This window comes from Staurois parvus, unplaced genomic scaffold (genome assembly GCF_062004578.1).
Source record: "Staurois parvus isolate SC_StPar_1 unplaced genomic scaffold, SC_StPar_1.0 ptg000320l, whole genome shotgun sequence".
NCBI classification, from domain to species: Eukaryota; Metazoa; Chordata; class Amphibia; order Anura; family Ranidae; genus Staurois; species Staurois parvus.
The window spans coordinates 3,200,474-3,344,652 of NW_028318116.1; the positions used below are offsets into that span (position 1 = coordinate 3,200,474).

At 43.1% G+C, this 144,179-nt stretch overlaps 2 protein-coding genes across 3 annotated transcripts in view; one reads left to right on the top strand and one right to left on the bottom strand.

The window, feature by feature from the left end:
• Positions 1-8,263: 8,263 nt before the first annotated feature.
• Positions 8,264-102,051, top strand: LOC149457490 (palmitoyltransferase ZDHHC5-like). 2 transcript variants are annotated; one of them, XM_089683724.1, is made up of 13 exons: positions 8,264-8,482; positions 12,388-12,537; positions 22,507-23,000; positions 59,781-59,902; positions 62,342-62,499; positions 65,247-65,419; positions 68,307-68,409; positions 70,379-70,470; positions 73,470-73,599; positions 81,840-81,963; positions 83,118-83,218; positions 93,816-94,249; positions 101,183-102,051. In XM_089683724.1, the coding sequence occupies exons 3-13, from the start codon at positions 22,897-22,899 to the stop codon at positions 101,319-101,321; spliced, it is 1,680 nt and encodes a 559-aa protein (XP_089539850.1). In that variant the 5' UTR covers positions 8,264-8,482; positions 12,388-12,537; positions 22,507-22,896; the 3' UTR covers positions 101,322-102,051. The 2 variants fall into 2 exon arrangements, with proteins under 2 accessions (XP_089539850.1, XP_089539849.1); XM_089683723.1 differs by lacking the exon at positions 12,388-12,537.
• A 34,548-nt stretch (positions 102,052-136,599) lies between these two features.
• Positions 136,600-144,179, bottom strand: part of TMX2 (thioredoxin related transmembrane protein 2) — a 20,243-nt gene continuing 12,663 nt past the window's right edge. Inside the window, exons 5-8 of the mRNA XM_089683725.1 lie at positions 143,742-143,848; positions 140,430-140,495; positions 138,260-138,389; positions 136,600-137,359 (exon numbers count right to left, since the gene is read on the bottom strand). Of these exons, the coding sequence (XP_089539851.1) occupies positions 137,219-137,359; positions 138,260-138,389; positions 140,430-140,495; positions 143,742-143,848 (444 nt within the window). The 3' untranslated portion in view covers positions 136,600-137,218. The remainder of the gene's footprint in view (positions 137,360-138,259; positions 138,390-140,429; positions 140,496-143,741; positions 143,849-144,179) is intronic.

Below are 144,179 nucleotides of genomic sequence, written 5' to 3' on the forward strand. Positions count from 1 at the left end.
CAGTGCAGCCGTTGCATCCCAGTAGACATGAATGGGACTGCCCGCACAGGGATGCACAGAACACCCCTGCATCCCTATGTGGGCAAACGCAGTCTAAGGCCTCATTTACATTTACAAAGGCAGAAGAGGGTGGGAGCAGGGCTGGTGCTTCCACTAGGCAAACTAGGCCATTACCTAGGGAGCACTGCAACCTATGTGTGCCTGGGCGCAGCACAGGTCTCCACTCTCTCTGTGCGGAACACCACCTTGTCATGAATAATCCTTCAGCTGAGGGAAGAGGTGGCAGAGGGGAGGAAGAAAGGACAGAGGAAGATGCCAGTTGTCTGGGGCCAGTGTAGCAGCTGAGCTGTTGCTCCTTCCAGTGTTCCTCTCAGACTCAGTCCCTTACTGCAAACCGGCTGGCGGCTGCTGATCACTGGTGCCCCAGCTCTTCTCTTCTCATTCCTCAGTGGAGGCAGAGGTGGACCTGCGCCTGTGGAGGAAGAGAATGTCTGACTCTGATGTCTCGTGTCTGTGTGAGAGTGAGTGTGACCTGGCTGGCCATCCACCGCATGTGCAATGTGTCAGTGAGTGATGACGTCATCATGATCCCACAGCCTGCTCTTCTAGTGCCTGCTGATCTGTGTCAGTGTTGGTGGTGGTGTGTTGTGTCGGATCTGTTACTGTGTGGGATCGCTCTGTTCTGTGTGTGTGTAAGCTGGGCTGCCTGCTGTCACAGTGTTTTATCTCCCCCCATTGCCTGGGGAATTCCAGCCTGGGATCTGTCAGAGTGTGGATCCATCATCCTCAACTCACTGCAACTGTCACCGCCAGCCACAGATACAGTCTGTCCGTGATACTGAATTTGTCTTTAAAATTGGTGCTGGTGGCACTTATTTTTGCAAACTAAAAGAAATTCAGCAGTTTCATGTTTTGTTGATTTATAATTTTCTACTTTTTAAAAAATGTGTATTTATTTATTTATTTTTTGGGGGGGTGGGAAGGGGGTGAAATTAGCTGGTCTTGCCTAGGGCACAAAATAGTCTAGCACCGATCCTGGGTGGGAGTACATATGCTGTGGCCACAATGCTTTTGCATTGCAGCTCGGCACAAATTGTTCTCATAGTTGTGTTCACTGGGCAGTACCGCTTGTTGGACACGACCCACTTAACTGAAGAGAGGGAGCACTGCAACCATGGGCATTGCACACACTAGTGCAGGGTTTAAGGGGTTAAACCGATACAGCAATATAATGCCTCCTTACCAGGGGCGGACTGATCATTTGGAAACGAGGGCCCGGGGTCAGTAGGGGGCCCCATGAGATGCCCCTGGTACCTTTTTCATAGGCTTTTTTGAGCTTGGGCAAGGACACAGGGGCCCCATGATCCCCTATTGCCCGGGGGCCCCATGAGTTGTCAGTCCGCCCCTGCTACTTACTGCCTGTCAAATGCATTCTGAAGAGCGATCCAACTGTGCATCGCTCTTCGGATAGCAATGCTAGTGTAAGCTACTGTAGCCCCAAGAGCCAAGTGTTATATTGCATGTTACTGCAACACGTAGTAATGCCTTATAGATCTGCATTGAAGTCCAGAGGTAATATCAAACTAGTGTAGAGTACATCACTGTTAAATCTGAACTCTTTTCAAGCTCAGCATCACCATCTACTGGCAGAGGGATGAAATATGAACACCTTCTTTCAGTGCACTGTATGTACAGGTGGTGTAGTTTTTTTTTTTACATTACAGGCAAGTGTAAATGGCTGAGATTAAATTGTTATTAAGCCCCAAAATCCATTTTTCAGTTTGTTTGACTTCATGACTTACCGCATGCAGTTTACCAGAGATCTTGCATGTAACAGTGCTTGTTGGAGGCTAAAAACACTAATCCACTGCTTCCCAAACAGTAGCAGTATTGTCAATCTGTTGTACAAGCTCCCTAAAGCGGAACTAAAGTCAGGGATAGTCCCCCGCCAGCGCTCCTGGCCCCTCCTGCCCATAGCTCTATGGGGGCACATGTGCGTGCTTGCTCCCGAGCTGGCTCTTTATGTCCATAAGACACATCTTGGTTCAGTCGCACCCCCCGCTCCCTCCTCACTGGTTATGACTAACAGCCAAAGGCTCCCACTACTGTGTCTGAGCCAATGAGGAGGGAGAGAGCCAAAAGAGCATCTGCCGCGCTCAACACGTTTGTTGTCTGGTTTGTGTGCTGTTTGGGCCCCTGGGTGGGAGGGCTGATCTGCTCTATTCCGCTATCTCTTTATGTCCCCTTTCTATTGGTTCCTTTTTAACTGGTCCTTCCTTGTTTCCTCCTATCTTTTTTACCCCTATTTTATAATTTTTCATCTCTATTTCATTCACTATTTTTTTTCTTTTTCTTTCTGTGACCCCCTTGTGCAATTACTGTCCCCTTCGTTGATTCCTCAATTGACTGGGGTTTCTGTATCCGAAATGTTATTTTAGTTAGTTCCTGGGATCTTTGGCGGGGTTTCTTTTCCCCGGTCTGGGATCTCGGGAAGGTCTGATTATCACCGTGGCCGTGGCCCATCTAGTTGGATACTTGTTTATGAAACATTACCATTTTAGCTGCTCGGGGCCACATAGTTCCATTTTATCCATGTCAATATGGTAGAATTCTTCCATCTTTTATATATATATATATATATATATATATATATATATATATACACTAAACTCTGTTTATCCAATCAATTATTTTTGGGGCTCTATTGCTTGCCACAATTTGGGAATGAGACCTTTGGCCCCGTTTATTAAATGAAATAGTATCATATTCCTATATTGTTTCACTGAAGTCTCTGATTTGTGGAATAAACAAACCCATGGGTCTATCGGTATACTAATCCCTAGTATCTCCTGTATGTAATAAATTATCACCCGCCAAAATTTTAGGGCAATCCCACCAAATATGTGCCATTGTTAACTTAATCCCACACCCCCTCCAACACAAAGGTATTTGTTTGTGTACCACATTAGATGTAATATACCATCTTACTATACATTTAGAATTTGTTTCAACTATATTCATATTCACCGCGCCATGTGTTAATTTAAACATTTTATTTTTTTGTTGCTCATTCAATTTTGTTCCAAGCTCTTTTTCCCACTTATCCAAGAACGATTGGGACTCATATCCAGCTAATTCAGTAAGGATCTTGTAAATCCTAGAAGTGACATGGTTTTGAATTGTATTTGAATTAAACATTTGTTCTAAAGGATACATGTCTTCCTCTGTCCTTCGGAACTGTGGGAGCATTGCAACAAAATGTCTTAATTGGTGGTACCGCCATTCATCCAATATAAAAAATACTTTCTTTTTACTTTATAAATCTTGAAAAGAACATAATTCCCCCTTATCTACAATATCTTTTAAATGTGCATTTCTATCCTTTATTCATTTTACTGAAATGTTATCATTCCCAGGTGGGAAAATTTTTGTTCACACCAGCAGTATTAACAGTGAATTAACAAAGTGGCCAATACAGACAGAACAAACCTCCTGATGCCCAAAAACAAAGTTCATACAGAGAGGAACTGTCCCTTCATTACCAACTTCTCCACACAGCATAAGGAAATATCCAATATCATTAGAAAAAATTGGAATATTTTAAAGAATGACCCTATATTGGGGAAAACACTACCAGATTTACCGGAAATAACTTACCGGAGAGCGCCAACACTTAGAAACATGCTGGCTTATCCTTAATCTCATTTATTAGTGGGATATAATTTACCTGATATATGTTCTTTATAGATGGGGTTAATGTTATTCCCAAGTACTTTAATTCTTTTTCCCTCCATATAAAAGGGAATTCTTTTTGTAGGATCTTTTTCTCTGTCCTTGGAACATTAATATTTAATATCTCTGATTTTGAAGGTGTCATTTTCAGGTTTGATAACTCTCCATAGTATTTTAATATTCTCATTAAATTAGGTAATGTTAATCTAGGGTTTGTGATATAGAACAGCATATCACCTGCATATGCTGCAACTTTGTGTTCAACATCTCCTATCCAGATTCCTTTAACATCTTTAACACTGTTTCTTACTGTCACTAGAAGTGGTTCTAGAGATCATACAAATAACAGGGGAGAGAGTGGGCATCCCTGCCTTGTTCCCTTATACATTCTGAAAAACTGTGACAGTGACCCATTAACGTTCACCGCTGCTGATGGCTTTATATATAACTTTTTTTATCCACTGTAACATTTTGGGCCCAATTCCTAGCACCTCCAACGTATCTATCATAAATGCCCAGTCTACTCTGTCAAAAGCATTTTTTGGCATCAGTTGATAGGATTACCACCGATGCCTTCCCTCTCCTACTTTTTTGCAGGCGGAGCAATGATCTTAATCCATTGTCCCTTCCTTCTCTGCCAGGAATTAATCCCACTTGGTCTAAGTGTATCCAATCTGGCATCAACTATATGTTTAATAATGATATAGGTATATAACTGGCACACTGTGACAAGTCTTTCCCCTTCTTAGGTATGACTGTAATATATGCCTGTAGTGACTCAACCCTCATCTCTGTCTCCTCTCCTAATGCATTTATATATGCACAGTTTAGGGACAAGTTGTTCTTTAAATTTCCTATAATATTCCGCTGTAAATCCATCTGGTCCGGGGGCCCCTTCCTGTAATTGTATTCTTCAATGCTAAACTAATTTCATCTTGTGAAATTAATTATCTAAGGCTGTTAATCTGGCTTCATCTAATCTAGGTAGGCCAGCCTCATTTAAATATGTCTGTACTGTAATATGTTTTAAATGTATTGGGGATATCAGTGGTTAAATGTACCATTTCTCCTGTTTCATCTTAAATTTTTTCTATAAAATTCTTCGATTTCTTTTCCCTTAACTTTCTCATTAGATATTTTCCAGGTCTATTCCCCCATTGATATCTTTCCTTTGAGACCCTATTAAAGATCCTCCTCATTTCTTGTTCCATTAGATCCTTTAACTCTTCTCTTTTTTAAATTATCTCCTGTTGTATATCTGTATCTATTTTCTTTTTATGCAATTGTTCCAACTTATATAATTCCTCCTATCAAAATCAGGATTCCCCTAATCTATGCCTCATGTGCTTCCCATACTGTAGCAACAGATACCCCCTCGGTCTCATTAAACCTAAAATATTGTTCAATTTCCTTCTTTAATCTCATTTCCGTTTCAGGGTCAGCATCTCGTTAAGACAGAGATAAGATCCTGATAAGACAGACTGAACCGTATCCATTCTGCACATGCTCAGTTTGATGTGTATTGCTAGAGAGGTTTTTTTTTTTTCTTGAGAGAGAGCATGTGATCAGCACAGGGCCAATCAGCACTGTCCAGACAGAGGTCAGGGGTCCTGCAGCCTCCTAGAGCAGAATGAAAACTTCTCCTCCTACTCCTCCTGGGAGACCATATATAATGAATACAGGGTCCTGGGAGAACAGATATAGTGAAAGCAGGGTCTGGGGAGATCAGATATAGTGAATGCAGGGTCTGGGGAGACTGGATATAGTGAATGCACTGTCCGGGGAGACCGGATATAGTGAATGCAGGGTCCGGGGAGAGCGGATATAGTGAATGTAAGGTCCGGGGAGACTGGATATAGTGAATGCAGGGTCCGGGAAGACTGGATATAGTGAATGCAGGGTCTCGGGAGACTGGATATAGTGAATGCAGGGTCCGGGGAGACCGGATATAGTGAATGCAGGGTCCTGGGTTTAGTAACACTTTAACTTTCGTTTAAGAGGGGCGTGGTGGGGGGGTGTCCTATGCCTACATACTTTTGTTAATAGGTGTCCCTCGTTCCCATCTCAGAAAGTTGGAACATATGAGTGTCACATATGGGAAAATTTGTGTTACTGAACTTTGTTGCCGTTTCACGGGGGCACGCAATTTTAAGGTCTGACCCGTTGGGTATCTATTGCAATCTCATCTTTTATATTTTACAAAAAAAAGATGGGGTAATTCATTGCCTTTGTAAGCCCTAAAATTTACTTCAGTCTATTTTTTACTGAAATGTTGCATTTCAAAAATAAATATCATGCGACATAAGAAATTGGAACTACATCTTTTTTATTCTCTGGGTGACTGCTTTCAGAAAAAGGAAAATAAATATTAATATTATACAGGATTAAATAAGTAATAATTAAAAGAAATATATATATATATATATACAGTGAGGAACAGAAGTATTTGAACACCGATTTTGCAAGTTCTCCCACTTAGAAATCATGGAGGGGGTCTGAAATTCACATTGTAGGTGCATTCCCGCTCTGAGAGACAGAATTAAAAAGAAATTCTGGAAATCACATTGTATGATATTTAAAAAATTTATTTGTCTTGCACTGCTGAACATAAGTATTTAAACACCTGAGAAAATCAGTGTTAATATTTGGTACAAAAGCCTTTGTTTGCAATTACAAAGGTCAAACGTTTCCTGTAGTTCTTGACCAGGTTTGCACACACTGCAACAGGGATTTTGGCCCACTCCTTCACACAGATCTCCTCTAGATCTGTCAGGTCTCTGGGCTGTCGCTGAGCAACACTGAGTTTCAGCTCCCTCCAAAGATGTTCTATTGGATTTAGGTCTGGAGACTGGCTAGTCCACTCCAGAACCTTGATATGCTTCTTACGGAGCCACTCCTTGGTTATCCTGGCTGCGTGCTTCGGGTCATTGTCACGTTGTAAGACCCAGCCATGACCCATCTTCAATGCTCTGACTGAGGGAAGGAGATTGTTGCTCAAAATCTCACAATAAATGGCCCCATTCATCTCCTTAATACAGTGCAGTCGTCCTGTCCCCTTCGCAGAAAAGCACCCCCAAAGCATGATGTTACCACCCCCATGCTTCACAGTAGGGATGGTGTTCTTGGGATGCAACTCATCTTTCTTTTTCCTCCAAACACGACGAGTGAAGTTTAGACCAAAAAGTTCTACTTTGGTCTCATCTGACCACATGACTTTCTCCCATGCCTCCTCTGGATCATCCAGATGGTCATTGGCAAACTTCAGACGGGCCTGGACATGTGATGACTTGAGCAGGGGAACCTTCCATGCAATGCATGATTTGAAACCATGATGGCGTAGTGTTCTACCGACGGTGACCTTTGAAACTGTGGTCTCAGCTCTCTTCATGTCATTGACCAGCTCCTCCCTTGTAGTTCTCAGCTTTCTTATCATCAGTGATACCCTGTAGCCCTTTCAAGCCTTGTGGAGGTCCACAATTTTGTCTCTAGTGTCGTTTGACAGCTCTTTGGTAGTAGTTGGCGTCTGACTGACTGTGGGGGTGGACAGGTGTCTTTAAAGAGCTCAGACAGGCGCTACTAAGTTAGATTAATGAGTGGAGTAGAGGTGGACTTTTAAAAGGCACAGTAACAGGTCTTTGAGAGACAGATTTCTTGCTGTTTCTTAGGTGTTCAAATACTTATGTTCAGCAGTGCAAGACAAATTCTTTAAAAATCATACAATGTGATTTCCTGATTTTTTTTTTAATTCTGTCTCTCAGAGTGGGAATGCACCTACAATGTGAATTTCAGACCCCTCCATAATTTCTAAGTGGGAGGACTTGCTAAATTGTAGGGTGTTCAAATACTTCTGTTCCTCACTGTATATATGATTACATAAATCCCCCGAAACATGATATATCCTAGATTGTAAGCTCCCAGGATCAGGCCCTCAAATCCCTCTTGTATTGAACTGTATTGTTACTGTATTGTCTCCCGTTATATTGTAAAGCGCTGAGCAAACTGTTGGCGCTATATAAATCCTGTATAATATTAATAATATAAATACATATGCGTGTGTGTGCATATGTGTTTATATATATATATATATATATATATCATGTTTTGGGGGATTTATGTAATCGTCAGGCCTAAAATGATTTTTTTTTTGTGCAAAAAAAAAAATGCAGAAAATTTTAGCAGCAATAGTATTGAGAATTTCACATAGAAAGGGTCAACTGCTGCCAAAAAGACCCGAAAAATCAAAACAGTCAAAACGTGCATTGGCCCCTAATAAAAGAGAGCGCAGCCCTTCACAGTGAAAGGTTGAAGCTACAGAGCACAAGCATTTCGACCACCATTTTGTCGAAGACCAAGCTAAAAGACATGCGCAGTCTCATAGCAGCCAAATAAGGAAATGCCCAGGCGATCTGCAATAGAGGAAATCCCTTTGCCCGTATTCTACCAATCAGCTGCCTACTTTGAATGAGGAAATGATGGTACCGCTCACGCCTCGGCAGCTCAGTACGCAGGCGGGTTGAAGGCTCTCCTCCAATCGCCTGGTGTGCCCGACGAGTCCCGGGATGACGTCTTTGGGCACAGTGGCCAATCAGGGCTCAGTAGGCCCGAGAGCAGAGGGGAGCGAAGTGTCGGGGAGACGCGAGCGGGCGGAAGGACATTTTGGGGAGCCCCGTGTTTTCCTGTCCCCGCAGTGGAGGTCTGTGTGAGCAGGAGGTGGCCAGAGAGCCGGGGGGACCGGCTACCAGGGGCACAGGTGAGCTGTGGGAGAATGGAGCATCCCTGTAAGGAGGTGGTGGTGGGGTGTTCCAGCGGTGTGTCCTCCTCTACAGGTGACAGGGTCACGGCCAGGGCTCTCCCCATCCTTTACAGGGGCATGGCTGCTCATGGGATGGCTCAGCAATGGCGGAACTGCTGAGCTCTTCCCCTGGACACCTTCCCCAGGTATCCCCGGTGCTGCCCGGACACCTTGCCCTCTTACTGCAGGTTGTAGTAGGAGAGTTCCCCTCCCTGGATGGGATATGTGGCCCTTCTATCCCCGATAAAGGAGCAGGCATTTTCTGACACTTTGTTTACATGTAACAATCCTTTTTTGTTGTTGTTGCAAGAAATGTGCTTAGATCCAACAAACATATTATTTGAAAGCAGAGGCTCTAGAGAATAAAATATTGGGTTTTGCAATTTTTTCTTATGTCGCATGGTATTTGTACAGCGGTTTTTCAAATGCAATTTTTTTCCAGAAAAAAAGTACACTTAGAAAATTTTAATGCAAAAAAAAAAAATATCACAATTCATAACCCAATCTTTGCCAAATATAAAAAACTTTACTACGTCAATAGATACCAAACATGTCACGCTTTACCCCCTCCGGTCACACCGATCCCGACTTTGCTATCGTGCGACTTCACTGTAAGTCGCACTATTTGAAAGTAGGATGTCGCTGCGATTTTAGGTCTGAGATATCAATGCAAATCGCGGCAAAAGTAGTGCATGCGCTACTTTCGAAATCAATGTGACCAAGTCGGAACCGTACCGATAGAACCGCTCTAATTGCAGACAGTAGGGTGCGATTTGGCATGCGATTTGCAGGTCACATGTCATGCGTATCGCAGTGTGGCCAGGGACTTAAAATTTTACTGCTCATAGGCGATGCTTTTGAGCCCTGGTGTACACTGATGCGGTGCAGAATTTGCAGTGTTTTCTGTGCGAAGTCCACATCACAATTGCACCCTGTTCATGCAAACTGCTGCAGGTGTGTATGTTAACACCCCAAAAGCGGTCCGTAAAACGCGGTGCGATGTGCAGAATTGGATTGCATAGGTGTGAATACCCATGCAATCCAATTCTAGTGCAGACCAAAAAAAGGGTCCTGCATGTTTTTGATGTGGGTGCGGTGTGAATAAAGTCATAATGTATGGCTCCAATCGCACCACACACAAATCGCATGTGATTTGCACAGGAATGTGGTGCGGTTTCTGTGCAAATCACATGTGATACACTGCACATATGTGAACCCAGGCTAAAAGCCTTTAGACCAGGTTCACACTGATGTGGTGCGTCACATCGCATGTGATTCACACAGGAACCGCACCACATTCCTGTGCAAATCACATGCAATTTTTGTGCAGTGCGATTGGAGCCGTACATTTTGTATGGCTCAAATTGCACCTCAATACTGCAGGACCCCCCTTTTTTTTGTCTATACCAAAATTGGATCACATGGGTGTTCACACCGATTCTGCACACCGCATCGCAATTTGCGAACAGATTTTAGGGTGTTATTAACGTAAAATACACACCCGCGGCAGTTCGTATGAATGGGGTCGGATTATGATACGGTGCGGAAATCACACAGAAACCGATGCGAATTCCGCACTGCATCAGAAGTGATGAAATCCTGATTTCACAGAGAGGGAGGAACAACATCAGTTCCTCTCTCTGTTCAGTCCACAGGATGCTGCCGTTCAGGCATCCTCTTCCAAATTTATAGAGAGAAAACAGGTGGCGCACACACCTAGTGCATTATCCAAGGTTTATTGTAGGAGTGAAAGGATAATAAAAACATACTCGCAGACAAAGCATGTATCTAAAAAGCATAGAAAAATGACAATGGCCACAACGGCAGGCAAGGTGTTCTCACTGTCAGTGCGGTCAAATGGCTGACGCGTTTCGGGGACGAATCCCTTTCCTCAGAGCTGATGACCAACCTCTGATGCTGATGTGTAATGAATGGATAGTGGGAGCCTTGATGTTGATGCCTCTGTGGCCATTGTCATTTTTCTATGCTTTTTAGATACATGCTTCGTCTGTGAGTATGTTTTTATTATTCTTTCACTCCTAAAATAAACCTTGGATAATGCACTAGGTGTGTGCGCCACCTGTTTTCTCTCTATCCAGTGGCTGATTTCCCCGTCTGAGGAGGGATGCACCCCTGAAGCATTTCCTTTAGTTGTCGCTGTCCTGGTACCCTTTGCTTCCCTTTTGGCTGTGCATATCCTGAGGCGCTGGAGAGTACATATGATATCTTCCAAATTTATATAGAAGTGATCGAGTGGCCCTATAGCCACTTGAATCACTTCTACATTAAAGGGAATTGTCAGCTGAAAATGTTGATACTGGGATGATGTCTGCAGTTGCAGGCATCATCCAGGCATAACTGAAACCCAATGATGCCATATGGTGCCCTATGGGCAGCAAGTGGTTGAAGCTAGGTTCACCTTTTTAAGGAAAAAAAATATCAATGCTCATATTTTTGCAGAACAAAAGATTGCATTTATTTTATTTTTCCAGCGGGATCCTGAAAAACATTGCACCCACGATAGATTAGTAGGTGATGGGTGCAATGTGGACTCCTGCAGGCATGTTTTCCAGATTTCAGCCTGCACCTCTGTATGGGTTTTTTGTTTGAAAGCCAGAGGGCATATTAATGGACAATGGCAGCCCAATGGAAACTACAAATCTGTCTGCTGTGGTGGAAAATGGTACTTGAATGACGTGGATGTGTGGGCAGAGAAGTGACAGCGGGTGTGGGGAAAAGAATCCCCACCTGTTGTCTAGGGGATCGGGGGAGAGTCTGCAGCAGCTGGAACATATAACATGTTCCACCCTAAATACAGGTAGAACATGCAACATGTCCCAAAAGTAAGAAGAGCAAACAGGAGGCCCAATCTCCTGGTGCATTATCCAAGGTTTATTAAAGGTAAAGAGGATGAAAACATACAAACATGGCATAAATGTAAAGCTTAGTAGAATGGTAGAGATGGCCATAACAGTGGCGAGGTTTCCGACTGTCAGTGTGGTCGGCTTGTTGACGCGTTTCGGGAATGAGTCCCTTTCCTCAGAGCTGGTCTCGTCCCCGAAACATGTCAGTAAGCCGACCACACTGACAGTCGGACACCTTGCCACTGTTATGGCCATCTCTACCGTTCTACTAAGCTTTACATTTATGCCATGTTTGTGAGTATGTTTTCATCCTCTTTAACTTGGATAATGCACTTAGGGTTTGCGCCACCTATTTGCTCTTTTTTCAGTTGTTGATTTCCCTATCTGAGGAGGGCAGCATCTCCGAAAGGCTAACCATAGGCGATTTTGGTCCTGGTTCCCCTGGCTTTCCTTTGGAATTTGATCCCTGGAGCGCTGGAGAGTTGATTCTGTTATCTGGTTTGGTTGTTAATGTTCCAAAAGTAAACTTCTCCTTTAAAGCAGTGTTGATCAACTTTCATGATATGGGGGCCTCAACTGCAGCCAACAGTATATATTCAGACTATGAGCATGGTATAGGAGATGGTCAGAGACTATGGACATGATAAATAAAAAGTGGTCAGAGACTATGAACATGTTATAGGAATTGTTGGGGATTTGCTTCAGGAGACAGTCATAGACTGGAGACAAATTACATGAGACTGCTGGAAATCATTGCTATAACGAGTCACTAAAGAAACGCAGATTAGTGCCTGCAGGGGCCCCGAGGGCTGCAGGTTTGGAACCTGGGCTCTAACATGTTACTTCACCTTTGCAGAATTAATGTGAAGAAGAACTAACACTGGCTGTCCTCCCCTGGCTGTACCTGCCTTTGGGGTTGCTGAGCTGTTGGCAGCCCCAGAGCTTAACGAGTAGTTCAGGGATTTGAAATCTCTGCTTTTCTCCGTCTTCTCTGTGCAGCACTTTTGGGACCGACCAAATTGATTCACTGTGACAGCGCTGACTAATCAGTATTGATCCTTTCTGCCTGGAAGCACTGCGCAGAGAAGAGCGGGGAGTTCAAATTGCTGGACCGACTGCGGTGGTGCTGACAGCTCAGCAACCCGCAAGGTAAGTGTAGTGGGGACCACTGTACTTAAAGTAGAATTCCAGACTAACCCCGACTAGTCTTGATGCTGACTAACCTCTGTAAGAAAGATTTATGGACTTTGCTATTTTCAGGCTGTTCTGGTCCGGCTCCCCTGTGTCAGCCACCGATAACTTCAGGGGAGAGGTGGGAGCACCGATAACAGATGGGCTGTAGGAACTTATGGGTGGCGTCACCAGTGACTCTGATGGGGATCAGACCACATTTTATGGCAAATTACTGCAGAAAACCAGTTCACATACTTTTTCTTGCCACTGTAGTTGTTTATAGGTCTAAAGAACATTGAATAGCCAGAATGTAATATGTGTGGTGAGCATAAACGGGGATTGAGGAGAAATTGCGCAATCACGTTGCACGGTGTATGGCCAGCTTAAAGTGCTTATATACCTCTGACGTGAAATATGAACAACGCATATCCCTTTATATTGTGTACCTACCTCTAACAAAAGCATTGAATGTGATTTCTTTTTGCGGCATTCTTCCTCTGTTATCAACATGAGTCACTTCAGCTTTTCCTGACACCAAGAGATAAAAAGGTGACAAGTGGGATAGCTGCAGCACACAGCCTGTGATTCATATCCTTAGCTCTGCTGTGTGTCCCTTTAATCGGGTCAAAGCTCCTCTCACTGAGATCTGCAATGTGAGACTTCAGATGCCTGCCCCCTGCTGCTAGAGCTAAAAAAAATCTTTTGATGTGTGTTTTTAGAATGATCTACAGAGGGGGCTGCAGATAAACTGGGACAACTTAAACAGGAGGATTTGTATCATCTGAGACCAGTCACTTCCCTGGATATATGTAATGATTTACAACCACTTTAAAGCTTAAAATTTGGAAAAAACATCGGAAACACAAGCTTTCTACCTTATTGCACTGAAGGAACCATTAAAGCAGAACTCCGGGCAGGTATAAAAGCCAGCTCTGTAATGACAGCAACAGTGTTGGGCTTTCTTCTAACAATCTGGAGTCAGGACAACTGGGGGGGGGCAGCGGGACAGGAGGAAGGCATTGGGATAGGAGGGGTAGTGTCACAGAAAGGGGGCAGCAGGATGGATGAGGGGGGTGTCATAGGAGTGGGGGACAGCGTCACAGAAGGGGGCAGCAGGATGGGGGGGGCAGCGTCACATGAGGGTGGGTGTCCCAGGAGTGGGGGGCAGCGTCACAGAAGGGGGCAGCAGAACAAGCAGGGGACAGCGTCACACGAGGGGGCCATCAGGATAGGTGGACAGTGTCACAGGAGTGGGGCGCCGAGACAGGTTGGGGGACAGCGTCACAGGTGAAGAGTAGCAGGACAGGTGGGGTGCAGTGAAACGGGCGAGCAGAAGGACAGGTGGAGGGCAGCGTCACCCATGGGGGCAGTGGGACAGCTCTCGCCTGTCCAGCTGAAGGTGGAGCTGTCCGTTATCGCACAGATGGCGGGACTTGGTGGCACTGGTGACTCTGCTCCTCTGGTAGGGAGCACTGCCGCAGTTGAATGCAGCATTGATGTGCTCCGTGTTGTGGACGGGACGGTCTGTGCGGGAGACCGTGTCCTTTGCTCCATGTGTTCCACCTGGGCTCTGTGCACAGGGAGGGATGGGGTAGACTCTGGGGGAATGCCGGGTTCCACTCTGGGGCGGGGGAGAGGTGCCGGCTGAGGACGTGGGGTGGTGGCACAACAGAGCAGTGTGGACTGACCGGGGCCCAGGTGCCAGGATGCGGTTTCTGGCACCTGGGAATTGTCGAGGCCTGGTCTATGAAGCCCCTGAATTCTTGCAGGTGGTATAGCTGCCGATTTGTCTTGGCAAAATGCATCCAGGTCATGCAAAGTCTTTGGTCATTTGGCTTGATGATATGAAGGTCAGGAGACTGTGATTGCCACTCCAGAACCTTCACCTTTTTCTGCTGTAACCACTGGAGGGTCAACTTGGTCATTGTTGTTCTGGAAAGTCCAAGAGCGTCCTATATGCACCTTTTGTGCAGAAGAATGCAAATTGTCTGCCAGTATTTTCTGATCACATGCTGCATTCATCTTGTCATTAATTTTCACAAGATTCCCCGTGCCTTTACAGCTCCCCCTCCCCCAAACATCAGTGAGCCACCATGCTTCACAGTGGGGATGGTATCCTTGTTGCTATAGGCTTTGTTGATCTTTGTCAAAACAGCGCTGGTTGTGACCATAAAGCTGTATTTTGGTCTCGTCACTCCAGATTACATTGTGCCACGAGCTGTGAGGCCTGTCGAGGTGTTGTCAGGCATATTGTAACCGGGTTTTTTTGTGGCATTGGCACAGTAAAGGCTTCTTTCTGGCAACTCGACCATGCAGCTCATTTTTGCTCAGGTATTGGGCACTTCCCCTCCCCTCTGAAGCATGCACACATCACCCCCATACTTAAAAAGCCCTCCCTGGACCCCAATGACCCGAACAACCTCAGACCCATCTCCCTGCTCCCATTCACATCCAAACTCCTCAAGCGTCTAGTCTACACCTGCCTAAGCTCTCGCCTCAACGACAACAACCTCCTCGATCCCCTACAGTCCGGCTTCCGTCCCCTACACTCCACCGAAACCGCCTTACTCAAACTCTCCAACGACCTGCTAACCGCCACAGCTAATGGCCACTATTCAGTGCTCCTACTCCTTGACCTCTCCGTGGCCTTCAACACAGTCGACCACCCCCTCCTCCTCAAAAAACTACACTCCCTCGGCCTCAGAGATTCTGCTCTCTCCTGGCTCTCATCCTACCTGTCACAACGCTCTTTCAGCGTTACCTATAATGCTACCACCTCCCCCTCACTCCCCTTCTCTGTTGGGGTCCCTCAAGGCTCCGTCCTCTGGCCCCTTCTCTTCTCCATCTACACCTCCTCCCTTGGCCAACTCATACACTCTCACGGCTTCAACTACCACTTATATGCCGACGACACACAAATCTATCTCTCAACCCCCCACCTCACCCCCTTGGTCTCAGCCCAAATCACACACCTGCTGAGCGACATATCAGACTGGATGTCGCTCCACTTCCTTAAATTGAACCTCTCCAAAACCGAGTTTCTTGTCTTCCCCCCAGCCCGCACACCACCCCCCATTGACTTCTCCATCATGTCCAACAACGCTACCATCAAACCCGCCCCGCAGGCCAGAGTACTTGGTGTCATTCTGGACTCCAACCTATCCTTCCAGCCCCAAGTCCAATCTTTAACAAACTCACGCAGACTCCACCTCCGCAACATTGCCAAAATCCACACGTTCCTAACCCCAGAAACCACTAAACAGCTCATCCACTCCCTCATCATGTCACGACTCGATTACTGCAACTCCCTCCTTACTGGCCTGCCTTGCCGCTGGCTATCCCCGCTTCAGTCGATCCTGAATACGGCTGCCAGACTCATTCACCTTTCCAACCGCTCCATCTCCGCCACCCCCCTCTGCCAATCCTCCACTGGCTTCCGATTGCGCAACGGATCAAATTCAAAATCCTAACACTGACGTACAAAGCTGTCCACCATACTGCCCTGAACTACATCACTGACCTAATATCCAAGTACCACCCAGCACGCACACTCCGCTCCTCACAAGGCCTCCTTCTCTCTAGTTCCCTGGTCTCCTCCTCCCATGCCCGCCTCCAGGACTTCCCCAGGGTGTCACCCATCCTCTGGAACTCCCTGCCCCAACCCATCAGATTATCACCTACTCTCCTCTCCTTTAGGCGCACCCTGAAAACCCACCTCTTCAGGGAAGCCTACCCCACCCCCTGCTAACTTGCCGACCCCCTCCACTCTTCCTACCACTCCATCCCCCACAGCTTTCTCCTCCTGTGCCACCATCCCCTTTGTCCTATATTGCAAGCTGGAAAGAGCAGGGCCCTCGATCCCCTCATATTTTGTATTGTATTGTTATTGTTCTGTCCCCCATTGTAATGTACAGCGCTGCGCGAACTATTGGCGCTTTATAAATACTGTATAATAATAATAATATAGTGCTTCTTGAAACAGCCACTCCGTCTTTTTCCAGAGCAGCCTGTATTTCTCCTGAGGTTTCCTGTGGGGTTTTCTTTGTATCCTGAACAATTCTTCTGGCAGTTGTGGCTGCAATCTTTTTTGCTCTACCTGTACTTGGTTTGGTATCAAGAGATCCCCGAATTTCCCACTTCTTAATAAGTGATTGAACAGTACTGACTGCCATATTAAAGGCCTTGGATATCTTTTTATATCCTTTTCCACCTTTATAAAGATCCATTACTTGTAATGCAGGTCTTTTGACAGTTTGCCAAAATTTCACGATTTCTGCCAGGGTATGTGAACTTTGCGGCCGATGCCCCTGGAAGCTGGAAATCGCTGCAGTAGACGCCACTACTTCACTGATCTCCACTTGCTTCTGGGTCCCATGCTGAGCAGCTGGCCTGTTGCAATCTGAACACAGGAGATGGACGCTCGGGTGCTATTCACAGAATGCTTTTGATGATTGGATGCGGCAAGGAGGTGCTGTTCTGCTCTCCACCTCATACAGTCAGAGAACACTTTGCATTCATTCAGAAAATTCAAAACATGATTTAAATGGATCTCATGCAAACCGGCACAATGCAGCATGGCAGCCATTTGGTGTGGGACTTGGAAGCAAGTGGAGATGACTGGAGTGCCAGTGTTTATCTCAGTCATTTCTGGCTTTGACGGGCAATGGCCAGGTATGGTATCTGCATAGGTCCAAACTTGAAATTATTTCTTGCTCTGTTATGCTGCCTCATTTTAACATCCTCCATGAGCTCCTGAACCTTTCCTATTCCCCTCACTTCCGTTTGGAAAGAGCAGTGCACATTAGTTGCTGTCTGGTACACTGCTCTGTGCATGCTACAGATCCCATAGTCCCTAGTCCATCTTGGGAACAAGCAGGAGAGGGTGGCTACGTTTCTTTAAATTTGGAGGGACCATGGAGAACAAACGTACCCACCCTGTAATGGAAAGTTGGCTCACAGCAGGAAAACAAAATGAAATTTGGATGAGGCTGAGCAAAAGAGAAGATATTTTTGGGTTAAGAATGTATACTGAACCTTGCGTTCCCTATGGCCGCTCTCCCCGGGCCCTGCGTTCCCTGTGGCCGCTCTCCCCGGGCCCTGCGTTCCCTGTGGCCGCTCTCCCCGGGCCCTGCGTTCCCTGTGGCCGCTCTCCCCGGGCCCTGCGTTCCCTGTGGCCGCTCTCCCCGGGCCCTGCGTTCCCTGTGGCCGCTCTCCCCGGGCCCTGCGTTCCCTGTGGCCGCTCTCCCCGGGCCCTGCGTTCCCTGTGGCCGCTCTCCCCGGGCCCTGCGTTCCCTGTGGCCGCTCTCCCCGGGCCCTGCGTTCCCTGTGGCCGCTCTCCCCGGGCCCTGCGTTCCCTGTGGCCGCTCTCCCCGGGCCCTGCGTTCCCTGTGGCCGCTCTCCCCGGGCCCTGCGTTCCCTGTGGCCGCTCTCCCCGGGCCCTGCGTTCCCTGTGGCCGCTCTCCCCGGGCCCTGCGTTCCCTGTGGCCGCTCTCCCCGGGCCCTGCGTTCCCTGTGGCCGCTCTCCCCGGGCCCTGCGTTCCCTGTGGCCGCTCTCCCCGGGCCCTGCGTTCCCTGTGGCCGCTCTCCCCGGGCCCTGCGTTCCCTGTGGCCGCTCTCCCCGGGCCCTGCGTTCCCTGTGGCCGCTCTCCCCGGGCCCTGCGTTCCCTGTGGCCGCTCTCCCCGGGCCCTGCGTTCCCTGTGGCCGCTCTCCCCGGGCCCTGCGTTCCCTGTGGCCGCTCTCCCCGGGCCCTGCGTTCCCTGTGGCCGCTCTCCCCGGGCCCTGCGTTCCCTGTGGCCGCTCTCCCCGGGCCCTGCGTTCCCTGTGGCCGCTCTCCCCGGGCCCTGCGTTCCCTGTGGCCGCTCTCCCCGGGCCCTGCGTTCCCTGTGGCCGCTCTCCCCGGGCCCTGCGTTCCCTGTGGCCGCTCTCCCCGGGCCCTGCGTTCCCTGTGGCCGCTCTCCCCGGGCCCTGCGTTCCCTGTGGCCGCTCTCCCCGGGCCCTGCGTTCCCTGTGGCCGCTCTCCCCGGGCCCTGCGTTCCCTGTGGCCGCTCTTCCCGGGCCCTGCGTTCCCTGTGGCCGCTCTTCCCGGGCCCTGCGTTCCCTGTGGCCGCTCTCCCCGGGCCCTGCGTTCCCTGTGGCCGCTCTCCCCGGGCCCTGCGTTCCCTGTGGCCGCTCTCCCCGGGCCCTGCGTTCCCTGTGGCCGCTCTCCCCGGGCCCTGCGTTCCCTGTGGCCGCTCCCCCCCGGGCCCTGCGTTCCCTGTGGCCGCTCCCCCCCGGGCCCTGCGTTCCCTGTGGCCGCTCCCCCCCGGGCCCTGCGTTCCCTGTGGCCGCTCCCCCCCGGGCCCTGCGTTCCCTGTGGCCGCTCCCCCCCGGGCCCTGCGTTCCCTGTGGCCGCTCCCCCCCGGGCCCTGCGTTCCCTGTGGCCGCTCCCCCCCGGGCCCTGCGTTCCCTGTGGCCGCTCCCCCCCGGGCCCTGCGTTCCCTGTGGCCGCTCCCCCCCGGGCCCTGCGTTCCCTGTGGCCGCTCCCCCCCGGGCCCTGCGTTCCCTGTGGCCGCTCCCCCCCGGGCCCTGCGTTCCCTGTGGCCGCTCCCCCCCGGGCCCTGCGTTCCCTGTGGCCGCTCCCCCCCGGGCCCTGCGTTCCCTGTGGCCGCTCCCCCCCGGGCCCTGCGTTCCCTGTGGCCGCTCCCCCCCGGGCCCTGCGTTCCCTGTGGCCGCTCCCCCCGGGCCCTGCGTTCACCATATGTGGTCTCACACAGAACATAGAAATGCAACTATCTTAGTAAATATAAACTGCTAAATACCTTTTCTCATCAGCAGTTAAAGCAGTCTTGTGACTTCAGCTGAACACTGGTTAAAGCTTGTAGGAGGCGTTTTCTTTCTGCTCTAGGAGGATGCAGAACCCCTGACCTCTGTCTGGGCAGTGCTGATTAGCCCTGTGTTGATCACATGCACTCTCCCAAGAAAAAAAAAACCTCTCTAGCAATACATACTACACTGAGCATGCGCAGAAGGGCTACAGGATCAGTCTGTTTTGTCAGCGTGGACATTTGAACAAGAGGAAGGGCAGAGAAGACAGGATCAAACAGCCTTTTTACACAATGTTGAGGATTAACCCCTTAGGTTCCACAGTGAGTATAACAAGAATCCTTTACTGCATATACAGACTGATTTTACTGTTGTGGGTTTAGTAACACTTTAACATCACTGTTTTTTCCACTGCTGATTACTTTACCAACAACCAAAAAAAAAAATAGATTGTCCAATTTCTACTCCAATTCTGTAACTGCTTTTCATGTGCTGGATTCACTGAGAGTAGCGGGGGCCATTGTCTCCTGCTCCTATCAAATTCTGCGGGGAGGGAGCAGAGGGTGGGACCGAGTCACTGTGTGTATGTCTATGGATGCACACAGCCCGGCTCGGGTGTGCGCCCATGTGAGTGCCACTATAGCACACAGCCTGCTGAGAGGACACTCAGAGAAGAGGAGGAACAGACTGCTCTGCAATACCATTGCGCAGAGCAGGAAAGTATAGCTTTTTTGTTTGTTTTAATTAAATAAGGTTTGCAATCACTTTAAGTCCTCATGTGCACAGAACACTTAAAAACGCATTTTCTCTTGACAACAGCATGTTGACAGAAAAAACTCCTGACGCTTATCAGTGTCTAACGCTTTTACAAGCGTCTAAGTGCGTTTAGGTGTCAAGCATTTTTTCTGCCAAAACACTGCTGCTCCTGGACACACTGGCTCTGTTTTTTGTTTTGTTTTTTTTTATTTGCTGTTGGTAAACACTACTGCTGCTAAAATCTTCTGTCTGTGCATGGACACATAGGATAACATGAAGGTGTGACGGGAGTCACTTTGGTTAGGGAGCTCATGGAACCCAGCTCACTTTGCAGAGGTTGGGAGACCTCTGTCTCAGCTCTCCATTTCCCTCTTATGTGCAAGTCACCCTGTGTCTCTTAGGGGCACAGGGTGACTAATGGATGCTGAAAATGCGGTTGGAATTACTTGAGATGGGACAGTAATATTTATCGCCATCTGAAGACTATTCCTGGTTGTTGATTCTGAACGAGACATGTGAATTGAAAGAGCTGATCACGCTGGTCTCTCCTCTACTCCAGTGTAGGAGTCGGACTGTCTGCTCTGTAGTAAGATCCTAATTCATCAAACCATTGTCTAGGTGTGAATTCCCATTCACCTTTTGTTTGTCACCCAGCTAGCTAACCTAATTCACTTACTGTTTAGAGTGTTAAGTCTTTTTCTGTATAAAGCTGTGTTTGCATATGATCATGTGATCAGTCTCAGTGTGTATTGTATAAAAAGCTAATTTGAGTTTTCAGTAAAGAGTATCATATACAGACAGACTGGTGTCCTCTAGTCTTGTATGGTCGGCTGTGGTGTCTGTTTTTGGTGTTCGGACGGGAAAGCGGTATTCTAACAGAAGTACTCAAGCACAGTCTGGTTTGGTTCTGTTACAGAAGGGCTGTTTGAAGGCCATAAAAAAAAAAAAAAAAAAAGCCTGATGCCTCTAAAAGTGGCTGCAAAAACAGCCTGTGTGTACGAGGCCTTAGGAGCTGTTCAGCATTTTTTTTCAGCAGCTCCTGAACTCGCCCTAATGTTTTCCTATGTGTCCATGTACACATCTTAATTTACAGTTGTTTACAGGCATTTGAGTTTACAGTCGTTTTTTTGAACGCAGAAAACTTGTGATCAGCAGTTGATTTTATAAGCGTTTCAAGCGCAAAACGTTTGTAAACGCGGTTAAACGCTTCCAGTCCCCGATCCTGTCCAGAGCCTTTTGTTCATCATTAAAAATGCATGCAAAGTGTTTTCAAGGTACTCAGATGGACAAAACACTGAACACAGGATGTTCCTACCAAGCTTGTCACAAATTGTCATGACCAGTTCACACCTCAGACCTCTCCCACCCGTGGAAACAAGATATGTTAATGAGCAACTCAAATCTAAGCTTATCTCAACACATACTGCTGTCTCTGCTTCTACTCTCTGTATTTCTCTGAAATAGTTAATAATTTACCACTTTTCAGTGCATTCTGGGCATTTGGGAGGTTCTCCTGTGCTTATCTATAAAAAATGCTTCTAAGCATAAACGCGGACAAACAGATGTTTTTTAACCTACGTTTTCCAGCAGTCAGTTTTCATCGTTCAGAAGTGTCCTGTGTACATGGGGCCTAAAGGTTAGTCATCAGTGGTTGGTGCCCTATAACTATTAGTGGCAAGTGGTCTTTTCCCCAACAATTATGGCCGCATGCACACCTTTCTCTGCACTTCTGTGAGCACTAACCCACAGTATGACGAAGGGTGGTGTGTGTGTATATGTGTGTATGTGTGTGTGTATATATATATATATATATATATATATATATATATATATATGCATTGTCGTAAATTTGCAGTGCTACACCAACATACATGGTCATACAAGCACACTGGACTTGGCGCACTGCAGCACATGGAATAGAGCACATGCAAGGCATGCTCAGTTGTTTTGGCCTGTAGAAGCACACGGAGTGTCCTTTTGAAAATAATGGACTTTCTCAACACAGTGCTCATCAAATTGCCAAAAATGTGAGTCAGTGTATAATATAGTGTGAATGAGCCTTTTGTCTGGTGGCTGTTGTCTCCAAGTCAGCAAATGTTTCGGAAAAACATAATGGTACTGCTCTCTGCTTATGGGAAATCTTCCAATAGGAATGCATGTTCTGATGATTACTGTTTAGGAGGGGATTTTCCTTGTTGTGTCTCAGATTTGTTTGTATTTGTCTGGGTCAGCTTATGTTTCTGTGCACACATGGTCTTTTTTTTTTTTTTTTTTTTAACCCTGTGTAACCATGCTCAGTGCTTCCCCTATTGCCAATGTAGTATCTCTTTTTTTTTTTTTTTTTTGTCTTTCCACGTTGTGACTGTTCTACTGATTGTTTTTCACAGGTTGTGAATTAATCCAGAAGTGCATCTCCAGCCCACGGCCTGAACCCCCGCCCCCCGTGTCATCAGCCACATGGATTACCAGGGGATTAGCGCAAGGAGGGAGACGGACTAATAAGGGGAGGGGGCAAAGGGTTGCAAGACATTGTACGCTCCCCTCACTCTGGAGATTTGGAGGAGGGGAGGCTTTTCACCCTCATCAGCCCCCGAATTATTAGCAGCTGCCTACAAGCCCCTTTGATTTATCATGTCGGGGCTTATTTAATAGCTTCTGTAGAGCTGCCTGTTCCCCACATCTCATTTCAGACTCATTTCAAATACATTTCTCCCATTGCCTACAAGTGCTGCGTGGGGATATGCTGTACACCCTAGTTCCCTCCTCCCATCTCCACGATGCCTGCAGGAACTGTCAAGTCTTTCAAACCCAGCAAGTACATCCCTGTGACCGCAGCAACTGTGTTTCTGGTGGGCTCAACGACGCTCTTCTTCGCTTTTACGTAAGTCTTAGAAGCTGCAGAGACCTTTCTTGAAGTCTGTAATTAAATTTTCTTTCCAGGTTTATATGATTCTTCACTTTTACAAGATGTTGTAAAGTGGTACGTAAACTGTTGGCGCTATATAAATCCTGTGTAATAATAATGATGTGTATAGTACACACGTTGTGCAGAGCAAAATGATTGCTGACCTTACCTTACAGGTGTACTAATGGAAACATAGAAACTGCTATTGCTGGCAGTCTTCTGGAAAAGCTAATTGGTTCTCTTGAAGTTCAGTTTTGATCAATTGACTGATCAGTTATGTAGATCTGATTTAACATGCTGCACACTTGTTTCGGGTTAGTCACTGAAAGAACAATGAAGCCGGATTATTGGCTTTGATAACCAGTCAACTAGTATTGTCAAGAGGAGGCTACAAATGGCAGCCTTCATATTTCTTTCTTGATGAGTTTCTCTTAAAGTGATTTTGTCAGTCCAGGGTCTCTCTGTATGTTACCACTTGCCCTCCAGAGGATTTACCCCCCCCCCCCCCTTCCTGACCAGGCCATTTTTTGCGATATGCCGCTGCGTTACTTTAACTGACAATTGCACGGTCGTGCAACGCTGCTCCCGAATGAAATTCATGTTCTTTTTTCCCCACAAATGGAGCTTTCCTTTGGTGGTTTTTGATCACTGTGCGTTCTTTTTTTGTTTTTTTTTGCGCTGTAAACAAAAAACCCGACAATTTTGAGAAAATAACAATATTTTTGACTTTTCGCTATTAAACATGTCCAGTAAAAAAATTAAAAAAAAATCAAATGTCATCATAAATTTAGGCCAAAATGTATTCTGCTCCATGTCTTTGCTTAAAAAAAAAAAAAAAAAAAAAAATCCCAATACGTTAAATTAATTGGTTTACGTGAAAGTTGTAGCATCTACAGATGGTGGTATAGATACTGGATTTTTTTCTTGCTTATACTAGTAATGGCGGCGATCAGCGACTGACTGTCACTGACATTCCCAGTGACACTATTACAGTGATCAGTGCTGAAGCACTGACGTTGTACTCAGGGGCGTATTTACCACAAAGCAAACCAGGCATTTGCCTAGGATGGCATTTTTCAGGAGGGCAGCACCTCCCCTCAGACAAAGGGATGAAAGAAGGGACACGCGCACCATGGGAACCAGGTGAGATCCAAGAGGAACTGTTTGATGGTGTATGTAGAGCCTGACTTTCATTCCTGGGGATGTCTGGAGCTTTGAAGATGATGTCTGCTGTGTGCTATGCAAAGCAATACAAAGCAATGTTCAGGAGCTGATGGGGGGGAAAAAAAAAATCTCTATTTTCATACAGGTCTCTCCCCTGTCAGTGATACTCGGCGATCGCCGGATGCCGGCAGGGAATCACCGGCCGGGACCCGGTGAGTGACAGGTGAGGCCGCCAATGGTGGCGCAGGAAATGCTGACTCATATATATATTTTATATATCATATAAATTTTATTTTGCAGTTATGTGAGATGCAGTAGGAAAAACCACTGCGTGTGATGGGGGAAATGGGTATGCAACCATCCATCGGGGGGGGGGGGGGGAATCTCGACGGGTCGTCTCTTCCCTCCACTCAGATCGGCATTCACTGAGCTCTGCAGGGTGTAACTTCAGCTCCATTTCCCTGGCTTTCTGGAAAATCAGAAAAGCTGTATACATTCTGGACTTTGAACAAATGTAGAGAAGATAGGGCTGCATATAGACAAGTACAACTTATGTACGAGTATTTGTTTCATCTGTGTATCACGTGAGGCCAATCACTTCCTTGCATATATGTAAAGGTTTACAAACACTTTAATGTATTTTCCCCCTCCTTTTTCACAACAGCCAACTGAGAGCTTGTTCTTCCCACATGATTGAGACAGCTCCTCAGTGATTTTCCTGCCCTTTCAGTATAGGATGTGAGAAGATTATTCTTGGTGGCCCATGTTTTTTATTGTTATTTCCTCGCTCCCCATGAAGTCGCAGGATTTCCGTTAGGGCCTATTAGCACTGAAGTGTTCTGTTGTGGAACGCTAATGCGCATTGTTACTGCAACAGATTAAAGTGATTCTAAAGGGTTATATTTTCTTCTTTCGAAAAATAACAAAAATGTCTATACTTACCTGCTGTGTGTAGTGGTTTTGCACAGAGCAGCCTGGATCTTTCTCTTCTCCAGTCAGGATCTCCTGGCCCCTCCCTCCTGTCGGGTGCCCCCACAGCAAGCAGTTTGCTATGGGGGCACCTACCGTTCTGTGTGTCCATTCACACACGGAGCTATGGCCCACTCTCTCTTCTCATTGGCTCACTAGCTGCGATTGACAGCAGTGGTAGCCAATAGTTCCCGTTTCTTTCTTGGCCAATGAGAAGAGGGAATCCTGGGATAGCTGAGACTCTAGAGCACAGGTGTTAAACTGGCGGCCCTCCAGCTGTTGCTACAAACTACAAGTCCCATGAGGCATTGCAAGATTGACAGTTACAAGTATGACTCCCAAAGGCAGAGGCATGATGGGACTTGTAGTTTGGCAACAGCTGGAGGGCCTCCAGTGTGACACCCCTGCTCTAGAGCTCATTGCTGGATCGAGAGGGGGCTTGGGTGAGTATTTGGGGGTGGCGGTGGGGGGTGCTGCTCAGAGAAGTTTTTTTACCTTCATGCATAGAATGCATGAAGGTAAAAAACCTTGAGCCTTTAGAACCACTTTAAGAATTGTGCATGACCCTTTTTTTTTCTTTTTTTTTTTTGCTGTATGTGTTGCGGTGCCTTGTGCACTAGGCTTTGCTGTACAATGTGGTGGGGTACCATTCACAATGAATTGCACTGCAGATAGAGTTGTGGCAACACTGGTCAATGCATGTGTTGTGCGCATTGGTATAACGCACAAGTGGGGAATTAGCCATCAAAGATTTTAAGTCTCATCTACTCCGTATCCTCTACAGCAGTGGTTCTCAACCTTTCTAATGCCGTGACCCCTTAATACAGTTCCTCATGTTGTGGTGACCCCCCAACCATAAAATTATTTTCGTTGCTACTTCATAACTGTAATTTTGCAGTGGGAGGACTAGCGCCCCATCACTGATGTCAGTGGGATGAATAGTGTCCCATCGTTGGTATCAGTGGGATGAATAGTGTCCCATCATTGGTATCAGTGAGAGGAATAGTGTCCCATCGTTGGTATCAGTGGGGTGAATAGTGTCCCATCATTGGTATCAGTGGGAGGAATAGTGCCCCATCATTGGTGTCAGTGGGAGGAATAGTGCCCCATCATTGGTGTCAGTGGGAGGAATAGTGCCCCATCATTGGTGTCAGTGGGAGGAATAGTGTCCCATCGTTGGTATCAGTGAGAGGAATAGTGTCCCATCGTTGGTATCAGTGGGGTGAATAGTGTCCCATCGTTGGTATCAGTGGGAGGAATAGTGCCCCATCATTGGTGTCAGTGGGAGGAATAGTGCCCCATCATTGGTGTCAGTGGGAGGAATAGTGCCCCATCATTGGTGTCAGTGGGAGGAATAGTGCCCCATCACTGGTGTCAGTGGGAGGAATAGTGCCCCATCACTGGTGTCAGTGGCAGGAATAGTGCCCCATCATTGGTGTCAGTGGGAGGAATAGTGCCCCATCATTGGTGTCAGTGGGAGGAATAGTGCCCCATCATTGGTGTCAGTGGGAGGAATAGTGCCCCATCATTGGTGTCAGTGGGAGGAATAGTGCCCCATCATTGGTGTCAGTGGGAGGAATAGTGCCCCATCATTGGTGTCAGTGGGAGGAATAGTGCCCCATCATTGATGTCAGTGTGGTGGAGGGGGGGAATAGTGTCCCATCATTGGTGTCAGTGGGGGGGGGGGGAAATAGTGTCCCATCGTTGGTGTCAGTGGGGGGAGGAATAGTGCCCCATCGTTGGTGTCAGTGGGGGGAGGAATAGTGCCCCATCGTTGGTGTCAGTGGGGGGAGGAATAGTGCCCCATCGTTGGTGTCAGTGGGGGGAGGAATAGTGCCCCATCGTTGGTGTCAGTGGGGGAAGGAATAGTGCCCCATCGTTGGTGTCAGTGGGGGGAGGAATAGTGCCCCATCGTTGGTATTAGTGACACAAATGATGGGGTACTATCCCTTCAACTGACACCAATGATACTTACCTTGCTGACCCCTGCTCCAGCCTGGGCTCGCTCTCTCCCTCTCCCATCTACAGCCAGCATACCTGGCTGCAGCAGCAAAATTTGCACTTACCTGTCAGCTGTCTTCCTTCTCTGGCCTCTCTCTTCACTCGCTCCTGTAGCTCCCTCGATCTTCTTTGATCCCCGCGCGCTGCCGCTCGGCTCCTCCTCTCCAAGCTCCACCTCCTCGCCGGTGATTGGCCGCCTGTGTGCCTCTCCTGAGCTACAGTTCCGGTGGCCAATCAGAGGTGAGGAGGCGGAGCTGTTGAGCGATCCCGGAGGTGTGGCCAGGTTACAGGGGCAGCATATCATCCCGCCCACAGATCGCCTGAGACAGGAGCGGTGTCTCGGTTCCTAAGACCATCGGAAATAAGTGTTTTCCGATGGTCTTAGGCGACCCCTGTGAAATGGTCGTTCGACCCCCAAAGGGGTCGCGACCCCCAGGTTGAGAACTGCTGCTCTACAGGTTAAAGATGCTGATTTAAAAAGGTGTCCTTACCGTCTTCATCAGGACCATTCCCAAACATAGATTTTGTTGTTGGTGCCCTTGAAGTGTGTCACTCTATTTGCCCACTGAGCTGAGGCAAGGATGAGGCAGGTTCTGAAGCTCAGGACACCCAGCTTCTTTCTAAAGAAAACTGTGCCTTCATCATGCCAGGCCAGCCAGCACTGCCGCTCAGACACAAGTTGCAAGGCTTTGGATGGCCAAGTGGGTACAACTTGCGATGCTTGGAATGCACAGCACCCAGCAGTGACGTCATTTCTATCACTCCTTCCTGGGCTGAAGTGACTTCACAAATGATGCACTTTGCCTAGCCATTCTGCATTCACAAACCTGAAAGGGAGCTGGCAATTTTTTTTTTTCTCCCCCATCAGCACTATAAAGTATGAGGGGCTGGATGGAGGTCAGTACTCTGCAGTTTTGCTAGAGAAATTAAACTCTGCTCCTGGTCTAAACCAGAAGCTGCTGATATCTACATCAGTGTTGGGAAGCCATTGTTTACTATTTACGTGGAACTAATGGATGAAATGTCTCTGGACACTGGTGTATTTAGCCCTGGTCTGATGTGCAGGCTAGCTGGGGCACCTAGGATAAAGGAACCATACTTAAGTTCTAAACCCTTGGAAGCCAATATTGAATTGGAGCAAGGTGAAAATGAATTCTGATAAAGCTTCTCCTTCAAAAAGTTTTGCCTTTTTTTTTGTTCTTTTATTGATTAATTTTGCAATGTAAGTGTGCTGTTATGTATATCATTCTAGTCTACCCCGAGACACAGGTGGGAGTGAAGAGAGAGATTGTAGATTTTGTTTCTACCTTTTTTTTTTTTTTTTTTTTTTTTTTTTTTTTTTTAAATTTCTCATTACCTGTTTTCATACCTATCTAATATTTTGTTTTATTATTGGTTCTGTTCACCTTATATTTCTTCAGCTAATTTTCCTTACTATTTTGGTGTGTCCAAAATTTGTGTATACCCTTTGATTGCTCTGGTTAAATGCTGCAGGCAAGGCTGTTGTTTACTGCAAGTTGGGTTGCACTATTTGATCTTTTTTGTGTCTTAGCCTTCATATACAACCAGTGTATATAATATAATATAGTATAATGCCGCAAACATTCTTTGCAGTATACTTGATGGTCACTATTATAAGGTCATAATACATCACGGCTGCAGCTTGCATCTGTTTTTTGCATTTTATACTTAAAGCGGCGTTCCACTCACACTGTAAAAAAATAAGTGAGCAGCTACAAAAACTGTAGCTGCTGACTTTTAAAAACAGCCACTCACCTGTCCAACGATCCCATGGTGCCACCGCTGCAGCTTTTTTCACCGGCCGTCCTGTATTCCAGGCGCCGGCATCTTCAGTGTGGGCACCTGGCTGTGACAGCTTGCGGCTTAACAGCCGGATGCCCACTGCGCATGCGTGAGTAGCGCTGTGTTTCCTCAATGGCCCCGTCGTCTTCTGGGACCTATCACGTGTCCCACAAGACTACTGGGAGGGAGGGAGGGTAGGAGGACAATTTACGCTTCCAATCACCTAGGCGATCGCAGCGGAAGTGGGAGTGGGTTCCTGTCAATTTTGTGTACCTGCTCCCCAAAGGTGCCAATTTGTAATGGGGAGCAGGGAACCAATCTTTAAAGCGGAACTTCCCCTTTTTGGGTGGAACTCCCCTTTAAACCGGTGAAAAGGTCTTTAAAAAAAAAGCCATTTACTATGCAACAAATGGTATAGCGTGCTAGTATGCATCGCATACTTACCATTAAAATAAAGCCCTCCATCGGAACGCTGTCACTTCTGACAGGGCTTCCATCTTTACCTGGTCTTACTTCTGGGTTTGTAGGTTCCAGCAGTTTGAATGGCCACAGTCAAGTCACTCCAGCACATGCGCATGGGAGCCATGATCGTGGCACAGCACTCTCAATGGATGACATGCTCAGTATGTCTTCCATTAGGAGTGTAGTGCGCATGCGCCAGTGACGTCACTGGCTGCAGAAATAGTGGATATCTCCTAGATGGTGCATGTTTAGGAGCTATTCCTTATACGTACAGGTGAGCTGTATTATAGGCTTCCCTGTAGGCACAAAGTGGTGGTCACTACTGCTTTATTGTGAAGCAACGTTTTCTTGTGATATTAATGTGGAGGTCAGTGTAAATTGTATGTGTTACATACAGTCAGGTCCATAAATATTGGGACATCGACACAATTCTAACATTTTTGGCTCTATACACCACCACAATGGATTTGAAATGAAACAAGCAAGATGTGCTTTAACTGCAGACTGTCCGCTTTAATTTGAGGGTATTTACATCCAAATCAGGTGAACAGTGTAGGAATTACAACAGTTTGCATATGTGCCTCCCACTTGTTAAGGGACCAAAAGTAATGGGACAATTGGCTTCTCAGCTGTTCCATGGCCAGGTGTGTGTTATTCCCTCATTATCCCAATTACAATGAGCAGATAGAAGGTCCAGAGTTCATTTCAAGTGTGCTTTTTGCATTTGGAATCTGTTGCTGTCAACTCTCAAGATGAGATCCAAAGAGCTGTCACTATCAGTGAAGCAAGCCATCATTAGGCTGAAAAAACCCATCAGAGAGATAGCAAAAACATTAGGTGTGGCCAAAACAACTGTTTGGAACATTCTTAAAAAGAAGGAACGCACCGGTGAGCTCAGCAACACCAAAAGAACCGGAAGACCACGGAAAACAACTGTGATGGATGACCGAAGAATTCTTTCCCTGGTGAAGAAAACACCCTTCACAACAGTTGGCCAGATCAGTACTCTCCAGCGCCTCAGGATATGCACAGCCAAAAGGGAAGCCAAGGGTACCAGGACAGCGACAACCAAAGGAAATGCTTCAGGGGTGCAGCCCTACTCAGACGGGAAAATCAGCCACTGGATAAAGAGAAAACAGGTGGCGCACACACCTAGTGCATTATCCAAGGTTTATTGTGAGGCATCACCAGCAAGGCTCCCACTTTCCATTCATTACACATCTGCATCAATGGCTGGTCATTAGCTCTGAGGAAAGGGATTTGTCCCCGAAATGCGTCAGATAACACCTTGCCTGCCGTTGTGGCCGTCGTCATTTTTCTATGCGCTTTAGATACATGCTTCGTCTGTGAGTATGTTTTTATTTTTTCACTCCTCACAATAAACCTTGGATAATGCAATAGGTGTGAGCGCCACCTGTTTTCTCTTTTATGTATGTGTGTCAAAGTCAACAATCAAGAGAAGACTTCACCAGAGTGAATACAGAGGGTTCACCACAAGATGTAAACCATTGGTGAGCCTCAAAAACAGGAAGGCCAGATTAGAGTTTGCCAAACGACATCTAAAAAAGCCTTCACAGTTCTGGAACAACATCCTATGGACAGATGAGACCAAGATCAACTTGTACCAGAGTGATGGGAAGAGAAGAGTATGGAGAAGGAACTGTTCATGATCCTAAGCATACCACCTCATCAGTGAAGCATGGTGGTGGTAGTGTCATGGCGTGGGCATGTATGGCTGCCAATGGAACTGGTTCTCTTGTATTTATTGATGTTGTGACTGCTGACAAAAGCAGCAGGATGAATTCTGAAGTGTTTTGGGCAATATTATCTGCTCATATTCAGCCAAATGCTTCAGAACTCATTGGACGCCACTTCACAGTGCAGATGGACAATGACCCAAAGCAGACTGCAAAAGCAACCAAAGAGTTTTTTAAGGGAAAGAAGTGGAATGGTATGCAACGGCCAAGTCAATCGCCTGACCTGAATCCGATTGAGCATGCATTTCACTTGCTGAAGACAAAACTGAAGGGAAAATGCCCCAAGAACAAGCAGGAACTGAAGACAGTTGCAGTAGAGGGCTGGCAGAGCATCACCAGGGATGAAACCCAGCGTCTGGTGATGTCTATGCATTCCAGACTTCAGGCTGTAATTGACTGCAAAGGATTTGCAACCTAGTAGTAGTGAAAGTTTGATTTCTGATTATTATTCTGTCCCATTACTTTTGGTCCCTTAACAAGTGGGAGGCACATATGCAAACTGTGGTAATTCCTACACCGTTCACCTGATTTGGATGAAAATACCCTCAAATTAAAGCTGACAGTCTGCAGTTAAAGCACATCTTGTTCGTTGCATTTCAAATCCGTTGTGGTGGTGTATAGAGCCAAAAATGTTAGAATTGTGTCGATGTCCCAATATTTATGGACCTGACTGTATATAGTATTTATTTTACTCCTAATGCATCATTATTATTCTGGAAATCGTATGTTCAGATTGTGTATTTAAAGGCTTAGATTACCTTTCTGACGTTTTCATGTTACACGTATATATAGTGTGTAACATGGAACATGTTCACATTCTTCAGTCACCCCCTTACTGTCCCCCCTCCACCCACTTACCTGCAGTGGGGTGCCTCTCCCCGCAGCGTCCTGGGGATAATTAATTTTAGTGATGCTGTGTATAGCTTTGCAGCAGAGAGACTCGGATCCCAACGGAATAAGTGAAATAATATCACTGCATATTTATAAATACCGAAGTGGTCCATATAGTGGACTTGGTGCAGAGGTATTCACTTTTTGGTCATTACAAAAGACAAGGAAATCCCCTCACAAAGGCAGCCCATAGAGGAGTCCTTTTTTTTTTTTTTTTTTTTTTTTTTTTTTTGTTCAAGTAGCCTGTTTGAAAATGTTCTCTTGATCAGCAATGCTGGCTATAGCTGGTGGTGCTGATTGAGTGTATTCTGATGGGGGGGGGGGGGGGGGGGAAGCTCCCACTGTCAGAACACAATAGCTCAGAGGAAGGGATTTCCCCATCCACATCAAATGTGTGGATGGGGGAATCAAGTCATTTTCTTTTGTTCAACTTGCTGGATGAATGAAAAATTTGACTTGTGTCTGGCCAGCCTTAAAGGCCTGTTCTGCCAAGACTTGTGTTACAGTTTTGGTTATAGATTGGTGGGCTGAATTGCCAGCTGACTGCTTGTATTTCTTAGCAGTTTCAGGATACATTGCACTTCAGTGAATTCCGGAATTTGCCCCAACTAGCAGTGGAGTCTTAAGCCAGCCATAGATGGTTCAACAGGGACCGGCCGAGATTTGAGCCATCTATGATCAGCCTGGTTGTACCCAAGTCGACTGTTGTATAACTTGGGTGCAATCAGCCTGTCAGATTTTACATGAGACTATTGCTAGTGGCTATTATAGCCACTAGTAGTAATCTCTGTGTTCTCCAGGTGATTAGTAGTATTAGTATTAGTAATTGCTGTGTTCGCCAGCAGAACACAATAGCTCCGTGGAAGGGATTCTCCCATAAACGCTGATTTTGTTAATGGGGTAACTGAGCGATTTTTTTTTTTTTTTTTTTTTTTTTTTTTTTTTTCCTCCCCTGCTTATGTCTACAATTTGTCTTATCTCTACAATTGTTTTATAATGTCTAATAGAGAGTCAATAAGGAGAATGAGAGTCCCTTATAATGGCATGACAATCAGAATTATGTGGCATTCTCATAGTCCCCAACGGCAAAAGAAGCCAGTAGGCGAGTCGGCAAAAGTGATCTCTATTTTTAGTGAATTGTCCATTTTTAAGATAATCTGGGAGGATAGAAATATGGGGGTTGCCATTGTTATCTTATGGTCCAGAGCTATCAACTGTCTTCTTGCTTTACTATAAGAAGAGGGTCACTGGCAAGAAGCAAGCATGTGTCAGGTGTTGGGGCTCCTTATCTGCATTTTTTTATCCTAGGTCAGTGCCCTAGAAAACATCTTAAAAAAGAGAACCATTCCCTTCTGTTCTGAAATTTCTCTTTTGAAAAAGAGAACTATGGCCAAAAGTGTTTTTTTTTTTTTTTTTTTTTTTTTGTCATACTTCCCTAGTGGGCCATAGGAGTTCATGTAAATTTGCGGTTATGTGACCTAGAGTCAGCCAACAGCGAACTATAACCCACTATCATTTAGATACTCAGACAGTATGTAGTTAAAAAAAAAAAAATCTGATTTTACTGATGTGCAAATGGTTTAAACAGATTAAAAGTACAGCATCATAATACTTCATTATTGTATAGAACTCATCAAGGGCGCATAGCATTTCATATCGGTACTGAAAACCTAATGCTAATGGTGAACCATGTAAGCACAATGTCAACAGGTTTCCCGGAAGTTCTGCTTCTTCAGGAGTAAGGATGAGATGTACAGTCTAAGATAGGACAAAAAAATAATACACACATCAATATTTCAAGAAAACAAAGACCCTACCCAACTAAAAGAGCAGGTCAAATACTAACAAATATGCATTATAGCCCTGTTGAATGTGAGGTGCTAGAAACCACTGCCATCTCATGTCTCCTGGGCCAGCTCTGAGACCATTCAGAGATGTTAATTGAGAGATGAAGCAGGGATCGACAATAGCCAGGCGCCAGGTTGCCATGGTGACCAGAATCCACGTCCTGGTGCTTGGGCCCCCGTCAGTCCACACTGCTCTGTTGTCCCCCCACCCCACGTCCTCAGCTGGCACATCTCCCCCACCCCACAGAGTGGAACCCAGCATTCCGGGACTCCCAGAGTCTCTCCCATCCTTCCCCGTGCACAGTCCAGGCAGAACACAGAGCTACACAGTTCACGAAAGCCAGCTCACTGGAGAGCACTGTAGCCCCCCATCACCCAGAGCCCATGGAGTGGAGGATGCGGTCTCCTGCATCGACCACCTCGTCCACACCACCATCAGAGGACTGGAGTCCCCAGGGCCACAAAGTCATCCCACCTGTGCTATGGCAGTCAGCTACACCTCCAGCACAGAAAATTCAGAATGCTTGTGGCCGAAAACCAAACTAAAACCAGAATTTCTGTGTATGTGGGGGTAGGGAGTCTCCAATTTTTTTTTTTTTTTTTTTTTTTTTGTATTTTAATTTTCTACTATCATCTATTTTTTATTTATTTTATTTAACTTATGATTTTATTGCTATCACATAGATGACCAATAGTCCCCTATGTAATGGCATATGAGTAACAGGTCCTCTTTGTAGGGGGGAGAGGATGAAGGGCAGTGTGTGCAAGGAGGGGGCAGGAGAGGAGTAGTGTATACAGAGAGGCTCCCTCGCTGGCTGTCACTATGTCAGTGCCGTTTTTTTTTTAATGCAATTGCTGGCTTTTTTTTTTTTCTTCACTATAGCTTACAGAATTAGCTGTCGATTTCCCCAGAGGTAAAGGAAACTTTGTTTCTTTTATCTTGGGAAATAAACTAAAAGGAAACTGTTACTTTTAGCTGGGGGGAAAATGACAGCTAATTCTGTGAGCAAAAAAAACAGCAAAACCGGCACTGACATATAAAATGCCGATAGGGCTATGTTCGGCCAGCATGTTTCGGTGGCCGAAATTTCGGTACATCCCTACCTTGATCACTAAAGGAAAAAAAATTGCTGCAAGGGCTTGTGTAACTGCAGTGTGAGCTGGAGTTTCGCTTTTTGTTAGTGTATGTAAATCAGCTAATACATCTACAGGGGTGTGGACATTTTTGAAAAAAACTACTTATCCAGGGACTAAATCGGTGCCCCAATCTTTGTCCCTCATGACAATCTACTTGTCCAGATAAAAAAATTAAATACATTTTAACCAAAATCGGATGTGATTTTAGCAATGTCTGGGGCTTTTAAAAACAAAAGGCGCTCTATGGTAACTTTAAACATGTAATATTTTTAACATTGCACTGTATATTTCCTCCTCCCCCTCCCTGCCTGTCTCCAGTTCCGCACCCAGGGATTAGCAGGGAGTGGAGAGACCTTGCAATGAGCACCAATTGGCTGCTCCTCAGGAAAGTGACATGTCCGGATTTTCCTTTATCCCTTTCGCTGTCAGAGCCGTTTTTGCGTTTTTTCTTTTTGCACAATTTTAAAAAATTATTTTAGGCCTGAAGATTACATAAAACCCCCAAACATTATACATTTTCTGAAAGCAGACACCCTAGAGAATAAACGTTTGGTAGTTCCAATTTTTTATGTCGCATGATATTACTGCAAAATGACAATAAAAAATACAAGTAAGTTAATTTTAGGGCACAAAAAAGTAATAAATTACCCTATTTTTTGGTAAAATATAAAAGACGAGGTTGCATCGAGTAAATAGGTATCCAACACGTCAAACCTTAAATTTGTGTGCACTCATGAAATGGCGACGAACGTCAGTACTCTGTATTTTCTAGAGGTGATGCTTTTAAAGCTCCTTATAGGTCATCAGTATAGTGTTACGGAGGAGGTCTGCTGCTTGAATTATTACTCTCACTCCGGCGTGTGCGGCGATATGTGACGTGTATCGCAATCAAGGTTTTCATGCACAGGCGCCACAGCATGTGCTGTTACGTTTGTATGTGGGGATGGGGGGGCCTCAATTTTTGGGGGGAGGGGATGGTGTGTGCTTGTGTGTAACTTTCATTTTTTGCAATAACGTAAAACTTTTTTTTTTTTTCTTTTTTTTTTTTTTTCATCACATGTGCCCTATGTGATAAGTTTGGTGCCAGGTTCTCTTGATTGAGACATCCAGGGTCTAAAAGACTCTGCATGTCTCCCCTGAATGTAATGCAGTGCACATTGCACCACATTACATTCTTTCCTGACCTCCATGGCTGGGAATCTCTCAACAGGGACCTGGAGGTGACCTCATAACGTCACTTCCGGGTCAGGACAAGAAGGGGAGGGGAGCGGACATGTCCACTCTCCTCCCTCCCCTGTAGCTGAGGGCGGTGAGCCGGTCCCAGGCCTGCAGATGGGCAAGCAGAGCCCGGTAAATCTCACGGTGGGGGGATAGGCTGGCATTGTGTGGAAGCAATCAGTGGCAACACTGGCACCCGAATGCTTCCATCTGACAGGTGAGCCCTGCTGCTTGCCCGCAGCAAGGGTAAAGGTAAAAAAAAACTACATGTCCCGGGTGTCGGGCGATATGAATTCAACATTCCTGATAAACACTCCCCCCAGACTGACAATGCTGCTGTCCAAAGGTGTCCCTGTGCTCCTTCATCCAGAGTAGGGGCACTTTAATACAGGAGGTGTGTTACTAGTCAGATCACCAGGTGAAAACGGGGGAGAAAAAAATTCTACAAGAAAACGAATGCAGCCACCACCTCTAAGGATTGGAAAGCTGCAACATATTACATTTTTGGTTTATGGACCCCTTAGTTAGAAGTACCAATGGTAATGAGCCTGTGACATAGTAAATCTTTATTTCATTATGATATTAGATTTCACCAGCAGGTGAACTTTAAAGTATATTACAGTTTACCAGTTCAGATGTGGAGGCTACATTAGTATTTTTTTTCTGTACTTTTTTCTGCATACAGAAAAATACTTGTTTTCAGTCCTCTGTGAACTACAGATTACCTCCCCTGTGTAACTGAGATGAGAAGGGAGGAAGTGTTTGTAGTCAGAGTTCTGAGAACAGCCTAGGGTGACAACACTGGTCCTCCAGAGATAAAATACACTGAGTGTTACTGGCAGGATCACCAGGTGACAATCAAGGAAAAATATCCTGAAACAAAACTAATGCAGCCACCACATCTAAAGACTGGTAAGCTGCAATAAATGACTGTATTTTTATTCTTGGCTTTGCTGGAAAATAAAAGACCTCCGTCCTACGAACAAAAGAATGTCTAGTTTTCCTAGAAATCCTCTTTAATGGATTGTTTTGTTATATTTTTTAAATAATCTTTATTGTATTTTTAATTCTGTGTTCTCTTACCTGTCTCATCCCATGCCTCTTTTCTCTTTCTGCCTTCCATTCTCTGGCTGTCTGACACCCCATCTGTCCTTTTAATTCTGTCCCAGTTTGCGGGATTACTTGGTATATACAAACCATCTAAAGAGATTACAGCAGTCTGAACCTCATGATATATCCTGCTAGTGCTTGACTATTTAGACAAAAAAAAATTGAAACAAAAAGCTTCCCGTACATGCTAAGCCTTGCGACTGTAGTAACGATGACCATTTTTTCAAAAGAAAAAAAAAGAAACGCTCTAAAATCATGGCTGGTGCGTATTCTGCAGTTTAACATTCTAATTAATTAAAAACTATTATAGTGAAAAATTATTTTATTCACATCACTGTGCGGGATTAATACTTGAAATTATTACATTCAGTAGATGAATTCCTTTTTTTTTTTTTCTTTTTTTCTTTCACAGCATTTTATTTATGTGTTTTCCTTGTTTATCTGCAGAGAAAACTGTCCAGCAACAGTGGCAGTTACATAGGTTGGGGCTAACTATATAACATTGACAGGAGAGCTTACAACAATTTAGCCTTTTATTCTTATGGTTGAAAGCCTTAAGCTGGCTATAGACGGGTCGTTTATCGGCTCTGTTGCCACCAATGCTTACGAAAATCGTCCGTTTTTCGTACATTTTCCAGCATGACCGATAAAAGAAACGAGAAGGAACTGTGATAATCGGCCGATGACATTGCCCACTAACGGTGCGAATGTCGGCCGATTTTATTCTTTCGGACGAAAATTGCGGCCGATAAACGACCCGTCCATGGCCTGCATTATTCTGGGCTCCACTCCTTGCACCTTTACACAGTTAATGCTGAGACTCCTAGTAATGCTCCCTCCATACATGGATCGAAATTTGGCTAGTCCCTGCTGATCCATCCAAATTTTGATCCACGTATGGGCAGGGAGGTTGTACAGAAGTCGATCTACTTCTGTATGACTGCCCTGTTTTATTTTCCCTGCACAGTCGGCGCTGCTCGAGCAGTGCTGCTCCATGTGTTCTGATGGTGGGGAAGCCTCTCTTCTGTTAGAATACAATAGCTCAGTCCGGAGGAGTCTCTCATCCACCTTGAATGTGTAAAGGGAGGAATTGGGTCAGTGTTTTTTTTTTTTTTTTTGCTCAACCCACTGGCTGAATGAAAAAACAAAAATGATATGGGCTGCCTTAGGGAGCAGGCCCACGAGGGCTTGCACAGTATGTCCTCATTATCCCTGGTTGAGTGACACTGGGTGCCATTCATCGCAGTAGACTAAGGACATCTTTTGGGGGGGGGGGGGGGGTTTGAGTACTGCAGTGGATAGATGCAGACTGAAAGCGAGGATTGCAGCCAGAGTGCTGTTCCTCCAACTGACACAGGATGGTAAGCCTTTCCTTCCCCTAACACCAACAGCGGGGCACCATTCCTCCCACTGAGATGATTGATTGATGGGACACCCTCCCCCCACTGGCACCATTCCTTTCACTGCCACCAATGAAGGGGCACCATTTCTTTCACTGCCACCAATGAAGGGGCACCATTTCTTTCACTGCCACCAATGAAGGGGCACCATTTCTTTCACTGCCACCAATGAAGGGGCACCATTTCTTTCACTGCCACCAATGAAGGGGCACCATTCCTTTCACTGCCACCAATGAAGGGGCACCATTCCTTTCACTGCCACCAATGAAGGGGCACCATTCCTTTCACTGCCACCAATGAAGGGGCACCATTCCTTTCACTGCCACCAATGAAGGGGCACCATTCCTTTCACTGCCACCAATGAAGGGGCACCATTCCTTTCACTGCCACCAATGAAGGGGCACCATTCCTTTCACTGCCACCAATGAAGGGGCACCATTCCTTTCACTGCCACCAATGAAGGGGCACCATTCCTTTCACTGCCACCAATGAAGGGGCACCATTCCTTTCACTGCCACCAATGAAGGGGCACCATTCCTTTCACTGCCACCAATGAAGGGGCACCATTCCTTTCACTGCCACCAATGAAGGGGCACCATTCCTTTCACTGCCACCAATGAAGGGGCACCATTCCTTTCACTGCCACCAATGAAGGGGCACCATTCCTTTCACTGCCACCAATGAAGGGGCACCATTCCTTTCACTGCCACCAATGAAGGGGCACCATTCCTTTCACTGCCACCAATGAAGGGGCACCATTCCTTCGATTGACATCAAAGGTGGAGCATAATTCTGGCACCAGCGTTGGGACACCACCATTCCTCCCGCTGGCACTAGCGTTGGGCCGCCACCATTCCTCCTGCTGTCACGCCACCATTCTTAACACTGGCACCAGCGTTGGGGCACCACCATTCCTCCCACTGGCGCCAACATTGTAACACCACCATTCCTCCTATTGACTCCAACATAATACAATATGTACAAACATAATTTCAAGGCGAACACAAAAATATTGTTTTTACAAACTTTGAATCACATTCATAAGATTATATACTAGCTGGTCACTTTCGCACTTGTCTGCAAAAAATACACACACACACACAAAAAATAAAAAAAAAAACACTCTTTAGAGAATGGTTAGACCAGAGCTAAGCTGTTGTGGGAAAAATAGCTCCAAGTCTGGTAGCAGGTAAGTTCTTACAGTGGAAGAGACTGCGGGGGAGATTTACTATAACTGTAGAGTGCACAATCTGTTGAATCTCTGTATAGAAATCAATCGGTTTCCTGGTTTTATTGTCAAAGCTGGATTGAACAAGCTGAAGTTCGAAGCGGATTGGCTCCCATGCACAGCTGTACCAGATTCTGCGTTCTCCAGTTTTAGTAAATCTTTCCCTGTATGTCTATGCCTGTATGTCTTCTTCTTTAAATATCCCCTTTCCTGCCTAGTAGGTTTTTTTTTTATCTAATTATGTACTGACTACTGTGTACAGTATGTGCTGCTTAGTGTACACTCCAAGCACCTGTAATATTCCAGTAGAGGGGACAAAGAATGCCCATGTTAATTCTTCTGTGGTCAGCCAATAGAGAAGGCTTGCTTAAGATTGAAGGTTCCAGACCTAGAAGCGTGGGAGAAGATGGCAGCAGCAATGAGGGGACATGGGTGTTGCATCGGAGACCCACGGATGAGCTAGTTCTGTTTCAATACTGACATAAAGTGTTTGGTACCAGCCCTTAGCCGGGTTCACACTGTGGTGGAGCGGAATTTGCAGTGTTTTCTGTGCCAATTCTGCACCACGTCACAATCGCACACCGTTCATGCGAACTGCTGCGGGAGTGTATGTTAAGTTAACAACGCTCCGAAAGCGGTCTGAAAAACGCGGTGCGATGTGCAGAATTGGATCACATAGGTGTGAATATCCATGCGATCTGATTTTAGTGCAGACCAAAAAAAGGGTCCTGCACCTTTTTGGTGCGGTGCGATTAGAGCCATACATAATGTATTGCTCCAATTGCACCGCACACAAATCACATGTGATTTGCACAGGAATGCGGTGTGGTTCCTGTGCGAATCACATGTGATATACCGCACCACATATATGTCAACCCAGGCTTAGTTAATGTAAATCATAACAATAAACTTCTGTTTGCTCTGTTTTTGTCTGTTATATCTACCATTACCATCATTTTGTTATATCTGAAAAATATAAAATGTGTCTTAGTTCTTCCAGAAATGTTGTCAGCTGATACCTTCCTGTACTGCACACTTATCAATGGCATGGATCCCAGCTGAGCACTACAGAACCTCTTGCTTTTATGTTATGGAGAAGAGGTGGGGGGAAGTGTTTTCTATCCTGTCCTAGTGTGACAATACTGCTCCTCCATTGATACAATATGATAGTCGTTACCCTAGGAACAGGAAATGGGTTACTGGCAGAATCACCAGGTAAAAAAAAATTAAAACGCTGCCACCCCATCTAAGGACTAGTAAGCTGCAACATATTACATGTTGTTCTTGGGTTTAGATGCAGTATGCTTTAAAGCAGGCATCGCAAGGTGCCTGAATCAGCCATGAAGGCAGTTTCGCAATACAACGAATTCTGAGCATTCTGCAGGCATATTACACAGCCACGTAGACAAAACCTTTTTTCATTACACCTACACTTCCCCCTCCTTTTTCATTGCTGCACCACAATTGTGCTTTACAGTTTTTTTTTTTTCCCCACAGTGTATGTATATGAGCCAGCTCACTCATTCTAAACAATAAACATGCGGTGTCTTGGTATCTCAAGAGCTGTTGAGAGTTTGAGTAAGGCTAAGTTCACACTAGCTTTGTTAGCAGAATGAAAGTTCTACACATGGCAGCACACAGTGCTATTCACACTGAAGCTTTGGCGTTGTGGCAAAAGTGACACCTCATGTGGAGTCAGGAGGCTTTGAAGCCTCCCATTCAAGATTCTGGTGATGCTCCTCAAATGCCTGGCAGGTGTTTGCGGAACCTTAATACCATTAAGCTTAATTTAGGCGTTTGCTGCTGTTTTAATGCTTGCAAAATGCCTCTCAAACGCCTGAAAAACGCGCATTGGGCATTTGGGGTGCGTTAAGAACCCTTCCCAAACGCCTGTCTAATGCCTGTTAAACACTATGGGGGCGTTTGGCAAGAGTTAGAAATTAGTCAAGTGTGAACGAGCCCTAAATGAGCTGAGCCATCAAGAACTTCAGCTAGTGGTCATTCTACTAATCCCTACGTTTCATACACCTAGCAAAAGAAGAGAAAGCATGTAAAGATGGTGGATGACTGCACTACAATCCAGAAGTATGTGCCAGCAATGAATACTCTATTCCAGGGGTGTCAAATGGGCGGCCCTCCAGCTGGTGCCAAACTACAAGTCCCGTCATGCCTCTACCTTTGGGAGTCATGCTTGTAACTGTCAGTCTTGCAATGCCTCATGGCACTTGTAGTTTGGCAACAGCCAAATTTGACACCTGTGCTCTATTCCATTAAAGAACTACAAGAAAATGGTGTCTGGCCACACACTGGATCAGCAGACTGAAGCTGCAATAGTAAAAAATGATGAGATTAGGCTTCAGCTTGGTTTCTTCTATGTGGCTTATGATGCTATATATCCTGAATGTTTGCAGCCAAGATTTCCTCTATGATTAAGGCCCACATGGGCGAAATGCATTACGGGGGGCTCTTCTATGGGCGGAAAACTGAGCTGAAGCCTATTTGCATTATCGTTTACTTTTTGAGGTTTCCAGACTGCTGATCCCGTGTGCAGGTGGGCGTCGTCTTTCTTGTAGTCTAAGCTGAGCATGATGAGCCTTATATCCCGACCAGCATACAGTGTCACCAGCCACTGGACTTGCCTTCTGGAGTATTAAAACAGCACTGTATTTTAGTCTATTCAGTTAAAGAAGATTTCAAAATCCTCATTCAGCATTTTCTGAGTGAATTCCGGTGCATCTCTCATGGCAGGTTATAGATGTTTAGGCTGGCATTTACAGGTGCTGCTTTTGTGATCCTTGTCCAAATCATCAGAGCAGGGCAACCAAACTGATAAGAGGCATGGAGGAGCTCAGCTATGAGGAAAGATTAGAGGAACTGAATTTATTCTCTCTTGAGAAGAGGAGATTAAGGGGGGATATGATCAACATGTATAATACATAAGGGGGGATATGATCTCCATGTATAATACATAAGGGGGGGATATGATCTCCATGTATAAAACATAGGGGGGGGATATGATCTCCATGTATAATACAAAAGGGGGGATATGATCACCATGTATAATACATAAGGGGGATATGATCTCCATGTATAATACATAAGGGGGATATGATCTCCATGTATAATACATAAGGGGGGGATATGATCTCCATGTATAAAACATAGGGGGGGGATATGATCTCCATGTATAATACAAAAGGGGGGATATGATCACCATGTATAATACATAAGGGGGATATGATCTCCATGTATAATACATAAGGGGGATATGATCTCCATGTATAATACATAAGGGGGGGATATGATCTCCATGTATAAAACATAGGGGGGGGATATGATCTCCATGTATAATACAAAAGGGGGGATATGATCACCATGTATAATACATAAGGGGGATATGATCTCCATGTATAATACATAAGGGGGATATGATCTCCATGTATAATACATAAGGGGGGGATATGATCTCCATGTATAAAACATAGGGGGGGGATATGATCTCCATGTATAATACAAAAGGGGGGATATGATCACCATGTATAATAAGGGGGATATGATCTCCATGTATAATACATAAGGGGGGGTATGATCACCATGTATGATACATAAGAGGGGATATGATCTCCATGTATAATACATAAGGGGGGATATGATCTCCATGTATAATACATAAGGGGGATATGATCTCCATGTATAATACATAAGGGGGGGATATGATCTCCATGTATAATACATAAGGGGGGATATGATCTCCATGTATAATACATAAGGGGGGATATGATCACCATGTATAATACATAAGAGGGGGATATGATCTCCATGTATAATACATAAGAGGGGGATATGATCTCCATGTATAATACATAAGGGGGGATATGATCTCCATGTATAATACATAAGGGGGATATGATCTCCATGTACAATACATAAGGGGGGATATGGTCTCCATGTATAAATACATCAGTGGTTCATATAGTGAACTTGGTGTAGAGCTATTCACCCTGAGGTCATCACCGAGGACAAGGGGGCACTCTACGTCTGGAGGAAAAGAAATTTAATCTCCAAATATGGAAAGGTTTCTTCACAGTAAGAGCTGTGAAAATGTGGAAAATATGGTAAATCATTCACCACAGTTGAAAACTTTTCAGTTACAATGATTTTCAGTGTAACAGCAAAGTGTGTGTGTGTGTGTATATGTAAAAGAAAAAAAAATCTTTGTTCACCCCCTCAGAGTAGTACAGCGTTACTATGGTGATGAAAGTGTGTAAAAAAAAAAAAAAACCTTAAAACATACAAATAAATGTTTGTGTAAAAAAAAAAAAAATGTTTTCAGTTTTTTTTTTTACTGTCACTAGTCAGTGTCCCTGATCACCACCACATCAGTATGATGATGCTGAACTGCACTGGTGACAGTATGTTAATAAAAAAAAAAAAAAAGTGAAAAAAAATATTTTATTCAATTTCTTCATTTTCATAAAAATTGTGACAAAAAAAATACAACTTCAAAAAATGTGCCGTGCCTCAGACTATCTACTTTCCAAAAAGGGGTCGTACTGTCCTGTCATTTTAGGGCCTCAAGAAGTGAGATAGGCCATCAGTACATCATAACTGATCAATTTTCAAATATATATCCCGGAGTTTGTAGACGCTATAACTTTCACACAAACCAAGTAATATACACTTATTGGGATTTCTTTCTACCAAAGACATGTAGCAGAATACAGTTTGGCTGAAATTTATGAAGAAATTTGATTTAATTGGATATATTTTTTTGACAAAGTATAAAATATTGGGGGTTTTTTTCCCCAAATTTTTGGAATAGTTTATAACGCAAAAAATAAAAACTGCAGTGTTGATCAAATACCACCAAAAGAAAGCTCTATGTGGAAAAAATAATACATTTAATTTGCTTACAGTTTAGCATGACTGCGCAAATGCCAGTTAAAGTAGCACAGTGCTGAATAGCAAACAAATGCCCTGGTCATGAAGGGGGTAACACCTTCCGGAGCTCAAGTGGTTAAGTACATTTACAAACTTCAAGGCTGTTCAGATAATTAGGAGAAGGCTAGAAATAATTGAAATGCAACGTGCAAATGAATATATACGATTTTACATTTTGACCATCGATCCGCTTTAACTTCCTCCCTGTTGAAGTGTCTATGTAGTCAAAACTTTTATTTTAGTTTTGGATAGGGAAGGATTTGAACTCCTGTCAAGTTTTTATTGCTGTCTGTGTTCCTGCTAAGGTAGATTCATCCTAACCATTGTAACCAAGATGAAAAGTGATAGGAAATCCAAAAGTATACAGTGGTTACCAGAACAGAAGGTAAAGGTAAATCTTCTGATGGGGATGCCTGTTGTGGTGACAACTATTTTAGGAGATTTCCCCCTGCAGAGATTACCCCTCACTTCCTGGCAAGTCTCTGGAACAGAAAGTTAAAGATGAACCCTAACCTTACATTAAAGGGTAAGTTCACTTTTGGGAACATGTGACATGTACCCACTCCTACAACCACTGCCTGCTCTGCTGCATCTAGTGCCGGCTCATCTACCCCCTGCTAGCTGTCACTATTTAATAAAAAAGATGCCGCCCTGCAGAGCTCTGCCCACCGGCCCACCCATGTCATTCAATCACAGGGTTCTGTGAATGGGAAACTACAAGTACTGACCGCCTTTGCAGCTGTTGGCTTGTATTTTTCAATGAACCACCACGGCGCTATTGAACGCTATGGTAGTCCATTGTTTCTTCCTGTCAGTTTGTATCTAAAGGCAAATGGACTGTGCACTTTGCACTTCCTGATCCCCCAAGAGGCAATCTGATATTCCCTGGTTCAACTTTACCTATAAATTTTAGTATCCAGTTATATTCTGTGTATCTAAGAAACAATCCAGGACTTTACTACAGAAATCCACTGAGCTGGCCAGAACCAACTCTTGAGGGACTCTATTTCACATTTTCACAGCTCTTACTGTTAAGAAACCTTTCCGTGTTTGGAGATTAAATTTATTTTCTTCCGGTGCGAAACATGGTACAAACAGACAGAAACACTGACAAGTGTGCAGGAGTCCTGCATGGCACCCAGGATCTGCTAATTGCTGGTGCAATGCTTTACAGACTCCTAGAAAACACATTTATTATTATTATAAAACACATTTTTTATTATTATTATTATAAAACACATTTTTTTTCTTACCTGCAAGAAGATGTGCATTCATGATTTTTTTTTTTTTTTTTAAAAGGTGAACTAATCCTTTAAATTGGTTGTAAACCTCAGACGTAAAATATGAACAAAACATATCCCTCTATGTAGTGTGTGCTTGTCTCAGTCCAGAGCATCAAGCCCTGGTTCACACCGGTGCAACTTCATGTGCGGCATGCGATTTACAAATCGGTGCGATGTGAAGTAGAGCAAAGTCAAAAATCGTTCCTGCACTGCTTTTTTCTGATTTCATTGCGATTGGCATTGACTTCTGTGTAAATTATGTCGCAAGCCGCAGTGAAATCGGAAGTACAAATCACACTGATCTACGCCTTTGAAATCACGCTACTTCACTTGAAATTTTTTTTTAACTCCGTGTGGACTAAGGCTAAGTGCCATTTCTGTCCACTGCTTCATTCCTCTGCTATCAGCATGAATCCCTTCTGATGGGTTTTCATGACACCAAGAGAAAAATTGTGACAGGGTAGGGCACAGCCTTAGCTCTGTTCCGGTGTGCTGTTTGAAGGGGAGGGAGGGGGTGTTCTTTCCCTCCAATCAGCTCTCGGAGCTCTTCTCACTGATGTAACTTCAGCTCCTCAGCCCCTGCTTTTTAGAGCTGGGAGATCCTGTGTAAATTCTGCACTTTGAATTAATGTAAGGGGCATAAACAGGTACAGCTTATGTAGGAGGAATGTTTCATCTGAGGCCAGTCACTTCACTGGCCTCATCTAGCCTAGCCTTTCTCAACCAGGGTTTGGGGGAAACCCTAGGGATCCTCCAGACGTTGCTAAGAGTTCCCTCTGCAATGAGCAATTTCTAACTCTCAGATACGTAGCCAGTAATGGCAATTACAGTAATACCTTTGTTTACAAACATCTCGGTTAACTTAATTTTCGGTTTACAAATGAAAATTCATTGAAAATAATGCCTCGGTTTACAAATTCCCCCCCAAAATCCATACCAGTCCTTTATCCGAGCATGCAGCCCAGCAGGTCAGGAAAAGGGGGTTTGAGCGCCCCACTCCTGAACCATACCAGGCCACATACCCTCAGCATGGGGGGGGTTGCTTTGGGTCAGGGGGGCCCCCCTGACCAGTGGATGTGGGGGTCTGTGAGCAGGGGGCTTATCGGAATCTAGGGCCCCCAGATCCTGGGCAACCCCCCTATGTAAATGAGTATGGGGTACATGTTCCCGCTACTCATTCACAAAAAAAAAGTGTGTGAAAGACAGGACAAGGTCTTTGACAAGTCCTTTATTAAAAGAAAAAAAAATAAAAGAAAGTCCGCTGTAGTAGGTCCAACCTCAATCACGATGCCCGCCACCAACATGAAAACAGGATTAAAAAAAAAAATCTCCATTCCCGACGATGGCTTCCAGCCTTCTGCCTGCTCCGGTGGTTTGACAGTTCTTAAATATGTAAGGGGCAAGGCCACCTGGGGACATGACCCAAGTGACCCAGCCCCATGTGACTTCCCCTACCCCCCTTCTTTCCTGACCTGCCGGTCTGCTCCGATAAGGGTCTGGTATGGATTTTGGGGGGGACCCCCACGCCTTTTTTAAAATAAAAATTTTGGATTTGGATTTGCATTCCTATGGGAAATGGTGATTCGGTTTACGTGTTTTTCGCTATACGGAAAGTCTTGCAGAACTAATTAAATTCGTAAACCGAGGTATTACTGTATATCGTTAGCTGTCTGTAAGGGGACATTCTTTTCACTTACTACCAGTGTAATGGAGCCTTTCTCACATTGACCACCAGTAGAAGGTGGCCCATCGTAAAGTGATAACCATTATAGTGGGATACTTCTCCACTGATCACCAGTGTAAGAGAGCACCTCTTCCATTGATCACCAATCTAAAGGGATCCTATGCTGACCAGTAATGTAATGGACACTACACTGACCACCAATATAGGAGGGCATTTCTCCACCAAGCACAAATATGGGAGACAACTAGAGTTCACTCTCTTCTTACTGATCACCCTAATGTGCTGGGAGCTGTAGCTGTAGTAATTATTAACTGGGGTTCCCTAGGACCATAAAGGCGTAGTTCACTTTTACAAAAAAACTGCCTATGCAAATAATGAAGGTTTCTAGGTAAAGACAAGCTGTGCAGGTTTGATCAAGATTGAATAATGCCCTTCCTATAGGTATTATCCCTTTACATACCTCATGAAGCCTTATTGGAAAACTTCCAGGATGTTGTTGCTAAGAGATGTAATGGCTCTGAGCTAAGCATTTGGAAGCTCACCCCTATAATGATGAAGGTGGACATTAAGAGCTAGGCTTCTCTTGGCAGCATCCTAGGAGTTTTCCAGTAAGGCTTCAGGAGGTTCCTGTACCAAGGGCAGTATTCAACTTTAGTCAGAGCTTTACAGTTTGTTTTTATCTACAGATGCCCCTTATTTGCATAGGCAGCTTTTTGTAAAGGTGAACTAACCCTTTTTATAGTTTTTTTTTTTTTTTTCTTTTTTTTCAAAGATTCATCTGTGTTTAAAAGGTTGAGAGAGGCTGATCTATCCCTTTCCTCCCCAGCCTTAAGTTGGGCATGCATGATATCAGTTTCCTTAGAAATCCTTTTGGCCACCTCCTGCCCACCATTTTTTGATTGGATTTTAGTTTCAATCATGGAAGCTCAGCAGTACATGTGGGCGATACCTAGGATAGTTTGCATGCACGCTGGCACCCACCCATCAAGGCATTTTGATATATGCAAATCTTTCCAATAGCCAGCCCACTGCTAGTATCGGGGCTGGGGGCTAATGGGAGAACTCTTGAGGTAGAGTGCTGTGATGTCTTCAGGAAGTTACAGTGAAGGAAATGTGTATTTGATCCCCTGCTGGTTTTGAATGTTTTGCCCACTCACAAAGAAATGATCAGTCTAAAAATCAAATGGTAGGTGTATTGTAACACTGAGAGACAGAATAGCAACAAAAAAATTCAGCAGAAATGCATGTCTAACAAATTATGCACTGATTTGCATGTTCATAAGGGAAATAAGTATTTGATCCCCTTCACAAAACATGACTTAGTACTTTGTGGCAAATCCCTTGTTGGCAATCAGAGGTCAGATGTTTCCCGTAGTTGGCCACCAGGTTTGCACACATCTCAGGAGGGATTTTGGCCCACTCCTCTTGCCAGATCTTCTCCAAGTCATTAAGGTTTGGTGGCTGACGTTTGGCAACTCAAACTTTCAGCTCCCGCCACAGATTTTCAGTCGGATTAAGTTCTGGAGACTGGCTAGGCCACTCCAGTACCTTAATGCTCTTCTTCTTGAGCCACTCCTTGGTTGCCTTGGCCGTGTGTTTTGGGTCATTGTCATGCTGGAACACCCATCCACGACCCATTTTCAATGCCCTGGCTGAGAGATGAACGTTCTCATCCAAGATTTGATTGTACATTGCCCTGTCCATTGTCCCTTTAATGCGGTGCAGTTGTCCTGTCCCCTTAGTAGAAAACACCCCCAAAGCAGAATGTTTCCACCACCATATTTGACAGTTGGGATGGTGTTCTTGGGGTCATAGGCAGCATTCCTCCTCCTCCAAACATGGCGAGTTGAGTTGATGCCAAAGAGCTCGATTTTGGTCTCATCTGACCACAACACTTTCAACCAGTCCACCTCTGCTTAATTCAGATGTTCAATGGCAAACTTCAGACGGGCCTGGACATGTTCTTTCTTGAGCAGAGGGACCTTGCGGGCACTGCAGGATTTCAATCCTTGTCAGCGTAGTGTGTTACTAATTGTTTTCTTGGTGACTGTGGTTCCAGCTGCCTGGAGATCATTAACATAATCCTCAAGTGTAGTTCTGGGATGATTCCTCACTGTTCTCATGATCATTGACACTCCAGGAGGTGAGATCTTGCATGGTGCACCAGACCTAGGGAGACTGACAGTCGTTTTGTGTTTCTTCCATTTGCAAATTATTTCATCAACTGTTGTCACCTTCTCCCCAAGTTGCTTGGCATTAGTTTGGTAGCCTAGTCCAGCCTTGTGTAGGTCTACAATCATGTCCCTAACATCCTTGGAAAGACACCTGTATGAAAGACACCTGTTAGCCAGAAATCCTGCTGAATGATAGGGGATCAAATACTTATTTTCCTCATGAACATGCAAATCAGTGCATAATTTGTTAGACATGCATTTCTTTTGAATGTCTTGTTGCTATTCTGTCTCTCAGTGTTACAATTCACCTACCATTCGATGTTTAGACTGATCATTTCTTTGTGAGTGGGCAAACATTCAAAATCAGCAGGGGACAAATACATATTTCCTTCACTGTATGTACCGCACCATACCAACCCTTTATACCTGCAATGATCTGCCTGAATTGCAAGGATAAGATTAGAGACCCTGTGATATTACTGGGCCTAAAAGTATGTAATAAAAACAGAAATCTCGTATTTAAAAATTTCTTTAGGAGGGGGAGAAGAAACCAGGAAAGGCAATATATATGACAATTAAACTTCAAGTGTAAAGTAGTTGTAAACCCTGAGGTTTACATGCCTGAAATGAAATATGAACAAACCATATCTCTCTTTTGTGCGTACTTGTCTCAGTTAAGAGTACTGAGTGTAATTTCTGTCTTCTGCGTCATCCCTCTGCTATCAGCACAAACCACTTCCGACAAGTTTTCCTGACACCAAGAGCTAAAAAGGTGACGGGAGCTCAAGCACACCACCTGTGATTGGCAGCCTCCGCTCTATTCTTGTGTCCCGTGTGAAGAAGGGGAACGTGTCTCTTCCCTCCAATCAGCTGTCACTGAGCTCTGCAGAGAGTAACTTCAGCTCCTCATCCCCTGGTTTCTGACTTCTCAGACAAGCTTAAAGAAGTTCTAAAGGCTAATGGTTTTTTACCTTCATGCGTTCTATGCATGAAGGTAAAAAACCCTGTGTGTGCAGCACCCCCTCCCCCAATCCTTATCTGAGCCCCTTCCGATCCTGCAACGCTCACAATAGCCTTGGCTGTATGGGGACCCTCCCTCCTCATTGGCTGAGACAGCCAATGGGTCTAGCTGCTGTCAATCACAGCCAGTGAGAGAGCGGGGGGGGGGGGGGGGTGCTGAGCCACGGCTCTGTGTGCCTTATGAACTCAGAAGCTAACACACAGTGGTGCTCCCAGGACAAGCAGCTTTATCTGGGGGCACTGCTCAATGGGGGGGGGGGGGACCCAAAAAAAAGAGGATCGGGATAGCTGTGTGCAAAACAACAAACATGTCATACTTACCTGCCAACAAAGCTTTAGTATCACTTTAATAAATTCTGGACTTTGAACAGATGTAGAAAAGACAAGACTCTGATAAACAAGTACAACTTATATAGGAGGATTTGTTTCATCTCTGTGTATCACCTGAGGCCATTCACTTCATTGAGTATACGGAAAGGTTTTAGAACCAATTTACGGAATATCTTCCTAACAAAACACATACTTTTTAACCCTTTTAACTAAAAATAAGTTTTGGTTATAAATACATTTACCAGGATGTTACGGAGTTTATGTTTGTGGGAGGAGCCTTCACAAAGAAATAATAAATCTATTCAATCAAATCACCTTCGCATTCCACTCATGTCAAATTTTGCATCAGTGCAGATTAACAGAGGGCTGCAGAAGTCAAAAGTAGTTTTATAGACATGCCTGTCGTGTCCAGGGCAACTAACTACAATCTTCATTTTTTTAAACTGCACTAGTACATGACAGCTGGGATTACCAAGAGGAACACATAGCTTGCTGGCAACACTTTTTTCCTTAGATGCACCCCTCCCCCACCAATATTATGCCGGGAAGATGATTGCAGCAAACAGAACACAGAAATTAAGGACCAGCAAATAAACTCTTAATTATGCAATAACCATGCTCACAAAAGATGGTATTGGCGGCTCAAAAACACACATTTCTTTGATGTCACCCTTCTGTTTAGATGTGTCATGGCGCTGATGAGTCATGGTAAGGTGTTCTTTTTCCTTTAAAGATTTATTAATCCTAAGTACATGTTGTACTGTTTTATTGCAGCTTTCTACTGGCTTTAACACAAATCCCCAAATATGTTTTATGTAAATTCATAGAAAGAAGACAAGGTCTGCACATATAAAAATTACAAATTTGGGTTGGTCAAGCAAAGCTATTAAATATCTTTTTTACTTTAGTTTATACAAGGCACCTGAGGTTGCTAATGTATAATATGAGGACTAAACCAATCCTAATCTTGCAGTGCAGGACACAGATTGAGTATCCTATACACTGGTATCTTTAGGTGATTGCACATTGCCCCACTGGGCTTCGCTTTTATAACCCAATCAGTGAATCCTTGGTTTTTTGCTAGTGTCCTACGTTGATGTACCTCTTCTTCTCCCTTTTATGAAGAAATCACTCCTGCTTTTTTAATTTCGCTTTGGATTTTTCAATCAACTCGTCGCTATCTTTTAATACAACCATGGAAGCAGTGCATCCAAATCGGTGCAACCTTGGGAACCGTACCCGGATGCAACAATGTGGGGGTGGCCTGTAATTTTCCTTCAGGTACTTGATCCTGCATGTGCCCTCTCTTTGGCAGTTTGTGTAAGGCATGTAGTTAGCGGCAGGGTGCTCTAAAGGTCTAGAGCTGTAGTCCATCCCTGTAGAACCCACACACTCAAAAAAATGCCCTTCAGCTGTAGGCCGAAATGAAAAAAAGCACCGACACAGGTGCTGGAAAAAACCCTACCCTCACCGCCACCGGCTGCTGCTCGGTAGTTCTCAGCCTTACCTGAGAAACCATCAAGTGATCCTGGCGCTGGGCATAGAGATGAGTGAAGGAAAAATGGCCTCCACTTATCTCTATGCCCTTGGAGGACCAGAGCAATGTCACTTCCAGTTCCTGCCTTTTTTTTTTTTTTTCTTAAAGCACTAGATATATGCTTTTTTTGGATCCAATGGCCCTTGGAGGACCGGAGCGATGTCACTTTCCGTTCTGGCCATTTTTTTTTTTTAAAGCACTAGATCAATGCTTTTTTTTTTTTTTTTTTTCTTTTTTTTTTTTTATCCAATGCTTTACAATGCAGAGGAGAGATGTGGGGTCTTATTGACCCCATATCTCTTCATAAAGAGGACCTGTCACTATTTTTATCACAAGGGATGCATGCATTTCTTGTGATAAGAACAAAAGTGATTACAATTTTTTTTAAAGGGATGGTGCAAAAAAAAAAAAAAACAAACATTAAATAATTTGAAAAAAAAAAGTTTAAAGTTCCCCCTGTACTCGCATGTAGTGGTGAAAGCATACGTAGCCCATGCCCACATTAGTAAATGGACGTCAAACCACACACGTGAGGTATTACCACGAACGTCAGAGCAAGAGCAATAATTCTAGCACTAGACCTCCTCTGTAACTTTACACTCCTAACCTGTAGACATTTTTAAAGCATCACCCATGGAGATTTTTAAGTATGGCAGTTTCTCGCCATTCCACAAGCTTGTGCAGTTTTAAAGCGTGAGATGTTGGGTATCTATTTACTTGCCGTAACGTCCTCTTTCATATTTTAGAAAAAAATTGGGGTATATATTGTTTTCTTTAATCAAAGTGCATTTTTTTCCAAAAAATATTTATTCATTTTTATAAACTGCGCGTTTTGGTTTTCGGCCAAGTGCATTTTGAATTTTCGTTTTCGGCACCAGAATTTTCATTTCGGGGCACCACTAGTATGCCCACAGTGGCGGGGGAAACTGTACCCTGTACAGGGACCAGCAATGTGAGCAGATAAGACATGATCACTCTGCACCGGTAGTGTAAAAGAAAAAAAATGGAACTGTGTTTGTGATATATTCATTTTACAGTGTAAATTTTTCAAATTTGCCGCTAAAACTCAACCACTCAGAGCTAAAGCATAGTACACACGATCAGAAAATCATATGAAAATTACAGCTTACAGCAATCGTACGATGATCTGATCATTAGTACACATCTTTTGTCCAAAATCATTTGAAGGGACAAGCACGAAAATGTTTCTCGTACGATGCCAGATCATACGATTTTTGTTTAATCACAGCTTTTAGTTACGTAGTTAGTCTTTGTGAAAAAATACAAAAGTCCAACCAGTTCAACTTTAAAAAAAAAAAAAAGTTATAATCCTATGACCACAGTTGATCCAGAGGAAGGCAAAAAACCCAGCAAAACGTGAACCAATTTGCTCCTGTAGGGGAAAAATTCCTTCCTGAAAAGCTTTTGTCCAAAAATACAATACAAATACATTACATCACTTCCGAATTTTCTTTCTGTCATACAATAATTTTTGTAACTTTTGTAATTTCTACACTTTTGATATGAGACTAGCATTAAACAAAAAAAACGGACGATCATTTGTCCAATATTCTCATCCTGTGTAAGGGGCTTTAGTCTCAGGTGGACAACCTGAGGTGTTACTTCACACATCAGGTTGTGAACTTTACAGCCATTTCTGCCTAGAGCCCTTTACATATTACTTAGGCACTTCCTTCCACCCTTTGTCACAGCATGGTCTGCCCCACAGGTTGTTGCTTACCTTTTCTCAGACACGCTTACCATACTTCCATATCCTACTTCGTGAGTACACTACAGAGAAATGCCCTCATTTGTAGCAGTGATAGAAACCAGACAAAAAAGGGCCGCAACACAGGCTCAGTGATGATGCTTCCCTTGCACCAGACCAGGAGCCTATTTTAATACCGGTCTTTACATCCGATGCTATCTCAGGCATGCAACAAGTGGCATACCTGACTAAGGCAGACTTTTCTGCAACTACACTATGTTGCCAAAAATATTGGGCCAGCCCTCCAAATCATTGGATTCAGGTGTTCCAATCACCTCCATGGCCACAAGTGTATAAAATCAAGCACCTAGGCATGCATACTGCTTCTACAAACATTTGTGAAAGAATGGGTCACTGTCAGGATCTGTGAATTCAAGCGTGGTACCATGATAGGTTGCCATCTGTGCAGTAAATCCATCCGTGAAATTTCCTTGCTATTAAATATTCCATGGTCAGCTTTTAGTGGCGGTACAAGAGGAAGCACCTGGGAACAACAGCAACTCGGCCACCAAGTGGTAGGCCACGTAAAAAATAACAGAGTGGGGTCAGCGCATGCTGAAGCGCGCACAATGGGCAGAAGTCGGCAACTGTCTGCAGAGTCAATAACTAAAGACCTCCAATTAGACTTTAGAGCAGTGGAGACTTTTTCTCTGGAGTGACGAATCATGCTTCTCTGTCTGGCAATCTGATGGACATGTCTGGGTTTGGTGGTTGCCAGGAGAAAGGTTCTTGCCGGGCTACATTGTGCCAAGTGTAGCGTTTGGTGGAAGGGGGATTATGGTGTGGGGCTGTTTTTCAGGGGTTGGGCTTTTGGCCCCTTAGTTCCAGTCAAGGGAACTCTTAAGGCATCGAGTCCTGACCTGAACCCGCTAGAACACCCTTGGGATGAATTAGAACGGAGACTGTGAGCCAGGCCTTGTTGTCCGACATCAGTTCCTGACCTCACTAATGTGTTTCTGTAAGAATAGTCAAACCTTCCCATAGACACACTCCTAAACCTTGTGGACGGCCTTCCCAGAAGAGTCGAGGCTGTTATAGCTGCAAAGGGCGGGGCCAACTCAATATTGAACCCTACAGACTAAGACTGGGATTCCATTAAAGTTCATGTGCGTGTAAAGGCAATCGTTCCAATACTTTTGCAATAGTTTTGCAATAGTGTATGTCACAATTCCTCAGACAACTAATGGCTCTAATACAGCCATCACTGTCCAAGGTTCAGAATCTCCAGGCTCCTTCATCAGCTCAACCGTCTCTACCTTAGGCAGATCCCAATATGCCCAGCCAGAAGAGGTAGATAAGAGAACAAGAGGAAACTACAGCAGATTTCTCACTTCCAGGCTCCTTTGTACCTGCTGTTAAATCTTCACTCCATATGCTTCTCAGTGTTTATGCTCTTTCTTATGCTAGGTGCAGAAGCCTTGACATTATTGCACTTGAATCTCCTGTCTTGTCATGCCCCTTTGGGTACAAAGAGCTGCCAAATCTAAAAAGTCATTTACAATTCATGAACAAATAAAATGGGCAATTTATGACAATTGGGTCAATTCAAAAAATCATTGCCAAGCTCTATCCAGTGAAAAAAGGAGTTCACTAAAAAGTGGTCTGTTCCAGTAGTAAACAGGGCCATCTCAGTCCTAAATAAGCATCTCACTGTTTCAATGGAAGATGTTCCTTCGTTCTGAGGTTCTGCAGATAGGAAGTTTGAGACACTCTTAAAGGCTCTCATGATTGCAGGCCTTGCTCTGCAACCGACTATTGCTACAATTTTTGTCGGTCAAAATGCAGCTAACTGGACTAGGGCAGTGAACAATCAACATGATCCTGCGTTCCAAGACTATGCTTTAACTGAGCCATTACAGAAATTCCCTTCTACCCTGCTCTTTTGTGTGGATGCCCAAGAACAAGTAATGACACAAGTTTCCAGAATAACTTTAACTTCCAGTCACATTCGTAGAATTTTGTCGCTTAAAGCCTACTCAGCTGAAGCTGCCTGTAGAAGACATCTTACACGTATGCATTTTATAGGAAGACTGCTCTTTAGATAGGAACTTGGAAAATTCATCAAAGGTATCACAAGAGGAAAGGTTCTTCTCAAAACGCAGAGCACCCCAATGCTCTGCCAAAGCTTAAAATTCAAACCTCTTCCATTCACCATAAGACTTGCCCCACAAAGCCCTCTTCCCAATGAACGAGTATCTTCATGAGTGGAAGGACAACTGTTGCAGATTGCTCTTTATCTGGATCACAGACATCCCAGACCTGTGGATTCATTTGGTGGTTTCAAAGAGGTACAAAATAGAGTTCAAAATTCTACCCTCTCAATTTTTTTCTTTTAAATCAGCCAAAGTCAGCCCAAGAACAGTCAGATTTGCAGAATGCTCTGAAACATTTTTTGCCTAGGGAGTAGTTGAGCCAGTACCTCTACAGGACAGGGTCAAAGGAACCTGTTCATGGTACCAAAACCAATCTGGGGCATTTGTCCTCTCTGGGACCTAAAATCTCTAATCGCATATCAAATATCAATCAAATGAAGTTGGGCCGTTTGATCTTTATTGTTGTTGGACCTGTTGACACAGTTCTGTTTGTCTAGTTGTTGCCCGTCCTTCCTACTCATTGCTTGGGGATGTCCCAGGGTCTATAAATACTCTGCCTGTATCCTTTACTGTATGATCAAGATAAGAGGAATTTTGACCTTTTCTCTCTATTACTTCATCTCCTTACTTCATTCATTTTTTCTTTCAGCCCACCTTTACTCCATTCTGAAGGTGGGTTTTGCAACACTGCCTACACAGAAGCAGTGTACTTGGAATTCCGCTGATATCCCCCCTTCACACAGGAGCATTTATTTGCCTCTCTGGGCCATCCCTTCTACAAGTGTCTAATATAGAACTACTTTACCGATAGCAACTCCCTCTATTGTGATGCCTACTAATCATCCTCTAACCTATTTTACTTTCTGCCATGTTTTACTTGCTGTTAATTTACTCCTGTGTATTATTTGTATGGATATAAATACATCTCTACTCCTGTTATATGTATAGGCCATTTCATTGGATCCTGTACACACTCTCAATTTACGAGCCATCTACGCAAGACCCATTTGCCATTTGTTTCCTGTTCACACCACTCGCATAAACCTGTATTGAACTGATGTTGTTACTCTTTTTTTTTCAATAAAATATTTGAACAAGAGGAATTTTGGCCTATAAATTCCATATCTTGCACACAGGACACAGGCCACCCTCTCTTCTTATCATGGGTTACTCTGCTTTGCTTGCTACAAAACTGAGGATTCACAGAGTGGGGTAGGGTTTTATAGGAGGTCCCCAAAAGTGTTTTAACTTTGATGTAGTCCAGAAACAATAAGGCGGGATTGGGGTAAATGAAGCATGTGAACCTGATGACTTGCATTCATAATTACGCTAGGAGCCAAGTTAAAGTGGAGCTCCACCCAAAAGAGGAAGTTCCACTTTAAGTCTTTGTCCCCCGTTCCCCATTAAGAATTGGCACCTTTGGGGAGGGGCGGTGAGCGTGTACCCAAATTTGACTGGTACCAGCTCCCACATCTGCTGCGATCGGAAGCGGAAGTTGTCCTCCCCTTAGTAGTTTTGTGGGACACGTGACAGGTCCCAGAAGACTACGAGGCCATTCACAAAGTGCAGTGTTTCTCGCGTATGCGCAGTGGGCACCCGGCTGTGAAGCCACAAGCTGTCACAGCCGGGTGCACACACTGAAGATGCCGACGTCAAGGAGAAACGATGGCCAGTGAAACCAGTGGTGGTGAGGACACTGCTGAACCAAGGGACAGGTAAGTGGCTGCAGTGTTCGTAGCTGCTGATTTTTATTTATTTTTTTAGGTGGAACTCTGCTTTAAGCATTTGAAACACTTTAAAATGTGTGTAAAGATATGAGTTTTGGAAAGAGTGGGGAAGGCTTAGATCCTCTGACAAGTTTATAGTGCTTTTTTTTTTGTTTTTGTCCCCGCTGAAGAGGTTCAACCCTCTTTTTTTTTAGAAGTGAGTGTAAATACAAAATGTTGTCAAGAGAGTAAGAGCTAAGGATAATTGTTTCTGTGATATCTTAAATAGGATGGTATTATCTTTTTTCCTGTTGCATCTCCATGATAGAAAGTGTTCCTGGAAAATGACCTAAAATACCCTTTTTTTTTTTTTTTTTTTTTTTTTTTTTTTTTTTTTAAATATTTGGGCCTCCTCGCTCTAGTAGTCAATATGATCTATTTTGGCCACATGCCTCATCACAACTGTCCTCACACAAATTTGTACTACTGAGGAGGAGAAGGGGGTGTACTGGGCATTGTGGTCTAATTATTATGCCTATGGGACTCCAAAGTAAAAGTTAAGCACACTGTGCAACTACTATAACAAAAAAGTTAGTTAGGCAGTACAGGCAGTCCCTGGGTTAGGGATAGGTTCTATAGGTTTGTTCTTGAATTCAATTTGTATGTAAATTGGAACAGGCACATTTTTTTTATGTGTATCTCCAGCCTAAAAATTATTTTGAAGTTTTTTAGGATAGGAAAGGGTTCACTAGCCATGCAATGATGTGTGATTGCGGACAGGTCCACTGGACAGTAGGTGGAAGCATGCAGTGAGCAGCAAGATGGTTGCCCTGGGGTTTCCAGGACCAGTGTGACATAACGCTGCCTCTGTTTTTAAGTACGAGTTATATGTAAGTCGGATGTTTGTAACTCGGTGACTGCCTGTACTGAAAATGGAGAATGTTGGTACAATGTCTATATGCCTATTTATATCTATCTGTTTGTTTCTGTGACATCAATCAGGATTTAAGAAAGTCAAGAAATATGAGGTTGCATAGCATTTGTGATAGTTAGCTGCATGCCAACTGAGTAGTGAATGTCTATGTAAATGTAGATAAAATGGATTATGTAAAACTGTAACACAGATGCAGTTTCCAGGATAGCCTTATATATGCGTTCACCGACTTATGGTGCTTCTTTTTCAGGCTTGCTTTTTAACTGTAGTTCATTTATGTCTACTTTTGTCCCCCACAGATGCCCATGGCTCAGTATAGAGGTGTCTCCAGCTCTTCCTGCTTATAACGCTGTCATGTTTCTATTTGTGTTGGCCAATTTCAGCATGGCCACCTTCATGGATCCTGGAATCTTCCCTAGAGGTATGATCTTATTCCTGCCTACAAGCTCTTTCATGAAACCTCATGACTAAGAAATATCTGAAGGTAGAATTTTCTGCAAGCCCACAGGACCTTAGTTTCTTCGGCAAAGTATGACATGTAAGGGAGTAGTTCATTGTGAACATGTTGTCACCTCAAAGCAGTTCCTTGCAAAAGGAGATGTGTTATTCTCACCTCTCTGGTGACTTGTCTCATACCTTCACTGTATTGCAATGATGCAACTTCCATAGGTAGTGTCGGCATTTGACATTTCTGCAAGTGTTGGATGCCAGTCTAGTGGAGGCCCAAGGATGGATCCATACCATGCCACATAGGTCCAACATCCAGCATCCATTAGCTGAAGTGTTGAATTCTGAAGTTTATGAAGAAAGACACAGGGCTGCTGGAAATCTATTTTGCAAGGATCTGCTTTGACCAAATGTTTAAGAGCCGATTCAAACGTGTGGTGTGGACTGAAGCTCAGGTTTCACAGCTAATTGATACAGTAGTTCAGCGGTTCATGTCAAGTTTACATCAGGTTCCTGACAGGATTATTTTAGGACTTTATCCTGTTCACACATATGCGGTTTAGAAATGGTTCCCATAGAAGGCAATAGCCTGTAATCTGAACCTGAAGGCATGGCTCAGAAATCGTACATGACTTATTTTCAAACAGTACTGAATCCGCACTGCCAGTGCACCGGACATATGTGAACAGGCACCATGGAAAGCAATGTTTTTTCACATCTTATGCAGATTGGATGCAGTTCAAACCGCATCCAATACGCATATACAATTAGGTCCATATATATTTCGACACAGGAACAATTTTCATACTTTTGGCTCTGTATGCCACCAGAATAAATTAAAACAAAACAATCCAAATGAATCTGAAGTGCAGACTTTCAGCTTTAATTCAAGGGGTTGAACAAAAATATCAAGTACAAATTTTAGGAACTGGAGCCATTTTTATACACAGTCCCTCCATTTTCAGGGGCTCAAAAGTAATTGGACAAATTAATATAATCATAAATAAAATGTTCATTTTTAACATTTTGTTGAGAATCCTTTACTGACAATGGCTGCCTGAAGTCTGGAACTCACAAACATTACCAAAGAGTGGATTTCCTCTTTTCTGATGCTTTGCCAGGCTCTAACTGTAGCTGTCTTCAGTTGTTCTTTGTGGGTCTTTCTGCCTTTAGTTTTGCCAAGTGAAATGCATGCTCAATTGGGTTGAGATCAAGTGATTGACTCGGCCATTGCAGAATATTCCACTTCTTTTCCTTTAAAAGCTTCTGGGTTGCTTTTGTAATGTGTTTTGGATCATTGTCCATCTGTACTGTGAAGTGCCGTCCAATCAACTTTGCTGCATTTGGCTGAATCTGGGCTGGCAGTATATCTCTAAACACTGCAGAATTCATCTGGCTGCTTCTGTCTTCTGTCACATCATCAATAAACACCAATGACCCAGTGCCACTGGAAGCCATGCATGCTTATGCCATCACACTGCCTCTACCATGTTTTACAGATGATGTTGTGTGCTTTGGATCATGACCTGTTCCAAGCCTTCTCCATACATTTTTCTTCCCGTCATTCTGGTACAGATTCATCTTAGTTTCATCCTTCCAAAGAATGCTTTTCCAGAAATGATTTGGCTTTTTTCAGATGTTTTTTGGCAAAGTCTAATCTCACTTTTCTATTCTTATGAATGGTTTGCACCTTGTGGTGAACCCTCTGTATTTGCTCTTGTGAAGTCTTCTCTTGATTGTAGACTTTGACAATGATACGCCCACCTCCTGGAGAGTGTCCTTCACTTGTCCAGATGTTGTGAATGGGTTTTTCTTTACCATAGAGAGGACCCTGCGATCATCCACCACTGTTGTCTTATGTGGACGTCCATCCCTTTTTATGTTGCTGAGCTCACCAGTGCGTTGAACACATGATCTAGGTTCACAGCAATAGATTCCAAATGCAAAAACACACTTAGAATCAAGCCAGACCTTTTACCTGCTTAATTGATGAAGAAATAACAAAGGAGTAGCCCACACCTGGCCATGAAACAGCTTTTTATTCAATTGTCCAATTACGTTTGGTCCCTTGAAAAAGGGGGGATGGCTACTCTTAAGAGCTGTAATTTCTGAACCCTTCCTCCAATTTGGATGCACATACCCTCAAATTAAACCCGAGAGTAAGCACCTTCAGCCCATATCCATTATATAACTATAGCTTGAATATGTTTTGGTAAATACCTGAAAAAAAACAAAAATTGTGCCGGTGTCCAAATATATATGGACCTAACTGTATGTGAACCGGCACTAAGGAAATGACAGAGCTGCTCTAATTAGTTAGGGAAATTAGGCAAGACAGACATTTGAATTATGAGGCTGTCTGTTCTTCAAATGGATCCTTATGAGAATTTTCATCAACTCTGTTCTGCCCCAGCTGAAGAGGATGAAGATAAAGATGATGACTTCCGGGCTCCTTTATATAAGACGGTGGAAGTAAGGGGCGTCCAGGTCCGCATGAAGTGGTGTTCAACTTGCCGCTTTTACAGACCTCCTCGCTGTTCTCACTGCAGTGTTTGTGACAACTGTGTGGAGGTAAGTTGTAGACTATAGATATTACACTGTGTTCAGATAAAACATATTTGCTCTTGATTACATGGGTGACAGTTCAAGTCATGAGTACCAGCCAAAAGTAGTGTATAGAAGTGTTCTCTGTTCATCATAAAAAAAAAAAAATCACCTAAAAAGCTTGCAGCAAAAGAAAATAAATTACACCTCTCCAGCAGGCGGTGACTCCTATCTTTGCTCTCAGATTCCATTAGCTTGCCTCTGCATGCCTAAAGGATGTAGTGATGTTGGGGCCAGCACATGGAACCAGACCCAGCAAGAGGGACACAAGGCACCCACAGTATTTTGCTTTTTCTTTTGACTGTTTGCCCTAATTCTTGCTGTAAACCTAAGGAATAAACCCATGAGTATATAAATGTGCTTTTCCAACAAGAATGATGCATATACAAACTACTTACAAGAAATCAATACCAAGTTACACAGAGTGCTAAAATCAGGCATGTATACATACACACATGGACATGTTAACTATCATTACCTAGCAAATGAACATTTGCATTAGTTTATTTCCAGGGGGCATACACTTGATCACTTATCTTTGATTATAGGTGGTTTATGATTTCCTTAGTGAACAGGATTCCCATCATTAGTGATCAGGTTCTTGATCTTGGCAGTCTCTCTTGTAGTGAAGCTAAAATGTTGTCCCGTGGTAGATTCCAGCGCAGGCCTTTTATTTGGGACATTTGTAGCCTTTCCCACTTGGATCCTATATCAATTTCTAGGAATGAAGCAATTTTGCCTGCAAACTCCAGATGGTGGCACAGTACTATTAATGCCATAGGCTAACTTTATTAAAAGGTCAAACTATCCTTGCTGCTTTTTGACAAAGCTGCTATAAAGCTCGGGTCATATATTTAAACTGAGCTGCTTTTCTCAAAAGTGGTTTAACACAGATACAGTTATATCAATACTATCTCTCTACTGTTTTATTGGACAACATGGATCTTGTTAAATGCTTAACACTTGCCTAATTTGACAATAGCATGTCCCCATAGTCAACTAATGTTTTGTGCCTGAAAATCACAAATATATGCTGATGTCACCTCATCTGACACCTAGATTTTTTTAATTTTTTTTTTTGCAGAAAACCTTACTAAACGTTTTCTGTGGTGACTGAGTTGCTTTAAAGTGTATGGAAACTCTGGCACACTTCCAGTCCTAGAGTGACAATGCTGCTCCTCCACAGAGAGTAAGCGTTGTCACTCTAGGAGAGGTGTGTTACTAGCAGGATCACCAGGTGAAAACGGGTGTTTTTTAAACTTTGTGTTTTTTTTTTTTATTATTTTTACTATTTTTATAAAAATATTTTCCACATAAACATTCATTACAAGGTATATCCACTGGTGTCCCAGAGTACTCACTGAAGAAGTGACCATAGCAAAAGCCGCTTGCTCAGAGATTAATTTATTTCAGGTACTTATATAGCGCCGTCAATTTACTCAGCGCTTTTACATATATATTGTACATTCACATCAGTCCCTAACCCTAAAGGGGCGTACAATCTAAGGTCCCTAACTTACATTCATACATGCACATACTAGGGCCAATTTAGACAGGATTCAATTAACCTACCAGCATGTCTTTGGAGGTGGGAGGAAGCCAGAGTACCCGGAGGAAACCCATGCAGGCACAGGGAGAACATGCTAACTCCAGGTGGAAGTGCTAACCATTTAGCCACTGTGCTGCTCCTCTCAGAAATTCTCTCTGAATCACCCACTATATTTTTAGATGTCATTGGAACTCTGGTGATTTAATGCAGGCCATACATGGGTCGAATTCTAAAGGACTTTTCTTTAGAAAATCCAAAATTTCATGCATTTTGTAATCTGATGGTGCCACTATTGATTTATAAATTTGACCAACCAAGTCTTTCATGTCATGTTTCTGCAGAAAATAATTTCTGTGGCCAAAAATTTTCTTTTTTTTCCAGTTGAGCTCATGCTCATTTATTTTTCGATCACATTTCTCGCACAATTCTCCCATCATTGATTAGAAATTTTGTTAGCTTTTAAAAAATTTCCAGCATGCCTGATCACTCAAATTTGATGGTTGCTTGAAAATCGGCCATTGCTGTGGCCCACTAATGGTGCGAAATTTGAATGAAAATTCTTAGAAACTATTTTCGAAAGAAAATTCTTTTGAAATTCAACCAGTGTATGGCCGGCTTAAGTCTGTTCTCTTCTGCTAAGTTCCCATTCTGGCTCACCTGTTGCAGCCTATATAAAATATTTATCTGGATTCTGCACTCTGCATTTATTTTACTTCAGGGTGAAGTAGATAAAGTGAAACATAGTTGGTTTTGAGATAGCTGTAGAGTCGCGCAGAACTCTCCCCTTAGGCCTTCACCCAAGCATTATTATATGCTTCTTTTTTCTAAAGTCTTCTGGACAGTCAGATGACACACTGGTTCCTCTACTGTTTTTTCTTAGTTGTGGGCAGTCCCCTGTTGATTCAGAGAATGTCACTGATTTGATAAAACCAGTGCGGAGCACTGGGAGGCCAGGGCTATAATGCGCAGAACTCACAGTTTATTCTTAGTGTTCCAGACTGAGTGGTGATTGGCAACATGGGAAGCCAATGGATGATTCAGTTTTGATTCAGTTTTCCAGTAAATATATTTTTTTGCTGGTAGCCGGACCTTTTGTTAATTTTGACTGCCATTTCAGTGTGCCCATTCTTTTCTAAATACCCTTCTTTAATGTTTATCCTTATAGGAGTTTGATCACCACTGTCCATGGGTGAATAACTGCATTGGACGCAGGAATTATCGCTACTTCTTCCTTTTCCTTGTGTCCCTCACGTTGCACATAATGAGCGTCTTCATCTGTGGCCTTTTCTACACATTGGGGCATCCAGACCAACTCAGAGACATCCCAGCAATTGTGACGTATCCTTCAACAGCGGTCTGCTTAGCATCTTTGCTCTTGTAGAAAATCACCATACACTCTATGTACTTTTTCAACAGAAACAGTATGACCAGTCAGGATGCAGTAAAAACAAAACAAAATGGAGGGTACACCAGCCTAGTGCATAATCCTTAAAACTTGACTTGATTAAATAAACTGTCGTAAGTAGTATACTCACAAACCAAAGGGTGAATAAAAGCTTGTCGTAGTAAAAATGCGACTTCTAATCCACGATGCATCACATTACATAGTGGGACATGTGGTAGTCCAACACGCTAACGCATTTTGATGCCTTCCCTCTTCCTTAGAGCCAGGTTGCGGTGTAAGGGACAAGAGGTACCAATAAGTCTATACTAAGACACTGGAAAGTACAAAATTGCCTTCTGAAAACAAATGTCGTCACTTCCACAAAAAAAAAAAAAAAAGACATACTTTTAGTTTTTGAAAAGTGGGCAGAGCAATGAAAATAACTTCTTCCAAACTTTGTTTTGTGGCACAGATGCAGTCTAAAATATAATGACACTTATCCCACCTCTGCCAGTCTTATTGGCCTCATCCTTGCAAAAAAAAAAAAAAAGCATCATAACTTCTGTGAAGAAGCTGCATGCTACTCTGCAGCTGCAGTAGCTGAGACCAGAAGGTCCAGAGTCATAGCCCTAGAACTGTAGCAATACTTATGTTTATGTAAAAATACAGATTGTACGAGTTGCACCTCGTTGGACCTAACCCCCAGTAATATATCACAAAGTGGTTGAATTCCTGGAGTTCAGCTTTAAAGCCAGCAATGTATCTCTCAGTCAAAGATGTCCTTTACAGCATTGCAGTAAAATGTTAGGTAGCAGTAGGCCTACTTAAAAAAAAAAAAAAAAAGTCTTATTGGTTACCATGAGATACATAAACACTTTGACTCATGTTTTTAGGCAAGAGGTAAATTGTTTGTCAGGTCGCTTAGCCAAACTCCTATCTATCCTTTCTAAAGCTGTATCCAACCAGACAACAACCCAGGGGTAACAGGTGTTCAAAGTCTTGTCCTGTCCATAAACTTTATTTGAATTCAGCTAGCGGCGTGAGATGAGGTCAATCAGCCTTTTTGTACATATATACACTATATTACCAAAAGTGTTGGGACACCCCTTCAAATCATGTGATTCAGGTATTCCAATCACCTCCATGGCCACAGGTGTATAAAATCATCACCTAGGCATGCAGACTGCTTCCACAAACATTTGTGAAAGAATGGGTTGCTCTCAGGAGCTCAGTGACTCCAAGCGTGGTCCCGTGATAGGTTGCCACCTGTGCAATAAGTCCATCCGTGACATTTCCTTGCTACTAAATATTCCACGCTCAACTGTTAGTGGGATTATAACAAAGTGGAAGCAACTGGGAACAACAGCAACTCAGCCATGAAGTGGTAGGTCACGTAAAATGATAGAGCGGAGTCAATAGCTAAAGACCTCCAAACTTTGTGTGGCCTTCAGAATAGCACAACAACAGTGTGTAGAGAGCTTAATGGAATGGGTTTCCATGGCCGAGCAGCGGCTTCCAAACCTTACATTACCAAGTGCAATGCAAGGCTTCGGGTGCAGTGGCGTAAAGCACGCCGTCACTAGACCCTAGAGTAGTGGAGATGTGTTATCTGGAGTCACCAATCATGCTTCTCTGTCCGGCAATCCGATGCACATGTCTGGGTTTGGCGGTTGCCAGGAGAACAATACTTGCCTGACTGCATTGTGCCAAGTGTAATGTTTGGTGGAGGAGGGATTATGTTGTGGGGTTGCTTTTCAGGAGTTTGGTTTGTTCCCCTAGTTACAGTGAAGGGAACTCTTAAGGCATCAGCATACCAAGACATTTTGGGTAATTTCATACTCCCAACTTTGTGGGAACAGTTTGGGGATGGCCCCTTCCTGTTCCAACATGACTGCGAACCAGTGCACAAAGCAAGGTCCAGAAAGACACATGGATGAGTGAGTTTGGGGTGGAGGAACTTGACTGACCTCAACCCGATAGAACACCTTTGGGATAACTTAGAGCAGAGACTGCAAGCCAGGCCTCCTCCCCCAACATCAGTGCCTGACCTCACAAATGCGCTTCTGGAAGAATGTTCAAACCTTCCATAGACACACTCCTAAACCTTGTGGACGGCCTTCCCAGAAGATTTGAAGCTGTTATAGCTGCAACGGGGTGGGCCAACTCAACATTGAACCCTACGGACTAAGACTGGGAGGCCATTAAAATTCATGTGCGTGTAAAGGCAGATGACCCAATACTTTTGGGAATATAGTACATGTGTAGCCTAGTGGTTACATGTGTGCAGGGCTGTTTGCACCGCCCAAAATGCAAACAGTCTGCACTTGCTATTGTTTTGTACAGGCTGACTTGCTCCTGCTGTGTGCTGCAACTGTCACTCCCGGCAGAGAAAATACAGCTGTGTTGTACACTATACGGCTATTTGCGGTCATGTGCGTGAAGCCTTAACCTCACGTACAGTTGACAGACTCACTGTACAGTCTTTGTACAGTTTATGTAATATGAGGACTTATCTAAACTATCTAAGCAATCTAGCAGGCCCTTGCACTATATGGCCGTTGAAAGACCTAAATGAGATTGTACACTCAGCTCAGTAACATGTGTAGCTAGCTTTTTGTTCAAAAAGCAGCTGCAGCTTGAGCTGAAAAGCCTGTTCCCTGCCCGCATACTGCAGAGGAAGACCCTTGCTCTTTGTGTGGAAGCAGTGGGCTCTCTTCATAGGTCAAAAGCCTCCTGATGAGTTTCAGCTAATGCTCCCTGCTAATTGAAGAGTTGGGCTTTAAACTCTAGCTTGATTGTATTTCTGCCATTCATCAGTTGTGTACCTTAACTAGAGCACAGTATTTCAGTGATGTGTGTGGCTGGTTTGTTTTTCTTCCCTGTTGCAGGACTTACAGGATTTCACATTGTCCTGGTGTCCCGAGGTCGCACTACTAACGAGCAGGTGCAGTACTTGCTAATTTATATTGCTGTACTTTCCATGACTACATTCCTTTTATTCATTCAGTGCTGACATACTCTAGAATACTTTTATAGCAGAGAATGTAGGCCACAAGCACATACAGTGAATATAAAAAGTCTACACACCCCTGTTAAAATGTCAGGTTTTTGTGATGTAAAATAATGAGACAAAGATAAATCATTTCGGAACTTTTTCCACCTTTATAAACTGTACAACTCAGTTAAAAACAGACTGAAATCTTTTAAGGGGGGGAGTAAACATAAAAATTTTTAATAATGTGGTTGCATAAGTGTGCACACCCTCTTATAACTGGGGATGTAGCTGTTTTCAGAATTAAGCAATCAAATTCAAAATTATGTTAAATAGGAGTCAGTACGCACCTGCCATCATGTAAAGTGCATCTGATTAATCCCAAATAAAGTTCAGCTGTTCTAGTAGGTCTTTCCAGACATTTTCTTAGTCGCATCCTACAGCAAAAGCCATGGTCCGCATAGAGCTTTCAAAGCATCAGAGGGATCTCATTGTTAAAAGCTATTAGGAGAAGGGTACAAAAGACTTTCCAAGGTATTAGATATACCATGGAACACAGTGAAGACAGTCATCATCAAGTGGAGAAAATATAGCGCAACAGTGACATTACCAAGAATTGGACGTCCCTCCAAAACTGATAAAAAGACAGAAAGAAAACTGGTCTGGGAGGCTGCCAAGAGCCCTACAGCAACATGAAATGAGCTGCAGGAATATCTGGCAAGTATTGGCATAGCCCATATGTCTGGGCTATGGGGTAGAGTGGCAAGACGAAAGCCTTTTCTTATGAAGATCAATATCCAAGCCCAAAGCATGTGGGAAAATGTGTTATGGTCTGATGAAACCAAGATTGAATGTTTTGGCCATAATTCCAAAAGATGTTTGGCGCAAAAACAAAACTGCACATCCCCAAAAGAACACCATACCCGCCGTGAAGCATGGTGGTGGCAGCATTATGCTTTAGGGCTGTTTTTAAGCTGGAAATGGAGCCTTAGTCAAGGTAGAGGGAATTATGAACAGTTCCAAATAACAGTCAATATTGGCACAAAACCTTCAGACTTCTGCTAGAAAGCTGAACATGAAGACGAACTTCATCTTTCAGCATGACAATGACCCAAAGCATACATCCAAATCCAGAAAGGAATGGCTTCACCAGAAGAAGATGAAAGTTTTGGAATGGCCCAGCCAAAGCCCAGACCTGAATCAGATGGAAAATCTGTGGGGAGATCTGAAGAGGGCTGTGCACAGGAGATGCCCCTGCAATCTGACAGATTTGGAGTGTTTTTGCAAGGAAGAGTGGGCAAATATGCCAAGTCAGGATGTGCCAAAAAGACTGAGTGCTGGTATCACATCAAAAGGTGCTTCAACAAAGTATTAGTTTAGGGTGTGCACATTTATGCAACCACATTATTTTAGTTTTTAATGTTTACTACACCCCCCTAAAAGATTTCAGTTTGTTGTTCAATTGAGTTGTGCAGTTTATTGGTCACATTAAAGGTGGAAAAAGATCTGAAATGATTTATCTTTGTCTAATTTTTTTTCCTTTAGAGAAACCTGACATTTTAACAGGGGTGTGTATACTTTTTATATTCATTGTAGCATATGCACTGTATGGCCAATTTGGTCAATATATAAAAATATATATATTTTATATAATGGAGCATCTAGGGGCCACACTAGCACATATACACTATGTATGTGTTAAATGTGTTAGTAGAGGGAAATAAATTGGATCCAATGACTCCCTGTCCATCCATTGTGTTTGTAAACTTGAAAAGGTTGTTTTACACCTAGCTCATCAGATTCACAGAGGCATTTTACACCTGTTAAATTTCTATTTGCTGACCTTTAATTCTGGTAAATTTGAGGCTTCCTTCCTAGGCTAACACTTACATTTTTTATTTTATCTCTTAATTTCTTCTAGGTCACTGGAAAGTTCCGTGGTGGAGTAAATCCATTTAGTAATGGGTGTTGTCGAAACGTGAGCCATGTTTTGTGTAGCTCACCCCCACCCAGGTATGTTGTTATTATTTATGCGGCTTATGTCGGGTACACGCAGTGAGAAAATCGGACAAAAAAAGCGCATTAGGAGCAATCGTCCGATAATCTATATGTTGATATACAGCTTTTGAGAGTCGATCATGACAGTTCATGCGAAAACATCCAAAGGGACAAGTAAGAAAATTGTTCTCGTAAGACAACAGAACGAACGATTTATGTGTAATTAGTAGGGATGCACCGAAATTTCAGTGGCCGAAACGTCTCGGCCGAAATGAAAAATAAAAAAGCACCTATGCAGTGAAGGAAATACTTTCAAGTCACTGCAATTTGAAGTCGCACATATATGAATGGTACTCATTGGGCAACATGGGGTGCAACCAGGGGTGGACTGACAACTCATGGGGCCCCCGGGCAATAGGGGATCATGGGGCCCATGTGTCCTTGCCCAAACTCAAAAAAGCCTATGAAAAAGGTACCAGGGGCATCTCATGGGGCCCCCTACTGACCCCGGGCCCTCGGGCAGTGCCCGAGTTTCCAAGTGGTCAGTCCGCCCCTGCTACCATGTGCCTTTCATACAGGTAACAAGCTGAGATTAGAAGCAGTCTCTTAAAGGGAGTGCTGCTAATTTCATTTTGTTACCTGTATAAAAGACACCTGTCCACAGGAGCAATCAAACAATCAGATTCCAAACTTTCCACCATGGCAAAGACCAAAAAGCTGTCCAAGAATGTCAGGGATAAGATTATAGACCTACACAGGGCTGGACTGTGCTACCAAACTATTGCCAAGCAGCTTGGTGAGAAGGTGACAACAGTTGGTGCAATAATTCGCAAATGGAAGAAACACAAAACAAATGTCAGTCTTCCTAGGTCTGGTGCACCATGCAAGGTCTCACCTCGTGGAGTGTCGGTGATCATGAGAACAGTGAGGAATCATCCCAGAACTACACGTGAGGATCTTGTCAATGATCTCCAGGCAGCTGGGACCACAGTCACCAAGAAAACAATTGGTAACACACTACGCCGACCAGGCTTGAAATCCTGCAGTGCCCACAAGGTCCCTCTGCTCAAGAAAGCACATGTCCAGGCCCGTCTGAAGTTTGCCACTGAACATCTGAATGATGCAGAGGAGGAATGGTTGATAGTGTTGTGGTCAGATGAGACCAAAATTGAACTCTCTGGCATCAACTCAACTCGCCGTGTTTGGAGGAGGAGGAATGATGCCTATGACCCCAAGAACACCATCCCAACTGTCAAACATGGTGGTGGAAACATTCTGCTTTGGTGGTATTTTCCTGCTAAGGGGACAGGACAACTGCACCGCATCAAAGGGACGATGGATGGGGCAATGTACCATCAAATCTTGGGTGAGAACCTTTTTCCCTCAGCCAGGGCATTGACAATGGGTCGTGGATGGGTGTTCCAGCTTGACAATGACCCACAACACACGGCCAAGGCAACAAAGGAGTGGCTCAAGAAGGAGCACATTAAGGTCCTGGAGTGGCCTAGCCAGTCTCCAGACCTTAATCCGATTGAAAATCTGTGGAGGAAGCTAAAAGTTCGAGTTGCCAAACGTCAGCCACCAAACCTTAATGACTTGGAGAGGATCTGCCAAGAGGAGTGGGCCAAAATCCCTCCTGAGATGTGTGCAAACCTGGTGGCCAACTACAGGAAACGTCTGACCTCTGTGATTGCCAGCAAGGGATTTGCCACCAAGTACTAAGTCATGTTTTGTGAAGGAGATCAAATACTTATTTCCCTCATGAACATGCAAATCAGTGCATAATTTGTTAGACATGCATTTCTTTTGAATGTCTTGTTGCTATTCTGTCTCTCAGTGTTACAATACACCGAACATTCGATTTTTAGACTGATCATTTCTTTGTGAGTGGGCAAACATTCAAAATCAGCAGGGGATCAAATACTTATTTCCTTCATTGTAACATTCATAGTGTGATCCGCTAATTATCCCCCAATGTAAAAACATCCTAAAAACGAAAAGCTGCACCATCACAATAATGGTGGTACTTCCATGCAACCAGAGTATATGTAGTCCTTTTCCAGTCTTCATCAGGTGCTCTCCAATCCTAGTACTAACCAAGTCCGATCTTGCCTTGATTCCGAGATCAGACGGGATTGGGCACTTTCAGGTAATGGTGGATAATATACAGCAGCGAAGGGCAGGAAAATACGTATTTATTACTGCAGCATCCACCAAATACAGAAAATCATTTATTGGTAAGACGACCTGTTAGGGCTCAATCACAGGGGCACTCAGCCCCATACAGTGTGAAAACCCCCTTTGTTATTTTTCTGTCCTAACTCTGAGCTGTGTGCAGGCAGCCCATATTAGTGACTTGAGATGCATCAGCAGTATGGACTCACTTGCATAACCAAGTATGACAGGTTCACCAACAGGTGCATTGGCGTTGGATGTGCAGGCACTGCATCAGGGTCCCTGCAAACGTCTCTGTGTATCTGTTGCGCTGTGTGGGTGAATCCTAACATTTGATGCGTGTCCATTCACTGTTATGGGCTACTTGCACACAGCTCAGTGCTAGAACAGAAAAGTAAACACAGGGCTCGGCACACTGTACGGGGATGTACGCCAGTGTGTATGAGCCCCTAAATGTAATCTGACTGATAATGACCACTGTGTTTTGTACTTTGTTACAATTGTTTACTCAGTCTCAATATTATTATACAGGATTTATATTGCGCCAACAGTTTGCTCAGTGCTTTACAATATAACGGGAGACAATACAGCAACAATACAGTTCAATACAAGAGGGTTAGGAGGGCCCTGCTCAATACATTTGGAAGTTGTTTATTATGATATAAAGAGTAAATTGCTGTAAATTCTGATGAGCCAACCATTTTATAATTTTTTATGGAATATCTTTTCTGTTTAGTTGCTACAATTTATTGCTCTGTGCCTACTGAAATAAGCTTGATTCTGTCATTGATATTGTCATGAATATTAATCCTTTTTTCATTTTCTTTTCCATTTTTCAGATATATAAAACGTCATAATCAGTCGGTTCTCTCGATAACTCCGCCATTTTTACGCCCTGAGATTTCAGAAAGTCAGATTGGCCTTAAAATTCTAGACAATGGCATTCAGAGTCCTCTTCAACACTACCAGGTATATCGTTTTAAAGGGGCGCATTGCACAAGTAGGTCATACAGGTCTTGGAAAGAGTGGAGACTGAGAGTACCTTGTTTGGGAGCAGGGCCTAATGTATTGATGTATGTATTAATGTAACATATACAGTAATTTATTTATTACAGGTACTTGTATAGCGCCGTCAATTTTATGCAGCGCTTTACATATATATTGTACATTCACATCAGTCCCTAACCCTCAAGGGGTGTACAATCTAAAGTCCCTAACTCAATACACATACTAGGGCCAATTTAGACAGGATCCAATTAACCTACGAGCATGTTTTTGTAGTGTGGGAGGAAACCGGAGTACCTAGAGGAAACCCACACAGGCACAGAACATGCAAACTCCAGGCAGGTGGTGCTGTGGTTGAGGTTTGAACCAACGACCCAAGTACTACCAGGCGGAAGTGCTTACCATTTAGCCACTGTGAATAAATCAAAGAGTGCACTAAATATAGGTAAATACAAAAATTATTAGTTTAAAATAATGATGTCCGTGATAAAAAAAATATTATATAAAAGTCCATCCACCATCACAAAGTAATTAAACAGTTCTGAAATCTTGTATAAATCAAACACCGTGAAAAAAAAAAAAAAAATCCACAACCGAATGAAATGGGTACACTCACCAGAGCTCCATGCTGACCAGATTATAAGTCAGCAAAGATAGTGTTTGCTATGGGAGCGATGATCAGCAGAAGTAATCCAAACTGGGAGCAATATACTGCAAGCAGCCAATCAGCACAATATGGAATAGCCTTAACAGCAGGTAGTCATCACGTCTCCATACCATAGATTATGTTCGGGGAATCAAAAAAAGAAATCATGGTGCAGTACGTTTAAAACCAAAATGTTTTTTTAAAACGTCAGAAATTCACTCACAAACAGGGTGTCTAGCCGACACCAGCAATGACAGCCTCAAGAAAGCAGGGACGAGCCTCGCTCACTGCGATATCACAGCCGACAGTCTACGAGGAGCGTCCTGACGTCACATCCAAAAGAAGCCCCGCCCTACTAGTTTCGTCATCCGACGTCCTCACGGGGCAGAATGGATGATAGACGCCTCTACACAACTATATATCACACACACAGTCTGCATTGCAGACTAATTGCAGCCAATCAGAAACGGCATTATGGTAACACAATAGCGCTCGATCTCTGCAGGTACATAAGAGTGATTGCACATAAAATACATATAAAAAAATTACTTCAATACAAGCAAACGAGCGATCCCAAAACAATAAAAAAAAATTCATAGATGTTAAATAGCAATTACCCACAATTAATATACAGCAATAATGAAATGGTAAACATAATCATAAATAATATGTAATTTATAAACTATAATAATATGCAGCTTAAAAAATACATAAAATACATCTGCCAAGCCATATATAGTAATAAATGCGTGTAATAATGATGTATATATAAAAATCACTATAATATACCTATAGTAATAGCATCGAATACATTAAAAAGACCAATAATGGCATAGAATTCATTGAAGGGCCAATAATCTATCGCAAATCTCAATTTAACATCCCAAACTAGTCGTATTTTAAAAAGAATGCGATAGTAACAAACAACCAGATATTATAAGGTAATAAAACCTATAAACTGATATAATAAACCAATATTAAAATCCATATATATATATATATATATATATATAATACCATAATAGTAATGTCAAATACATATGCGATGCGATTAGTCAAATATAGTAAGATGATATAAGGTTAAAACGACCTATAAACGGATATTAAATCCATCTACATATCTATTAGTATTACCAAATACATAGATGGACCAATAATATAGCACCACCCAATCTAGGCTAAACATTGCTATAGCTAAAAACAAATATAATAAACAGCCAGATAATGGTGATATCGAATACATAGGAGGACCAATTTAATTTATAGCAAACCCCAATCTAACATATTAAGCTAGTCATAGATAGAGAAAAAAGTCGAATATAATCAACAGCCAGATGATCTATGGTAGTGAAAAACTATAAATGGATATTGTAAACAGATATTAAATCCATCTACATATCTAATACCAAATTAATTCTAACGAAGAATGTATCATTCAACTATAGTACAGAAAAACAATCATTCAAAAATTAGTCAGAAAACAGTTTAAATCGATGTCAATATTAAGGAGTTTAATTCATATATCCAGAATGTTTCCCTTCTGGAGATCTCATTAATCATATCGGTACCTCTGCAATATCTTTTGACCTTATCTATTCCATAGAAAGTCAACAGACTAGGATCACTGTTATGTTTAAATTTAAAGTGTCTGGAAACACTGTGTTTGTCATAGCCCTTTTTTATATTATTTAAATGCTCACCTATTCTGGTTTTCATTTATCCACTGTGCTGCCATTTATCGCCTCATTTTTTGTTGTCCTAAAGAAAAAATTTATGAAAGCTAAGCATTAGAAAATAGGGAGCTTGGCTGTTTATTTTACACAGAACCTATCACACCCTACAAAGGCTTCATCCAAATGATCGTAGACCTACCATAGATTCTACAAGTTGCCGGCAGTTCCCAGAGGATCTTATGCACATGCTATGTAGATGCCCAAAACATTTTCATTAATCGACTGATATATTAACCATGGTTAATAGAGTTTCCCATACTACTGTTATCTTAGTACCTAAATTGGGTTTAATTGGGCTAATAGCCAGGTAAGTGGTTCCTCCCAAAGTACAGATACCTATACATTGATCCTGGCCCATTTATCTATACTGTCCTCAGGGGACCTTCTGCACATTCTGTGGTGAAGCCTAATGTTTTCCCATATTGAACAGATATATTACTCATGGTTAATAGTGTATTCCATTATACATTAGACCCTAAATTGTGTTTACCCGTGCTTACAAACAACAGAGGTTTCTCTCGAAATACAGAGGCCTATATGTAGATCTATGATCAGTGGTTATTCTGATACAGTTGTCGTGTACAGGACAATGTGGATACTGGCAATTCAAAAACCATTGGCCCACCAGATATAACCCTTCCCACTCCCAGCAAGCTTTATTTTTTCCTTGGGGGATGGACATCTTGTTTTCTGTTGAGAAAAGTTTACACTTTTTTGCTCGCTACTTTGTTTTGTTGCATTTATACCCCTTCTTAGGCAACAAGTGATGTCACACATACTGTTCTCTATAGGCCAACACAAACCTGCCTGGAGAGATAACAATGTAACAAAATGCGCAGAAACTTGTAACGAAATGAGTAAAAAATGCAATACTTGGGTGTGAATGCAGCCTAAAGGCTAAGGTCACCTTTTCTGGAAAACAGCCTATGTAGTCAAGGAGCTCCAGTAGAAATTGACAATTGACTGTACAGCTTTGTAAAATGTTCATTCATTTTATTGTCATACCTGTAAGACATTTGGGCCCTCTTAGAAGCCTGGCTTTAAATCTCTCAGCAATCCCCACATCCTGCCTTGTTGCTAGGATGTGAAATCCATTGGATGCTCACTCTCAACATTACAGGAGTGAAAACCAAAAGCAGGACATGGAGATTGATAACTGGGAGTTTTTCAGCCAGGCTTTCAGGGGACAGTATTTATGACCATAAAACGAATGAACATTTGACAGAGCTGCACAGTTTTTAAGCCCTGGCTCACATATATGCAAACTGGATGTGTTTTGAACCGCATCCAATTTGTATGACATTCAATGGAGGCAGTTCAAATATGTGTGGGCCAGCCACAGCATGTTTTCAAAAAGAGTCTGATACGATTTTGAGCCAAGTTCAGGTGCGATTTGCAATGTCCTACACTTTGACCGCTGAACACCGGAGGGGGCCGAAATTGCACAGTTGTCAAAACTGGCCCGCACATATATGAACCTGGGCAAATCGTTACTAGGGCTGCAAAACTGCATAGGCTGTTTTATAGAAAAGGTGGACGTCGCCTTTAAGTTGTTCCTGTTAAACAGCACAACATGTTTTATTTCCAAGGACAGGGGGAACAATCCTGGAGCATCTGACTGCTCCAGGTCTCGATCTACCTAAAGTTCTGGGGTATCCTGCAGTGCTAGCTTTCATTAAAGCAGTAGTAAGCCGCAAAAAAAGGGTCCCTGCAGGATAATGTAACAATGTGCTAGTATGCATACTAGCATATTAGAACAGACTTACGATAGTGACACTAAAGCTTGTTTTTTGTTTTCTAAAATAACAAACATGCCTATACGTAAATGCTCTGTGCAGTGATTTTGCACAGTGCTGCCCTGATCCTCCTCTTTTCGGATCCCCTCCGGTGCTCCTGGCTCCTTCTCCTCGAGCAGTGCCCCCAGGGAAAGATGCTCGCCCTGGGGGCACCTCTGTGTGCTCATCCCTGATCTGCTGCTCTATGGTCCCACATAGAGCTGTGGCTCGGCCCCGTTCTGTCCTCATTGGCTCACTGGCTGTGATTGACAGTATTGGGAGCCAATAGGCTCCTGTTGCTGTCTCAGCCGATGAGGAGGAAGAGTTTCAGAGTTACCATCCTTCTATACCTTATTATAGGCTTACCTGTAGGTATGCAGGTGGGTATAGAAAAGTATCTCCCCCCTTTAAAGTAATCCCATTTTGTTGCCTTGCAGCCTGAAATGAAGACAGACACAGTTTCTGTTTTATCCTGCTGTATTTACTTAAACTTATAACATCCAAAGGAAAGATAAAACACCAACATGTCAGAAAATTATTTAAATAAAAATCAAAAACAGAATAACCGAGTTGGAAAGAGGATCCCCCCCTTGTGTCGTTATTTTGTTGAACCACCTTTTGCTTTATTTCCAGTCTTTAGTCTGTTGGGAGATGTCTCTCTTGACTTTGCATATCTAGACTTTGCAATATTTCCCCACTCGTCATCACAGAACTGCTCAAGTTCAGTTAAATTTGATGGTGACCGTTGGTGGACTGCAGTCTTCAAGTCATTCCACAGATATTTGATGCGGTTCAAGTCTGGAATCTGACTAGGCCATGCATGGACATTCACCCATGTCTCCTTCAACCAATGTGTGGCCATTATTGCTGTGTGCTTTGGGTCATTTTATAACGTCCTCCACAATGTAGTGCAATCCCATCAAATGTGACAGTCCTTAGTTCAAAACAATATAATGGTCCTTCAGTGTCCAATAAAGCTGTATTTACTCCACCACTTTTATCTTTTCCATTCTCTTTTCTCAAGCTCTGTGACACATGCAAACACCCAGTGATAATGCGCTCACCTTGTGCAATGGACCAGATCAAGGTCATAACGCACTTGTTGCCCCACCTTGGGCATATGTGGCATCAGCTATTCCTCCCGCTCCTTCCTCCTTCGTATTCATCACCATGGAAATATCACATGCAAAAATAGAATGGGATTACAATATTGCTCTCTGAATAGTAACAGTTTATTAACCGCTTTCCCACCGCCCTATAGCAGAAACACCGCTACAGGGTGGCAAGGGTGCGCAAAATCGTGTGTGTGTGTGTGTGTGTGTGTGTGTGTTTGCATTTTCAGGTAGGGGGCACGTATGAGCAGCGCACGTGCCCTACCCGTGCCACCATTGGTGGCCTCACCTGACGATCATCGGGTCCTGGCCGGTGATTCCTACAGATCTCTCCCCTGTCAGCTCTTGCACACTGCTTTGTATGGCTCTACATAGCAGAACCATACAAAGTAGTGTGCTTACAGTGTAAAGCGCACACAGCAGTGAAAAAGCGCACAGTTAACCCTTTGATCGCCCCAGATGTTAACCCCTTTTTTCCCAGTGTCATTAGCATTGATCATTGTATTGCTGTCACTGGAGATGTCAGTGGCAGTCAGTCCCCCCCCCCCCCCCCCAGTGTCAGTATATACCGCCATTTGTAGACACTATAACTTTCACGTAAACCAAATAATTTACACGTATTGTTATTTTTTTAGCAAAGACATGGAGCAGAATACATTTTGTCTTAAATTTATGATAAAATTAGATTTTTTTTAAATTTTTTTACTGGACATGTTTAATAGCAAAATGTCGAAAAATATTGTGGTTTTTTTTTTTTCTCAGTTTGACACCCGAGGTAAGGGCTTTTAAAGCGTCACCTATGGAGACTTTTAGGTACTGCAGTTTGGTGCCATTTCATGAGTGTACACAATTTTAAAGCGTGACATGTCAGACTTTTTTTTTAGTAGTGCAAAAAATAAAGACCACAGAGGCGATCAAATACCACCAAAAGAAAGCTCTATTTGTGGGATAAAAAGACATAAATTTAATTTAGGTGCGACGTTGCATTACCACACAATTGTCAGTTAAAGTGACACAGCGCCATATCGCAAAATAATTGCCTGGTCAGGAAGAGGGGTAAATCCTCTGGAGGGCAAGTGGTTAAAAGGCACCCACAGTGCTATGTATCTCAGTATGAATACACACGAGTCATAGTGATTAGTACAGCGTGTGTTCTCATACCCTCAGTGCGGCTCCGAACACTGTACTCGTTACACTCCTGTACCAGAGCTTCCTCAGCAGTGTGATTCTTTTCTATACCCACTCTAAATCAAAAAGCGGACTTTACCACCTCTCTAAGGTTCCCAGGTTCTCGGTGTTTGTGATCTACTCTAATGTAGGAGCAGGGCCCTCCTATCCCTCTTGTATTGAACTGTATTGTTGCTGTTTTGTTCCCCATTATATTGTAAAGCGCTGAGCATACTGTTGGTGCTATATAAATCCTGTATAATAATAATAATGTACTGCTTTTCTACAAAACTGAAGCTTGCTGGAAGTGGCTTTGTTTGTCAGTGTCCAGATCCTCCTGTCTCAATGTAACTCAGTCATGTCAGAATAACTACTGATCATGTGTCCCTTAATGGTGTTTGTTTAATTTGCAGTGTTTGAACATGTTCAATATAGCAATTCTACAGAACAAGATGTCAGTATTTAATAAAACATGGGACCCCTGGATTCATTAACATGTTCTGCCTCCTAAATATGTTTTAAAGTCCATTGGGGCCAGTGGGAATGCTTGCTGCTTTCTCCTCTCTCCTTTCTTTCTCCTTTTCACTTCTGTTCTCGTTCCTCTCTTTTTCTGTTCTTCTCTTTTTACCTGGCCCTCCAGTTCACTTGGGGGATCCATGTGACTATTGGCTGGCTGCCGTGGCTTCTATGCCTCCCATCAGGGGAACAGATAAACATTTTGCCTCTTTTGTTGATAGATTGGTTAGAGATTATGGTGCCTACAGATCCCCTAAAGGGGACACCTCTTTCCTCCATGATTTTCACCTGTAATATGTTATGCAGGACTCAGATTGTTTTCATTGTTATAACTTTGTTCTGTGCTGAAGCATATGTTTTCAGTTGTGTACAGTTAAGTTTGCTTTGTAACTTGGTACTACTGCTATTTGCATTGTTCAAACTTCAATAAAAAAGACTGGAAATGAAAAAGTTCAAAATAAAACACCAGAAAAAAAAATAGGATGGGGGGGGGGGTGTTCTAGGTTGTAATGTAAGTTATTAGGCACATTATTGCAACAGCGAAATTCAAGGTTTTATAAATCTCTTGATTAGGATGAAGTAAGAGTATTCATATTACATAGTTACATAGTTAGTTTGTGGGTCTTTTTTTTTTTTTTTTTTTTTTTTTAATGGTTGACCTGGATGGACTTTTTCAATCAGACTAAGAGTTGAAGCATGCCAGCTGTTGTACATCCAAACACTCTTGGAAGAAAACAGATGCACAGTGAACTATCCAACATCTCAATTGACATTATTGCTCAATTGACATTATTGTATTGGACACTATATAGACCCCAGCAGGATTCTGAATCTTTGACATGTTTTACCCAGCCAGTCGGTTTAGTCAGTCTGTCTTCTTCCTCAAAGACTTGCACAAGTGAAAAGTTTGAGTGAACTCCAGAACTGCCATTGTGTTGGGGTGGGTGCAGTGTTTTAAAGCCTAAGTGCGGTAAAAAAAAAAACCCAAAAAATCAGCACAAGGGACATAACTTAAAGTAGGATGTGTGCCTTGTGCTGATATTTCTTCTGTTGGATGAAATCCTCCTCCATCAAATACTCCTTAATCAAATTTTTGTGATTTATATTTTGACTGCACTTTGCAGTTTTCATTACTAGACTAAAGGTTTTCTGTAGTACAACCTTTGTGAAACTTAATATATTAACATTGAAACGTGAAAACATTCTGTAATCTCTTTTTTATCCAGTTGGGTTTTTGTCTTTTACACTTTTGCAGTCTCGAAGCAGTTTAGAGCTCACAGAGTCTCAGTCAGCAGATGCAGAGCCACCGCCACCACCAAAGCCAGACCTGAGCCGCTACCCAGGGTTGCGAAGTCAGATAGGCCTCGGGGAGAGGGAAGGTATGAAATATCGATGTCAAATGTCAAGCAGTGAATTGCTCATTCATTGAAAACCGTTATTACTGTTTTATTAAAATAATTGATATGATGCTTTTTTTTCCTGGTAGCTGTAGGCCAAATCACAATCCAATTTTATATATATTCATCACCAGGAGGAACATCTTTTAGTAAATCTAGAAATGGTTACAGAGTCATGGCTGTTGTAACAGCAAATTGGAATTCTGATGATCATGATTTAGGGGTGTGTTATGTAACTGGAGGCAGTATGATTCAAAGAAGGAGGTAGTAAAGGTATAAAGGCCTTCTGTGTGTTTTCAGTGTGTGTGCTAACCTGACCATATTGCTCCCATACATTAGTACATTGTAAATTGATTAGGTTTTATTCCGCTTCCTTTAGGTCATTGGACATTGGCAAAAGTACACTCAAATAACCCCACCCACTCCTCAAGGCTTCAGCTTTTGTTAGTGTCCTTAGGTGGTGACAGCTTCTCCTGTTGGAGAAAAATTTCCTTTTTATTTTTTTTTTTACCAGAAAATATCTTTCATCAAGGTTAGATTGCTTTTGGCCTACTATTAGATGCCAGATCGGTTACTGCCCTGTACATCTTGGGAACTCTACTGGAACCCTGCGTCAACAGGGCTGGCCTGTGGCTGGAAGCCAGGGATCCTCTTGTGACTTAGTGGGATCAGTACACCCTGATCTGTGTCTTTCTTCCCCTAAAACTTCATCCTCATCCTCAATGCATGATCAAGATGGAGGGTATTACAGTGATCCTTATTGTTCTGATATTGCCCAGGCGAATGTGGTACCCAAATCTACCAAGTCTGGAAGATGCTCTGTGGGCACTGCCAGATCATCAGGTTCAGTTTCAAGAGTTGGCATGACTATTGAAGTCTAGTGAAATGGCAATGGCCACCAGCTGGAGAGTAAGTATGTGTGTCTCTCAGATGGTTTACTGTGACCATAGCTCTTTGTTCAAATCTAGCCAGGGCAAGAATGAAGTATATGTACAGATAACTCTGCACAGATGTACGTGATAACAATAAACTATTTTGAGTGAAAATATTTCACCCCTTAGGTTTATTTGAATTGTAAAAGGCTTATCCTTCTCTACTTTGGTTTTGTTGACATCTGACATGGCATTTATTTCCAGACAATTCCCTGTTGAATGCAGAGAGTCCTCCTACTCCAACGATGTACAGATATCGGCCAGGTTTCAGCAGTGGAAGTGGTGGGCCTCCACCCATTTGCAAGGTAAATTTAGTGATCTACTTAAAGCCCAACTCTGGGAAAACCTTATTTTTTTCTTTAATTAAAACCGTCCCCTGGTAGCAGCTTAAAGTGGTTGTAAACCTCAGTTATGAAATCTGAACAAAGCACAGATATCTCCAAATATTTAGGTCTCCTTTCTCTCCACCAGAGATAAAATGGTGACAGGGTTGGAGAGCTCAGCACACAGCTTGTTTATTCACAACATAGCTCCTTTGTGTGTGTGTTTTGTGTATGTTGGGGTCCCTTTCCTCCAGTCAGCTCTCACAGAGCTCTAACTGCAGCTCTCTGCCCCCACCTTTGTGATACTGACAAACGTAGACGTATTTGATCTAAAATCAGCACTTCACTTTTGAAGGGATGTAGAAAAGTGAAGACTGCAGATAGACAAGTAAACCTTATGTAGGAGGATTTGTTTCATCTATGTGTATCATCTGAGACTATTCACTTCGCTGGGTATATGGAAGGGTTTACAACCACTTTAATATAAAAATAGCACAAGCTGCAATAACTGCCCTCAATCTGCAGCTGTCCCATACGGTACTTCTTTTCTACCATAAGAAGCCCTCAGTATTCTTTGTGGAATGAGGTGCAACTCCTTCATCCTGGAAAAGTGATGACAAACTGTGAATGCAGAGATTCATGGGACCATTTTTAGAGGGGGTGTCACCATGATGCCCTTCATTACAGTTTTATGATGCAGGGAGTAGCAGTAATGGTAATGATTTCTGGTCAGAGCTGCTGTCTGCATCATTGGGTGGTGGTGGTGGTGGTGGTGGGAGGGGGGAGGTAAATGGGACCCACTGCCAGTAGAAGACCAAAGAGGACTCTGTGGGGTAGAACAACTTAAACTGGTGCACTCAGAATCTAGCGCAGCTGTGCATGGTAGCCAATCAGATTTTCACCTCAGCTTGTTCAATTAAAGTGTTACTAAACCCACAACAGTAAAATCAGTCTGTAGATGCAGTAAAGCATGCCTGTTATACTCACTGTGGTTAATCCTCCACATTGTGTAAAAAGGCTGTTTGATCCTGTCTTCTCTGATCCTCCTGTTCTTCTACTGTCTCCAATCCATCTGCTGATAGTACAGAGCTCTAGGAGTCACTCTGCACATGCTCAGTTTAGTGTGTTTTGCTAGAGAGGGTTTTTTTTTCTTTTGGGAGGGTGCATGTGAGCAACACAGGACCAATCAGCACTTTCTAGACAGAGGGTCAGGGGTTAAGCAGCCTTGTAATACAGTCAGAGCAGAAGGAAAACTCCTCCTACAAGCTTTAACCAGTGCTCAGCTGGACACTGATAGAAGTCACAAGACTGCTATATACTGCTGAGGAGAAAAGATATTTAGCAGTTTATATTTAGTAAAATAATTGCATTTCCATGGTCTGTGTGCTGTGGGAGACCGGATATAGTGAATGCAGGGTCCTGGGAGACCGGATATAGTGAATGCAGGGTCCTGGGAGACCGGATATAGTAAATGCAGGGTCCTGGGTTTAATAACACTTTAAGCTTTGGCAATAAAACCTGGAAGTTTATTGGTTTCTAGGCAGAAGTGAGTCTGGTTTTGCACTCACCAGCTTTAGTAAATAAACTCCGATGTGTCATGTGACCAGTTTGAAGACTTCTGAAAACAGTAAGTATAAAAATAACAATAAAAAAAAAAGCTGGTGCAGTAAATAAGAATTGGGTTTGAAAGGGCATTTGGTGAACACCGTGTGGGATTATATCCTTTTTGGGTATTCATAATATATTTAAATGAATATCTGGCAAATATCTCAGAATCTCAAATTTAAAGCTCCACATTTGTGCTGTCTTATTTATACATTGGCATGCATCATCCATTTACCCTCATGTTCTCCAAATTGTGGCAGTAGTACAGATTTGTGGCAAAAAAAAAAAATAATGCAAGCACACAATGTATATGGATAGACAGACACATATACACACTTTTTCTTACCTTTTCTAACAATCTTAACCACTCCTGAGGATTTACCCCCTTAATGACCAGGCCTCTTTTTGCTACTCGGCGCTGCACTAATTCAACTGAAAATTGCACGGTCATGCAATGCTGCACCTAAACGAAATTTTCACACAAATAGAGCTTTCTTTCAGTGGTATTTGATCACCTGTGCGCTTTTTATTTTTCACGCTATAAACAAAAAAAGACCAAATATTTTGAAGAAAAACAATATTTTTTACTTTCAGCTATAAAAAATATATAGTAAACTCAAAGTTAGTTATAAATTTAGGCCAAAATGTATTCTGCTACATGTTTTTGGTAAAAAAAATCCCAATAAGTGTATATTGATTGCTTTGTGTGACAGTTATAGCGTCTACAAACTATGGTATAGATACTGCAATTTACAACATTTTTTTGCTATACAGCGCTGCGCTAGTTTAACGGACAATTGCGCGGTCATGCAATATGGTACATAAATGAAATTTATGTCCTTTTTTTAACACAAATAGAGCATTCTTTTGGTGGTATTTGATCACCTGTGCACTTTGTATTTTTGGCGCTATAACCAGAAAATTTTTGAAGAAAATTTTTATTTTTTTTTTTTTAAAACAGTATTTTCTTATTTTGGTCATAAAAAATATCTAAAAAAACTAAAATTTTGTCAAATTTAGGCCAAAATGTATTCTGCTACATGTTTTTGGTTAAGAAAAATCCCAATAAGTGTATATTGATTGCTTTTTGTGAAAGTTATAGCGTCTACAAACTATGGTATAGATAATGGAATTTACATAGCTTTCAATTTCTGACTGCCCATCACATTTCTTGAGGTGCTAAAATACCAGAATAGTACAAACACCCTCAAATGACCCCTTTTTGGAAAGTAGACACCCTAAGCTATCTGAGAAGCATATTGAGTCCATGGAAGATTTATTTTTTTTCCACAAGTTTCTGGAAAATGACAATGGAATTACACCCCAAAATACATTCTACTTCTGAGTATGGGGATACCACATGTGTGAGACTTTTTGGTAGCCTAGCCACATACAGGAGCCTGAAATCCAATGACCACTTTGAAAGCCTGAAGGTGCGTAACTTCCTCTACACTTCCTTTACACTTTTTCACTACCTATCACAGTTTCGAAGGCCCTGACATGCCAGGATAGCCCCAAACCCCCCCAAATGACCCCTTTCTGGAAAGTAGACACCCCAAGAAATTTAAAAAGAGGCATGGTGAGTATTTTGCAGATCTCATTTTTTTTCTCACAAGGTTTTGAAATATAAAAAAAATAGAAAAAATATGTTTTTGTTTTTTTTCTTCATTTTCCAAAAACTTGTGACAACAAATGAGATCTGCAAAATACTTATCGTGCTTTTTATCAAATTCCTTGGGGCGTCTACTTTCCAAAAAGGGGTAATTTGCGGGGGTTAGGTGCTATCCTGGCATTTCATGGCCTCCAAAACTGTGATAGGTAGTCTGGAAGTGTAATGAAGAAATAAAGCCCTTTAAAAGCCTGAAGGTGCTTATTGGATTTTGGGGTCCTGTACTTGGGCTAGACTGCCAAAAAGTCTCTCACATGTGGTACCCCCATACTTGGGAGAAGTAGCAAAATGTATTTTGGGGAGTAATTCCACATATAACCATGGCATGTGTGAGCAGTAAATCATTTAAGTGACAATTTTGTGTAAAAAAAAAATATATATATTTATTTTTGTCATTTTCCAAAAACTTGTGGTAAAAAAATAAATTCTATTGATTCAACATTCCTCTCAGCAAATAGTTTGGGGTGACTACTTTCCAAAAGGGTGTCATTTTGGGGGGTGGGGGCGTTTTATGCCCAGCATTAGAAGTTTATGCCACACATCATTCACTCTTCTAACCACCTGAAGACCAAGCCTTTTTGTTCACATGACAAAAATCTGTATTTTTTGCTAGGAAATTAATTTAAACCCCCAAAAATTATATTTTTTTAAAGCAGACACCCTAGTGAATAAAATGGTGGGTACTACAATTTTTTATGGCACGTAGTACTCGCGCAGCGATTTTTCAAAAGCAATTTTTTAAAAAAAAATACACTTTTTTTACTTTTAATGCACAAAAACACAATATATTGGCCAATTGGTAAAATATAAAAGATAATGGTATGCCGAGTAAATAGATACCAAACATGCTTTAAAACTGCGCATGCCCTGTTCAATGGCAACAAACTGCAAACATTTTTAATATCCATAGACAGCGCTTTAAAAGCCACCATTTTAGATTTACAGAGGAGGTCTAGTGTTAGAATTACTGCCCTTGATCTGACGTTCACGGCAATACCTCACATGCATGGTGCAACCGCTGTTTACATAACGACACAGGGTCAAGGCTTGTGCGCACAGGTGTGCGCGCATGGGAGGGGCAATTTTTTTTTTTTTTTTATTTTGATTTTTTTTTTTATTATTTTTACTATGTACCTTTTCATTTTTTTTTTTTTTATCACTTTTAATGCTATAACAGGGAATGCAAATAACCCCTATAACTTCAATGGGCATTGTCATATATTCTTTTTTCAGAAATTTCGGGTCTATCAGACTCTAGATATCTCCTCTGCCCTTACATTATCTAATCAAACCAAAATCGGTGTGATCAGATGCTTTCCCAATTTACAAATGGCGCTGTTTATATCCTGCAAAACTGAAGTGATGAAATGCTTGTAGCTTCCGAATTCTTAGACTATAGAGATGATTGGCACCATTCTGGTCTCCAATCAGCTCTATGGTCAGCTGGCAGAAACACCGGCTGCATTCTCAGGTTCCCCTGATGGCACGGGACTGCCCGAGAAGGCTGTGGAAGGCAGCGGGGGAGGGGGGACATTATCTCTCACTGCTTGTAAAAGCAATCTTGCAGCTAATTAGCCACTAGGATTGCTTTTACATGAAAGCCGATCACCGGCTGAAAAAAAACGACACCAGGATGATGCCTGCAGCTGTAGGCATCATCCTGGTATAACCATTCAAATCCAGTGATGTACCAGTATATCGCTGGTCCTTGTTGGTTATATATGCTATGTTCTTTTTTTTTTTTTTTTGTATGCAGCCAGTGGACTGAATGAAAAAACGAGAAGAAATCTCTGCCAGAAAAAGTGTGTGTTATGCCCACCATTAGAATATACCGCCCTGCATCCACCCCCTTCTAATGGTGGGCACACATTAGGTCACACTTTGCCACAAGTGCCAGTTCCAAGATTGAATAAATGTCTAAATAGTGGCACGCTTGAATAAAAATTGTCCACGTATAAGTGGTACCCCATATGGAGAAATGATGACACCAAGTCCCAAACTATCTTGCCACTGCTTTCCATGTAGTCTTGGCATCCGGGCGGGCTCCACGTGACTATCTTTTTCCTCGTAAATCTGAAACTTATAAGTATAGCCTGTTGTCCTTTCACAGGTCTTCTACATCTTGACCCCATATCTGGCACGCTTGCAGGGGAGAAATTGATTGAATGCAAGGCGGCCAGAAAAATTAATGAGGGACTCAACAACGCAGATGTTTTGCTGGGGAGTATAGACATCTGCAAATTTTAGGTTAAGGTGATTTGCGAGGGGCTGAATTTTGTGGAGCTGGTCAAATTCAGGGTTACCCCGAGGATGACAGAGTGTATTGTCGCTGAAATGCATAAAACACATTATACTCTCATATCTATGCCTGGCCATGGCAGCCGAGAACACGTCATATGATGAATCGGGTCTGCGGACCAATACAACCGCAATTCATTTCTTTTAGTAATGCCCATGTTGAGGGTTAGGCCCCCAAAAAAATGTAAATTTGAAAACCGTAATGAGTTTCCATGCGAATGGTCTGGCAAAGTTTGAATTTGGGTTGGCGGCAATAAATTGTTGTGCATATAAACTGCTTTGATCCACAATCAAAGCATACAGATATTCCGTGAAAAACAGCTCCAAAAATCAAGGAGGTATGTGAAAGACCAGGATGTACTAGACTGCTGGTACTCGACAGTTCACCAAAAGGTAGAGCGGCACTAGTACTGGCACTCTGCTGCATATGAGAGTCATCAAATTTTAACGGCAAGTGCTAACAGAGATCAGGCCTGATTCTGCGAACACTGCGGTTTTGTGTGCAATGTATCAAGTGACAGTGACCTACTGACACTGCACTTGCTGGGGGAGAAGGGGGGGTAAGCGTAGGGGCTAAACGCAGGTGTTGGCAGGTGCAGGGGCTGATCCCGCTAACGCTGCGTTTTTGGGGACGCTATACTAATGTGAACGCTGGTATAGTGCTGACCTGATCAAAGATATTGACCCGTTCAGACAGTATACTAGCAATGGAGGTTTATTGTACATGAGTGTGCTCCTGGCAATCAAGGGATTAAATGTGATGACTGGTGTACTGACGGGCAATCTGACGCTATCTGGTAGGGGCGTGAAAACCACGGGAGCGCGAATCACGTGTGTGTATATATATATATATATATATACAGTTGCAAGAAAAAGTATGTGAACCCCTTGGGATTAAGTGGAGTTTTGCATGAATTGGGCATAAAATGTGCTCTGAACGTCATCGAAGTCACAACAATAGAAGAACACAGTCTGCTGAACATAATACTACACAAACATTAGATGTTGCCATGGTTTAATTGCACATAACATGTAAACATTCACAGTGCAGGGAGGAAAAAGTATGTGAGGCCCTAGCTTAATGACTTCTCCCAGAGCTAATTGGAGCCAGGAGTGAGCCAACCTTGACTCCAATCAGTGTGATGATATTGGATGTGTTGCTGACAGCTGTCCTGCCCTTAAAAAACACACACCTGTTTTGGGTTTACTGGTTTCAAGCACTGTCTGATGTGAACCATGCCTCGCAGAAAAGAGCTCTCAGAAGACCTATGATCAAGAATTGTTGACTTGCATGAAGCTGGAAAGGGTTACTAAAGTATCTCCAAAAGCCTTGATGTTCATGTGTCCACGGTAAGACAGACTGTCTACAAATGAAGAAAGTTTAGCACTGTTGCTACTCTCTCTAGGCGTGGTCGTCCTGTAAAAATGACTGCAAGAGCACAGCGCAGAATGCTGCATGAGGTAAAGAAGAATCCCAGAGTGTCAGCTAAAGACCTACAGAAATCTCTGGCACATGCTAACATTTTTGTTGCCACATCTACAATAAGGAAAACATTAAACAAGAATGAAACAAGTACATGGGAGGACACCACGGAGGAAGCCATTGCTGTCCAAAAAGAATATTGCAGCACGTTTGAAGTTTGCAAAAGAGCACCTGGATGTTCCACAGCACTACTGGCAAAATATACTGTGGACAGATGAAACCAAGATTGAGTTGTTTGGGAAGAACACACAACACTATGTGTGGAGAAAAAAAGGCAAAGCACACCAACATCAAACCTCATCCCCACTGTAAAACATGGCGGAGGGAGCATCATGGTTTGGGGCTGCATTGCTGCCTCAGGGCCTGGACGGATTGTTGTCATTGATGGGAAAATGAATTCCAGAGTTTATCAAGACATTTTGCAGGAAAACGTACGACCATCTGTCCGCCAACTGAAGCTCCACAGAGGATGGGTGATGCAACAGGACAGTGACCCAAAGCATACAAGTAATTCAACAAAACTATGGCTGCAACAGCACAGAATACGCCTTCTGGAGTGGCCCAGGAGAGTCCTGACCTCAATCCGATTGAAATGCTGTGGCATGACCTTAAGAGAGCGATTCACACCAGACATCCCAAGAATATTGCTACACTGAAACAGTTTTGTGAAGAGGAGTGGTCCAAAATTACTCCAGATCGTTGTGCAGGTCTGATCTGCAACTACAGGAAACGTTTGGTTGAGGTTATTGCTGCCAAAGGAGGGTCAACCAGTTATTAAGTCCAAAGGTTCACATACTTTTTCCTCACTGCACTGTGAATGTTTACATGTTCTGTGCAATTAAACCATGGCAACATGTAATGTTTGTGTAGTATTATGTTCAGCAGACTGTGTTCTTCTATTGTTGTGACTTAGATGACGTTCAGAGCACACTATGCCCAATTTATGCAAAACTCCACGTAATCCCAAGGGGTTCACATACTTTTTCTTGCAACTGTATATATGTGTGTATATGTATATATATATATATATATATATATATATATGATTTTGCGTACCCATGCCGCCTTGTAGCAGTATTTCTGCTGTAGGGTGGTCTGGAAGCGGTTACAGAAGAGGTTTGTGTTACGGCGCTGCGTTACTTTAACTGATAATTGCGCGGTCATGCAACACTGCACCCAAATTAAATTTACATCCTTTTTTTCCCCCAAATTGAGCTTTCTTTCGGTGGTATTTGATCGCCTGTGCATTTTTAATTTTTTGCGCTATAAAAAAAAAAGACTGACAATTTTGAGGAAAAAAAAAAACAATATTCTGGACTTTTTGCTATAAAACATGTCCAGTAAAAAAAATTAAAAAATCAAATTTTGTCACACATTTCATCCAAAATGCATTCTGCAACATGTCTTTGCTAAAAAATATCCCAATACGTGTAAATTAATTGGTTTACATGAAAGTTATAGCTTTTCCAAATGGCGGCAAAGATACTGGGATTTTTAATTTTTATTTATACTAATAATGGCGGCGATCAGCGACATATGGCGGCAATCAGCAACTTATGGCAGGACTGCGGCGGACATTTTGACACTGGGGGGAACTGACTTGGGGTCACTGACATCCCCAGTGACACCAATACAGTGATCAGTGAAAAAAAAACCCACTGACACTGTACTAATGGCACTGGGGAGGAAGGGGTTAACATTTTTAGTGTTAACTCTGTGAGGGGAGTGTTTTACTAGGGGGCGGGGGGGTGTGCTGGACGGGGGCAGGCTGATCGAGGGAGAGAAACTCTTCTCTCCCTCTGCAGCTTGTCACGAGCTGTCAGAGAACTGACACAGAGCAGGGCTGTGTGTAAACAATGCAGCCCTGCTCTCTGTCAGCGATCACCGCGAATCCCAGGGAAACGGCCCGGTAATCACCGGCGTGACCCGGCGGCTGACACCCGCTGCTGACAAAACTGTCTTCCCGTGCCGCCCTGCAACCGTTTTAATGCGGTGGCTTTCTGGCTGTAATATATAGTTATAAGTGAAACAAGATTCACACTTATGTGCTTTATGGAGTGCTGCCATAAATTCAGCATGTACCTTTTTGGTGTGTTAGCACATTCATATGAATGCAGTGTCTTAACACAGTGCATGTTAACGCACATCTTAACACTTTTGTGCAAACACACATCTCTTAGATGTTAGTTATGTAGGCCATACATAGATCGAATTTCAAACACATTTTCTTTACAAAATTGGAAATTTTGTGCGTTTTGTAATCCAATGGTGCCACCATTGATTTCGAAATTCAACCAACCAAGCCTTCAATTTCTCCTCTTGTTGCTACAGAAAAGGATTTTCGTAGCCAAGAATTTTCTTTTCTTTCCAGGTCACAGCTCATGCTCATATCTTTTTTTCGTTTATATTTCTTTCACGATTCTCCCATCATTGATTTGAAATTCTTTAGTTTTTCAAAAAATTTCCAACATGCCTGACACTCAGATTCGATGGTCACACGAAAATCGGCCGTTTCTACGACCCACTAATGGTGCGAAATTAGAACAAAAATTCTTTAAAAAGATTATCTACAGAAAATTATTTCGGAATTCGACCCGTGTATGGCCGGCTTTAGGATAGGTTCACCTTTGGAACATGTTACATGTTCCACCTGTATTTAGGGTGGAACATGTAACATGTACCAGCTCCTGCCTCCTCTACCCCCGCGTCCCCCCTCCCTGTGACAGCGGATGGGGGATCCTCTCCCAGCACCCAGTGTCAGAATTAAACACAGTGCAGCTGATTGGGGCTCTGCCCACACAGCCGTGTCATTCATTCACAGGGTTCTGTGAATAAATGAAAAATAGATATCGGATGCTGCAGCCAACAGCTTGATGTTCTCAATGAACTGCAAAAGGGCTCTTTGAACTCTCGCGTATTTCATTGATTCTTTCTGCAATTCAGTAACTGTCTGCCCATATGTGAGATACAGGTAAACAGCTGCTTGAGAGTCTGCAGGATCCTGGCATTGCACCTGCAATCTACTGATCTCAGGTGCAATGCTCTGCAGACTCCTTAGAAAAAATATAATACATTTTTTTTTTACCAGCAACAGGATGTGGATATATATATATATATATATATATATATATATATATATATATATATATATATTAAAGATTAACTTATCCTTTAACCACAGCAGAGAAAAATATGATCTTTTTCCATGCCAGATAGGGCTAGGCTGTGTGACAGGGCTACACTCTGTAAAGTGGATGGACAGAAATACAAACTTTTTGCAGGAAAAACAACTCTTTAATATGCAATGTATCTACATATTTAGCGGTTTGCCTTGAGATTAGCTTCAAAGTCTTTTTCGTGAATTGAATTAGTGTGCATAAACTGGTTTGGTCACCCGAGGTAAAAAATGGAGCAGGGCTAGAACAGTGAAATAGTTATGACAGTTGCACTTTAGAAAAATCTGCTGTACATCTCTGCTTCATGTGTTGTGTAACATTTCATCTTGGTTTTCCTTTGTTACACAGCTTCCTCGTGTGGACAGTCTCCAGGACTCGCCAATGCCCACCTCTGACTTATCTCGCCCTCCCAGTTCTCGCTCAGAGCCCAGCCTAGAGCCGGAGTCCTGTCACCCACCACCAGCTCGGTCCTCCAGTTTGCGCTCTGCCACTGGTACATCTGCACAACTTCCCTCTCTTCCGTCAGAAGGAACAACATCCACCTCATACAAAAGCTTAAATCAGACACAGAATGGAAGTCTTTCTTACCAGAGCCTACTGAGCCCTTCTGACGAGACAGAACCAGAAACCGCTGGGTACTCTTCTCCGTACCTGTCAGCTCGAGAGCGTCTCCGACCAGCCTGCCCTCCTCCAATTGCTCCTCGTTATGGCAAGCCGCGAATCTCGCATCACCGGGTAGGAGGTGATTCAGATGCAGCAGCTTTACCTTTGTTGACACTAAAGTAAGTTTAACTTCTTAAAGGCTATGAGAATTCAATTGCTTACTAGGATATAATTATGGAGTTTAACTCCATGAATGCTGGGACTTTAAATAGTTTATTTGGTCCAAGCTGGTGCTGTATAAACTGTATGTAGCATGAGCTAAACATTGTATACAGAGCTGCATTCCAGCAGTGGTTCAGGGACATCCCATTACGTTCCCAAAACAAAATTAAGTCATTCTGAGTGCTGCTTAGCCATTGACAAGAAGCCTTGTATTTTTATGAATGAATACAAGACTTCCTCTGGTTGGCTGAGGTGGAGACTGTGAGTGTAGGATTATAACTTTTTTTTCTTTTTTTTTTTTTTTTGAACTGGATGGACTTTTGTCTTTTTTCAGCCAGATTAAGTATGTAAGTATGAGATCATGACATCATTTGCCCACCTCTCCAACTCAACCAATCAGACAAAGTCTTATATTTACATGGATGGCTGAGATGTGCTCAGCCTGATTCGATTTTGTTCCAGGAATGGAGCAGAATATTGTCATACCCCTGCCAGAACACAGCTCTGTATACTGCATGTAACTGATGCTACATACAGGTTGTACAGAAGTTACAGCTGCTGCATTGATTAGTAAAATAAATAGTATGTTGGGCCAGCTTATCCAAACAAACTATTTAAAGTCATAGTAATCTTGAAGTTAACCTTTAATTGACTATAGAGGACTTATCAAATACGTCATGGTGGTCATAGAGTTGAAACAGGAAGGAGAGCAAAGGGGAATTTGTGTGGAATAAACATTGAAGCGCTTGACTCTGGGTACTTCTGGGGCTCCTTTAATTTTTTTAACAAGGGTTGTGAACCTGGAAGTCAATGTTCCTCAGTAGCTAGTTGTAGCAGCCTAAACTTGTTTCTACCAGGGGTTCTAACTCACCCCACACACTGTTAAAAAAAAAAAAAAAAAAAGGTTTGGCGGAAGTTGCAATAAAAGAAGTTTAATTCTCGTTCTTTGAGTGACACAGGAAGTCTTTCACCTTTGGGTTATACAGCCACTTACAAGGAGATTGGTCACTTGCAAGGAAAAATCTATATAGGCCAGACCAGGATAACCCCATCTACTACTAAAATGTCTGTTTTTGCTAGTGTTCTAGAAAGATGAACTTTTTTTCCTAAGCTCTGCTGTGTAAAAGACTAAACTATTTTCTTTTTGTCCATTAACCACTTCTAGTCCGGACACTTTTACCCCCTTCCTGTCCAGGCCAATTTTCAGCTTTCAGTGCTATCACACTTTGAATGACAATTGCGCGGTCATGCAACACTGTACCCATATGAATTTTTTAGCATTTTTTTGAGACAGATAAAGCTTTATTTTGGTGGTATTTATTCACCAGTGGGATTTTTATTTTGCTATGTAAATTAAAAAGTCCACAAATTTTGAAAAAAAAGTGTTTTTCTTATACAATTTTGCAAATAAATAGTATTTCATCACAAATCTTAGCCAAAATTTATTCCGTTATATTTTTAGTAAAAAAAAAAAAAATAACCCAAATTAGTTTATAACCAAAAATTATAATTTTTAAACATTTTTTATTTATTTTTTTTTAAATATTTTTTATTTATTTTTACATACTGTAACCCTTGTGGGGGTGATGAAGATTTTTTTTTTTTTTTTCTTACACTGATTGCTTTTACACCCATAAAGGATGTAAAAGCAATAATTTCTCCTTCTCCCTAGCTGCATTCTTGCAGCCATTGAGAACTACTGAGTGAGCTGTGATTGGTCACAGCTTGTCACATGGTACAAGGCTGTTGTGAATAGCCTTGTACCATGTGACCTCTGTGATCATTCACAGATTTCACACGTAGTAAGCAATGATGTCAGAAGTGACATCTTGCTTACTACTCTGCATGTGACCACTTATTGGCCAATCAGTGATCACATGATCGGGACCCGGAGGACACAGCGGGCACCGGATCGCGGTGCTGCGCGCTCCCAGGGAGCGTGCACAAGCAGGGTGCAGGGAGGCCATTTATAAATGGCCACCTGACCTTGCACTGCCACCGATCCGGCCATTTATATACAACGGCCGGACAGGAGGTGGTTAAGTCATTTGTCCAGACACAGTTGTCTTATACTGCCACCTACATGAGGCTTGGACACCGGCAAACGTAAAATTTGTAGGCCAATCCAGGGTAACCCCTCCTCTATCCAGTACACCTCAGTTTTTGCTAGTGTTCTATGAGGATGGATATCTTTTCTTCAGCTCTGCTGAGAGAAGACTAACCAATCTTTACTAGCTCTTTTCTCTTTGGATTTTTTTCTTCCATTGACTTAAAGCAAGATTATTCACAACATCGCTGATTGAGCTGGTCTCTCTATAGCACCTATCTGGATTGGCCTTTCCTAAGCTTGACTTTGGAGTGCCGTACCAGGACCCTGCTAGATTGGGCCATGGGGGCTAGCCTGGTATGTGACCTTCAGCACTGTGTTTCACTTGTGCTTTCCATACCTTCAGGTACTGGGCTTTGCTTGTGCTGTCTTTTGAGATCGTCCCTTACTGGAAAACGTTAGCAGTTGATTTCTTTCCAGGTCCAGAGCCCTTGTCCTATCTCTAAAGATTCACTCTGTTAAGTAAGATCAGTTAGGCTGAAACACCAGGAGCTACCTCACAATTTGCACAGTTTGCTGGTTTAATCTCAAAATGGGTTAGCTCTGACAGACTGATCACTGACATCATCCTCTGGTGTGGAGTGTCATGCGCATGCTCCACACTTTACTTCCCCCCCATTCAGCATAGAGAAAGCATTATCCTGCTGCAGCTCCTGTATTGCAAAGCACAACAAGGAACTGCAAACTCCAGTCTTTTCCTACTGCCCTAAGGATCCTGCCATCAATCTTGTCCTTTGGGAGGTTTTTTGAGCTGCATGGCATTCTCCAGTTCTGTTTTTTTTTTTTTTTTTCTTGTGCCAGTTAAAGTGGAATTCCGGTCATATTCTAAGGCTAAACCTACTCCCACCCCAATTCTAAGGCTAATCTATCCAACCCTGTAAAAAAAAGATTGCTATATAGAATTCGCGCCGGTCTGGTGTCAGGCTGAGCTGTCAGCAGACTCTTCTGTGTAGAGGAGAAGCAGCCGGAAATGGATGCCCCATAGTAAGTTTATGGGTGGCATCATCTCCCAAGCAATTCCCAGCTGTTGTTGCCTTTTTCTCTGCTCACAGAAGCCACCGCTGCAGACCGGACTGGAGCTGCTTCAGAATAGGTAAGTTTAGCGACCTTTACAGGGTTAGCTAGATTAGGCATAGAATGGGGGTGGGAGTGGGTTTAGAGTTAGATTATTGCTGGAATTCCACTTTAAAGTGTTACTAAACCCGGGACCCTGCATTCACTCTATCTGGTCTCCCACAGTACACAGAACATGGAAGTGCAATTATTTTAGTAAATATAAACTGCTATATATCTCAACAGCAGTTAGAGCAGTCTTGTGACTTCTATAAGCACCCAGCAAAGCACATGCTAAAGCTTGTAGGAGGAGTTTTCATTTTAAGAAGATGCAGAGCCCCTGGCCTCTGTCTGGACAGTGCTAATTAGCCCTGTGCTGATCATATGCACTCCCCCACCCCAAAAAAAAACCTCGCTAGCAATACACACGAAACAGAGCATGTGGAGAGTGACTCCACACAATATGTCTTATCAGGAGTTAAGAGGGGGGCATTGGAAGAAGGGGAGGAACAGAGAAGTCAGGATCAAACAGCATTCATAAACCATACAGAGGAATCAACTTCTTAGGTTCCACAGTGAGTCTAGTAACAATTTAATATTTGTTTGTTGTGTTGCCCAACCCTTGCAGTTAGGCTGTTTTTGGACATCCCAAAGGTGAAAGACTTCTTGAGGCTCCAATGGAGAAGAATTTTTGCACTTGCCATAAAATCCTTTTCTTACAGTTCATTGAGGGACACAAGTCCTAACCCTCTGTGTTTATGATCATGCTGTCAGTACTGCTTTACTTCAAATTTGAAGCGTGATGGTAGTAGGAGTCATTATCCTGGGCTGGACTACATTTTTTTGTTTGCCAGTGTCCAATCCTGAAGGCAACAGTATAACCTGAAAGTGAAAGATTTCTTGTAGCACTCAATGGAATTCAAGAAAAAGATTTTCTACCGCAATACTTCATACCAGCATCGTTCTGATCACTGCCTTACGCCATACAAGCACCCTGATCACTGTCACATACCATACCAGCACCCTGATCACCACCATACCAGCACCCTGATCACTGCCATACACCATACCACCAGCCTGATCACTGTACCCCATACCATCACTCTGATCATCACTGTACCCCATACCATCACCCTGATCACCCCATATGCCATACCAGCGCCCTGATCACCACCATATCAGTGTCCTAATCGCCACCATACCAGCCTCCTGATCACCACCATACGCCATACCAGTGTCCTGATCACCGCCATACCAGCATCCTGATGACCGCCATACCCCATACCAGCGTCTGTATCACTGCCATACCCCATACCAGCATCCTGATCACCGCCATGCCCCATACCAGCATCCTGATCACCGCCATACCCTATACCAGCGTCCTAATCACTGCTATACCCCATGCCAGTGTCCTGATCACCGCCATACCCTATACCAGCTTCCTAATCACTGCCATACATCCTACCAGCGTCCAGCATTTTAGGTTCTCAACTGATCAATTTTCAAATATATTTGAAATGCAAATATATCAAACTCTTATGTGTCACCACAAATTTAAAAAAATTAAACAAATGAATCCAAATGCGAAGACAAAAACTGAATTCAGTGGTTCTTTGATTATGAGAGAAGTGACAAATGTGGATACCAAACTTCTTAAATGATAAACCACACAGCAGCTCAGTGTACAACAGAGGAAGACATACCAGGAATCATATGACTCCCAATTAAGAGTGGTCAACCAGCACTTGTGTGTCAATTCAAGATTTCCTCAAACCCACTTGTCAAATGATGGTACTGCTGTGTTCTAATAGATCGCTGTGCATAGTATTGTGAAACAGAAAAAGATTTGCCGTAGTGTAATCCTGATTAAAACACTAATTCAATGCGGTAAATGCACTTACAATGAAAAGATAACAATCAGGTACTTCATATTACACAAACAACTCATGTTCCAGAATCCAAGATGGCAGCAGCGGGATTACATGCACATGTGTGCATAGTGGCGCGTGCTCCGTCTCTTCCCTACAAGTTTCGTCCTCAGGAGCACAGGGCACATTCTGCTACTCATCCCTTTTATACAGAACACCACAAGAAGGAAGACAGTTTAATTAGAGCAGAGAACACAGGGCAGAGATTGATAGTTAACCCTGCATACAAATTGCAGTGCTAAACATATTCAGTGCTATCTCATGAATGGTACTATAGCAACATAAGTGTTGACTTCTATAATCCACCATATTGTGGTCAAAAGTAAAATTGACTATAAAAAGTTAAAAATATGCAAAAAAATTAACAAAAGTAAGCAACTACCAGTGGAACTACACTAAATAACTATATAAATGGAGGCTTAAAAGTGATAGGTATCGCTTAAAATACACAATGTTTTGCCCAAGAACCAAAAAAGCCTGCAGAAAAATGTGAACAGAGAATTCACAAGAAAAAGCGGTTACATAAAGGACAATGCAATACTCAGATTAATTATCAAAATATGCTTTTATTAGCAAAATTGCAATGTAGACACTTGAGTAAAGACTGCTAATAGCCATCACCTCAATATAAGACAATACAAAGACCAACCTTAAAACAAAAAATAAAAATAAAAAAGAGAGACATCAAAAAATTTAACAAAAATAATCAACTACCAGTGGAACTACCACTATTGTATTCTCTGGGGTGTCTGCTTTCAGAAAATATATAATTTTTGAAAGGTTTTGTATAATCTTCAGTCTTAAAATTATTTTTTTTAAACGCGTGCAAAAAAACGCAAAAAACGGCTCTGGCAGCGAAAAGGATAAAGGATAAGCACGACACTCCCCTTTCCTGAGGAGCAGCCAATTGGTGCTCATTACACTGCAAGGTCTCTCTCCTCCCTGCTAGTCCCCGGGTGCGGTGCTGGAGACAGGCAGGGAGGGGAGGATGATATAAACCACGCAATGTTACAATATTAAATGTTTAAGTTGCCATAAAGCCCTTTTTGTTTTTTAACAGCCCTGACGTTCCTAAAAGCACCTCCGATTTAAATACGGTTTTGGTTGAATTTTTTTTTTTATTAAGTAGATTGTCATGAGAGACAAGTAGATTGGGACTCCAAATTAGTCCCTTGGGCACATTTTTCTTTTTTTAAATGTCCGCACCCCAGCATATCTTGTAGCACTGTAGAGAACACACATCAACCTCCCTAAACTCACCTTGTTACTCTGCAGTGCTTGCTACAATACGGAGGACTCCTGGAGCTGGGGTAGGATTATGGTGGGGGGGGGGGGGCCTGCGTATCCTTGCCAGGATCCAATGACCTGAAGGTACAAAGCTTTTACCCATTGTGTATGAATAGGTTGCCTGTGTTGTGTACTGTACTCCAAGATATAGAATTAACAGGTACATCAATACTCGCTTTCAATCCAGAGCTTTCTCTCTCAGTATTTCATTTTTTTTCTCTGGATGTCCTTTAGTTCAGGTCGAATGACGGCCAGATTATTTCAACCCATTACTTTTAAGTCTAGGCTGTCATGGCCCCGGGGAGCATTGTCATGCAGCTTGGGCTCAGAGTATTACTTCACTGGATGGCATTCACACAGCATTATATGAGAAAGGTCTGCCCACCTCCGCCACAGGAAAAAAAGAGAGACCACTGATTGGCCAGAAGACTTTTTTTTTGTTTAATTTACTAAAAATGTCAGCTTGTTGTTAGTTTCCCTCATGTTTTTTGTTTGTTTTTTTTATGTCTCTATAGGGATGAGTCTCCTGCAAAGTCGGTTCACTCCCGCAGCAACGGCCAAGCTTCTGTCTCCCCACCAGTCAGCCCTTCACGCCCAGGAGGTGTAAAAACTGTGTCAGGTGTGGGCGGAACCACATATGAGATATCTGTATGAAAAAAAAAAAAAATATATAAGAACATTTCAGACACAAGGACGGTCCAAGGGACCCATCATCGTGTCAGAATCTCCGACTGCCAATCCAGGAACCCTCCTGTGTCCTCCAGTCCCCAGCCCCTTGGGGTTTCACTATAAATATATATAAATATTATATTTTATTTTAATTTTTTTTATTTGGTTTTCAAAACCACACCCACTCATCTTTTTAAAGTGTCACATACGGTTTTATGAGAAAGGACTCCAAAACATCCAATTTGTGTTTATACTGAGCGCCATCCAACTTTTATCACGGTTGCTCCTAACGCCATTTTATGACTATTCTTTTGCCACCAGACAGCCAATGATGTTCTATATTCTCTATAAAGGTTCCAGGGAATATTACCTTCCCTTTTATTTACAGCTGGTGATTGGTTTTCATTTTCAAAATGATTTTTTGGTTTCTTATGCGTGGAAGTTAGGGTGCAGCTCTTTTCTTTTTTTTTTTTTTTTAATGTTTTGTATAATTTTTTTTTTATTTTCCGTTATCGGAGAAGAAACGTGATCTGCACAAGTTTATAAATACAGATAAAATATATATGATATTATTTTACAGCTGGGGAGCAGGCAATAAGTACCCCTCCGCCTTCCAAACAGGGAAGATACGGGGGAGGGTGCCTTCATTTTTATTATTTCATTAAAAAATAAAAGAAAAAAATGAAATAAAAGAAAAAAAATTGTCAGTTGTGAAGTGGTTGTCTGAAAGATGCTTGAACTGTTTTTCTAGACCATGTCTGTTTATGTATGTCTGCTCATCTGTATATCTTTACATCATCTAAATTCTGTGTGTGCCATTTTTGTATGCTGTTTTAAAAATTTTAACTAGTGTGTATCCATTCCAGAACAAGAACGTTTGTGAATGACTATGTTTTTACCTATGTGTATAATTTAAGAAAGAGAAGAAAATCGTACTTACAAATGGAGGATGTTGGGAGGGATGTGCTGTGAGCGGGGAGTGAATGCAGTTTGTCGTCGGCATGGGGTCTGTGAGTTAGTCCAAGCAAAGTTGGTGGTGGTAGTGGGCGGGTTTGGGATAGGTAGTGAACTGTAAGTTGCGGGTAAGGTGGACACATAGAAAATGTGAGGTGGGGGCAGAGAACAGTGTAGGGGAGACGGAACTATTTTCAGCTAGTGGGGGACAGAGACCAGTGAGAAGGTGGTAGTGGGGGAGACAAGCATGTACTGTGGATGCAGGCAGGGATTAGCTGTGAGCAAGAGTTGAGGTTGCTAAAGGCAAAATAATTGGCTGTGATCAGAAAAGTGGTTTAGGTGCTATGAGTGAAGAGACTAGGGAGAGATGTGCATGTAGGAAAAAAGTTGGGTGGGGGTTGTCTACTCTTATCATTTGAAATTCTATTTCGGGTCTTCAAACCTTCTACACAAAGGGCCAGTTTACTGTCCTTTAGACTTTAGGGGAGCCAGACTGTGGCCTTTGAGTGTGAAAAAGGTCCCAACATCAGTAAAGAAAACAATGCCCCATCTTTGGTGTCAGTGGGATGAACTGTGTCCTTTAATTGGTGTCATTGGGAGAAATTGTGCCCCATCATTGGTGCCATTGGTAGGAATTGTGTGTCATCATTGGTATCACTGAGCCCCATTGTTGGTGTCATTGGGAGGAATTGTGTTCCGTCATTGGGCCCCATTGTTATTGTCATTGGGAGAAATTATGTCCCATCGTTGTCATTGGGAGGAATTGTGTCCCATCGTTAGTGTCATTGGGAGAAATTGTGCCCAATCATTGGTGTCATTTGAACAAATTGTGTCTCATCATTGGTGTCATTGGGAGGTATTGGTGTCAGTGAAGGGAATTGTGCCCCATTGTTGATATCAGTGGATTAAATAGTGCCCCAAGGGCCAAATAAAAGCAAAAGAGGGGCCACATCTTGCCCATGGGCCGCAGTTTGGAGATCACTGATCTATCTAGTATCTAATCTATTTGTCATTCTATGTAATCTATCACTGATGATTCATGTAAACTGTGTTTGAAATGTATCTGTCCTACTTAAAGCTGAACTTCACCCAAAAGGGGAAGTCCTGCTGATTATTCTCCTCCCTCCCTCCTCTATCACACTTGGATGGTATTTTTTTTTTGAGGGGGGGGGGGGAGCAGGTTCTTAGTTTTGACAGGTACCCATTGCCACTTCCGCTCGGATCTCCTAGACTGAGGGACCATTCACAAAGCGCAATGCGGCTCGCACGTGCACAGTGAGCAACCGGCTGTGAAGCTGCAAGGAGTCACAACCTGCTGCCAACAGTTAAGATGCAGGTGCCAGGGACCGAAGACCGGTGTATAAACCAGCTTGAGTGAGTACAGTGCTGGGTCCCAGGGCAGGTGAGAGTCTGTATATTAAAATTCAGCAGTTTTGTACCGCTGATTTTTAATTTTTACATACCCGACTGAAGCTCCTCTTTAATTTCAAACAGAAGGGACATTTAGCAGGAGACACGTTAACACTTTTAACAGCGGGAGGCATACACAGTCCGGTGACTGCAGCCACAGGGATTGAGTATAAAACTGACAGGCAGACTCCTTAACTATAAAAAGTAAAACATAAGTGCAAAAAATGTAACAAAAATAATCAACTACTAGTGGAACTGCCACAATTTTATTCTCTAGGGTCTCTGCTTTCAGAAAATATATAATGTTTGGAGGGTTTTGTATAATCTTCAGGCCTAAAATTATTTTTTTTAAACGTGCAAAAAACCGCAAAAACGGCTCTGGCAGCGAAAGGGTTCAAGCGATCCTATTAGTCTAAAAAAAAAATTTAAAAAGACACTATCCTGTATCTGCTTCTTTCCCTCCATTCCAGTGCTGCAGACTGTCAGTCTTCAGGTTTTGACAGTTTTGGATACCTATATCCACTGCTGCACACTGCAGTTCTGTCCTCCACCCCTACATCACTACAGGACAGGGTAATGACAACGCAGTTGGAAGAACAAACCACAGTTTGTGACAGAGGACACACTCATCTGACAATTCCTGAATATATAGAATGCTAAAGAGTCTAAGGCCTTGTTCACACCATAAGTGTAGAAAAACTAATTTAAACTGACGCCCAGATTTCAGGAGCAGAGACATCAGTTTTCATGCGCATTTCAATGAGTTTTATACACATTGCAGATTCCTGCACAGAACAAATCTGCATGTGATACTAGTGTGGTGTGAACAGGGCACATAGAGAACAATTGATTTAATTATGTCCTGTGCAGAACGCATGTAGAAAAACTGAAGTCTCTGAGCCCTAAAGGAAGCTGCAGAACTGGAACCAAGGGAAAGTAGTATAATAGCTCTCCTATTCTAGGCAGATTCTTTTTTTCAGGTGACTGACAGGGTTAGGCAGCCCATACTAGTCAGTTTTGTTTTATTTTTTTGTTCAACCGGTGGGTTGAATGAAAAAAAAAATCTGACACAAATTTCCCATCCACACATTTGAGATCGATAGGGGAATCCTGCAGAGCTACTGATTACTGTCAGTGGGGAGACTTCCCCACTATCAGAATACAGTGATCAGCGCTGCCGGCTGTAGCTTGCGGTGCTGATCGAGCAAGGAAAAAACAGGATGGTTGTACATCCATTGATGTGCAATCAACGTGCTCATACCTGCATTAAAATTTGACCGGTTCCTGCTGAACCAGCCAATTTTCAATCCATGTATGGCCAGCTTTAGTTTGACCTGTTTTCCCAGGTTGTCAGTCTTTTCCTCTTGGGCACTATCAATCATTATCTTACCTTTTATTTCTAGTGCTGTAAAGACACACAATGCTTCTGATGTACTAAGATCCAGTGTTGTCAGCCCTGTACTTTGAATTACAGAACTCCATTTTTCCCCACCCCTCTCTTTCACTCTCCACTCTAATACATTGAATACTCTGATTTCTTTCCCAGAAAACACTGCTGCTGCCTTGACTCCCATGTTCCTGCCCACACTGTTTAGGGATGGGATCTTGGGAGATGTAGCTCTGGAGGACATGCCTACATCAATAGGAACTGAGATTCCAGTAACTTGCTCCTGCATGGATATTTCAAGCCTGGTGGTGATGTCACAATGAGTAATAAAAGCTGTTTCCCTCTACATGACTGAGGTAAATTAAACAAAAAAAAAATGATGCTCTAGGAAACTTAGGGGCATATTTAGGTAATAACCCAGATATGTACTTTAACATTTTATGTTCTTTGTGCCTGACCTGCACGTTGGGCCTAAAGCATTAAAAAAAAAAATGGGAAGCAATTACCTCTGGTCACTTTTTGCATTAGATCGCTTCCATATTTTTGCCTAATTCACTATTTGCTTGCTAATTTCTTTGCTGCAGGCTACTTTTTAATTAATTTTAACTGTAATATGAATGAGAAGATGTGACAATGTTTGTAATGTAATAAAGGGTAAGCCTTTGATCTGCATATAAGCACAAGATTTAGCATATATGAATAAATGCTTGCAAGCTTCAGGTGCCACTGTAGGCTCAGAGGGAGACCCAGCTGAGGGGGGGGGGGGGGGATTTCCTTGGGCATATAGTGGTAGTGTACAGAATGGAGGCAGAGCCAAAATGGGGCAAACTTGGGGTATACCAGCCTGGAACAGTTTTAAGAGTGCAACAAATCTGGGCAGGTGTCTCACCAGAGTTACCGGCTTTACATTATTGCCTGTAATACCATTTTGGTATAATGATAATAATATAGTACTCGAAATGCCACATTTAACATTTTTATAGACAGCTTCGTGCATCTGGCTCACTAGTTTATAGTTAATTTAATAAATGCAAGTACAAGCACAGAACAATCAAGTATTTTACATTTTTGCAGTGTTTTTCTTTTCCATAAAATAAAAGTTTCATTCTTACCATAAATTACTTTTCTTGGTGTCCATTGAGAAAACCAGGAACCCTTAAACCTTCAAGTTTTTTGTCACACAGGAGGAATGGACATTAGAAAAAAAAAATATGGGCAGCCCAGCATAAACTCCAACTACCAGCATGTCTCAGTTTTGTGGCAATGAGGTACTGAGAGCATGATTGTAAACACAGAGGGGTGGGACCTTTGTCCCTCAGCGGACTCTTAGAAAAAAATTATAATGAGTACAACAATCCTATTTTTTTCTCATTTAGTGAGGAGCACGGAAGGGCTTGAAATTATGGGACATCAAAAAACAGCCCAACGGAGAAAGGGCAGTAGAGCAAACAAAGGTTGCCTGCAGGACCTTATGCCTGAAGCTGGCATTAAATGAGGCTGAAATGTGCACCTGGTAGAACTTGGAGAATGTGTGAACGGAAGACCAGATTGCAGTCTTGAAAATCTAGGAAATAGTTGCCTGATGCCGAAAACCCCAGTAAGCGATCTAGTAGAGTGTATCTTAACAGGAAATATGGAACCCTGTCCTTGGGACCATAAGCGTGGATGGCGGTCTGCCTAAGCCTCCTAGAGATGGCAGAACGAGAAGCCAGTGCACACTTATGTGGAAGAGAAAAGGGAAACTATTTTCCTGTAAGAAGCACTAGCCTGGCCATAGACTCGTACTGCCTGAACTGCATCCTGACAATGGAACAAAATATCCTTTTAGTGAATTGGAGCCTAAAAGAGGGATGGAAGAAGAATGTCCTAGTTGAAGTGAAAGGCAGGAACTATTGTAGGCAAGAAAGTACTGAGCCTCAACAACCCATTGTCCCTTACAAGATAAAGGTGAGAAGAATGTATTTAAGGGGGTTTAAACCAGGAGCGGACTAGGCAATTGCCACCCAGGCCACTTTGATGCTTTGTAAAAACTCCACACTGCTTCCATCCTAGACATGCCTAAAAGGCATCCTGGTGAAAAGGATTAAAAAGTCCCACCGGTGTCCTAACGAGTGCAGGATGAGGACGTCATCATAGGGTGAATGCCCAAAGTGAAGTATGCTTTCCTTGCCCAATGACAGACCTTGCAGGAAGTAGACAATATTATGCAAAGGTTTGGTAGACCAGCACTTTAGACAAAGCAGTTGATTTGCTAAAGGCAAATAGACTGTGCACTTTGCAAAGTGTAATTGCACTCTGCAAGTGCAGTTGCGCCAGAGCTTAGTAAATGAGGTAAAGCTTCCCTTTGCCAAGAATACCCTTATCACATGCAAGAAAAAAAAAAAACCAGCATTGGATGATGGAAGTCAGCAGAATTACATAGTCTGGATGACAAAAGTCCATCTAGTTCAACCATATAAAAAAAAAACAATTTATAATCCTATACCCACAGTTGATCCAGAAGAAGGCAAAAACCCCCCAGCAAAGCATGGTCCAATTTGCTCCTGCAGGTGAAAAAATTCCTTCCTGATCCCCGAGAGGCAATCGGATATTCCCTGGATTCCCAGTTATACTCTGGGTATCCAAAAAGAATCCAGACCTTTTTAAAGCAATCCAAAGCAAACCTTTCCGTGTTTGGAGATTAAATTTCTTTTCCTCCAGATGTAAAGAGTGCCCCCTTGTCCTCTGTGATGACCTCAGGGTGAATAGCTCTACACAGAGTTCACTATATGAACCACGGATGTATTTATACATGGAGATCATATCCCCCCTTATGTATTATACATGGTGATGATATCCCCCTTATGTATTATACATGGAGATCATATCCCCCCTTATGTATTATACATGGAGATCATATCCCCCCTTATGTATTATACATGGAGATCATATCCCCCCTTATGTATTATACATGGAGATCATATTTCCCCCCTTATGTATTATACATGGTGATCATATCCCCCCTTATGTATTATACATGGTGATCATATCCCCCCTTATGTATTATACATGGTGATCATATCCCCCCCTATGTATTATACATGGAGATCATATCCCCCTTATGTATTATACATGGAGATCATATCCCCCCTTATGTATTATACATGGTGATCATATCCCCCCTTATGTATTATACATGGTGATCATATCCCCCTTATGTATTATACATGGAGATCATATCCCCCTTATGTATTATACATGGTGATGATATCCCCCTTATGTATTATACATGGTGATCATATCCCCCCTTATGTATTATACATGGAGATCATATCCCCCTTATGTATTATACATGGAGATCATATCCCCCTTATGTATTATACATGGAGATCATATTTCCCCCCTTATGTATTATACATGGTGATCATATCCCCCTTATGTATTATACATGGTGATCATATCCCCCCTTATGTATTATACATGGAGATCATATCCCCCTTATGTTTTATACATGTTGATAATATCCCCCCTTAATCTCCTCTTCTCAAGAGAGAATAAATTCAGTTCCTCTAATCTTTCATCATAGCTGAGCTCCTCCATGCCTCTTATCAATTTGGTTGCCCTTCTCTGCACTTTCTCCAGTTCCCCAATGTTCTTTTTGTGAATTGGCTTTTGCTCATTACCTAAGCTCAGGAGAAACTGCTATGTCGCACAAATTGACAGGTGTGCGGTTGCGTGTCCTCGAATGCAGATAATATTTTATCCTAAATGAAAACAAACCGCAGTCATGAATATATAGCTTTTTACTTGAGATTTTATTGATAATTTAGCTGTTGTGTTCTCTCTCCCTAAAAGGCAAGGCCTTCTCAACAATAGGCTCTCTCATATAAATTTTACATAAGATTACATAAAAAACCTGGGGGGGGGGGGGGGGGGTTGAATATATACTCATCTCCAGCTTATGCCTGTGGTGCCTTGGGGAGGGTGACATCACAATTCTTCCAGTAAGATCCTGGGAACAATGAGAATCCCAAGTCTCACAAGAAGACACTGCACTGTGTTCCCCATGATGAAGTCACTTTGACGTTACACGTAGGGCGGAGCACAGAGAGGTATTCTGTCTTCAGAGCAGAGGATTCGTTTCTGACAATGGCCCGGTGTACACTGTGTTTCTGGAGCTGTCATCTGGATCTGTTTGAAGTGGTGAGCCACCCCACTCTGGGATAATTCATGCCTCATTATGTTTGGAATGTAAGTGTGATTTTAACAATAAAAAGATTTTATTTTGCAATATACAGTGAGAGTTATTGTCGGTTCTTTATATCTTTTTATGACTGGACATAGTATATTCTTTTTGATCTAACCCTATCAAGAATGAAGAGCACGGATCCTCCATTGCAGCTGATCCTGGCTTTTAAAAGGAAACATACCAGTTTTGACCTTTTATAACTTTAACCACTTGCCCTCCAGAGCCGTGCACAGCCATCCAAAGCAGCTAACAGGGAGAAGAACTGTTAGTAAACGAAGCAGTTCTCCTCCCCGTCAGAGATTCTCAGTAATCACCGGACGTTGGCGCGTAATCAACGGCCGGGACCTGGTAATTGACTGCCGTGGCAGCGAATGGCAGCGCAGGTGGGATGCGTGTACGGCTCATGCACGCCCCCTACTCGAAGATGCAAAATCACATATATATATGTGATTTTGCGCACCCGTGCTGCCCTGTACAGTATTTCTGCTATAGGGCTGTCGGGAAGTGGTTAAGGTCCACCAAAAGAAGTGAGAGTATGTTCTTCATCGTGGTGGTGGAGATTCACGCTTATCTGCACTATTGGGATCTAGAAGTATTTGCGGGAAGCTGAATTTTCATGAACTTTCACATTTTTATTCTATTTTATTCACACAAGTTTATTTTGGAAAATTTTACAACACATTTGTGGCACTTGTAGAATATATTGTATTGTAATTTGGGGAGACCACGTTTTTGATTGCTTTGGATTTACAACTGACTACTTGCAATTTATTGTTTATTCAATGTGGCAAATGTTGTATTGCATATATTAGAAAGTAGAAAGCTGATTATTATTTCACATTATATATATTGGAAAAGTTGAGCGTGAGGAATTTATTATATATATTTTTTAGCGCGTGTCATATTGCAAGAATTGGCATTTTTTTCTGTTCCCAGGATATCACTGGAAGAACCGTAACGCTCTCTGTTGAACAGGATTTAGGCAAGTATATTTTTCTAACTTTCCCATCAGATGGCATTGTCAAATGAGTAGACCTTGGCTTGTAGTGCAGGGTCTGTTTTAAGTAAAACCAAAAACACTAAATTTGCAGATTTATTATTCATTAAATGAACAAATATCAGTTAAGCATTATTTTTTTTCTGATATACAGTAAATTTACAAAATCACAATCTGACTTTCTAAATAAGTAAATGATAAATTAATTAGAAACAAAATTGTACCTATCACGTACCTGGTGCTGGAAACCAATGGAGAGAGGCTAAGTGTAGCTAAGTTCCAGACTCCCCTGGAGATGGGACAGAAGGAGTCAGGCCCAAAAGTAGCATGGGTCACCTGCAGGAGTGCTTGTAGAGATGATCTGACTGAGGATGCTTGTCAGAGGTACACCCAGGAGCACAGCTGATTCACTGGAATGGTGTCTGCTGGCAGGTGGTGCCCGTGAGAGATAGCAGGCCTTCAGAGTAGCAGAGGACAGTAGAGTAGTGGGTTTTAAGCCTGGGTCAGATGCCAGGTGGGGATTAGAGCAGATGTAGTCAGATGGATAACCAGGGTCATACACAGGAGAGCAAGTGAGAATATCCGTTAGCCAAGCCAAGGTCAGATCAAGATACAGGCAGAGAAGACGGGTCCAGGAACAAGCCGAGTCAGTAACAGCAGATCACAATAGCAAGGGAAACACAGGATAAAGGTACTGGGGGGCCAGTGATCAACCAGCAATTTGGAAAAGTGATGAGCCTCCTTATAAAGGCCGTCTGGTGCCAAACTGGGCTTGTGGAGCGCATAACTGTGCGTCAGTGTGCATGCATGTTCCAGCTCAAATCCGTGCGCTAATGCGCATAGATGTTCGCCAGTGTCCATTTCTGCAGCCATTCAAGGTACTGGCAGCAATGCCAGGTCTCCGAGTACCTCTGCTGTGGACAGTTCCCTCACGTTTGATTTGGCACCAACTTTCTTGACGGTCAAGGAAGTTTCAAGTTGACTGTTGACAGCCAAATTTTGTCTCTAACCTTCAGAGAAGGGTTTCCCCTCCATTTCCTGTCAAAGTACTTTTTATAGTCTGCCTGAGTCTGTTGTATAGACTCTTGGAGAGCTCGATAATTGTCTTGTACAAAGGTAAGTCTGTCTTCTACAGCGGGTACTGAAGCTTCAAGCATGGTATCCGGCAGGAAGGATGGAATCCATAATTGGCCCAGAATGGAGATTGGTTCATAGCTGAATGGATTGAATTGTTATAGGAAAATTCTGCCAATGGAAGCAGGGATGCCCAGTCATCTTGGGAAAAGGCTGAGAAACAACATAAGTATTGCTCCAGAGTTTGATTTGTTTGTTCCGTTTGCCCGTTACTTTGGGGGTGGTAGGCAGATAAGCAGGGTTCATGTGAAACGCGTTAACAGGTCCTGTATTCATGTCCTGATGTTTTGTGTGTCCTATGGATCAATAAATACACACTATATTTATCTATCCTGCGGTGTGTGGCTGACCCTTCTTGCTATTGCATCATGTGTGGTGGCGAGCCAGAGCCTGCACCTGTTGTGGATTGATCTGGATTATTTGCCTGAGCGGTATACCTTTGTTCTTTGGATTCACCACTCGGCTTTGCAAAGAGTTTTCCAAAACCTGGAAGTAAATTGTACCCCTCGGTCTGAGACAGTGTTATTGGGCAGTCCATGTAACCTCCTTGATGAAGGCATTAGCAGTCAGAGTACCCACCATTGGCAAGAAGTGGGCCATTTTGGATAGCCGATCTATCACTACCAGGATGGTAGTAAACCCCTCAGAGGGCGGCAAGTCCACAATGAAGTCCATAGCTATCATTTCCCAGGGACGATTAGGGATAGGCAAGGACCTCAATAACCCCCAGGCCTTGGTTTTATCCCCCTTGCTACGCAGACACACTGTGAAAACTTTTACATAGGCTCTGTAATCCTGACTCAAGTTGGGCCACCAAAAGGATCGCTGGATCAGTTCCATCGTTTTACAGACCCCATGTCCAGCAAGTTTATGGTCATAGAATGTCCTGAGAACCTGGGATATAACCTCCTGGGGTACAAAGATCTTATCCTGGTGCCATAGCAAACCATCCTGCCTCCTTAAGGAGTCATGTTTGGGTCCAGAGCATAGTGCTGTGGCCTGTTAAATGGACAACTTTAGACTGGGCTGTATCAGTAAAATATTTGGGCAGACAAGATAGTATTGAGGGGAGAAGGCTCAGCTGGGTCAGGGAACATATGAGATAGAGTATCTGCCTTCCCATTTTTGAATCCTGGGCACTAGGTTATGTGGAAGTTGAATCTAGCCTGCCATGGTTTTAGGGGCTTTGCGGATATTAAATATTCCAGATTGTTATGATCTGTGAAGATCATAATGAGGTGGATAGCACCTTTCAAGAGGTGTCTCCATTCTTCAAAGTCTACTTTGATCGCAAGAAGTTCCCTATCACCCACATTATAGTGTCTTTCAGCTTGGCTCAGTTTCCTAGAACAGGAGGCTACCGGATGAAGCAGAGCCTTTGGACCCTGGTATTGAGAGAGCACGGCTCCCAGCGCAACCTCAGATTCGTCCACCTCCAGGATGAAGGGAAATGCTTGTTCCGGATGTTGCAACACAGGAGCAGAGGTGAATCAAGTTTTTAATTTTTAAAATACTGCTTGTGCTTCCTGGCTCCAGAGGAAACGTGTACACTGTCGAGTGAGTTGGGTAATAGGGGTAATGGTGGTTGAAATGTCTTTGATAAACGTCGGAAAGAAGTTGGCAAATCCTACAAATCTTTGGACCCCTTTCCTGTCAGAAGGTGCAGGCCAATCCAAAATTGCAGAGGCTTTCTGAGGGTGCATAGAAATTCCTTCAGTGGAGATTATGGGCCCCAAGAACTGAATAGACTTCTTCTCAAACTCACACTTTTCCGCCTTTCTGTACAAGCCATGCATCCTCAGAGTAATCAGTACTTTTCTAACATGGTCTCGGTGGAGTTCAAGTGAGGCTGAGAAAATCAGAATATCATCCAAGTAGACAATCAAGAAAAGATCGAGGTATTCTCTGAAGATATTGTTTACAAAGTGTTGAAAAGTTGCAGTGGTGTTACATAGTCTGAAAGGCATCACAAGGTACTCAAAGTGACCGAAGCGTGTTCTGAAGGCTGTTTTCCACTCATCGCCTACCCTAATGCAGACTAAATTGTAGGTCCCCGGTAAGTCCAATTTAGTGAATACTCGAGTCATCCAAAACCTCTGAAATAACTCCGGAATAAGAGGAAGTGGATACTGATTTTTTTATGGTAATTTTGTTGAGTTCTTTGTAATCTACGCAAAGTCTGAGAGACTGATCTTTTTTTTACAACAAAGAAGATACCCACCCCAGCAGGCGAGGAAGAGGCGTGGATAAATCCCTTGGCTAAGTTCTCATCTATGTATTGCCACGGGGTTTCCAGCTCAAGTTCGGACAATGGGAAAATCCGATCAAAAGGTATTTCTGCCTCTGGAAGCAGTTTAATTGGGCTGATGAGGTGGCAATGTGTCGGCCTTATTCTTGTCGAACACATCTGCCTCTGGAAGCAGTTTAATTGGGCCGATGAGGTGGCAATGTGTCAGCCTTTTTCTTGTCAAACACATCAAGATAGTCATGGTAGGTAGGGGGAACAGATTGACTGGTATCTGATGTAGGTTGAACAGAGAGGCACACAGGAGAATTGATGGGTGTGGAAGCACCACAGTGCTGAAGGTAGTATCTAGATGAGAAGGTGATCTCTCCTTTTGGACCAGTCAATTTGTCGGTTTTGAGATTGCAACCAAGGTATTCCTAGGATGGCTGTAAATATGGGAGACCTGATTACGTCAAAACAAATGAACTCCTGGTGGCCTGAGTCAGTTGTTGCTAGGAATGGGGATGGTTTCCTGGGTAACAGGTCCTGAGCTAGGAGTAGTGCTATCAGCTAGGTGTACGTCAAGTCTTCATTTCTTTGGATTAAGAGGAATAAATAAGTCTTTGGCAAGTTTGATGTCCAAGAAACAGCTACAGGCTCCCGAGTCAACGATTGCCCGCAGCTTGACCTCCCATTCAGGCACCTGCAATGATACGGGAAGAATTACATGAGTGGTTCCGGATAACTGGAGGTACGAAGGATAGAGTTGGCTGGACTCACTTGGTCGCACAGGGAAGCTACACAGGAAGTGGCCCAAGGCCCACAGTAAAGGCATAGATTGCCTTGTTGTCTGCGTGCCCTTTCTTCAAGAGTTAGAGCAGATTGGAGAAGGCCTATTTGCATTGGTTCCACTTCAGAAATGTTGGGCTGAGGAACAGGGGCAGGAGTTGTTGGTCCTGGAACTTTGGGCAGAACTCATGTTGGTCAAAAAGATCTGGGTATATTCAGAACGGCTTTCTCATAGTCATTGATCCAGCTGGGTAGAGAGCTGAATAATATTCTTCAGGGAGGAGGGAGCTTCGACCCTGGCTAACTCATCCTTGAGGGATTCAGACAAGCCTAAACGTAACTGGTATTTTGCTGCATCATTCCAACCGGTATCAACTGACCATTTGCGGAACTCCACAATTTAATCCTCCACAGGGCGTCAGCCTTGTTGTAGGGCATGAAGGGCAGATTCAGCGGTGGATTTCCTCTGCGGGTCATCATAGAGGGCAGCCATGGCTTCGAAGAATGTAGTCACAGAGTTTAGCAATGGGTTATTTTGTTCTAGTAGGCTGTGTGCTCAGTATTGAGGTTCATCAGACAAGAGGGAGATAATGAACCCCACTTTGACAGCCTCAAGTGAAAACGTCCTTGGTTGCAGAGCATTCACAAGCATTTTTAAAGGCCCTGAATTTATGTTGGTCCACTAAGAAACATTCAGGAGTGGGAACCCTGGGCTTCGGAGGTGGTAGCACCACAGCAGGTGTAGCAGCAGGAGGAGAACTGTCAGGTACAGCTGCAGGTGTGGAACTAGCAGAAGGATTCTGGTCTGCGGACGTCACAAAAGTAGTAAGGGAGTGGAGACATCCTTCCAGCTGAAAGTATCCTTCTTGAAGATCTTTAACTGCTTGTGTAAGAGCCGTCATCTGTTGATATAAGGCCTCTAATGCGGAAGTGCCTCTCAGTCTCAGACACGATGGCTGGTTGATACTATCACGTACCTGGTGCTGGAGGCCAACGGAGAGAGGGCCTCTTTTGCTAAGTTCCAGACACCCCTGGAGATGGGACAGAAAGTGTCAGGCCCAAATTAGCACAGGTCGCCTGCCAGGAGTGCTTGTAGAAATGATCTGACTGAAGATGCTTATTAGAGGTACACCCAGGAGCACAGCTGATTCACTGGAATGGTGTCTGTAGACAGGTGATGCCGTGAGAGATAGCAGCCCTTCAGAGTAGCAGAGAACAGCACAGTAGTCGGTTCTGTGCCTCGGTCAGATGCCAGGTGGGGATTAGAGCAGATGTAGTCAGATGGATAGCCAAGGTCATACACAGGAGAGCAAGTGAGAATATTCATTAGCCAAGCCAGGGTCATACACAGGAGAGCAAGTGAGAATATCCGTTAGCCAAGCTGAGGTCAGATCAGGAGATAGGCAGAGAAGACATGTCCAGGAACATGCCGTGTCGGTAACAGCAGATCACAATAGTACAGGACAAAGATACTGGGGACCCAGAGATCAACCAGCAATTTGTAAGAGTGATGGGCCTCCTTATAAAGGCCGTCTGATGCCAAACTGGGCTGGTGGCATGCATAACTGTGCGCCAGTGTGCATGCATGTTTCGGCTAGCATCCGTAGATGTTCACCAGTGTGCATTTCTGCGGCCATGCAAGGTACTGGCAGGAATGCCAGGTCTCAGAGTACCTCTGCTGTGGATAGAACCCTGACAGAACCTTACAGATTTATTGAATAAATATAAGCAAGATGAATGAACATGCTTTGTTTCATAGGTTGTTAAAGTTATGTAGATGTGAACCCAATCACAAAATCCCATATATGCTATAACGAGGTAATGTCCTTATTAAACGCTATCTGCCGCTTTTGTTAAAAGAATCCTTGATCATCCTTCCATTAAGGTTATTGTTCAGGCATTTCTTGTTATGTGAAAACCATATTTTTATAGAAAAAATGACAAATGTTTATCTTACACAGTGCTTTATCAAAATATCAGTCATCCATTTAGGGTTTATATCTACTTTCATGTGACCACAGTCATGAAACAGAGCTTGGAGGATCCAAGTGCCACACATACATAGTGTGTTTGTGCTGTTTATTGCCTTTATAGAATACCTGTTGTAAGAAAAATACAAAGACCTAACATATCAGGCTCATCCTCTATTTTCAGTGTTGAGCCATTGACCTAAATCACATATGTCAAACACAAGGACCGCGGGCAGAATCATCCGCCTTGTCATGTGGCCTTCGCAGCCAGAATGTGGAGGAACTCCATTCTGCCATCTCCAGCTCTCACTCTCCACTTCCGCTCCCCACTGTCACTTGCGTGTTTACAAGGGACAGCTTTGCTCTCAGCAGCTCCCAGAACTAACATCCCTACATGCACTCACGGCGGGGACAGATCTCCAGAATGTGAAAGAGAGAGAGAGAAGCAAAGCTGCCTACACAGGGAGGTACTAGAGCCAGGCAAGATAGGGGAGAGAGAGAGATGTAAGGAAGCTTTTGGGGGGGGGGGGACGTTTGTGGTTGCACACTGTGCATAGTGCACTCCTAAACCCTGTATACAGCACACCCCTGAATTCTGAACGTAACACATTTCTGTACTCTGTGCATAGCGCACTCCTGAACTTTGCACACTAAACATAATGCACCCCTGAACCCTGCACTCTGTATACAGCGTACTCCTGCACTCTGTACATATGATAATCTTGAGTTCTGTATGTAACGCATTCCTGAACTCTGCCCTCTGTACGTAGCGCACCCCAGATAAGACTGGCCCTTTGAGGACAACCATATGGCTGATGTGGCCCCCGGAGAAATTGAGTTTGACACCCCTGATCTAAATCAAGCAAGATCGGAGATTGGAAATTCTGATGTCCCTGGTCACAAATTTGATCCAGGTTTGTGATTCTGGAAACACCAGAGACTAGAAAACTAGTATTTTTAGATATCCAGTGACGGCAGACTCGCATTTCTTATAATAGGCGTCCCTTATCTCATAACAACAGTAGTTATTGAGAAGGAAATTGAGCCTGTGTTACGGATTCTTCCCTGGGGTTGGATGGTCCAGGAATGATTGGTCATGTTAGCGGAATCCCATGGTCAATACATTTGGTATTGCCTAGATTGGTATTCTACGGATACTGATTTTCTACATACAGGGTGACTGTATACCCGTAAATTAAGTGTTGTGTGAAAGGTCAGTTTCTCTACCCAGACGGACTTACCAGTCACTGCACCTCTGGAAATGTTATTTGTTCTCAACTTGGTACTACAGTTGTAGAGGTGATAATAGTAGCATGCAGGCCCTTTTGCTTAAAAGCCAACTTCGGGATATTTCTTTTTACCATCACCTAGGAGATTTAAACAAACAAAACATGTTAATCTGGAGCTGTCCTGCAGAGAAGAATCCAGTTCATCATGTGAACCACCAGAATTATAATTACTGTTGGCAAAGAGGAGCGTAAGTAGGATGGGGGTCCTCTGGGGTGGAGCTAAGGGTTATGTTTTAAAGTAGAACTTTATTTCAGGTACTTATAACGCGCTGTCCATTTGCTTTACATATAAATTGTACATTCACAACAGTCCCTGTGTTCAAGGAACTTACAACCTAAAGTCCCTAACTCACATTCATACACGTACTAGGGTCAATTTAGACAGGAGTCAATTAACCTGCCAGCATGTCTTCATGCAGGCACAGGGAAAACATGCAAACTCCAGGCAGGTAGTTCCGTGGTTGGTTGAGATTTGAAACAATGACCCTAGTGCTGCCAGGCAGAAATGCTAACCATTTAGCCATTGTGCAGCCCAACTTTAATAAATAGATGGCCCCAGAGCTCTTGCACAATACAGCAGACTTACAGTACTTCTTAGAGTGCACTTCTCCAGCAGCACAAAATCCTCCATCCTCTTTGTTTCTAATGCAATCTTCTCCTGGTCCTTTCTTTAGTTAAGTCCTCTCTACTAGTCATGATAACATAATTTATAAGGATTTACACTGGCCAGGCACTTAGCTCTTTTTTATGCCAGGAGTGTACACTAAGCTACAATACATACTCACCGGCCTTTTTATTAGGTATACCTGTTTAATTGCTTGGTAACACAAATTGCTAATCAGCCAATCAATTGGCAGCAACTCAATGCATTTAGGCATCTAGATGTGGTGAAGACGACTTGCTAAGGTTCAAACCGAGCATCAGAATGGGGAAGAAAGAGGATTTAAGTGACTGTGGATTTGGCATGGTTGTTGGTGCCAGAAAGGCTGGTCCGAGTACTTAAAAAAACTGCTGATCTACTGGGATTTTCACTCACAACCATCTCTAGGGTTTACAGAGAATGGTCTGAAAAAGAGAAAATATTCAGTGAGTGGAAGTTGTGTGGACGAAAATGCCTTGTTAATGTCAGAGGAGAATGAGCAGACTGGTTTGAGATGATAGAAAGGCAACAGTAACTCAAATAAACGCTCGTTACAACCAAGGTATGCAGAATACTATCTCTGAGCGCACACCATGTCAAACCTTGCATCAGAAGACCACACCGGGTGCTACTTCTGTCAGCTAAGAACAGGAAACAGAGACTACAATTTGCACAGGCTTACTAAAATTGAACAATAGAAGACTGGAAAAATGCTGCCTGGTCTGATGAGTCTCGATTTCAGCTGTGACATTCAGATGGTAGGTTCAGAATTTGGAATAAACAACATGAAATCATGGATCCATTCTGCCTTGCATCAAAGGTTTGGGCTGGTGGTGGTGGTGTCCTGGTGTGCGGGATATTTTCTTGGCACACTTTAGGCCGCCGAGTACCAACTAAAACACTGAAACGCCATGGCCTATCTATGTATTGTTGCTGACCATGTCCATCCCTTTATGACTCCAGTGTCTCTATCTTATGATGGCTACCTCCAGCAGGATAATGCACAATGCCACAAAGCTCAAATCATCTCAAACTGGTTTCTTGAACATGACAGTGAGTTCACTGTTCCCTAATGGCCTCCAGTCAGCAGATCTCAATTTCAATCCTTTGCAATGTGGTGAAACGGGAAATTCGCATCATAGATGTTTAGCCGACAAATCTTTAGCAACGGGATAATGCCATCATGTCAATATGGGCATGTTTCCAACACCTTGTTGAATCTATGCCATGAAGAAGGAACCACTTCTTGACCAAGCTTTAGCCGATCATCCAGTTCTGGGAGTTTGTCATATGATGTCCTCCCAGAACGTGCCCCCCGGCGCTCTCTCTGATCGATCTGTCCTTTGGACACAGCTGATCACATGAAATGGTAAAGGGCCATTCACAGTGGCCTTTTACCATGGCATCAGCTGTGTCCAATCAATGCTGATCACCATGTAAATATACTGTCACAGCATGAGGAAAGTACTGCCAATAACCGTTAACTGTGAAAGGAGACATCTACACTGATAATCAGGGCCCTGATTATCTGCAGCCCCAAAAGTGCCCAACAGTGCTTCCCAGCAGTGCTGCCAATCTGTGCCCATCATTGCTGCCAGTCAGTGCCACCTATCAATGCCCATCACTGCCTCTCATTAGTGCCTCCTCATCAGTGCCCACCAGTGCTGCCTCATCGGTGCAGCCTATCGGTTCCCACCAGTGCATCCTCACCAAAGCACATCAGTGAAGGAGAAAAATTACCTATTTGCAAAATTTTATATTAGAAACATTTATAGTGCAAATAATAAAACCCCCAGTGGTGATTAAAGAACACCAAAAGAAAGCTCTATGTGTGTGAAAAAATATGATAAAAAATTCATATGGGTACAGTTTTGCATGACTGCGCAAATGTCATTCAAATTGCGACAGCACTGAAAGCTAAAATTGGCCTGGGCATGAAGGGGGTAAAAGTGCCCAGTAGGCAAGTGGTTAAGGCAGTTCTGAAGGCAAAAGGGGGTTCAACCCGGTACTAGCAAGGTGTACCTAATCAAGTAACTGGTGAGTGTAAATTCTAAAATAGGTTAGCAGTAGTAATGGCCTTGATGTTCGAGTCGAACTTACGCTGAACTTGAACATCGGCCATTCGTGTGTTTGTGAACACATGAATGGTAAGGGTATTATGTACCCCACATTCATTCATGGGGGATAGCCGGGACCTGGGGGATCCCTTGTTAAAGGGGCCTTCCAGATCCTGATAATTCAACCCCCACAACCACAGCCCAGGTTTGTGGGGAAGAGGTCCTTGTCCCCATGGGAACAAGGTGCTTTGGGGGGGGGCCTCCCCACTCCAAAGTACCCCCCCAATGCTGAGGGCATGTGGCCTGGTTTAGTTGGGGGGGGGGGACTCACTCATCCCCCGATCCCTTTCCTGCCCTGCCAGGTCTGTGCTCGGATAAAGGGCCTCTCCTCTCCCCTCCCCTCCCCTCCAGAATTGGGTGCTGTAGGAGAGCCACTGGGGATATATCTCTGCAAATAGATCTCCCAGCTGTTCTGCCCTCACCCATCCCCTGGTGCCCCTTCTCTGCAGCACTGCTGGCTTTAGCTACAGCAGGGGAGCCTCAGGGGACATAAAATGTGCCATATATATTACTCCGATGGTTCTCCAACCTGGAATGCCCCCCTCCAGCAGCACTGATCCCCCGCACCCTCCAATCCTTGCAACAGTGCTGGATGGCTTCCCCTTCTGTAGAGCAGGCCGGGGGGGGGGCTGGTAAACATGTCATGTTTACTAACCCCTTCACTGGGGTTAGTGTAAAGTGATTTTAGTGTATCTTTACTGAAAATTGTAATTTGATAAACATTTGTGCAAATATTTTGAGTCCTAAAAAATCAGTAGCAATTTTTTTTTATTCTACAGGTAATGTGCTTTCAGAAAATGTATGGTTCGGGGGGTCCTTTTACATTATCAGCTGTAAATGAAAGCTTATAACCCTCATATTTTTAAAATAAATTGCTTATTTCCCGTTTTGAGTAACTTTGATTTTCACCATTTCGCAAAAAAGACACAAGTTAAGATTTACAAATATTTGTTGTTCATTTACTCAATACAGTTTTCGGTTTTATATTTAGTAGGGATTTAGGTAGAAATGTGTATTTTTTTATTGTGTATGTGTCCTCTAATAATGATTTTAGTGTATTTTTAGCAAAAGTATTGTTTTGATTAACATTTGCGCAATTATCACCGGGCCTAAAAAATTAGTAGCACCTTCTATTTATTTTAATGGTTCTATGCTTTCACAAAATGTATGGTTTGGGCTGTCTTTAACAAACTCTGAAAGCTGTAAGTGAAAAATTAAAAAACAATGAAAAAATTGCAAAGATGGTCTGACCCCCTGAGTTTTACCCGAGGTTCACACCTAAGCGTTTTCTGCAGTGTTTTGCAGAAACGCAGTACAGTCCATTTAACATGATTTCCTATGGGACAGGTTCACATCTCCGCGTTTTCACCCGGTGCGTTTTTTGGAAAGGGTCAGGGGACTTTTTTGAACGCAAAACGTTTACTTTTTTGATTCTATAGACTTCAATGGGAAAGCTGCAGAAGAACATGTATTGTGTTTTTTATGCGTTTAAAATCTGCCTAGCAACAAGAAAAATAAAAAAAAATTAAAAAAGCAAAACGCATCAAAAACGTGGCAAAACACGATAAAAACACAAGTGCAAAAACAGCTGAAACGCAACCTCAAACTAGGTGCAAACCTAGTCTTAAAGTGCATGTTCACCTTGAAGCAGAGGCGTCCCTAGGGTTGGTGTCACCCGGTGCGGAAACACTTGGTGACACCCCCTCCGACGATCCCCGCAGAATGGATCGGATCTGCGGATTGAGCATAATGGATCGAAGTCCAATCCATTATGTTCAATCCGCAGATCCGATCCTTCCTGCGGGGATCGTCGGCTTTCTTTACAACTTACCTTTTCTTGGAGCGGGTCCGGTGTCACCCCGTATAGGTTGCATGCCGACGATCCCTGCAAGATTCGGGGATCGCCGGCATGCAACCTATATGGGGTGACACTGGACCCGCTCCAAGAAAAGGTAAGTTGTAAAGAAAGCTGACGGTCCTCGCAGGATGGATCGGATCCATCCTGCGGGGATCATCGGCTTGCTATACAACTTACCTTTTCCTGGAGCGGGCCCGGTGTCACCCCATGCAGTCGGTGTCACCCGGTGTGGGCCGCACTCCCCACACCTGCCTCGGGACGCCACTGCCTTGAAGGAAGGTATAATTACCATTTCCTGTCCGGCCCATGTACATAAACGGCTGGATGGTAGCAGTGCAGGAGCGGGTTGCCGTTCATAAATGGCGCCCGCATTTTCAGGTTGTCCTCCGGACACAGTGGAACACTGATCGCTGTACGGGACCTCTGTGTGAGGTCCCGATCATGTGATCACTGATTGGCCAATCAGTGATCACATGAATAGTAGTAAGCAAGATGTCACTTCTGACATCATTGCTTACTATGTGTGAAATCTGTGAATAACCACAAAGGTCACATGGTACAAGGCTATTCACAACAGCCTTGTACCATGTGACAAGCTGTGACCAATCACAGCTCACACAGTATTTCTCAATGGCTGCAAGAAGCCAGAGAGAAGGAGAAATTATTGTTTTTACATCCTTTTATGGGTGTAAAAGCAATCAGTGTAAAAAAATAAAACAATCTTCATCACCCCCCACAAGTAGTACAGTGTCACTATGGTGACACTGTACTGCTAGGCTGACAGTATGTTAAAAAAAAACCCATAAATAATAATATAAAAAAAATAAAAATTTATAAAAAAAAATTTTTAAACTATAATTTTTGGTTATAAACTAACTTGGGTTATTTTTTTTTTTTTTTACTAAAGATAACTGAATAAATTTTGGCCAAGATTTATGAAGAAAGATTACCGTATTTTTCACTCCATAAGATGCACTTTTTTCCTCCCAAAAAAGGGGGGGAAATGTCAGTGCGTCTTATGGAGCGAATGTAAAGAGGCCGGTCCGGTATTTCTGCCGCCACCATGTCAGAATATCGGGCCGGCCGCTCAGCTGTTCTCTCCTGCAGGGCCTTACCTGTTCCTCGCTCCAGCGCTGCACAGTCTTCCCGCGCTGGCTTCTCTGACAGCCGGGTGCCCACTGCGCATGTGCTGCGCTTTGTGAATGATCCGGGGTCTTCTGGGACACATGACAGGTCCCAGAAGGCGCCGGGCCATTCACAAAGCGCAGTGCTTCTCGCGCATGCGCAGTGGGCACCCGGCTGTCACAGAAGCCGGCCCGGGCAGAATAGGGAAGGACTGTGTCCGCAGTCTCTGGTCATCCCCTGTACTGTCCGCAGTCTCTGGTCATCCCCTGTACTGTCCGCAGTCTCTGGTCATCCCCTATACTGTCCGCAGTCTCTGGTCATCTCCTGTACTATGTCCGCAGTCTCTGGTCATCTCCTGTACTATGTCCGCAGTCTCTGGTCATCTCTTGTACTATGTCCGCAGTCTCTGGTCATCTCCTGTACTATGTCCGCTGTCTCTGGTCATCTCCTGTACTGTGTCCGCAGTCTCTGGTCATCTCCTGTACTGTGTCCGCTGTCTCTGGTCATCTCCTGTACTGTGTCCGCTGTCTCTGGTCATCTCCTGTACTGTGTCCGCTGTCTCTGGTCATCTCCTGTACTGTGTCCGCTGTCTCTGGTCATCTCCTGTACTGTGTCCGCAGTCTCTGGTCATCTCCTGTACTGTGTCCGCAGTCTCTGGTCATCTCCTGTACTGTGTCCGCAGTCTCTGGTCATCTCCTGTACTGTGTCCGCAGTCTCTGGTCATCTCCTGTACTGTGTCCGCAGTCTCTGGTCATCTCCTGTACTGTGTCCGCAGTCTCTGGTCATCTCCTGTACTGTGTCCGCAGTCTCTGGTCATCTCCTGTACTGTGTCCGCAGTCTCTGGTCATCTCCTGTACTGTGTCCGCAGTCTCTGGTCATCTCCTGTACTGTGTCCGCAGTCTCTGGTCATCTCCTGTACTGTGTCCGCAGTCACTGGTCATCTCCTGTACTGTGTCCGCAGTCACTGGTCATCCCCTGTACTGTGTCCGCAGTCTCTGGTCATCTCCTGTACTGTGTCCGCAGTCTCTGGTCATCTCCTGTACTGTGTCCGCAGTCTCTGGTCATCTCCTGTACTGTGTCCGCAGTCTCTGGTCATCTCCTGTACTGTGTCCGCAGTCACTGGTCATCTCCTGTACTGTGTCCGCAGTCACTGGTCATCCCCTGTACTGTGTCTGCAGTCTCTGGTCATCCCCTGTACTGTGTCCGCAGTCTCTGGTCATCCCCTGTACTGTGTCCGCAGTCTCTGGTCATCCCCTGTACTGTGTCCGCAGTCTCTGGTCATCCCCTGTACTGTGTCCGCAGTCTCTGGTCATCCCCTGTACTGTGTCCGCAGTCTCTGGTCATCCCCTGTACTATGTGCGCAGTCTCTGGTCATCTCCTGTACTATGTGCGCAGTCTCTGGTCATCTCCTGTACTATGTCCGCAGTCACTGGTCATCCCTTGTACTGTCCGCAGTCTCTGGTCATCTCCTGTACTGTGTCTGTAGTCCATTGGTTCAGAATATTTTTTTCTTGTTTTTCTCCTCTAAAACCTAGGTGCGTCATATGGTCAGGTGCGTCTTATGGAGCGAAAAATATGGTATTTATTTGCAAAATTTTAAAAGAAAAACTTTTTTTCAAAATTTTTGTACATTTGCATTTATATAGCAAAAAACATAAAAATCCCAGTGATGAATAAATACCACCAAAATAAAGTTTTATCTGTCTCAAAAAAATGCTAAATAATTCATATGGGTACAGTGTTGCATTACCGCGCAATTGTCATTCAAAGTGTGATAGCACTGAAAGCTGAAAATTGGCCTGGACAGGAAGGAGGTAAAAGTGTCCGGACTGGAAGTGGTTAAAGCATTAGAGAATGAGCCCAGTTGAATGTGACTGACAACCACCAGCTACCTCTGATTACCATGTATGCACTGTGGGGTTTATTTACTAAAGCTGGAGAGTCCAAAATCAGACTCCCTTCTGCATAGAAACCAATCAGCTTCTAACCTCAGCTTGTTCAATGAAGCTTTGGCAATGAAACCTTGAAGCTGATTGGTTTCTATGCAGAAGGGAGTCTGATTTTGGACTCTCCAGCTTTAGTAAATAAACCCCTGTGTGTCTAGTTTTCTCCATCTCCTGGCGCCCAACCTGCAGGTCTTTGGCACTTTTGTGCAGCACTTGGGGCTTCTGCAGCCACTACTCTGTGTCTCCAGTCTATGATTCCTGGCCTCCAACAAATCCTATAGCATGTTTGTAGGCTCTGCCCATGTCATGTAACATGTCTGCAACTTTTGATCATGTTTTGTGTAATGTCCATATCCTGTTGTGTGCCTGCTGTTTCTTACACTGAATATTATGAGCAGCCCTTTGGTGATGTCCACAGTGACCACACTTGAGGTCCCCATATCTAGAAAACTGAGCAGCACGATATATATCATGGGTGTCCAACCTGCAGCCTAAGACAGCTATGAATGCGGCCCAACACAAAATTGTAAACTTACTTAAAAATGGGTATTTTTGGAGGGTAATTTTTTTTTTTTTTTTCTAAATGTGTTTACCCTTTGTGAACACATGTGGCCAAAGACAAATTTGACAAGGTCTCTTTACTGGACTTTTGCAAGATTTATCTTTCCACCGAAAAATCTTCCACTCCTTACAGTTTATCACACCTTATTCATTTCATTAGTTTTCAGCAGCATTTTATATTTTTCAAGGATGAAGCACATGAAGGGCAAAATTAGGACCAAAATATCTAATGAGCACCTTGAGAATTCATTAATAATTGCTACTACATCCATCCAGCCAGATATTGATGTGTTAGTTTATCAAAAACCGTGTCAAATATCGTACTAGTTTTACTTTTTTGATATAAAATATTATAAAAATTGAAGTTTTACTACTCATTTCCATTATCTATATCAGTGATTGTTAACTTGTGATCTGCCCAACCTTTTCTGCTCATCAGCTATCCTTATTGTTAGTGTTTTTATGTGAGGCCCAAGACAATTCCTCTTCTTCCAATGTGGCCCAGAAAAGCCAAAAGGTTGGACACCCCTGATCTAGATGCTCCATAATGTTCCTAATTAGAGTCTCTAGAAGCCAGTATTCATTTGAAGGCTGGAGCTACAACATAAGTCGTTAGTAGCTCAATCCTGTTGATAAAAAAACAACTATACAGCGGACAAAATAAGTATTGAACTCGTCACCATTTTTCTCAGTAAATATATTTCTAAAGGTTCTAGTGACATGAAATTTTCACCACGTCAGTAACAACCCATGCAATCCACACATACAAAAAAGCCAAAACAAATCCGTACTTAAGTTATGTGTAATAAAATAGAATGACACAGGACAAAAGTATTGAATACGCTAACTGAAATTTTTGTAATACTTTGTACAAAATCCTTTGTAATGACAGCTTCAAGACACCTCCTGTATGGAGAAACTAGAGGCATGTATTGCTCAGGTGTGATTTTGGCTCATTCTTCCACACAAAGTCTTCAAATCTTGAAGGTTCTGTGGGCCCCTTCTGTGAACTCTGATCTTTAGTTCTTTCCATAGATTTTCTATTGGATTGAAGTCAGGTGATTGTCTGGGCCATCCTAGCAGCTTTATTTTCTATCTTTGAAACCAATTGAGAGTTTCCTTGGCTTTGTGTTTGGGATCATTGTCTTGCTGAAATGTCCACCCACGTTTCATCTTCATCATCCTGGTAGATGGCAGCAGATTTTTATCAAGAATGTCTTGGTACATTTCCATTCATCCTTCCTTCAATGACATGACGTTTGCTAGTACCGAAAGCTGAAAAACCGCCCCACACCATGATGTTCCCACCTCCAAATTTCACTGTTGGTATGGTGTTTTTGGGGTGATGTGCAGTGCCATTTGACCTCCAAACATGGTCATCCAGACTTCAATTTTGGTCTCATCTTACCAGACTATATTCTCCCAGTATTTCACAGGCTTGTCTTAATGTTGTACAGCAAACTTTAAACCAGCTTCAACATGCTTTTTCTTCAGCAATGGAGTCTTGCGTGGTGAGCATGCTTACAGGCCATGGCGGATGAGTGCATTACTTATTGTTTTCTTTGAAACAATTGTACCTGCTAATTCCAGGTCTTTCTGAAGCTTTCCACAAGTGGTCCTTAACTCTTGGTCAACTCTTCTGATAATTCTTTGCACTCCTCTGTCGGTAATTTTGCGAGGAGCACCTGTTCGTGGCCGGTTTATGGTGAAATTATGTTTTGTCCCAACAGTGCTCACTGGAACATTCAGAAGTTTAGAAATCCTTCTGTAACCAATACCATCAGTATGTTTTGCAGCAATAAGTCTTCAAAGGCCTTGAGAGAGCTCTTTGCTTTTACCCATCATGAGATGTTTCTTGTGTGACACTGTGGTAATGAGACACCCCTTTATAGGCCATCAGTTGAGACTGAACCAGCTGATATTAATTTGGGCAGGATTGCTCTCTAATTACTGATAATTTCAGCTGGCGTCTTGGCTTTCCATGTCTTTTTGAACCTCCCTTTCTTCATGAGTTCTATACTTTTTCCTTGTGTTATTCCATTTTATTACACATAACTTAATTTCCGAACTTAATTGTTTTGGTTTCTTTGTACGTGTGGATTGCTTGGGTTGTTACTGACATGGGATGAAAATTCCATGTCAATAGCACTTTTAGAAATATATTTACCTAGAAAAATGGAGATGTGTTACATAGTTAGTCTGGCTGAAAAAAAGACAAAAGTCCATCCAGTTCAACCATAAAAAAAAAAAAAGTTATAATCCTACACCCATGGTTGATCCAGACGAAGGCAAAAAACCCAGCAAAACATGATGCAATTTGCTCCTGCAGGGGAAAAAATTGCCTCTCGGGGGATTAGGAAGGAATCGGATATCCCCTGGATCAACTTTACCTATAAATGTTTGTATCCAGTTATATTCTGTGTATCCAAGAAAGAATTCAGGACTTTTTTAAAGAAATCCACTGAGCTGGCTCTTGAGGGAATCTATTCCACATTTTCACATATCTTACTGTGAAGAAACCTTTCCGTATTTGGAAATGTATTATTTTTTCCTCCAGATGTAAAGAGTGCCCCCTTGTCCTCTGTGATGACCTCAGGGTGAATAGCTCTACACTGAGTTCACTATATGAACCACTGATGTATTTATACATGGAGATCATATCCCCCTTATGTATTTATACATGGAGATCATATCCCCCTCCCTTAGGTATTATACATGGAGATCATATCCCCCCTTAGGTATTATACATGGCGATCACATCCCCCCTTAGGTATTATGCGTGTTGATCATATCCCCCTTAACCTCCCTAGCGGTCTAATTATGTCAGTACTTCTGTGCTCAAAGCGGTACATTTTTTTGCATGGAAGTATGTAGTTTTTTTATTGTAGGCCTGTAATTTTTAGGAATAACTCACTGAAATCTGTCCGAACAAGAGTCTAGTAAACATCCCGGGTATGTTAAAATTTGAACACAAAATCATAAATTATATTTTAATAAAAAATAATATAATAAATTTAATTCAATAATGTAATCAAACCAAAAACACTGAAATTTGAAATATAGCGCCAAGTTCGCCCATCACTGAGCAAAGTCGCAAAATCGTTTTCAGTGTCTGATGATGAATTTCCCCACGAATCATCACTCAATTCTGCAAGTAGTTCTAATTTACGATCACTTTTCTCTAGCTGGTCTAAAACCGCTTTTGACCTAAAGGGACGCTTTTTGGATGCCATGGACGTTTCTCAGTTTCCAGGCAGAAAGAACAGTAAAAATGCAGGCAGGGCACAGGACAAAGCACTCAGGACAAAATGTATGTGAAATGGTTTGATACAGTAATGTTTTACTATGTGATTTTAGTGAATGTCAACTTTTGACATTTTTAAATTTCCCGCCGTTCCATCCCCGTACGTCCCGACGCTCGCAGGGAACGGAACTCGGAAGACAGATGCCGGCATCGGCCGGAGGACATGGCCAGAGCCGCTGCAGGGGCGACATCGCGGGAGCGCAAGACAAGGTAAGTGCAGAAGGGATCCTGGAGCAACGCTGCAGGGTATTCCCGAGTGTAGCTCAGGGTTACCGCTTGTGGGGCTGAAACTTTACCCCGAGCTACACTCGGGAATACCGCCAGGGGGGTTAATCTCTTCTCAAGAGAGAATAAATTCAGTTCTTCTAATCTTTCCTCATATCTGAGCTCCTCCATGCCTCTTTTTAGTTGCCCTTCTCTGTACTTTCTCCAGTTCCCCAATGTTCTTTTTGTGAATTGGTGCCTAAAACTGAACTGCATGTTCCAGATGAGGTTTTACTAATGATTTGTACCGGGGAAATGATATCTCTCTCTCTGGAGTCTATACCTCTTTTAATACAAGAGAGGATTTTGCTCGCTTTAGAAACCCAGATCCTTCTCCACCATTGATTCCCCCAATTGTACCCCCTCAGTATGTATGCATATTCTTAGCCCCCCCAAGTGCAGAACCTTACATTTATCAACATGAAACCTCATTTGCCACATAGTTGCCTAATTACATAGTGCATTGTGGTCGGCTTGTAAATTGGAGACATCCTGTAAGGACGTTATTCCACTGCACAGCTTGGTGTCATCTGCAAAGACTGAAATGGGATTTATAATCCCAGACCCTATATTGTTTATCAAATATATTAAAAAGTAAGGGTCCCAACACTGAACCTTGGGGTACACCACTGACAATGATTCATTCTCTGAATGGTCTAGGGTTAACCACTACTCTCTGAATACGATCTTTTAGCCAGTTTTCTATCCATTTACATACAGATTTTTCCAAGCCTGTAGACTTTACCTTACATATTAGCCATGTGTGGGGAACTGTGTCAAACACTTTTGCAAAATCAATGTTCCAAATTATTATGCAAATGATATTTTTCTCATTTACCTAAATAATTGATGTAAATAACAGTCAGCTTAATTCTCATGTTATCAACTATTAAGAGTACAATTCAAATTTTATTGAACAAACCTCCTAATGATAACAGGATTTTTTTTAAACATAAAAAACTTACAATGTATTGTTCCAAATTATTAACACAGTAAGTTTGAAAACACTTTATAGGTTGTAAAGAACTGAAAATTGTCATTTGTTGTGATTGCAGCATATTTACTGAAATCAAAAGCTATTTCAATAGAACTTTAAACAACATTTTAACTTTTTAAACATTTTAACAGGTCACGTGACATTTTAACATAGGACTCCTTATTTGAGAGCAGCTTCACAAGTCTTGCATCCATTGAACTTGTGAGTTTTTGGACAGTTTCTGCTTGAATTTGTTTGCAAGATGTCAGAATAGCCTCCCAGAGCTGCTGTTTCGATGTAAACTGCCTCCCACCCTTATAGATCTTTTGCTTGAGGATGCTCCAAAGGTTCTCGATAGGATTGAGGTTAGGGGAGGATGGAGGCCACACCATGACTTTCTCTCCTTTTATCCCCATAGCAGCCATTGATGCAGAGGTATTCTTTGCAGCATGAGATGGTGCATTGTCATGCATGAAGATGATTTTATTACGGAAAGCATAGTTCTTCCTTCTGTACCAGGGAAGAAAGTGGTCAGTCATAAACTCCACATACTTTGCAGAGGTCATCTTTACACCTTCGGGGACCCGAAAGGGGACGACCAGCTCTGTTCCCATGATTCCGGCCCAAAACATGACTCCTCCACCACCTTGCTGACATCGCAGCCTTGTTGGAACAGGGTGGCCGTCTTCCATCCACTACTCCATCCATCTGGACCATCCAGGGTTGCACGGCACTCATCAGTGAACAGGACTGTTAGTCTTCATATATTTTTCTGCCCAATGCAGCCGTTTCTGCTTGTGAGCATTAGTTAGTGGTGGCCGAATAGAAGGTTTATGCACAGTTGCAAGACTCTGGAGGACTCTACACCTTTATGTCCGTGGGACTCCAGAGGCACCAGCAGCTTCAAATATCTGTTTGCTGCTATGTAATGGTATTTTAGCAGCTGCTCTCTTGATCCGATGCATGGATCTGGCAGAAATCTTCATCAATGTTCCTTTATCTGCACGAACCTGTCTGTGCTCTGAATCAGCAACAAATCTCTTAATAGTGCGATGATCACGCTTAAGTTTTCGTGAAATATCTAATGTTTTCATACCTCGTCCAAGGCATTGAACTATTTCACTCTTTTCGGCAGCAGAGAGATCCTTTTTCTTCCCCATATTGCTTGAAAATGGTGCTCTGCTTAATAATGTGGAACACCGTCCTTTAGTAGTTTTTCCTTAAATTGGGCTCACCGGCCAATCTAATTATCACAGGTGTCCAAGATTGTTTTCAATGATCAAAAGAGCCCTGACACACAATGCCATCCATGAGTTAAACTGAAAAACAAAATATTTAATCTTTGTGACACTTAAATAGAATTTGCATAATAATTTGGAATGGTGTATACCACGTCCACCGCCGCCCCTCTGTCCAAGGTTTTGCTCACCTCCTCATAAAAAGAAATCAGATTTGTTTGAAAACTTCTGTCTTTCATGAATCCATGCTGTCTGTTGCTCAAAATATTTTTTTTCCAGCAAGAACTCATCTATATGGACTTCTTTATTTGATTATTTTATTATCTCCAATATCTTCCCAACTATAGAAGTTAAACAGGTCTATAATTACTTGGTAAAGATTTTGACCCCTTTTTAAATATTGGCACCACATTGGCCTTACGCCAATCCAGTGGTACTATGCACTATAAACAAAAAAAGACCAACAATTTTGTCATATCTTTTGCAATCTGTCATTCATTTTAAATTTTTGCGGCCTTTATTTCCTTTTTTGCTTATTCTGTTATATTCTTTGTAATGTGCAAACGATAATAGCGTTCCTTCATTTTTATATTTATTAAAAGCTCTTTTCTTATTATTTATAGCTTTTTTAACTTTAGCCGTAAGGCACATAGGTTTTATTTTTAGCCTTTTAAACTTGTTGCCCATGGGAATATATTTTGCAGTGTGTTCACATAGTCTTTTGAAGAACACCCATTTCTGTGTTGTGTTCCTCAATGCCTATATTCCCGATGCCTTGGAAAATTAACTCTTTAATTTTTCCCGTATGTGCTTGATGTTTACAGCTAACAAATGAAATCATGTTATGGTCACTGCTACCCAGATGTTCTTTTATATAGACAGTTGTAATACACTCTGCATGGTTTGAGATTACCAGGTCCAGCAGAGCATCATTCCTAGTAGGGGCTTCAATGAACTGTACCATAAAATTGTCCTGTAGTAGATTTATAATTTTTTGCCCTTTAACTGTTCCTGAAGTGCCATTACACCAATTTCCGGGTAGTTAAAATCCTCCATTAATATCGCTGGCCCAGCCCTTTCGATCTCTGCAAGGAGCTGGGTCTCCACCTCCTCATTAACACTAGGAGGCCTATAATAAACTCGCATTACCGTTTGTTGTACGCACCCCCATGTTCAGTTCCACCCATAAGACTTCAGCCTCAACACACTCTCCATAAACTAGGTTCTCTTTCACACTCGCTCTGAGATCACTTCTCACATAGAGACAGACACCACCACCTTTCCTTTTTACCCTGTCTCTCCAAAAGAGAACATAGCCAGGAATATTAATGGCCCAGTCATGTGAAGAATGAAGCCAAGATTCAGCAAAGCTATGAAATCATAGCTCTCTTCATGCATCTCTTCCAACTCACCTATTTTGCTTGGCAGACTTTAGCATTGGTGCACAAACCCTTTAATTCAATGACACCTTGTGCACACGTATTTTGCATGTTTTTTATTTTCATGCAAATGGTACCAATTCCACTGATTGTTTATAACATGGGAACCTTCTTATCTGCCATAGCCTTCCCCCCACCTTTCGCCATTCCATCCACCAATAAGGACTGACCCCTATCTGATCTGTCTACCCCGTTATCTAATTTTCCCTCCCCCCTCAATCCTAGTTTAAATACTCCTCCAGCCATCCCATAAACCTCTCCCCCAGCACAGCAGACCCCCTTCCATTTAGGTGCAGACCATCTCTAGCATATAGGTTGCACCCCAATGATAAGTCAGCCCAGTGCTCTAGAAACCCATCTCCTCTCTTACACCAAGTCTTCAGCCATGCATTGAGTTCTCTAATCTCCCCATCTTTCAAGAGTTGTGCATGGCACAGGCAATATTTCAGAGAGTATCACCTTGGAGGTCCTTCCCTTCAACTTACAGCCTAGTTCTTTAAATTGATTCTTAAGGAGCCTCCACCTTCCATGTATTCTGTCATTGGTTCCAACATGAACCAAGACAGTCGAGTCATGCCCAGCCACTCCCAGTAATTTATCAACCCAGTCCAGTGTTAAATACTTATTTTACTTGCTGTATATACCCCCAATATATGCACATTCCCCATGCTTTATTCATTTAAAGACCCTGCAAGTACAGAATTTTGGCTGTACTTGCTGTACTCAGTTCCTGAGTCCTGTTGCGGGCTGACAACACAGCTTTTTTTTGTGAATGGAGTGATGTCAGCTCTGTCCAAGAGACAGACATATTGTATAGATTAGAAACCATGCACACGTCCATTATACAAGATCAGCAGGCATGGTCCATAAGATACTTCATCCAAACAGCTAAAGGGATATAGGCTTCACTTTTACCTCACAAAATATTTCTGATTTTGACCTGTTGTGATACACAAATCATAATTCTCAGTCCTGTACACCCAAATTAAACATTAAAGTGTTACTAAACCCCAGACCCAGCATTCACTATATCCAGTCTCCCACAGTACAAACAACATGGAAGTGCAATTATTTAAGTAAATATAAATTGCTAAATGCTTTTTCTCATCAAACAGTTAGCAGTCTTGTGACATGTTAAAGTTTGTAGGAGGAGTTTTAATTCTGCTCTAGGAAGATGCAGGACCCCGACCTATGTCTGGATAGTGCCGATTGGCCCTGTGCTGATCACATTTACTCTCCCAAGAAAAAAAAAAAAAAACAAACCCTCTAGCAATACACACCAAACTGAGCATGTGAAGAGTGACTCAACACGATATGTTTTATCATGAGATAAGAGGGGGACACTGGAAGAAGGGGAGAATCAGAAAAGTCCGGATCAAACATCGTTTTTACACAATGCAAAGGATTAACCCCTTAGATTCCACAGTGAGTATAACAAGCATGCTTTACTGCATATACAGACTGATTTTACTGTTTTGGATTTAGGAACACTTTAAAGTGGAACCAAAGTCTTTTACCTAAAAATCGGTAGCTCTGTTTTTATTGCAGAAGACAGTATTTGTCTCCTCTACCATTAAGGCCCGTTACACTGACAGTCCGCTTGGATCCACCTGCCATTTTTCTTTCTAGACTGGCCCGATCGGACCATCCATAGCACTCTATGGACCAGCGGGTGTGAGAAAACATAGAAAACATGTGTCCGCTTGCACCCACCGACATCTGCTCCAATCCTCTACGCTAAAAATAGACAGATAAGGATCCGTTCCCCGTCCGTCTGGTGGATCAGATAACAGTTGGGTGGAAACTGACAGGAGGTCCATTTTCACCCAACCACTCGATAGAAAACAGTGGGCTGTATCTGCTCTGCAGTAGCAGAGCAGACACAGACCTGTCATCCGCTTGCTCAGCAAGGATTAGTGGGTAAGATCCCCTGCTGAGCAAGTGGATCTGCTGACAGGTCTGCCCCGTCTGAAAAGGACCTAAAATGTCTGCCTTGCTTGCTAGCAAACAGGGAAGGGATAACCTATCTATCAAGGCATGGCAGCATGGACCCACCTCTGAGGGAGCTTAATTATCTTGCCCTACAATCCTAGTAGAATGCCGTGATGATGTCAACATCTCTATCCATCAGGGACCACCTATTGACTGAAGATCCTCCAAAAGAAGAAGAAGAAAAAAAAAAAAAAAAGGGAAATCAGTGTGCTATGTACCTGACCTGAAGACTTTAAACAGCAGACTGTTGATGGAGACCTCCATGGGAAGAGAATATGGAATACAAGCATTTATATGCTTCTGAAAGCCATTGTTTCTGTAGTACTTCCTTACATGGGTCAACAAGGATCCTCTTCAAGGTGAGAATTGAATTATATATGTTGCACCTTCTTAGATAGGTGCTAGGATAAGTTTGATTTAATGCAGGCTCATTGTATTCAGTGGAGCTGTGTATATTTTTGACTGGGTAATTTAGCTTGCCTTGCTGCAACCAGTGTGACTGCAATTAATTTGTTACATCTGTTCAGTGTTCTCAGACTGATAGCTGCCTCTGCTTTCCTGAAATTACTAGAACCTTTCTGAATTATAGGTGTGGGACTATGCAGATGGCAGCCTGAATTTTTAGACAGCCCTGGCCAAGGGAGTCAAGGCCCTGAAGGATGCTGGGTAACTGTATATGTTCTCTGGGCACACTGAGCTCTGAGTCTTTTCCTGTTGGAGAACACAGCCTAAGAGGGACTGTTTGCTTCCCTGGGTTATCCTCCCATATGTTTGCTGTTCTTGAGGCTTCAGGTGGGCAACCTGAAGGCCTAGATGTGGAAGGTGTAAAGAGTTGACTAAGGGGCTCTCTGCTGAAGATCTAGTCTGGTATCATTGGAGGAAAGTGTCAGTTGGAAGGAGGCAACCAGGTTGTCCTGGACCTTTTGTGAGTACAGACTGCTGAGATATCTTAGAGACATTTTGGGCAGCTGCCACCCCACCACTCACCTGCTAGAGCATCAGCGATGTGTTTACTAAATGGGACACTGGCTGGTGTCCTGAAGTGGTCAATCTATCTAGTGATCTGTGAAGGGACTTTTGTTCTTGTTTGTTGTAATGAAGGAAGCCGGTGTGCCATTACTGTTCTACCACATGTCAAGTCCACAGTTTGATATATGCAGATACATCTGCTTCAGCCTAACTGAAAGGAGTTTTGTCCTCAATTTGTACATAGTCTTTGGAGTATTCCACTCAATTCCCCTATCCAAGTTGACCAAAAATAAAACACCCCCCCAGACCAGTCTTTGAAGAAATGAGTGACTGTGTTCATGTGCTTGTCTGCAGGGCAATCCATTGGCAAAGTACCTGGGCAACTTTCCAATGGAATAGTGCTCCATATATAAAAATACATTGTTTATAATATTACAAAAATACGCATGTTAATTTAATTCCTGATTTATTGATAAAACTCTAAACTGTTATTATGCATTTTCTAACAGGGGTACCCTAAGAGTACACATACTAGTGATGTTAACGCAGGACATCAAACAATTTCACATGGACAATGTCCTGTAGTGCAAACCACCCACGTACAATATGTCATTCCATCTAATAAAAGGAAAGCCATTAACAAAAGAGTGGGCCTCAAGTATCAAAATGCCTCAAATGAGAATTCCTTATTGCGCTTTGCCAATCTGGTTCAAAGCCTTCAACCAGCAGCTGCAAAACAGAATGTTTCTGTGCAAGACATAGTAATGAATGAGGCTCCAGTAGAGGGGTTCTTGGGACTATTTCTATATCAGGGCGTTTAAGGGGAAGAGGGAAGAAAAAAAAAATAAAATATTGAGGATCGTTGATTAGAATTGTATCCTAAGATGGAGACAGCTGTAGGCAGACGTTAATGAAGGTATCCAGTTTTTTGAGGAGACTGCTTCAATGCCATATGCGAAGACTGTTGTATAGGATGGGACAGCTTGCAGAAGGCAATACTAATGGAGTGTCAGTTTGTATTCTATGTACACCTCCATCTCTGAAAGCAAGATGACAGTCCCATGGAGGTTATTGGTCCTTCTTGCTTTCTTTTGGAGAGTTTTCTATTTCAGCTACCTCCGACTCTTGCTGGGGCTCTTCTTGGTTCTTTCCGAACTTCTTTGCTTTCTGGTAAAGTTCGTTTAGATTGAACTCTCGGATGACATTTTCCTTGAAGGGATGAAAAAGAAAAAAAAAAAAAGGGTAATAGAAATCAGACTCCAATAGATTGGGAAAAAAATAAAATAGGAAAGTATGATAAAATATGACCTATTTCCTTTCCTTGTATTGAGACAGAACAGAAAAATTGTCTGTTTTAATATATATATTTTTTTTTATTGGCTCCTGCCACTTAGAGGCATGTGCTATAACTAAGCTGAACGCAAGGTAAACAGGCTCTGTACTGATCTTAGACAAAAACAGCAGCAAAACCAGCAAATACTATCTAGAGGTGAACACCCCTTTTAGGGCTCTATTCACTTCACACTATGGAATGGTCTATATTAAATTCAAAATATTAACAACATACAAGGGTATCCATAGCTCTGCCCTGGGCTACATCACCAGTCTCCAAATATCACCCAAACCATCCTCTCCGCTCCTCCCCAGACCTCCTGCTCTCAAGCTCCCTCGTCTCCTCCAGAACCTCTGCCATCCTCTAGAACTTTCTACCACAATCTGTCCAGCCATCTCCTATTCTGGCCACCTTCAGGTAAAAACCTCATCTCTTCAGGGAAGCCCATCACACCTCCAATTAACAAATGAACACACACAGATATAACCTTTTGTACCATTTGCCCCACCCTATTCGATTTTAAGCTCTTATGAGCAGGGCCCGCCGAACCCTCTTGTAACTATAATATCTAAAATAAATTAATTATAATACCCACACACAGATTGTAATCGCATATAATGTAGGAACTGTGATCCTTCACTGTATGAATGAGGGCCTGCCCATGTTCAGGGTCAGAGCAGAGAATGAAATAAAGCATGTATTCTTTGCTATTATACTCCTCTAGACAAAACAAATTCAGCTTGAAAGATAAAGTTTACAAAATTTTGTCTGGTTACCTGAGTGAAAGTCCAAGATACAGCACGTCCCTTTTTATCAACCTGTGGTCGACGCAATACCTCCTTTCCACCTTGAAAGAGGATTAGTGTAGGAAGCTGCTTAGAAAGCGGTGAGGTACTAACACCATACCTACAACAACAACGCCGTTGATTTAAAAAAAGGACCAAAAATAAGATGTATAATTTAGACAGCTATAAAAAACGTAAAGTATTGCTAAAAAGAGAAAAAAGTAAAAATTACAGAAAGGAAAAAAAAAAAAATAACCCCCCCCCAGGTGGATGCAGCATCTATCCAATGCTGCTTCTCTTCCCCACCACCTCTATATCGAGAACTGAGTGATCAAAGACAGCAGATTGTTCAGCTCTCAGTCTTCTGACTCTCTGCTCTGCCTCTCCAGCACTCATTGGAGCGTAGGGCTGTGCAGAGGGCAGGAGCAGCTGGCACAGTCTCCCTGCAGCTCACCGAGAGGCTGAGACACATGCTAGTCAGGCATCTGGGTGGATCCCAACAAGAATAACAGATCACCATTCTATGAACCCCCACGTTACTCTTATTTGAGATTTATGGCAATCCTTGTAACTGTTATTTTTCTGAGAAGCTAGGCAGAAGTGAAAAGCCAAGAGATTTACTTGCAGGCTCAACAGGTAGTAAAACTGTCAACAGCATTAATAGCAGTTTGTGTCACATTCTAACACATTGCATCATGTAAGTAATTTTTCTCATTTTGCCCAGAGTCCCACTTTAATTCTTACTTGGTAAACTTAAAACAGAGCTCTGCCCAGAAGGGGAATTCTGCTTTAATGCCTCGTCCCCCTCTCCCCGGTTAAAGATTGGCACCTTTGGGGAGTGGGTATTTTGACAGGCACCTGCTCCCATTTCCGCTGCAATCACCTAGGCCAGTGATCTCCAAACTGTGGCTCTCTGCTTGCCTTTATCTGGCCCTTGGGGCACTATTCCTGCCACTGACCCCAAAAACTGGGGCACGATTCCCCCCACTGACACCAGTGGTGGGGCACGATTCCCCCCACTGACACCAGTGGTGGGGCACGATTCCCCCCACTGACACCAGTGGTGGGGCACGATTCCCCCCACTGACACCAGTGGTGGGGCACGATTCCCCCCACTGACACCAGTGGTGGGGCACGATTCCCCCCACTGACACCAGTGGTGGGGCACGATTCCCCCCACTGACACCAGTGGTGGGGCACGATTCCCCCCACTGACACCAGTGGTGGGGCACGATTCCCCCCACTGACACCAACAATGGGAGGCATTATTCCCCCCACTGACACCAATGATGGGGCACTGCTCACTTCCACCAATGCCAGGATATTTTCTACTCTCACTGGCCACAGTCCGGCCCCCCTAACGTCTGAAGGATAGTAAACTGGCCCTTTGATTAGAAAGTTTGGAGACTCCTGACCTAGGCTATCGGAAGTGGGAAGTTATCCTCCCTCCTCCCCAAGTGACAGGTCCCAGAAGACCATGGGACCATTCGTAAGGCACAGCACTACTCGTGCATGGACAGTGGGCACCCATCTGTAAAGCTGCAAGCTGTCATAGCTGGGTGCCCACACCTGGAAGAGAGGATGGCTGGTGAAACCAGCTGCAGCGAGAACACCACTAGATCCTGGAACAGGCGAGAGTGTTTTTAAAAAAAAAAAAAAAAAGTCAGTTTTTGTAGGTACTGACTTTTTTTTCAAATTTTGATAGATTTGCTTTAACTGAATTTTGTGCTTTATAATATCTGCAGCCAAAACAGATGAGTTGTGGATCTTCCAACTGTCCTCAAGTCTACAACAAACTCTACTTGTTATGAGCTTGGACTAGGATCTGAACCCAAAGTGTGTGAGCCTGCCAGGAAGTTGTCACCATAAGCACTGGCAACATACGATTGGCCCAGGACAGGTGACAGGTTCCTGGCGGGACTCACATATGGGTCCAGATCCCAGTCCGAACAAACCCAGGCTCAGCCCTATTTACCACCATAGTAATGTACTTTCATTTCATGGTGTATAAAATACATCTAGATAGATATGTGACTAGGACTTATTTCTGGACTCCAAGTCCTCTAATATCTTTCAAGAAGAGTTCATCACTCAATTGTACATTACACAAATATCCACCAAAACATGTATACTGCAGGAAACCGTGTGGAATGATGCTTACCTTGTGCTGACATCAGGATACCGGCCTATATCAACCTTCCCAAACTTCAGACCAGCACAATTGTACCTATTAAAATGCAGCAAGATACAAGGATTAGGATGTAAAATGCCACCATACCTCCCCAGACATTGACCTGTCATGGCAACAACAGTTACTAACCCCTGTGCAGGGTAATGACCTACCTGAGGATTAGCTGCTAAACTGCGTGCTATTAGAACAGAGGCTCCTGGCACAGGACAAGCCATGTACAGTTGTGTTTAAAATAGTGTGTTGAAAAAAGTGAATAAAGCTCAAAATCCTTCTAATAGCTTTTATTTCCATACATACAAAATCATTGGGAACACTACACATTCTATTCCAAATCAAAACATGAAAAATATCAAATTTGTGTTATTACTCTAAAAAAAAAAAAAATTGAAGAAAAGTGAATATTAGACTGTTCAAAAAAATAGCAGTGTTTGTATTCTTCTTTACAAACTCAAACATTCACTATATAAACTGAAACTGTTTGAAGATTTTGCTTTCCTTTGAATCACTTAATGAATATTTAGTTGTATAAGCACTGTTTCTGAGAACTGCTGTACATCTGTGTTGCATGGAGTCAACCAACTTCTGGCACCTGTGAACAGGTATTCCAGCCCAGGATGATTGGACTACATTCTACAGTTCTTCTCTATTTCTTGGTTTTGCCTCAGAAACTGCATTTTTGATGTCACCCCACAAGTTTTCTATTGGATTAAGATCCGGGGATTGGGCTGGCCACTCCATGACGTCAATCTTGTTGTTCTGGAACCAAGATATTGCACGTTTACTGGTGTGTTTGGGTTCTTTGTCTTGTTGGAACACCCATTTCAAGGGCATTTCCTTTTCAGCATACGGCAGCATGACCTCTTCAAGTATTCTGATGTATTCAAACTGATCCATGATCCCTGGTATGCGATAAATAGGTCCAACACCGTAGTATGAGAAACATCCCCATATCATGATGCTTGCGCAACCATGCTTCACTGTCTTCACAGTGTACTGTGGCTTGAATTCAGTGTTTGGGGGTCGTCTGACAAACTGTCTCCGGCCAATAAACCCAAAAAGAACAATCTTAAATTCATCAATCCACAAAATGTTGCACCATTTCTCTTTAGGTCAGTCAATGTGCTCTTTGGCAAATTGTAACCTCTTCAGCACACGTCTTTTTTTCAACAGTGGGACTTTGCGGGGGCTTCTTGCAGATAGCTTGGCTTCACATAGGCGTCTAATTGTAACAGTACTCACAGGTAACTTTAGACCTTCTTTGATCTTCCTGGAGCTGATTGTTGGCTGAGTCCTTGCCATTTTGGCTATTCTTCTAACCATTTGAATGGTAATTTTTCGCTTTCTTCCACGTCTTTCAGGTTTTGGTTGCCATTTTAAAGCATTTGCGATCATTTTAGCTGAGCAGCCTATCATTTTCTGCACTTCTTTATATGTTTTCCCCTCTCCAATCAACTTTTTAATCAAGATACGCTGTTCTTCTGAACAATGTCTGAAATTCTAAGGAAAATGGGTCGTTCCAGAGAGAAATGCACTGTAACCAGCATGTACAACATTTGCTGCCTTCCTTCCTTAAATAAGGGCAATAATTGCCACCTGTTTTTCAAAGAATGAATGACCTCACTAATAGAACTCCACACTGCTATTATTTTGAACATGCCCCTTTCAATTAGTGATTCAATTACACAGAAGCAGCAGCATGCATGTCATGACTGTTGGATTTCTATTACTCTACTACACCTGCTAGTAAATTATTTGCCATGTAGAAATATCATTTCTGCCAAAAACAGTGATGAGGTTAGTGATGTCTGACTGCTATTATTTTGAACACAACTGTATGTAGCAGAATGGGGGTTAGTGCTGGGGCTAGATTCAGGGGAATAGGTTCTTGTTAGGTCTACTTTAGGAGCTGCATTCAATCTGAACATCGGCCATATCTTCAGTCTTGCACAGTTTTACAGGCTCCTCTTGTACTGAAAATTCTCACTTTGATTTCCCAGCAAACTCATAACAAAGCATGCATTAAAAGCTACAGCAAGTCAGCTAGAGCCCACCGCATTTCCTGGCTGGAGGACATCCAGCTTTATCTAGCCCTTTCCAACCCCCAGCCTGACTGTCCCTGGCTTGTTCCTTTCATTCACTGGATTTCATTCTTTTAATCATGGAGATGAGAGAAAAAAAATCTCATGTAGGTGTTAACTAAGTGGGTCTGCAGGCGAATTCCGTCACCTAGAAATGCCCAATCACGATGGACATCCACCCACCAATACAAGGTTTATATAACTCCTCCCAACAGTCTGCCCACTGTTTGCATAAGGGCTGAGGGCTCTTGAGGAGCACCAAAGCTACGTTCCCACTTATGCAGGTGGTTGCTGCTGCGGGATCACACCTGTTCCCACACCCCTACGTTCACTTATGCTGGTGGTTGCTGCTGCGGGATCACACCCGTTCCCACATCCCTACGTTCACGCTTATGCTGGTGGTTGCTGCTGCGGGATTGCATCCATTCCCACAGGCAAAAAATGTGCTGGGTATCATTCATCCCAGAAGCCAGAGGACATCTTGTAGCTAATAATTCTGACATGAACTACCACTGGGTGGGAACAGGCACTGCCATCACCAGTGACACTAATACAGTGGTCAGTGATCATACTATACACTAACTGTACTAATGACACTGGCTGGGAAGGGGTTAACATTTCAGGGTAGTTAAGGGTGTGCCTAACAAGTTATTGTATGCTGCTTTTTTACTAAAAATCTGTTTCCTCTCCCTGCTCTGCAGGGAGAAGAAAAAGATTTTTCATTCTGTACAGAGCCCTGTGTTTGGGCACAGCCAGTCAGCAGGCCCCAGCTATAAATCATTGGCCCGGGACCTACTGACAAAATGCCGCCGTGGCTAATCACAGAAGGAGTCGCCAGACAGCGGGTGCCTGTGCACCCTGGGCCTGGAAACAGGCAGTGATGTACAGGTACGTCACTGTGCCCGTAGGAGCCACCTGGTACACAGCACAATGCGGGCTGGTGGTCCTAAAGAGGTTAAACATGCCATTAGCAATCAATATTTAATGTGCAGAAAATTTGAAAAATTCAAGTTTGCAGCTCATATAGGGTACAATTCTACAGGGAAGTTTTGCAGTGCGTTTTTTGAAAATCCAATCAATTAAATTATAGGACTGAAGAAATTATTATATTATGAAAAAGCTCAGAATAACTTTTTGATACATCTCCATTCCAAGTTTAGCTACTCTCCAATCAATAGCAAGAAAAAGTAAAAATGACACATACTTCAAGGACAGCTCGGCATAGATGGGTGCAAAGGACTGGCACTCGGACGACCAGTTGGCGAAGAATTCTACCAGCCATGTGACCCGACGATCAGACTGCATCTCCTCCTGAGGATAGGAAAAGGTAGTAAAGAATAAATTAAGTGATCTAGAGGGTTGCACTATCCATAGAACAGAAGACCAAGTTTTGTATATATCTTCGGTGTCTCTTGAACTATAATTTCACTTTTGCAGCCAAATTGGAATACACCTACTGTATGTTGGTTACATGTTCCCAGTCATAGCATAAATTTTAAAAAAATCTCTTATCTTTTTACTTGCTGAGAAATATTAGTCTTCCCCTTTTATGAAATGTAAGGAAGGGGCTGGAGAGTTAGTTAGCATAAAGTGATTTTAAAGGATTTTTTTTTTTTTTTTTTAAATAAAACCTGTTATAACT

What these genes read in the sequence shown, in the direction of transcription:
- LOC149457490 (XM_089683724.1), top strand. Translation starts at nt 22,897, where the DNA reads ATGCCTGCAGGAACTGTCAAGTCTTTCAAACCCAGCAAGTACATCCCT. An exon ending in TTTGTGACAACTGTGTGGAG is followed by an intron (nt 62,500 to 65,246) that starts GTAAGTTGTAGA and finishes TTATCCTTATAG; the next exon opens with GAGTTTGATCACCACTGTCC. An exon ending in TTACCTTTGTTGACACTAAA is followed by an intron (nt 94,250 to 101,182) that starts GTAAGTTTAACT and finishes ATGTCTCTATAG; the next exon opens with GGATGAGTCTCCTGCAAAGT.